We start from the raw sequence: 144,179 nt of genomic DNA on the forward strand, positions 1-144,179 counted from the left end.
TAGTTCATGTCTGAAACTTTAATACATTTTGATCTCCTAACTTTAGAAATGAATAAATATAGTCCTTTTAATCCAAAGTTAATTTTTTTAAGTGTTAAGCGGTCTTTCAAGTTGACATTTGAGCAAGAATGTGTCAAACAGTGTAAATAACCTGAAACATCACTTGACACTTAAAAAAAATTAATACAATTGGGTTAGAAGGAGTATATCCATTCATTTTAAAAGTTTGATAATCAAATTTTATCAAAGTTGTAGACAAAAACAAATTTTAATTTTGCATTAACGTTTGGATACTAGAAACATATTTAAACCTTTAAATAATTATATTTGTCACAAAATAATTTAAAAGATTGTACATAATAATTCATTTAAAAGGTTTAATAATAAAAAAATTCAACACATAAATTTTGTTTTATATTCAATTAATTCATTTTTTACTCCAATTTCAAATTATTAAAACTTGTGGCTTTAGTAAGACCCAAATAAAAAGTTAAAACTAACAAATTAATTGTATTTAAATATATTACTATTGTATTTCTATTGCTATTAGATGAGTATATATATATATATATATATATATATATATATATATATATATATATATATAACATTAAACATGTATAAAAAAACATTAATAAAAAAACTTATATTTGAAGTATTAAACTTTTTTTTCATATTATTTTTTCATTTTCTTTTGTGATTTCTAATTACTTGATTATTTAATAAAATAAAATTTTATTAAATAAATTGTAATACTACAATATAAAATAAATTATAACGTAATAATTTTGTGTTAAACAAGTTATATTTATCTTTTTTATTTTAATTTATAATATAAATATTTTTATTGTTGAATATTTTTCATATTTTAAGTATATATATAGAAATTGACATAAGATTTTAAATAATTATATTTGTTATAGAATAAATTAAAATAGTGTCCTTAATATTTAAATTATATATTTGTAATAACAAAATCACATTTTTTAATATTATAAATTTTGTTTTATATTCTATGAATTCACTTTTTACTATTTTCAATTTGAAACTGTAGAGTTTACGACTTTAGTAAGATCGAATTATATGAGTTTATTAACACGCATCAGACAAGTTCGTTCATTCACTAGTTAAACAAGTCTTACAATACAATAAAATGAGTCTACAGATACATTGATTAGATGACTAATTAAACAGTTCTAACAACAAACACTAAATGAGTATGTTGATAAATTCATTAAACAAGTCCAGTAGTATATATTAGACAAGTTTGTATATAACAAATTAGACGAGTTTCTTAATACATATTAGATAAGTTTGTTCATTCACTAATTAGACAAATCTTGTAATACACATTCCACAAGTTTAAATATACACTTAGTAGACAAGTCTAGTAATACACATTATATGAGTGTGTCAATATACTGATTAAACAAGTCTAGCAATACATATTAGGTGATTTTAATGATGTATTGATTAGATGAGTCTAGCAATACACATCAGACGAGTCTTTCCATACACTAATTAGGAGAATATATATAAAAAATTTATTAGACAAGTTTGGGAATACATTGATTAGATGAGCAAAGAAAAAAATTAGATGAGATTGTCAATGTATTGATTAAATGACTCTAGCAATACACATTAGGCGAGTCATTCATATATGTATTATTAGATGACTCTAGTAGTGTTGTTAAAACGGGCCACCCGACCCAACCTAGCCCGGTCCACCACTAGTTGATCACTTAGTGAACCAACCTAATCCGACTCACTTATTAGTGAGTCGAAAAAATTTAAACCCGGTCTAGCTCACCACGGGTTGGTGGGTTAAACGGGTTGGCTCACTAACTCATCTAATTACAAGTTTTTTTTTTGCAATTCCAAAAAAAAATTCTAATTCAAATCTAAATAAATTTCAATATAAAATGATGTTAAATTCTAAAGATAATTCAAAATAAATAAATAAATTTAATATAATCCAAATACATCTTAAACTTCGAATATAATCCAAAAGTAAACACAACAAACAAAATTAGGAGGGTTGGAGAGCTAACCCAGCTCACCACGGGTTCAATCCGAGTGAGTCGGATTCTTAGTGGGTCGATCTCAAAATTGGCTCGTATCAAACTTTCAATTTTATTTTCAGCCCAACCCAGCCCAAACCCATAGTGGGCCAGGTTAGCTCACAGGTTCTAACACATTTTGACAACACTAGACTCTAGCAATATATAATGGACAAGTCTTTCCATACACACAAATTAGACAAGTCTATTAATAAACATTAGGCAAGTTTGTTCATTTATTGCTTAGATGAATCTCACATTATACATTAGATGAGTCTATTTATATATTAATTAGATGAGTATAGCAAAAAACATTACACAAGTCTAGCAATACACATTAGACGAGTCTATCCATATAATGATCAAATGAGTATAACAAAAAATATTAGACGAGTCATTCCATCTACTGATTAAACGAGTTAAAGAATACACATTAGATGAGTATGTTCATACACTGATTAGTCAAGTCTTGTAGCACACGTTAAATGAGTTTGTCCATACACTAATTACACCAGTTTAACAATATACATTAGACAAGTTTCTTCATATACATATTAGATGAATTTATTAATAAATATTACATGACTCTATCCATTTTATGATTAGACGAGTCTTTCAACATAAATTACACAAGTTTGTCTATATACTAATTAGACAATTTTAACAATACATATTAAACGAATATATTTATACACTGATTAGACAAGTTTAACAATACATTGAACAAATTTCTCAATGCGTTGATTAGACGAGTCTAACCTTTCATATTACATCAACCTATTCACACACTAATTTACATTTTTAGCGAGTCAATGCTACATATTTCGCATATCCTTTATACTTTTAGAAAGTCTACTTTATTTTTGCACATGTTTTTATCATTTATATTCTTACAAAGTCTACTATTTATATTTTTATAAACATATTAATTTTCTAAATCTATAAATTACTTTTAAGGTTGATTTTATTCAAAATTTAATCATAAATTAAATTTTTTGTTCTCATTTCTAATTCTCTTTTAATAACACACAAACAAATATCAATCACTTGTGCATAGGTACAAGTTTAAAACTAGTAATATAAGAAAAGAAGATCCTAAAAAGTTTAATTTATTATCTATGTTTATTTTGTTAACAAGTGTTAAAAATTTTGATTTTTTTTATTTTTCAATGTTAATTTTCTTTTTATTTATATTTATTTTTCTGTCACATGTGCATAGAAGTTATTTTACCTTTTTAACCATTTATTTTAATTTGAAACTCATTTTCCTAAAAATAGAAATACATTTCTATACTATTTTCTTCATTTTAATCTTATTATTTTACAATTTATAACTAATTGATCATTTAATGAATTACTGAAGAATAACCTATATATAAAGTATTAATTTTCTATATTATTTTTTTCATTTTTTATTTTATGTTTTTATGGTTTTTAATTATCTGATTATTTAATATATCATGCAATATCTAATGAATTACAATTTTAGTTCTTAAATAACATTATTAGTTTCTCAAATTTAAAATCTCAATCTCCCAATAGCATGTACAAGGTTGTAATTTTTTTTAATTAATTTAATCCATGATATCCATCCCTAAAAATTATTTAAAATATAGTTAATTTTTAATTAATGTGTTATATGAGTCTATTAACAACTACTTTATATATTTATCTGATTAGACAAATAGCTTAGTATATTAAACAAGTTTGTTCATGTATTGATTAGAGAAGTTTAACAATATATATTAGATAAGTGTGTTCATATTAATTAAATAAGTTTAACAACACATATTAGACGATACTGTTTATACACTGATTTAAATTTTTAGCAAGTTTACTGTGTATATTTATTTATATCCTTTATATTTTTGAGAGAATCTATTCTTTTTTTTTTCACATGTTTTACTTTTTATATTTCAACAAAATCTATTATTTATATTTTTATAAACATATTAACTTTCTGAATATATAAATTGTTTTTAAAGTTGATTTTATTGAAAACTTAGTTATAAATTTAAAATTATTTATTATTTTTTTTCATACAAACAAATACCAACCCCGTATCAAAACACATGTTTAAAACTAGTTGAGTGAATGAAAAAATTACATTGAAATATTTTTAATTAATTATTAAATTAAAAAATTTAATAAAAACTGAATTGAAAGTATTTTAATTTATAATATTCAAATTTTAAGAAACTTCAAAAAACATGTATACAAATTAATGAATGACTAACATCTCTGCTGAGGATATCAGCATCTACACCAGCTATTAGATATCATCACCCCCTCACTTTTCACCTGCTATATATGAGGAATTTTTTTCACCTTCAAATGTGTATCTTTCGTTATACGCTCATTAAAACAGGGCATAATATTAAAAGTTATAAATAACATGTTATAAACAATACAAAATAATATTCTTTCAATAAACTCAAATTTAAATTTAGAACATAGAATATAGCAAATACTTTAATTTTACATTTAAAGAATAAAAATAAAATAATCTCGTATTGAAACAATTTATTGAGATACATTATATTAATCCAGTTTATATTGACTTTACCTTTGGCTTGGTTAAATTTTGTTGATTTAAGTTGCAGCTTTCCTAAATGAAAAAAAAAAAATAACAAACAAAAATTAGTAAAAACATCAAATTTACAAAGTCTGTAAAGTTTAGTTATTAAGTCTTTAGAGAAAGAAATAGCCACTCGATGAACTAGTAGTTTAAAGACTGTAATTAGAATTTAGATTCTCTGGTTAGTTTTCAATATAGGTTTCCTGGAACAAATCCGGACAGAAAATTAATAGACGCGAGACCATCACACAACTCCAACAGATGAGAGGCTCTCTTGCTCGATTTAGTACATCTTCCCCCTTAAAAGGTTGGAGAAAATCAAACTTCAGATCTCTTTAAAGACTTTAACTAGTTGGAATAAATTTTAATTAATCCTTGTCTAAATCGGTTTCTCATTCGGGTCGTTTTGTGTAATGAGCATCTTAATAGATACATTAAAAATCTGGATGATTTCAAATATAAAACCAAGAAAACTAAATATTACCAAACACGCGCCAGCCATCTAATCAAACCTTTGATGTACACCCCAAATTATATTGAAATTAATCACCTTCCATGCCGAAAAAACTTACGCAAAGGTGCCCCCAAATCAATAAAATTCGAGTGGATCTGTTAAGTACAAATTGAAGTTTTGTTTGTGCTTATTGATTGTACACTCGAGCCCACCAATATATCAAGAAATTGATATAGCTCCAGAATGAAGGACCAAAGGTTCATTCGGAAATCGAAACCCTACAATTACTTATTACCTCCACAAGTGAAACCTAAATCTAAGGTTTCAAGGCCACAGCAAGACCAACCTTTGCACTCTTTCCGATGGCCCCAGTATCCACCTCCCCAACAAGAGAGAAACGAGTTTTTGGATTCCAGTCATGCTGAATCAGAGCACTTGCCAGACCATAGTTGTTCACCCGAGCTTTCAAGTGCGTTAACGGGTCCAGAGCATGTTGTGTACCAATGGTGAGTGAATTCTCATTGCTGGAAAAGTTATGTGAAAGCTCCGCGCCAACGGCAGTGTTAGTCAACGGGCTTACAATGTGGTAATATGAGGCATTGAGGGTATCACCTTTATCATTTCTATATTAAGAAAAAGGAACAGATGAATCATCAGATCAATTCAAGATGAAAACAATATATCGATAACCCTCTCTAAAATTGGTGGCCTTGGGATTAGATCCTTACAGAGTTAGAGATGCAATGAGGTCAGCATGTGTAATATTCAGCCCAGCATTGTATTTAGTAAAGTTGCCGGACGCAGTATCAAATGAAAGATCTGTCCCCACAGCGACCAAATTATTTCCAACCACACCAGAGAAGTTAACAATGGGATTTGCTGTCAATCCAATGCTGGTGCTGATTCCAGCATACTCGTGCAGGTACTGGAGTTCCACCTGTTAAACCATGGACAATTCAGCAGATATCATTATCCAGGATAACTAGAAATATTATTATTGCCTGCATTAAGTGAATTTAAGAAAACAGAAACCCATATTGCATAAATACTTCGCAAGATAGAGCAAAGGAAAATGCCTTTTACCTTGCCAGATTTCTGATCTGGAAAAATAAAGCTAAAAATTGCCTTGAGTCCAGGAGCGGGTTCATCCACGGTAATGGTTGTACGTAGCTGAAAAGTATTCAGTCAGATGAGCAATGTATCATATGTCTCTAACCAGCTACTCATCGGATTTTTTTTTTCATGACACTCTGAGTGTACAATAGTCAATTCAATTGTAAAGTGATCAAGCACAGTAATACAAACTACGCAAATAACAAATCTGCAAACCCATAATACAATAAATAAAGCGAATAACCGGTTATTAATCACAAGGCAAAAATATTGTCCATCTACAATTAAAAAACCTTTTTATTACATCCAACAGGTCTGAAAGAAATGGCTAGTTTTCTAATTCAAATCTACTTCACCAATAAATTTCAACTTACACTTGAGTTAGTGTCCACTTTGATATCAGATGTGATGTTCTTGTTCTTCAGCTTAGTGCTGATATCGGCCAAATATAACTCACCCTTCCTGACTCCAGTTGAAGTAATTTCCTGAACACATAAAGCCAGCGAAATAGTCAGTGCAACGAGACCTAAGCTATTACAACAGAGTATTAAATCCAGATTTCAAGCTAACAAAACATAATCTCAAATGAAAAGGCTTCTCTAGTTTCTTGAATCATTTTCAAATTACTGCCAATTATTGCAAAATAATCAGACAGAACAACATGCAAAACTTCTAACTCCAACAAGACAAGGTTCCAATGAAAATGTAGAAAAAGCAATGAAACTTAAAGAGTAACCAATATACGAAAACAAAAACAATACGTTTTCCATCAAGTTTAAACAATAAAATCACTACACAAAGACAAACAATTATTACCACTCCAGTAGAAGTGTGAGTGGTGATGGTGAACTTGTGGTCATTCTGATAATCCTTGAACAGAAGATCTGAGTAGCAATCATCAGTATAAGTGAGATATTCACGCAGATTAGTGCATGAAAATGGGGGAAAAAGGGAGAGAGAGATAAATGAAAACTGAATTCACTGAATGGTTTGAAAGGAAAAACCAGCTACCTCGAGCTCTCTTGCCGATGTCAGTGTAGAGACCTGGACCTTTCACCATGATTTTTGCGAGAAAACTGAAGGAGGGAGAAGAGGAGAAAATGTGGGAAGTGTCCGAAGATGAAGAAAACGAAACCCTAATATTGGGGAGGGAGAGAATGAAGGAGAACCGTTGGATGGGAAGATGAAACGGTGATCGTTGATTTAGAAGAAGAGGAAGAGTTGCCACGAGAATCGGGACAAGAGTTGAGCTGGGAGCATATTCGTGATTCTTTTTTCTGGTGTCAATTCGTGAGTTGTTCAGCTTGTACTACGTGTAAACTACAGAAACAAGCATGCATCTTTCTTTCTACCATTTTTTACTCTTTTATCATAAAAAGGAAATATTTTATTACTGAATAATAATATCTTTTTAAAAATAAAAATTCGAAAAATAGATAATATTTTTTATTAAATAAATATTTCAATATTTATCAACTTTATTAATGATTATTGTTATCAAAAACATGTTTTGATAAATTAAATAAAGTCTATTTTGGTTTAATTATTTATTTTTAATTGATAAAGTTTAAAGTCAAACACAAGATTCAATTTCAATTTAATAATTTCCTCTTGAATATAAATAAAATTGTCCCAAATTCTCCTTAGATAATTTAAGCTCAAAATTAAATTCGTTAGCTCATCTTGATAATTAATTCCAACACCTTCCTATTATGAATTATATCTATTTACAACCCACTCATCACCTCTAATTCACTTTTAAAACTATTTTCTTTTTTAACTATCCAGTGAATGAATTGAATTAACTGTAATTCCTAAAACATTAAGATAAAGCATATTAAGGTTAATAACATTTTTAAATTAAAATTGTCACGTCCATTAAATTCACTGCTGAATCACCACTCTGTTTCCATTAATGCCCGTGACACGTGTTCAGTGTCATTAAAGACACACACGTACTCACTTTGCATGCAACAGCCAGATGTCATTTTTGGAGCGTTCCAAAACGTTAATGGAAGACATGTGGCAGCAGAGGAATGGACGCACGTCCTGCCTGGGAAGAGAAAATTGATTTCTGGAAAACTCTTCCCCTTTCTCTGCACACTTCATCTTCTTCCCTAAAAATTTCTGATCTTCCAAAATCCTCTACCTTCTCTCTAAAAACCATTATCCTTCTCTCTTCTGCAACTTACCATCTTTTGCTCCGTTCATGTTTCAGCACCGTAGGAACGTTCCCTACACCGCGAGCTTCATTTTAAGTCGAACAACTTCCGGTTCTGGTAAGTTTCACTTGGACGCTCGTTTCTGGAGTCCTGTAAACTGTATTCAGTTGCATGCAGCGGTGTAGACTAAGCTTTTCATTTTCTTTTGGTTAGTTTAGTTGGAAGCTTAAGAGAAACGTTGAGAGAACCTCTTTTAGACAAATCAAGATCCACTCATTTAGAACGATCACTACTGAATCCGGGTAAGGGAAATTTATTAGATTTAATTCATGTGAATTTCTGTACTGCATGTGCGTTTGTGTGATGCTTGAACTACGATTCATGATATTGGACTGTTGGTATATGAAAATGATTCTGAAATGATGTATGAAAATGATGTAATGTTCTATGGTTTGATTTAATTGAAAAATGAGTTGTATGATGAGATGATGTATGAAAATGTATGGATTTGTACTATGATTTGGAGTAAATTGATGTATGAAAGCCTATACTGGAAAATATTTGTATACTGAAATGTGAGTTTGAATATCTAAATCTTATGAAAATGAACGTTCGTTATCGAAACGGTCTTTTACCGTTCGGTATTTCTAGTAAATTCTTTGAAACAGTCGAACCCTTTCAATTGGAAAGGATTATCCTTGAGGACGAACGCCCTCTTAAATATAGTTTTACGTTTGAGCGTTCGGCCAAACGTAGGCATCCTGAGTGTTGGGTGAGAATTTGAGAAGCCTGAAAATATCTCTTTGAACTCTTAGTCAAATTATTAAAACATAAACTTTAAGTATCTCATCTTATATAAATTCCAAATTTTCTATGATTTTGAATCAGCGGATAGCCTCGACCTAAAAGAGTACGTCCTAAGTGGCGCTCGGTCTTAGACCGGACGCTCGTCCTAAAAGTGTAAATGCTAAGTAGCGCTCGGTCCTATACCGAACGCTCGTCCTTTCCGTAAATTGCAACGAGCTATAATAGCGTTCGTCCTGAATTGAAATAGCGTCCGTCCTGACTTGAAATAGCGTCCGTCCTGAATTGAAATAGCGTCCGTCCTGAATTCCCATAATCGTTCGTCCATAAATTTAAATAGCGTTCGTCCAATAGATCTATTAACGTTCGTCCTCTATTACAAAGAGGGCTGGACGTTCGTCTTTTTATGAAAGTGGAACTAAGAATGAAAGTGTGAATAAGAGGAAAGATTAAGATGTGCGAATGGTGTAAGAGATGAAATTATGATTTTTGAATTTGAACGAGCGTTCCAGGGAGGAACGACTCTTGAATGGAAATTGAGATTTGTAAAGTATGAATGTGGCAAGCTTAGCTGGCGGGTCATCCTGATATTCCGTGAGTGCCCGTTCTCAAGTAGAGATAGGTATGTCATGTGTGGGAATGGCAGGAGGTCTTAGTCCATAACTGTAACTTGGACAGAACGGACTAACCTCAGGTGGCTGCTGACGAGTATTACAGCTATCCCACCTGGGTGCACGGACGTCGTAGCTACACAGACTTCATACAGTCCGGACGGTCGGTCTAGTATCAGGATTTTGATTGAGTTATGGATGAATTGAATGTATGTGTTATGATTCATTTGATATATTTGATATGTATGAAATGTATGTTTTGACTTGAATTAAATTCAATAAGCTTACCCTTGCAATTTCCTTTGTGTTGTCTGTATATGTATATCTGTCATGTCCTTGCAATGATCATCCGTGTGGATGTGAGCAGAGGGAGATGCTTCTTTGGAGCAAGCGCTTGAGGAAGACATCCTAACTAAAGAAAATCTTGTAGAAGTGGAAGTGAAGGCCGAACCGTAAAGGCGTTCGGTTTTAGTTAGTGTAGTTAGGAGACTGAGCGGCTGTGAGCGAGCGCTCTTTTTGATTGTGTAAATATTAGGACGTTTGGTAATGGTTTTTGTAAACCGTTCGTCCTCATTTATTTTTGTGAACGCTCGTTGAATTATATACATGAATGGTCGTTCGGCCACTTTCGAAATTTTCGTTTCCTTTGCTTTAAAACTGTTTTGCCATATTAATATATGTGATTATTCTAAGTATATAGTTGATGACTGTATAATTTTTGGGATGTTACATTATTGGTATCAGAGCAGTTTTGTTCTATTAAAGGACATTGTAGGTTATGATTGCACTGCGTTTCAGCTGTGTACTTATTGTGTGTTTAATGAGTTATTATTTTTAACTCTTGAACATAACTAACGTTCGTTTTCTCTGGTCCAGAGAATACATGGCGCCTAGACTTCCTCCTCCTCCTCAGCCTAACGAGCCCGATACGTCTAACAGCGCAAGGTTGATGGAGACTGTGATTGATAGACTGCAGCAGCAAAATACTACTTTAATGGAGCAGAATGCCACGCTGATGCAGCAGAATCAGAACGCCATGCAGAGCTTGGAGGCCGCTCGCGCCAGCTCTGAGACTACACAGCGGCAATTGATGGAAATTCTTGTTGCAACCAGGGGCACGCCGGGGGCATCCTCTTCTAATGCTACGACACATGTTGAGTGGAGTTTGGAAAGCTTCCTTCAACACCGACCAGTCAAGTTCAGTGGGACGTGCCTTCCTGATGAGGCAGACCAATGGCTGCGTGACATGGAAAGAATTTACAACGCTAAGATGTGCCCAGATGAGAACCGCTTAGCATTCACCGAATATCTTCTGACTGGAGAAGCGAGCCACTGGTGGGCGAGCGTGAGGGCCATATTAACGGACGCTCACAGTCCTATTACTTGGGAAGTTTTCAGGAGCAAATTCTATGAAGAATATTTTCCAGATAGCGTCCGTTTCGCCAAAGAGGTGGAGTTTCTACAGTTGACACAAGGAGGGATGACTGTTTCTGAGTATACGAACAAGTTTAAACACTTGGTTCGTTTTAATACCATGGCAACCAGTGCGGAATGGCAGTGTAGGAAATTTGAGAATGGTTTGAGGAGCGATCTAAAGGTGTTAATCTCCAGCCTGTGTATCCGTTCATTTCCTGCAATGGTTGAGAGAGCAAAGGTGTTGGAAAAGAACATGGCTGAAGCCGAACAGCGTAAGAAGCAACAGACTTCCAGGGGACCGATATTAACAAGACCAAATCTGACTCGGAATAGTACTCCATATGCGCGTCCAGGACAGTCAAGTGGATCGCAAGCAGTGGTAGTTGCTGGACAGTCAGGACAATCAGGGGCAGTAAGGTGTTTTCAATGTGGAGGACCCCATTACAAATCAGTTTGTCCTCAACTGGTAGGAGTAAAATATTGCACTCGTTGTAGAAGACATGACCACCTGGAGAACGAGTGTAATATGGGTGGACGTGCAGTGATGAGGCCGCCGAACGCTGGAAGGAATTAGCAAGGGAGAGGTGGACGAGCCCAAGCTGTTGGGCGTGTGTATGCGATCACTGGTGCAGAGGCAGCGAGCTCAGGTACGCTCGTCACTGGTACCTGCTTAGTTCATGGAATTCATTGCTGCGTGTTATATGATTCGGGGGCAACACACTCCTTCATCTCGAAGGCGTGCGTTGAAAAACTAGGGTTAGCAGAGAGTGAAATGCAGTTCGACCTGGTGGTGTCAACCCCAGCGGCTGGTGAAGTGAGAACGTCTACAGTGTGTGTTAGATGTCCTCTAGAGGTTGAAGGGCATAGATACAAGGTGAACCTCATATGTTTACCTCTCAAGGACTTAGAAGTGATTCTGGGAATGGATTGGCTGACTACCAATCACATTCTCATAGATTGTGGAGCCAAGGAATTAATTTTTCCTGAAGATTATGAAGAAGACTTGGGTGTGACGCTCGGTCAGTTGAAGGAAGATATAATGGAAGGCGCCAGTTGCTTTTTGATCATGACTCACGCGGATAATGAATCTGAAGGTTCTGAACGAACGCATTCTAAGTGGAGAGAAGCACGTTCGGTAGTAGATGAATTTCCGGACGTCTTCCCAGATGAGGTGCCTGGATTTCCTCCCGTTCGTGAAGTGGAGTTTACCATTGATCTGGTAACGACCGCGGCTCCCATATCCGTTCAACCTTACCGGATGGCACCAGCTGAATTGGTTGAACTTAAACAACAAATAGAAGATTTAATGGACAAGAGGTTCATCCGTCCAAGCGTGTCACCTTGGGGAGCGCCCGTGCTGTTGGTGAAGAAAAAGGATGGCAGCTCTCGACTATGCATTGACTATCGTCAATTGAATAAGCTGACCATCAAGAATAAATACCCACTGCCTCGCATTGACGATCTACTGGATCAATTACATGGAGCGAGCGTCTTCTCAAAGATTGATCTAAGATCGGGATACCACCAGATTCGGGTTAAGGAAGGAGACATTCAGAAGACGGCATTCCGTTCACGTTATGGACATTACGAGTACGTGGTCATGCCGTTCGGTGTGACGAACGCTCCAGCAGTCTTCATGGACTATATGAAAAGGATCTTCAGGTCGTACTTGGACAAGTTTGTGGTGGTGTTCATTGACGATATTCTCATCTACTCCAAGAGCTGCGAAGAACATGAAGAGCACTTAAGGTTGGTACTTCGAGTGTTGAGAGAAAAAGAAATGTACGCTAAGTTATCCAAATGTGAATTCTGGATGGAGGAAGTGCAATTCTTGGGTCACGTTGTGTCCGCTGGGGGGATTTCAGTTGATCCGGCCAAGGTGCGAGCGATATTGGAATGGGAAAGTCCACGTTCAGTAATAGAAGTTAGAAGCTTTGTGGGACTTGCGGGCTACTATAGGCGTTTCATAGAAGGATTTTCTAAGATAGTAGCACCGTTAACTCAGCTGACCAGGAAAGATCACCCGTTCGCTTGGACCGATCGGTGTGAATCCAACTTTCAGGAGTTGAAACGGATGTTGACGAGCGCCCCAGTTTTGGTGATTTCGGACACGGCCAAATCTTTTGAAGTATACTGTGATGCGTCTCTACAAGGTTTGGGCTGTGTATTGATGCAAGGCAAACGAGTGGTAGCGTACGCCTCTCGACAATTGAAAATACATGAGAGGAATTATCCAACGCACGACCTGGAGCTGGCAGCGGTCGTTTTTGCTTTAAAGATTTGGAGGCACTACTTGTATGGATCCGTTTTCCAAGTCTTCAGTGATCATAAGAGTCTCAAGTACCTCTTTGATCAAAAGGAATTGAATATGAGGCAGCGGAGGTGGCTGGAATTCCTAAAGGATTATGACTTCGAGTTGCTGTATCACCCTGGAAAAGCGAACGTTGTGGCAGATGCGTTAAGCAGGAAAGTGGTGCATGTCTCGTCCATGATGGTTAGAGAATTTAGCTTGGTGGAGAATTTTAGAGACCTAAGGTTGCAGTTCGAGTTGGAGCCGAACAACATTAGATGCTGCAACCTCAGAATAGCAAGTAACGTATTCGACCGAATCAGGATGAAGCAAAGGGAGGATGAAGATTTGGTGTTGATCTTAAACGCGCTCGGTACAGATAAGGCTAAGCATTTCAACACCGGGACGGACGGTCTTCTACGTTATATGGATAGGACGTGCGTCCCGAATGATGGCGAGCTAAAGAGGATTATCCTGGAAGAAGGACATCACAGCCGTCTTAGCATGCACCCTGGCATGACTAAGATGTATCAAGACCTCAGGAAGTCGTTTTGGTGGCCTGGGATGAAGAGTGACGTCGCTCGCTTCGTGGCGTCATGTTTAACTTGTCAACGAGCGAAAGCTGAATACCAAAGACCGGGCGGCCTACTACAACCTTTGGAGATTCCCGAATGGAAGTGGGACAACATTTCAATGGACTTCGTGACTCACATGCCTCGCACGGTCAAGAATCACGATTCCATTTGGGTGATAGTGGATCGTCTAACAAAGAGTGCTCACTTCCTAGCCATCAACCTGAAGATGTCGTTGACCAACTTGGCAAAGCTCTACATCAAGGAGATCGTTCGTCTGCATGGAGTGCCGTCCAGCATCATCTCTAACCGAGACACAAGATTCACCTCTCGGTTTTGGCAGTCGTTACAAAGCGAACTGGGCAGCAAACTCCAAATGAGTTCAGCGTACCATCCTCAGACGGACGGTCAATCCAAGAGAACGATTCAGACGCTCGAGGACTTATTGAGGACGTGCGTACTCGATCATATAGGCGTTTGGGATGATGTATTGTCGTTAGTGGAGTTCACCTACAACAACAGCTTCCAGTCCAGCATTGGAATGACTCCCTTCGAAGCTCTTTACGGACGTAAATGCCGCACACCACTTTGCTGGTTTCAAGAAGGAGAGAATGTATTAACGGGACCGGAGCTCATTCAACAAACGACTGAAAAGGTGAAGTTAATTCAAGCGAGATTGAAGACATCCAGAAGCAGGCAGAAGTCATACGCAGATAAGAGGAGACGACCCTTGGAGTTCAAAGCTGGCGATCACGTTTTTCTAAGGATTAATCCAACTACTGGAGTAGGCAGAGCGTTACGATCAAAGAAATTATCTCCCAAGTTCGTGGGGTCGTACCAGATCACAAGGAAGATTGGACCAATTGCATACGAAATGGCTTTACCTCCACAATTGTCCAACCTTCATCCGGTGTTTCACGTTTCTCAACTCCGGAAATACATATCGGATCCCTCACACATATTGGAGCTAGAGGACGTTCGTCTTCGACAAGACCGAACGCTGGAAATGAAGCCGGTTCGCATTGAAGACGTTCGCACTAAGTTATACAAAGGAAAGGACGTTCGGTTGGTGAAAGTGATATGGGACGACAAGACTGGCGATTCTACTTGGGAAGTTGAGGATGCCATGAGAGAATTATACCTTCATCTATTTGCTGGTAAGATTTAATTTTCGAGGACGAAAATTTGTGTAGTTAGGGGGATTGTCACGTCCATTAAATTCACTGCTGAATCACCACTCTGTTTCCATTAATGCCCGTGACACGTGTTCAGTGCCATTAAAGACACACACGTACTCACTTTGCATGCAACGGCCAGATGTCATTTTTGGAGCGTTCCAAAACGTTAATGGAAGACATGTGGCAGCAGAGGAATGGACGCACGTCCTGCCTGGGAAGAGAAAATTGATTTCTGGAAAACTCTTCCCCTTTCTCTGCACACTTCATCTTCTTCCCTAAAAATTTCTGATCTTCCAAAATCCTCTACCTTCTCTCTAAAAACCATTATCCTTCTCTCTTCTGCAACTTACCATCTTTTGCTCCGTTCACGTTTCAGCACCGTAGGAACGTTCCCTACACCGCGAGCTTCATTTTAAGCCGAACAACTTCTGGTTCTGGTAAGTTTCACTTGGACGCTCGTTTCTGGAGTCCTGTAAACTGTATTCAGTTGCATGCAGCGGTGTAGACTAAGCTTTTCATTTTCTTTTGGTTAGTTTAGTTGGAAGCTTAATTGAAACGTTGAGAGAACCTCTTTTAGACAAATCAAGATCCACTCATTTAGAACGATCACTACTGAATCCGGGTAAGGGAAGTTTATTAGATTTAATTCATGTGAATTTCTGTACTGCATGTGCGTTTGTGTGATGCTTGAACTACGATTCATGATATTGGACTGTTGGTATATGAAAATGATTCCGAAATGATGTATGAAAATGATGTAATGTTCTATGGTTTGATTTAATTGAAAAATGAGTTGTATGATGAGATGATGTATGAAAATGTATGGATTGGTACTATGATTTGGAGTAAATTGATGTATGAAAGCCTATACTGGAAAATATTTGTATACTGAAATGTGAGTTTGAATATCTAAATCTTATGAAAATGAACGTTCGTTATCGAAACGGTCTTTTACCGTTCGGTATTTCTAGTAAATTCTTTGAAACAGTCAAACCCTTTCAATTGGAAAGGATTATCCTTGAGGACGAACGCCCTCTTAAATATAGTTTTACGTTTGAGCGTTCGGCCAAACGTAGGCATCCTGAGTGTTGGGTGAGAATTTGAGAAGCCTGAAAATATCTCTTTGAACTCTTAGTCAAATTATTAAAACATAAACTTTAAGTATCTCATCTTATATAAATTCCAAATTTTCTATGATTTTGAATCAGCGGATAGCCTCGACCTAAAAGCGTACGTCCTAAGTGGCGCTCGGTCTTAGACCGAACGCTCGTCCTAAAAGTGTAAATGCTAAGTAGCGCTCGGTCCTATACCGAACGCTCGTCCTTTCCGTAAATTGCAACGAGCTATAATAGCGTTCGTCCTGAATTGAAATAGCGTCCGTCCTGAATTGAAATAGCGTCCGTCCTGAATTCCCATAATCGTTCGTCCATAAATTTAAATAGCGTTCGTCCAATAGATCTATTAACGTTCGTCCTCTATTACAAAGAGGGCTGGACGTTCGTCTTTTTATGAAAATGGAACTAAGAATGAAAGTGTGAATAAGAGGAAAGATTAAGATGTGCGAATGGTGTAAGAGATGAAATTATGATTTTTGAATTTGAACGAGCGTTCCAGGGAGGAACGACTCTTGAATGGAAATTGAGATTTGTAAAGTATGAATGTGGCAAGCTTAGCTGGCGGGTCATCCTGATATTCCGTGAGTGCCCGTTCTCAAGTAGAGATAGGTATGTCATGTGTGGGAATGGCAGGAGGTCTTAGTCCATAACTGTAACTTGGACAGAACGGACTAACCTCAGGTGGCTGCTGACGAGTATTACAGCTATCCCACCTGGGTGCACGGACGTCGTAGCTACACAGACTTCATACAGTCCGGACGGTCAGTCTAGTATCAGGATTTTGATTGAGTTATGGATGAATTGAATGTATGTGTTATGATTCATTTGATATATTTGATATGTATGAAATGTATGTTTTGACTTGAATTAAATTCAATAAGCTTACCCTTGCAATTTCCTTTGTGTTGTCTGTATATGTATATCCGTCATGTCCTTGCAATGATCATCCGTGTGGATGTGAGCAGAGGGAGATGCTTCTTTGGAGCAAGCGCTTGAGGAAGACATCCTAACTAAAGAAAATCTTGTAGAAGTGAAAGTGAAGGCCGAACCGTAAAGGCGTTCGGTTTTAGTTAGTGTAGTTAGGAGACTGAGCGGCTGTGAGCGAGCGCTCTTTTTGATTGTGTAAATATTAGGACGTTTGGTAATGGTTTTTGTAAACCGTTCGTCCTCATTTATTTTTGTGAACGCTCGTTGAATTATATACATCAATGGCCGTTCGGCCACTTTCGAAATTTTCGTTTCCTTTGCTTTAAAACTGTTTTTCCATATTAATATATGTGATTATTCTAAGTATATAGTTGATGACTGTATAATTTTTGGGATGTTACAAAAATGATATTGCAATAAAAATCATTATAAAATAGAAAAATAAAGAATGAATAACATTTTAAAATTTCGTTTCAAAAAATGTCATTTTTTTCATTTATAATTTTTTCTCCAAATTTACTCAATTTTTAACCATATTAAAAATATTATTTCTAAAATGTACAAAAAATATTATTTCTAAAATGTAAAAAAATATTAATGAACCGGAGGTGTAGACAATTGATTGGATGGTGTAAGCACGACTAGGAGGTAATATAAATAAAATTATTCTTTAATAAACTAAAACATTTTAACCATAAAATACATTTTAATAACTAAATATTATAGTTCTCCACAATTATATTATCAATGTTTACTTGTATAGATTTATATAATATTATTATTCGGTTTTTATAGTTAACCAATACATGAAAACATGATACTGGTATCCATTCTTGAATTTATAGTTTTTCTTTTAGAAATATAGATTTGTTCTTTGTAATTTTAAGAGCTTTGTAATTTTAAGAGTTTTGTAAACCTTAAACCTTAAGTGAAGTTAAACTATGATAATGTTAATAATTTAATTTAGATTGTGTTATGAATTGTAAAAAAAATAAAAAAAATAAAATATATATATATATATATATATATATATATTCAATTTGAACTATTTTTAAAATAAAAAATCACAACTAAAATTTTTTATTGAAATTATATTGAGAACTTTATATCACGATAAATTGAAAATATATAGTAAAATGTAGCATAATATCAAATATTTTAAAAAAAATTATTTTTAAATATAAATAATAAATAAATATATTTTTATTTTTATGTAAAATATATTTTTAAAATTTAGAAAGATGTTCTAGAAATTAATTTAAATAAAGAATATCAAGAAAATAACAGTCTTCGTTGTTTTAACATGTTTATTTGAATTTGAAATTTCAAATTTGATTATAATACTTAATTTCTTTCATTTTTCTTGCTTGTAAACCTAATTTTTTTTTCTCTTTAGCAAAATCACATCTTCATTCAATTTGATATTGTTTATTGTATATTTTATTCTATTAACCACATCTTCTTTATCTATTATGAATTTTATAGTAATGATATTAAATCTTTTATTATTCATTATTGTGGCAACTATTTTTGACCAAGTTTCTAGCTCTATAAACAGAGGTTTTTCTCCATTTCGAAAATCACATCAAAATCAAAATTCTTTCATTCTCTTTTCTTCTTAGTATCATTCATTTTCTCTTTTTTTTTTCAAAAATATTTTGGGTTATTTTATACTCTTTTTAGAGATCCTTGTTATTTTTGAGATACTACAAATTTTTTGGGAACTTTTGGTTGTATCCTAGAGGACTTACGCAATACATCACATATAAGTTCTTAAGGACAATGAAAATATATGTCTCGAGAAATATTTTCGTGATTTTGTCAGCTTTAATACAACATACAATTGGTATCAAGAGCAGGTTCTTTAAAATTACACAAAGTTTTATCCTTAAAATATTTTTCAAATGGTTGAAACCAAACTCTCTTTTCTTGAAAATTCCTTTATTCATAGGCATCCTATGTTTCGTGGTATGAACTTATAATTTTGAAAAATATGTATGAAAATATTTGTAGAATCTATTGATCAAGGGATTTAGGGTGTTGTCATGAATGGATCATTCATTCCTTGACATGTTGATAATAAACGGGGTTGATAAGTCATGAAACCTCTAATGAAGGCACAATATGAATGTATTGCCAAAAATATCTTGACATTTGCATTAAACTCATATGAGTTTTTCAGTGTATCTTAATGTAGGTTTGCAAAGGACATGTGGTACGTGCTTGAAGTCACACGTAAAGGAACCAATGATGTGAGAAGAGCAAGAAAACATGCATTGATCCAAGAGAATGAGTTGTTCAAAACACAACCTAAAGAAACCATAACTGAAGTTCGAAAGAGGTTAACACATATTGTGAATCATCTCATTGACTTGGGAGATGTTGACAAAAAAAAGCTTAGCATCAAAGTCTTAGAGTGTCTAGATAGAAGTTGCAACCTAAGGTTACAACAATCTTTGAATCTAAGGACTTGTAAACAATGACCAGTGGCTCTCTATTTGGAAAGCTTATGGAGCATGAAATCGAGATGAACAAGAGAATTGTGAGAAAAAAGTAAAGAACATTGCATTGAAATCAAGCACTCGAAAGAATGATGATTCAAATGAAGAAGTGGTTATGATCAATGACAATGAAAATTTAAATCTTTTATTCAAAAAGATTGAAAAATTTTCTCAAGAGAAGAGGTAACAAAGGTAATCAAAAGAGGTATACTATAAAAGAAATGAATCAACTAGCACTTTTAATTTTACATGTTACATTTGTGGAAAATAAGGACACATCAATATTGAATATCCAAAAATTTACTAAAGCAAGAATAAAAGTAGCAACAAGAAATAGAAAAACATATCCAAAGAGAAACATGCATATATCCAAATTTAACACTTTCATGCTTCTAATATTTTTATTTCCTTTATATTCTCCTTTTAAATAATCTCACAATTCTTTGTGTGACTTTAGAGTCATAATTTTGACTAGGATAATTTGTAAAGCACAGGAAAACAAACATTTGATTTATTCTTGTTTGTCTTTTTTTTATCCTATTCATATTGATTTAGCCATCAAATACAATTTTCTTTAACAATTTCTCATAAATATAATACTTCTAGATATGTTTACATTCTTATCGTCCATAAATCTTAACTTTCATCATAAAAAATAATCATTTATAAAAAAAATTCTTCTTCTTCCCTTCTACAAATTGTCTAAGTATAATGATTCTTGAGAATTTTGAGTTATGAAAATATATTTTGAAAATATAAGAGATATGTAATGTGAAAATAACTTGTCATTTGAATTTAATCATACACTTTTATATAAAACAATTGTGATAGAATATCAAACATTATAATTTAATAAAATATATTTAAATTTTTTTCCTAAAATTTAATTTAAATAAAAGATGTTTAACAAACATTTTCAACAATTCTTAATTATAAAACTTAAAATAAATTTTTTTGTTATTAAATACATTCTGTAGGCCTTATCCCAACATTACACCTAAATAAAGTCATCTTGTGGACAGAACAAATCTATTTTTGTTTCATTTGTTTTCTCTTCCCTAAAACTTTCAACAAATACACCATATATTAAAAGGAAAGGCTTGTGATAGTTATCTCTTAGAAATTTGCTTGTGTCAAATGATAATCACAAGTATTAAAAGGGATAATGTTTTAAGTGAGTCAAACAAGCAATTATTATCAGCTTTACTTGAAACAATTGATTTAATAAAAGGTTACTTTACGTATATGTATTGAAACAATAATTGTAGTATCTTGTTTTTAAGAATATCTAAAAGCAAATAACACAATATTACTAGCACAAATGCTCTTTATGAAGGTTTAACTTTTCTTTTTCAAACCATTTGAATAATAAGTTCTTCTAGAGATGACAAGACACCATGTGTATCCCTTATAATTACACAGGAAAATACTTAGATTTGGACGAAAATTATAAATTTAGTCAATAATTAGAAGCTAAACAAACCAAACCAAACAATATAGGAAGTTAACGCCAGGAAAAATGTATTGCATAATTAATATATGCTAAATTAAATTAAAAACACACATACTTTATACCATAACAAAGTTACAAGAATACTATACAAAGGAAATAGATTAAAACGAAGTAACATAATTTATATCAATGCAAAATAGCATATTAAATTTCATTCCATACTAAGCACTTATCATCTTTATTTATGGATCTCGAATTATAGATATACAGAGACAGTAACAAATAATAATTGGCAGTCTTGCTTTGTTCATTTCAAAACAAGAAAAATGTTTCTTAATTTTGCCCAAAACAACTAAGTCAAGAGCAGTATGTTTCTACACTAATAGAAGCAAAGCAAGTGTATGTTGTAATTATGCTCACGTGCTCTCTAGATAACACCCAGAAATAACAAACCTTTTTATAATTTTTTATTTATAATTTAGTTTCTTAAAACTTAAATAATCAATTCTCATAATTATTAAATAACAACTAAATTTTAAAAAATAATTAATTATTATATTAATTAAATTAAAAATTATTTTTATAAATTAAAAATTATTAATATTTAAAATAGTTTTTGTTACTAATATAAATTTATAATTAATTTGTAAATTAAAATAAATATTACTCTTTAATATTAATTACTAATATTTTAGCTCCTTTTTATTATTGATTCTAAATCAATAATAAATATGTTAAAATGTTTTTTGATGTGTGAGTAAATGTAATTGCATTCATGTCTTAGTTTAGGTCATTTGCATGTATAATTGCATTCATTGAAGGATTTAGTCATGGATTATCTTTGTTTCGGATCATACATTGGCATTTTGTGTTTTTATTGTAGATTAATGATTCTAAGTGTCAAAATCACAATTTGGGAAGAATTGATGTACAAGATACCAAGATGAAACCAGAGAGTTCAACAACCAAGCTGTGAACAGTTTCACAACCTGTGGAGTAATCTGTGGATTCACGTAAGAAAACAGAATTAAAGCAGAGAAGAACACAGGCTGGGGAGTTTTCCATGGGCTGTGAAAGTTTCCAGGAGCAGTTATTGATCTCTTTTATGACTGATTTAAAGAGATTAAATTAAAGGAAAATTGGAGGAAGTTAGGGAAAAGGAAAACTACTACAATTACGATTGGTACACTTGCCAAACGTACATCATTTTTATAAATTAGTTATAATAGAAATTATCTTGGATAACAATAATTTTTAACTTATAAGATGATTTCAATTTTAATCAATTATTTTTTTATTAAATTTATTATTATTTAATGGTTTTATTATAATGTATATTTGCTAACATTTTTCAATTTGATTACATGTTATTAAAAAATTAAAATTAGGTTTATGAAATTTCAAAATACACTGTTTAAAGCATATATAGGTAGGTAGCAAGTGGTGAGACATGTGACAATGAGACTCAGCTTAAAGGTAAAGGATAAAATGTGGAATCTTCAACACTTGAAAAAAAAAAATATAGGTTTAGTTTGAAACTAGTACTTGAATAGGTGTTAAAAAGTGAAAGTTTAAAAGATAATGTAAAAACCTAAACCTTGTTTAGATAGAGGATGAACCATGAGTGAAGGTAATAATGAAAAATTGAAAACTAAAAATATAAAAAAATTTAATTAAAGCAACTCTTAAATGATAATTGAAAACTAAAAATATATAAAAAAATTTAATTATAAAGCAACTCTTAAATGATAATAGAGAAATGAGAAATTGTTGAAAAAAATGGACCCATAGGAATTGAGTTTTTAACTTGGGAGAAAAGAAGACCAGCAACCAGGTGTGTTATAAACAGGACAAAAAATATTTTTCACTCGCTTTGACAATATAAAGAATTATATTATTTTTTAAATATGAAATATTAAATTAAAAAAAACAACTAAGAAAAATAAAATAAATAAAATAAGTTTTTTTTTAATACTATTGGAAACATATGTGTATGAATATTTTATTCTACCAAAAAATTATTAAATTATAGAACAATTTGTATAAATTTTTATTATTAAACAAAATATTATTATAAACAACTATTTAAATTTTTAAAAAGTTATTAAAAATATAAAATAGTAATTTTAATTTATAAATAAAAATTTTAAATTAATAATCATTTGAAAAATAAAATTAAAAGTATACTTATTTTAATTTAGAATAACGATTATTTAAAGAATATAATGTTTTTGTATTTGTATAAGTATAGATAATAAATTCACTTTTATATTTAATTAGTTATATGCGTATGTAATGTAACAATGTATATCCGCTAAAACTCGTTTCGGTGGTGTATTTGTTTCCTTTACTCAGAAATGAAGAAAAGAAATTGATCTGACCCATCCCAAGAGGGAAATTATTGAAAGAACACAGAACACGTGAGATAGTGTTGTATAATAATTCTTAAATTCGAAAAAACATTTCTGTCCACACCTCCAATTTGGTGCAATCCAACAAACACAGACAAAGTTGCTTAATTCATCACCTTCTGCTACCTCTTCTTCTTCATTCCCATTTCCTTGCAAAAGGAACCACCCTACCATGAGCATCTCCACCACCCTTTCCTTTGACCCTCTCTTCAGCTTCAATCATTGTGTCAACAGAGAAAGAGAACCCTCCATTCACAGTTCCAAGCCAAAGCTATTCTCTCGTACTTCCTCCTCCACTCTCACCCTCTTCAACTCCAGCAGCAATAACTGTACCTATAACTTCGCCTCTTGGAAACCCCACAAGTTCCACACTCCAAAGTTTGAGGCTTTTGCTACAAACACTGATACCCTCGAGTCCCTTCAGTCTTTTGATGTCTTGTTCGACCAGACGTTCCCCATCAACCGAACTGAGCTGGTCTCTCTTTTGTCCTCTCACTTTTTTTGGAGTGGTGTTTTATTTGTAGAGAGAGTTTGTCGAATACCCAGAAGAGAAATTGTGAATTTTTTCTGAGGAAATTAGTGGAGAAGTTGAATGGTGTTAGAGTTTTGTTTGGTACCATTTATTGTTCCGCCAGGAAAAGTTTGGATCAGCTCGATTTTTGTTGATATGTTAATTTTTTGGGATTGTCAGAGATTTTTTCCCCTTGTTTTCTGAGCAATCAAACAGAATGGTAATACTGTAAAAGTATCAAATAGTTTCCTACTTGTATTTGCAAGGAAAAAAAGGAGAATCACCAGTACTTAAAAGGCCTTTTCCTTTTTCGTTTGTCATTTAATAGACGTGGTGTGGTGTTTGGCATGTATGGGATTTTTGTGTTGATTGATTATAACGGAATTTGCAGGTGGAGGGAAAGATCTATGTAAGATTGGATCATGGGAAGGATTTGGGAAATTGGGAGCTTACAGTGGGTTGCAATCTAACAGGGAAATGGATTCTTCATTGGGGAGTTTCTCATGTGGATGATGTTGGAAGGTACGGCATGTCAAATAAGGTGTTTGAATTAGCTTTCATTTTTATTTTGAGACATGGGGTGATTGTGCTTTGTATTTTGCATCATGGTAAGAGCTAAGTCTTAATGCTAATGACTCGGTGAAGATATATGACTATGGTGTAACCTTAATTCTGCAGTGAATGGGATCAACCTCCTCGGGATATGATACCACCTGGATCTGTTCCTATTAAGGTAGACCGTGGCTTCATGTCCCCTTATGATCTCTCATATGGTCCTTGTTTATTATTGCCATGCAGAAACTGAGTGTGATGCAAAAATTTCAGGACTATGCAATAGAAACACCCATGCTGAAATCATTGTCGTCTGCGGAAGGAGATGCTTTACATGAAGTCAAGATCGATATTAAACCCAACACTGATATTTCAGCGATTAATTTTGTTCTCAAGGTTTGTATTTTTACTGCTAGCAGTTGGAGATGTTAGTTCTTAATGTTGAATACGTGGTTGACCTAAAGAACCTTTTTATAGAACTACCTTAGTTACTTTCTGTACTAATTCTTTCTTTTCAATTTTGGTGCTCTTGTTAATGCATTGCAGGATGAGGAAACTGGTGCATGGTATCAACACAAAGGAAGAGATTTCAAGGTTCCTCTGGTTAATTACCTTAAGGAGGATGCTAATATAATTGGACCCAAAAAAGGTTTTAGTTTGTGGCCAGGTATTTTGATATAGTATATATTGTGTTATTTTCTTTTATTTTTTCTCTCTTCTGAAATTGGTACTAGTTCATTGCTTTTAAAATGTGTTATATAAATCATAATTCTATGATACATTATTGCCCATGGTTCCAATTGGTTCCTATTTGTGTAATGTTGCCTTCAACTTCTAGAAATGAGGAAATTTTTCTTAAGGTGGTTATATATAATGAACAATAGAGTGTACAGCCATTAAAAATGTTGCACCAAAGAAAATAGAAAATCTTTTCCATTTGCTATGTTTTTCAATTTTGCATTCCACATTAATGTAGGGGAAAATAAGAATATATATATGTATGTATGTATATATATGTATGTATATATATGTATGTATGTATATATGTATGTATGTATATATGTATGTATGTATATATGTATGTATGTATATATGTATGTATGTATATATGTATGTATGTATGTATGCATATATATATATATATATATTTTGTCTGAAGAATGAAACTTGGTTAGATCCTAAAGGCACGTTGCATCTAATATTTGTGAGGACAAAATTGGCAATAATGAGGCAGTTATCTACTTAATGTTGAAATGATCATAATTTGAGCTTATAATGTGTTGGGGATGCTCTTGTTCTTTCATTTTAATTTTTTAATCCTTTTAGCAGTGTCTTCACACAATTATTTTGGCAAGTTTGAACTGAGATACATTTCATGCCTTTTTCTCTCCTAGGGGCCTTGGGGCAGATATCTAATATTCTCCTCAAGTCAGATGCAACGCATGACAAAGTTCAAGATGGCAACACTGGATCCCGAACTACACAAGTAGAAAATAGTGAACTAGAAGGTTTCTATATAGAGCTGCCTATTACCAAGGAAATTATCGTCAATAACTCTATCAATGTCTCCATTAGGAAATGTGCTGAAACAGCTAAGAATAATTTATATTTAGAAACAGATATACCCGGAGATATTCTCCTTCATTGGGGGGTTTGTAGGGATGATTTGAGGTGGTGGGAAATTCCACCTGCCCCTCATCCACCAGAGACAATAGCATTTAAGGACAGAGCATTAAGAACTAAATTACAGGTATAGTTCTGGCTAGTTGTCTTTTTTTTTTTTTTTTTTTTTTTTTTTTTTTTTTTTAAATGCTTTTGTACTTGTTTAGGTTATGAAATATATTTCCAAACTATTGCTCCTATGGTGATGCTATTCCATTTTTTTTTTCACATATTCAAGGAAGATGTTTCTGTACTAAAGTAATTTGATAGGATTTTAAGCCCAATTTTCCCATCATTTTAACAAATTAGTAAATAAATCTCATAATGGTGATCTATTCTTAATGGACAACCAAAATTAAGACTGTATGTCGTGTCAATATCTCAAGGATTAATATTGTATTCTTGTCCTACATGTAGTTATGTTGGATGTTTTCATAAGTCAAATCTATGCTCTTTTCTTTAAGTTGTCTTAACTCATAAGTAATTGTCTGACTATTTAATCCACTTAATCTTCAAAGTTTTGTTTCTAAATAATTTTTGCAACCCAGTGCATTTTACCCTCAATCCCATTCTCGTATTTTACTGAAGTTCTTCTAAATACTGATGCAAGGTTATATGTGATAATCCTTTTATTCTAAAGTTTTATTTTAGTTATTCCCTTTCCCCCTTTTTTCTTCTTTCTCTTAGAAAACTTGGAAATTTGGTTTATGCCCGTCAGAATGCGGTATTGTAGGTCCATGCCATTCTGTGTCTTTTGATATATTTACTTCTCATCTTCTGCAGTCAAGAGACAATGGAGTGGGAAGTTCATTGCAGCACTCTTTGGGAGAAGAATTTTCTGGATTTCTTTTTGTTTTAAAGCTAAATGACGGTACTTGGATAAATGACATGGGAGATGACTTTTATATCCCTCTCCCAAGATCTAGTAGCTTAACTATTGGCAAGAGGGATGACCAATTTGAGGGTGTGCAGAGGGAAGTGACGGAAGTCACTGAAGAGTCAGGTCAAGAGGAATCTGCATCTACATTTACCGATGAAATAATCAATGAAATAAGGCATTTGGTGACAGATATTTCCTCTGAGAAGAACCGAAAGACAAAATCCAAAGAAGCACAAGAATCCATTCTTCAAGAAATTGAAAAGCTAGCTGCTGAGGCCTACAGCATCTTCAGAAGTTCAGTTCCAACTTTCTCAGAGGAAACTATTGTGGAATCTGAGGCTGCTGTCGAATCCAAGACACTAATATTTCCTGAATTGCCTCCACAAATATCCTCCGGAACAGGCACAGGGTATGAAATACTATGCCAAGGGTTTAATTGGGAATCTCATAAATCTGGAAGATGGTACATGGAGCTTAAAGAGAAAGCTGCAGAACTGGCATCATTTGGCATTACTGTGATATGGTTACCACCCCCCACAGAATCTGTTTCTCCTGAAGGATATATGCCAAAGGATTTATATAATTTAAATTCTAGGTACTAGAATAAAATCCTTTTAAAGGGCTAATCGTTTCATAGTTTTAGACGGCTGTTATCTTTAAATATTTATGCAGAGAGCCCACTGTTAAGCATGTTGTTTACCCTCAAAAGCATATGCTGTATGCTGCACCTTCAAATATTATACTTACTGCTTGACTCAAGTAGAAGGAAACATTCTATGCTCTGATTTATGCATTGCATGAAAAGAAAAAAGACTGTGTCAGGATGTAAAATAAGTGTGATATCTGAGAAAAGGAACTTTGACATGAAAAGTTATGTTTTTAATATTTCAGATATGGAACTATTGATCAACTGAAGGATGTTGTAAAATGTTTTCATGAAGTTGGAATCAAAGTGCTTGGAGATGTTGTTTTAAATCACCGCTGTGCTCACTATAAGAATCCGAATGGTATTTGGAACTTATTTGGAGGTCGTCTCAACTGGGATGATCGTGCAATTGTAGCTGATGATCCACATTTTCAGGTTTACGAGGATTTTGGATATTTATTTATTTTTTCTTTACTCTTTACTCAATATTGGATATCATCCTAAAAGAATTGGATAGATCTTATCTATTTTTGACATTTTTCTATATTCTCAGAACATAGCTAGTTTCTTTTGTGGGTTGTAGATAAATGTCTTTCAGTCATACTTTCTCCCCAAACTATAGGGTAGTTAAATTTCTGAGTTGCATGTTCAGATTTCATCTCCTGTTCTGTTGTGTGATGATCAGAGTGCAGTCTCCATTGCTCACAATCTAATTTTGCACAAGCATACTAAGCATTTGGAGATTGATTTTTATTTTGTTAGAGATAAAGTCATGGCCAAACAACTAAAGATTTGTCATATTCCTGCTCTTGATCAATGGGCAGATGTTTTAACTAAACCCCTTTCCTCCACTCGGTTAGCTTTACTACTTGCCAAACTCAATGTCAAGAGTTTCTCTGTTGATAACTCTTCACCTTGAGTTTGAGGGGGGCTGTTAAATAGTTGATTTGTATCTAATAGTTAGGGGTTAACTATACTATGGTCAAGGGTCAACTATAGTCAATAGTTGACCATATTAGACAGCTATACACTACATCTTGTAGTATAAATACATACATGTACAGAACTTAATCTGTTCAGTTTCAATAAAATCAGTCTTGTTAAACATGTCTCTACTCTCTCTCTCTCTCACACACACACATACATGTACAGAACTTAATCTGTTCAGTTTCAATAAAATCTCACTCTCACTGAGATTAACAGAGAACAATTAATAATTGATATCAAAACTCATAACATGCTTTCAGGAAGGAAGATGTATTGTGTGCTTTGTTTACCATTTCCCATGGTGCTGTACATTTGAAAATGATTGATTTTCATTTTCTTTTTCTAATTATGATAGGTTTCTGATTAAGAAACCTATTCAAGAACCTCTAAAACACCTCTCAGGACAGTAAGAAAACAAGAATGGAACCAGAACTGGATATTATTCACAAAAGAATTATCTGTACACTTACAGAAGCAAGGGCTTAACCCCTTTCAACAGGCTTAATCCTGTTAACAAACAAACTACCAAAAGTGCTTACCTACTAAGCACTCCACTATTTATACAATCGTTATTCCCGCCCTTCCTAACTGTAATAAGCAGTTAGGTTGCTTAACTGTGTATTTCTATTCCTTCTCTCATAAACTCTCCAACTCTTCTCATTCCTAACATTGCCCTCTGCCTGAAGCTCAACCTTGTCCCCAAGGTTGAAATCGGGATACTGTTCCTTGATAGCAACTTCATCTTCCCACGTTGCCCCATCTTGTCCTCCTTCCTGCCATTCAATTAACAACTGTGGCACTTCCTCTTCCCCTCTCTGCGTGACTCTCCTCCCCAGAACTCTGACCGGCCAAAAAGAGGGTCCATCGGCCTGCAAGTCTGGAGGCAACTCCTTCTCCACTCTCTGCTCCCCTATTGCCTTCTTTAACTGTGAAACATGAAAGACAGGGTGTATGCATGCTGTCTCAGGTAACTGAAGCTTATAGGCCACTGCTCCCACTCTCTGAATCACCTGAAACGGTCCAAAATATCTGGCTGCTAACTTCGGGTGAAGTTTGGTTGGCATGGACGATTGTCTATGGGGTCTTATCTTCAAGTAAACCCAATCTCCCACTTCAACATTTGTAGGTCTCCTCCCCTTGTTGGCTTGTTTTACCATTAACTCTTATGCCTTCTCCAAGTGGAACTTCATCTGCTTTAAGGCCTCATCTCGGGTTTGCAACTCTTGACTCACTGCTTCTACCAGTGACTCTCCCGGTATAAATCGTTGCAAGGATGGAGGTGGCCGTTCATAGACCATTTCAAACGGGGTGCACCGGATTGCTCCCTGATAGCTGGTTTATACCAATACTCAGCCCAAGGTAAGACTGTCATCCATCCTTTCGGTTGTTTTGAACAAAAGCACCGAAGATATCCCTCCAAAACACGGTTTAGAACCTCTGTTTGCCCGTCTGTCTCTGGGTGATATGCGGTACTCATTTTCAACTGTGTACCCTGCCCTTTAAATAGCTCCTGCCAAAAAATGCTTAGGAAGAGGGGGTCTCGATCACTCACGATTGATTTCGGAATGCAATTCAGCCTAACAATTTCCTTGATGAATAACTCTGCTACCATTCTGGCTGAATAAGGATGCTTGAGTGGTAGAAAATGACCGTATTTACTCAAGCGATCTACTACCACGGGTATAGCATCATATCCCTGTGATTTTGGAAGCCTTACCATAAAATCCATGCTCAACTCTTCCCAAATGGCATTCGGAATTGGCAATGGTTGCTGCAGTCCCTGAGGAGAAGAAGATAGGTAAGTGTGCTGCTGACACACCAAGCACCCAGAGACATACTCGGTTACCCTTTTTTCTTCATATCAATCCTCGACCAGGAGCAATGGCTAATTCTGATCCACCTCCCCGATCACCGTCTGCAGACCATCCTACTCCATCTAATACCGTAGAACAACCTGCAATCTTTAACAAATTTCTCAAATGGTACGAGAATCGTCAGCACTCTAGTTCCACTACATCTGCATCTGTTGCACGTACAGGTACACCTTTTGTTGGTCTGACTCACTCTCACTCCCTCGGACCTTGGGTCCTTGACTCAGGAGCCACCGATCATATCACTGGTAACAAGTCCTTGTTTTCTTCCTTGTCATGTCCGAATAATTTACCCTCGGTAACAATGGCTGATGGGTCTAGAGTTTCATCTCATGGTGTTGGTACTGTTAGTATTTTTCCATCCATATCCATTGATCATGTACTTTATGTCCCTGGGTCTCCCTTCAACTTATTGTCCATTAGTCGTCTAACTGGTACTCTTAATTGTGTTATTTCATTTACTAAAGATTCTGTTTGGTTGTAGGACCGGAGTTCGAAACACATGATTGGCATAGGATGTGAGTCTCATGGGCTTTATCATCTCCGCCCTTCTCCACATGTTGGCGTAATCATGGAGTTACCATCCCTTCTTCATGCTCAGTTAGGTCATCCTAGTCTTGCCAAACTACAACAACTTGTCCCGAGGTTGTCAAAATTATCAAGTTTGTCGTGTAAGTCTTGTCAGTTAGGGAAGCATACTCGTAGTTCCTTTCCTCGTAGTGTCTCACAACGGGTGTCGTCCCCTTTTTCATTAGTTCATTCTGACATTTGGGGACCTAGTCGTGTTAAGTCTACTTTAGGTTTTCAGTATTTTGTTACCTTTATTGATGACTATTCCAGATGTACTTGGTTGTTTTTAATGAAGAATCGTTCTGAGTTGTTTTCTATTTCCCAATCTTTTTTCAATGAAATAAAAACACAGTTTGGGGTTTCTATTCGAAATTTACGCAATGATAATGGCTGTGAATACCTTTCTCAACAGTTTAAACATTTTATGGCTTCTCATGGCATTCTTCTCCAAACCTCATGTGCTTATACCCCCTCAACAAAATGGGGTGGCTGAGCGCAAGAATAGACACCTTATTGAAACAACTCGTACCCTTCTAATTCATGGTCAAGTACCTTCACATTTTTGGGGTGATGCAGTTCTCACGACATGTTATCTTATCAACCGCATGCCATCTTCCGTCCTAGATCACAAAATCCCTCATTCTATCTTATTTCCTCAAGACCCTCTACATCCATTACCTCTTAGAGTTTTTGGGTCTACATGTTTTGTTCATGATTTTAGTCCTGGTCTTGATAAGTTATCTCCTAGGTCTCACAAACGTGTCTTCTTAGGATTTCCACGGTCACAAAAGGGCTATAAGTGTTTTTCCCTTTCCCTCAATCGTCATTTTATCTTTGCCGATGTCACTTTTGATGAATCTTCTTTTTATTTTTCACATCTATCTTCTAGTTTGTACCTCTACTGCTACTGTTGATATTCCTATTATCTGTGATCCTCCTGGTGATGCTCCACCCATTTTGTCTCCTCCTTCTTTAGACTCTCATTCACCACAGGATCGTCCTTCACCACCACCCCTTCAGGTTTATAGTCGCTGCAATTGTCTCCCTCATGACTCACTTCCAGTGCCGCCTCCTGTGTCTCCTCCGGCTCTAGCAAATGAGTCTGACCTGCCTATTGCCCTCTGTAAAGGTATACGCTCTACCCGTAACCCTTCCCCCCATTATACTATTCTTAGTTACCACAGATTATCTCCATCTTTTTACACTTGTCTCTCATCCATTTCTTCTGTGTCAATTCCCAAGTCTGTAGGTGATGCCTTAACTAATCCTGGCTGGCGTCAAGCTATGCTGGATGAATTAAGGGCTTTACAATAAAGTGGAACTTGGGAGCTTGTCCAATTACCATCTGGAAAGTCTGTTGTTGGTTGTAGGTGGGTGTATGCTATCAAGGTTGGCCCTGATGGCACAATTGATCGTCTGAAAGCTCGACTGGTTGCCAAAGGCTACACACATATTTATGGTTTGGATTATGGTGATACTTTTTCTCCAGTGGCAAAAATGACCTCTGTTCGCCTATTCATTGCCATGGCCGCTCTTCGACAATGGCCTCTTTACCAACTTGATGTCAAAAATGCTTTCCTTAATGGTGATTTGCATGAAGAAATTTATATGGAGCAACCGCCTGGCTTTGTTGCTCAGGGGGAGTCATCTGGATTGGTATGTCGTCTTCGCAAATCCTTATATGGCCTAAAACAGTCTCCTCAGGCCTGGTTTGGTAAATTCAGCTGTGTTGTTCAACAATTTGGTATGTATCGCAGTGAAGCGGATCATTCAGTGTTCTATCGCCACTCAAGTGCTGGATGTATCTACTTAATAGTGTATGTCGATGACATTGTTCTCACAGGAAGCGACTATCTTGGCATCTCTCAGATGAAACAACATCTTTGTTATCATTTTCAAACCAAAGATCTTGGCAAACTGCGGTACTTTTTGGGTATTGAAGTAGCACAATCCAATGCTGGTATTGTCATATCTCAGAGGAAGTATGCGTTAGACATCTTGGAGGAAACAGGGTTAATGAACTGTAAATCTGTTGAGACACCTATGGACCCTAACATCAAACTCCTACCAAATCAAGGGGAGCCTTTCTCAGATCCTAACGGTACAGAAGATTAGTTGGTAAATTAAACTATCTTACTGTTACGCGTCCTGACATTTCTTTCGCAGTTAGTGTGGTGAGTCAATTTCTAAACTCTCCATGTGAAGACCATTGGGATGCAGTTGTTCACATATTGAAGTATATTAAAGGATCACGTGGAAAAGGTTTGCTATATGGTCCTAACAACGATACAAAAATCGTTTGCTATTCAGATGCTGATTGGGCTGGTTCCCCTTCTAATAGGAGGTCTACTTCTGGATATTGTGTCTCTATTGGTGGCAACCTGATATCTTGGAAAAGTAAGAAGCAAAGTGTTGTGGCAAGGTCCAGTGCAGAAGCAGAATATAGAGCTATGGCATCAGCTACTTGTGAGTTTGTGTGGCTTAAACAATTGCTTAGTGAATTGAAATTTGGAGATGTCACTCACATGACACTTATATGTGATAATCAAGCTGCTCTCCATATTAGCTCTAACCCTATCTTCCATGAGAGAACCAAGCACATTGAAGTTGATTGTCATTTCATTCGAGAAAAAATCATATCTGGAAATATCAAGATTGAGTTCGTTAACTCAAGCAACCAGTTGGCAGACATATTCACTAAGTCCTTACGAGGACCTAGAATTGATTATCTTTGTAACAAGCTTGGAACATATGATTTATATGCTCCAGCTTGAGGGGGAGTGTTAGATGTTAAGATGTGTGTTTCTGTTATTTGGGCTCAGCCTATTCTGTATTAAGGGCATTGGCCCATATCCTACAATATAAATAAACTACCCTATGTGTATGCAAAATACACAAGAGATATTTTCTCCCAATCTTCTCTATTTCTCACAAAACCTATTCAAGAACCTCTAAAACACCTTTAAGGACAGTAAGAAAACAAGAATGGAACCAGAACTGGATATTATTCACAAAAGAATTATCTGTACACTTACAGAAACAAGGGCTTAACCCCCTTCAACAGGCTTAATCCTGTTAACAAACAAACTCCCAAAAGGGCTTACCTACTAAGCACTCCACTATTTATACAACCGTTATTCCCGCCCTTCCTAACTGTAATAAGCAGTTAGGTTGCTTAACTATGTATTTCTCTTCCTTCTCTCATAAACTCTCCAACTCTTCTCACTCCTAACAAAGTATGTAAGCATTCATTATATTGTTCATTCGAAATTACTCTGATTATCTCATAATTATTTGTTGTTGTTTGCATATTTCATTAATTGGTAACAAAATAACTTTATATTCATAAGCCTAGATTAGAAGAATTATCAATCATTTGTAGAGTGAATGATCTTGCTAAAATAAATGGTTTGTTTTATTTACATTTATGAAATTGCTACGACATTAACACCAATTAATTTTTCGAGAGGAGACACTTTGGGAATAGCTTATTTCATATTTGTGTTCTTACAAATACGAAACTCCAGTAATTTCTATATTGTTATTAGTTTTGATGTTTCTGTCTGCAGCCACTGAAATTGTCTTTTATGTAAAGTCATGAAACTGGTACTTCTGGTGTAGTGAAAGTTCACTTTGCAAGAAACCATGGAATGGATTATTACAATTTAGTAACCTAGATTTTGGAGAATTGGTTATGATGGTATTACTTTTTCTTTCCTCTACCCTATGATTTGAGTTGAAACATTCAGGATCCTTTTTGTACCTTGCATAAATAGAATCGTTTGTTTTTTAGGAGTTAATTGATAAGTTTAAGGACTAAACTATATGAAGCAAATGATCATGTGCATCACGTGAATCTAATCTTCACGCATGCCACATTTTTTATTTGGAAACCCGTTTAATATTTCAAGTATTTCATGATAAACAATGTTGGACAACAGTGACGTATTTAAAAGTTCCCTTTGTTGTCAGTATGTAGTACAATGAAGCATTTAGCTTTCTGGGCGAATCTGATGTGTATTATAATCTTTCTGCCATGCAGGGGAGGGGCAACAAGAGTAGTGGAGACAATTTTCATGCTGCTCCAAACATTGATCACTCGCAGGAATTTGTGAGAAAGGATCTTAAAGAATGGTTACTGTGGTTGAGGTTTGCATTCTAGATCCTAATTTTCAATGCCTTTTGCATGTAATGTCCACAAAATGTTTAGTCAGATGAGAATATAGCCAGCCAGTTTGTTACTTGATACATTCTTAGTTAAATTTCTGAAATAGCAATGCTGGAGATCTAACCTTCTTTAGACTTTTTATAATCTTTCCTCTTGGAAGCTGCACCAGAATGTCTTAATCAACTAGCTTGACCAATATGCTCTGTTGCTTGAGTGTCCATGATGGCACTTGAGCAACATTAAGTGGTGCATGCAATGATGACGCACCACTTAGGTGTTGTTTGAGCAGCAGTCCACCACTATAGTAATATTAATCTACAAACACAAATTTCACTAACATTATTTTCAAAATTTGTTATAACAATTATACTGTGTAACAAATTTTTAAAATACCAACTAAACTTCAATTAAGGTTTATGTCGTATGGTTATTTTTATACTCATACTTGAAAATTCTTACAATTATACACATGCTTATAATGTCACTTTTCAGCTTACATCCCATTTTAATCACCATAAAATCCACACATCTAAACAATATTTTTAGAGTGTAATAAGCGGTTACAGATTTCTAGGGAAGTAAGCGTTGCATAATCTGGGAATTAGGATGATCGATTCCTAATTATTAGGTGTTTTAATTATAATTGATTATGTATTATGCTATAAATACATAATGTGTGGTTTGCATTAGACACACAATACACTGAGACATTATACAATTCTATATGGTATCAGTAGTTTAGGGTTTCGATCTTGGTTTATTTTTTTTTCTCTTTGTTTTTTTGGGTGAACAGTAACTGCAGCCATTATGTGCCCCTTTTCTCTGTCACCGAGTGTCCTTTTCCTCCGGTGACCACTGCGATTGAGATCCTCTTCCTTTGGTGACCACTACGCTTCATTCACCGGTTCGATCCACCGTTGCACGCACCAACATGCGCCACCTATTTTTGGCGCATACGTCTCACCCAATTGACCGAGCTTCTCCTTTGTTGGCCGAGCTTCTCCCTAGCAAATTGAGCTTCTCCTCTGCTGGCTGAGCTTCTCCTCGGCTGACCGAGCTTTTCCTCTACTGGCCGAGCTTCTCACCGACAAATTGAGCTTCTCCTTTGTTGGCTGAGCTTCTCCCTGGAAGACCGCGCTTCTCCTCTGTTGGTTAAGCTTCTCATCGGCAGATCGAGCTTCTACCCAACTAACCAGGCCTTCTGCATCCTCCCTTATACCCCAACCCCCTTTTTAGCCCATTTCAGGTACTTTTCCCATGGCTTTTGAAAGCTAACACTCAAGTACCTCCTCTGCCGTTAGTTTTACCACTGTTCTATTGATTCCATGTGAACAACTGACTAGGACAAGCAACTATAGCTCTTGGGTATCTCTTTCTAGCTATGGCTACTATTCATCATTGGCCTCTTCATCAACTAGATATTAAAAATGCATTCTTACATGGTGAATAACAAATTTTATATGGATCAACCCCTTGGCTTTCTTTCTCCCGGCGATTCTCGTCTTATTTGTAAGCTTCAACAGTCTCTCTATGGTTTGAAGAAATCTGCCCGGGCTTGGTTTGGTCGTTTCAGTTCTGTCTTGACACATCTTGGCATGACTAGGTGTGAGGTTGATCATTTTGTCTTCTCTTTTCTTTCCTTATATGGCAAGTGCATTTACCTTGTTGTTTATGTTGATGATATTGTCATCATGAGTATTGATGAGGCTGGGATTCGACAACTCAAAGAGCACCTTTAACAACAATTTCATACTAAAGATCTCGGTCCTCTAAAATATTTCTTAGGAATTGAAGTTGCTCAATTTGCTTTTGGAATTGTCATTACTCAATGTAAGCATGTCCTACACATTCTTACTGAAACTGCCATGGTTGACTGTCGTCCTTGTGATACTCTTATGGATCTTGATATCAAGCTTCTTCCGTGTCATGGGGAGACATTGAAAGATCTGAAAAGATATCGTCGCCTGGTAGGTAGACTCAACTATCTCACTATCACCAGACTTGACATTACTTTTTGCGGTTAGTATGGTAAGTCATTTCTAAATGCTCCTTGTGATAGCCATTGGGATGCTGTGACATGTATCCTTTGATACATAAAAAATGCTCTAGGACGAGGATGATTGTATGAAGACAAAGGCAATACTAAGATCACTTGTTACTTTGATGTGGATTGGGCAGGATCACAATCAGATAGAACATCCACTTTTGAGAACTGTGTTCTTATCGGAGGAAATCTTATCTCACGGAGAAGCAAGGAGCAAAATATAGTTGCTAGGTCTAGTGCAAAATTAGAATATCGTGCTATGGCAACAACCACTTGTGAGTGTTGAAATGTAATGTTTCTTTATTATTATTATTTATGTATGGGAACCCAACTGTTAGGTTAGGGTTTTGGGAGGTGCATGACCTTTTGTATTTTGCACCTTTGTACTCTATAAATACAGTAGTAAATTGTAACAATCTATTAAGGAAAAATACACTGTTTTACTTAATTCAAGTTCTTCAACTTGGTATTAAGAGTGAGACCTTTCATCTTCATTGTCTGTCATCAGCACTTTCACTTTTGCCGTTCGCTATCGCCGTCCGCCGTTGCATCTTCTTTGGCGAAGTCAAGGTTATGTACGTCTCAAGAAGTGTGACTCATCCCTGGTGGTTGTCGCCTCAAGAACCTCCACACGCGCTGTCATGCACTGTTGTTTTCTGGCTAGCTTCAGGCGTGTGTTTGTCATATGTCGCCTTTCTGGTGTCACAATCACACCATGCCGCTACCTTTTGTCTTGCTTAAGCCTCCTGAACATATTGCTGTCCATGTCCTTCTGTTTCGTTGGCCGTAACTTACACTTAGGGTTTTCCCTCAAGATAGGATTTTCCTTTCATGTTTTCTTTTTCGGAATGGCTTCTCCTATTGGAATGACTTCCTTTCTATCTATTACTCCTACTATTACCACTGCAAAGCTCAACTAGAAAAATACTTATCTTGGTCCACTTACGTGGTTTAGGCAACTACTACAACTAAAAATAGGAGACATCCATGAAACAAAGCTTATTTGTAACAATCAAGCTGCATTTCACATCACATCAAACCCGGTTTTCCATGAAAGAACTAAACACATTGAAATTGATTGTCACTTTGTTAGAGAAAAGGTGCTCTTTGGAGAAATTAGTATTGATTTTGTCAACTCTAGCAATCAGCTGGCTGACATGTTTTATGTTCATCAAGTCCCTTAGAGGCCCTCAGATCATTTATAACAAACTTGGTACATATGACATATATGCTCTAGCTTCTGGAGGAGTGTTAGAATGTAATAATCTATTACAGATTTCTAGGGAATTATGCGTTACATAATCCGAGAAAGAAATTAGGACGATTGATTTCTAATTATTAGGTGTTTTTATTATAATTTATTATGTGTTATGTTATAAATATTGTTAAAATGTATTATGTTTATGTTGTTGTTTGATGTTGTTTGTGTGTGTACCCAACTTGAGAAGTGGGTTATATTGTGTAATTGTGTTCTGTCATGGTATTCTATATATATATATATATAGAATACCATAACCTTGTAACTTACACTTTTCATATATGAATAAAATGTCTTAGTGTTTTAACATGGTATCAAGAGCCAGACCCAGTGTGCCACTGCTGTCGCCGCCAGTTTCCGCCGCCGCCGATGCTATCACCGTCGCCGCCGCCGCCGTCCGCCGCCGTCCGCCGCCGCCGTTTGTCAGGCAAAGTTGAGGGTTAGGTTCGCCTAGTGAAGCGCGACCCAACCCTGGTGGCCGCTTCCTCAGAAACCTCCACACGCTCCTCCACGCGCAGCTTCTCTCCGATCTACGCCGGCCACCGTCCGGCCACCGTCACGGTTTTGACCGGTGACCAGCGGATCTGGACCGTCTTCTCGAGCGACGGCCAACATCGTCGGAGTCAAGAGCAGACTCCTCTTCACGCGCCGCCACGCGCCACCTATCTCCAGCAAGTTCCCGGCGCGTGGTCCTCACGCGCCGCCTGTTTCCGGCGACTCTCCGGCGCGTGTTCCTCACGCGCAGCCTTCTCTGTGCTGGGTCGACACTGTGCCATTGCAGACAGTTTTTCGTAGCTTCCTCAGCGTGTTTTGGCCCCTTGCTTCGCTGGTTTGGTAGTTGTTGTTTGCACCTAGGGTTTTCTCTCTTAAATTTCACATTGGAGAGCTTCATTTCTTAGTATGGTTGAAGAGGGATTCTGATTTCCCATAGTCATAAGACCTTGTTTCTTTTTGGATCCTACTCACAAATCTAGAATGACATCGTCTACTAAAACTAATTTCTCCTTATCTGCCACTTCAAGGAACGGAGCTAATGGAGGATGCCATAGTAGTCGAAGTGGGTATGTGCAATGTTCAAATGAAGAGTATCAAGAATTTTTGAGATACAAGTTTGAGAAATCCACTGGCCATTGTCAGTTTCCTTTAGTGCCAAGTATGTCAAGTGCACGTATCTCACAATCTGCGGAATGTCAAGATTCATGGATTCTTGATTCAGGTGCCTCAAATCATTTGTCTGGTAACACTCGTTTGTTTTCCTCCATTACCTCTCAAAAAGTTCCTCAGTTAGTTACTATTGCCAATGGATCCAAATTGACATCTCAAGGAATCGGCAAAGTGTCTTTATCTCCCTCACTGAACTTAAATTCTGTTTTGTATATTCCTCATTGTCCTTATAACTTAATGTCCGTGAGTCAATTGACACGTTCATTAAATTGTTCTATAACATTTACTGCTACTTCCTTTGTCATACAGGAACATGGTACGGGTCGTCGAATTGGAGAAGGATATGAGTCAGGAGGATTGTATTTCCTAAAACCTACCTCTCTTGTTTCTTACATTTCAACTTCATCTCCTAAAATTTTACATGATCGTTTGGGTCACCCAAATTTGTCTAAGCTGAAGTTGATGGTTCCAAGTCTTAAACACATTCCTGTCTTAGATTGTGAGTCTTGTCAGTTAGGAAAACATGTTAGATCTTCTTATCCAAAGAAATCTGAGACACGATGTAAGTCTATTTTTTCTACCATTCACTCTGATATTTGGGGACCGAGTCGGGTTACTTCCTTTGGTTTTAACTATTTTGTAACCTTCATTGATGAATTTTCTCGATGTACGTGGGTTTATCTTATGAAAGAGAGATCTGAACTTTTAGCCATTTTTATGTCCTTTGTTAATGAAATTCAAAATCAATTTGGAAAGACAATTAAAATTCTCAGAAGTGATAATGCTAAGGAATATTTTTCTACTGCATTTTCTTCATTTTTATCTTCCAAAGGAATTTTACATCAGTCAACATGTCCTCACACTCCACAACAAAATGGCATAGCTGAGAGAAAGAATAGACATCTTATTGAAACAACACGTTCTCTGATGTTAAATACTAATGTTCCTGTTCATCATTGGGGGGATGCAATCCTCACTGCCTGTTTTCAAATCAATAGGATGCCGTCTTCCTCTCTTGAGAATAAAGTTCCTTATTCTGTTATTTTTCCAAATGACGCCCTATATCATATTCCCCCACGTGTATTTGGGTGTACATGTTTTGTCCATAATGTTTCTCCTGGTCTTGATAAACTTTCTCCCAAGTCTATTAAATGTGTCTTTTTGGGATATTCTCGCATTCAGAAATGATATAGATGTTATTCTCCCTCCACAAGAAGGTATTATATGTCTTCTGATGTCACCTTTTTTGAGGATACACCCTTCTTCTTGTCTTCCAAGGAGTATCCTTCATCTGTTGAAGAGATGCTTCCTATACCATTATGTGATCCCTTGGTCATTCCCGCTTCTCCATCTTCAGCTCAAACTCAGAATGCACAAGATATTGTTGAACCACCTTCCTCCGTGCCTGAAGATCCTCGAGACTCAGCTCCTTCTCCATCAGATTCTCAGACCATGGATCCTTCATCCTCTTCGTCCTCTCTTGACTCAAATCAAGCTTGGCCTATTGCTCTTCGAAAAGGTATTCGATCTACTCGAAATCCTTATCCTGTTTATAATTTTTTAAGTTACCATCGTCTGTCTCCTACATATTTCTCCTTTGTTTTCTCCCTTTCTAACATCAAAGTTCCTAATAATGTTCGTGAGGCACTTGATCACCCTGGATGGCGACAAGCCATGATTGATGAAATGCAGGCACTTGACAAAAGTGGCACTTGGGACCTTGTACCTCTTCCTCCTGATAAGAAACCCGTGGGATGCAGATGGGTATATGCTATTAAAGTTGGTCCTACTGGTGCCATTGATCGTCTTAAAGCTCGTCTAGTCGCAAAGGGATATACTCAGGTTTATGGTCTCGACTATTGTGATACTTTTTCTCCGGTGGCCAAAATCAGTAGTGTTCGTCTATTTCTTGCCATGGCTGCCATTAGACAATGGCCACTTCACCAGTTGGATATTAAAAATGCCTTTCTTCATGGTGATCTGGAAGAGGAGATATACATGGAGCAACCTCCTGGATTTAGTTGTGTTGCTCAGGGGGAGTCTAAGTTAGTTTGTAAATTACGTCGTTCACTCTACGGTTTGAAACAATCACCTCGAGCTTGGTTTGGTAAATTTAGCCATGTTGTGCAACAATTCGGATTAAAACGATGTGAAGCAGATCATTCAGTGTTTTATGGGCATTCTACTCCTGATAAATGTGTTTATCTAATGGTTTATGTTGATGATATTGTAATCACAGGAAATGATGTTGCAAGAATTGCTCAATTAAAGGATCATTTGTTCAACCACTTTCAAACTAAAGACTTAGGTCGGTTGAAATATTTCCTTGGTATTGAAGTGGCACAATCAAAAGAAGGAGTCATCATTTCACAAAGAAAATATGCCCTGGATATTTTGGAGGAAACAGGTCTGACAGATTGCAAGCCCATTGATAGTCCTATGGACTCAAATAAAAAGTTAATGAAAGACCATGGTGAACCTTTCTCAGATCCAGAAAGATACAGAAGGTTGGTTGGAAAACTGATATATCTCACCATAACAAGACCTGATCTTTCTTATCCAGTGGGAGTTGTGAGCCAATTTATGCAAAATCCTCATATTGATCATTGGAATGCCGTGGTCCGCATCCTTAGATATGTAAAAGGGAATCCAGGTCATGGACTATTGTATGAGAACAAGGGAAGTACTGAGTTAGAAGGATATTGTGATGCAGATTGGGCTGGTTGTCCGAATGATCGAAGATCTACTACAGGATATTGTGTACTCCTTGGAGGGAACCTTGTATCATGGAAAAGCAAGAAACAAAGTGTTGTTGCTCGATCTAGTGCAGAAGCTGAATACCGATCTATGGCCATAGCTACATGTGAACTTATATGGATCAAACAACTCCTTCAAGAATTAAAATTCTGTGAAAACAAGCCTATGAAGTTGTATTGTGATAACCAAGCAGCTCTTCACATTGCCTCCAATCCAGTGTTCCATGAGAGAACAAAACATATAGAAATTGATTGTCATTTCATCAGAGAGAAGTTATTGTCCAAGGATCTCATTACAGAATTTGTCAATTCTAATGAACAATTTGCAGATATTTTTACTAAGTCTTTAAGAGGGCCTAGGATTCAGTTTATATGTTCCAAGCTTGGTGCATATGATTTATATGCTCCAGCTTGAGGGGGAGTGTTAAAATGTATTATGTTTATGTTGTTGTTTGATGTTGTTTGTGTGTGTACCCAACTTGAGAAGTGGGTTATATTGTGTAATTGTGTTCTGTCATGGTATTCTATATATATATATATATAGAATACCATAACCTTGTAACTTACACTTTTCATATATGAATAAAATGTCTTAGTGTTTTAACAAATATATAGTGTGTGGTCTGCATTAGACACATAATACATTCAAAACTTATACAATTCAATAAATATCATACTAAATAGATGCTATTTACCTGAAGATAATGTGCTTACTAAGGAAACTTTTTCTTATGCCTCTTGGAAACCTGGCTGTACTTCCATAAACATAAGTCCCTACAATGACAGCATCTTCCTTTAATCAAACCACTATGACCTTTCCTTTCCAAACCCAAGAAAAGAAGAAAATGTATTGAACCAATGATAGGAAATAATAACTTACCTAGATCAATATTATGATTAGTCTATCTTTGTCCACCAGCTGCCATTTCTTCGGTCATATAATTTGTTTAGAAAACAGATTATTTCAAACTTCAAAATTCTAGAGTTTAGATGGGATTTTAAAGCGGTAGAGTTTCTAACGAAATAAAGAATGAATATTGATAACTCATTTATAAACCTTTATTCTATATCTATTTTAAAATTTATCTCTAAAGAAAACTTAGATCTTACAGCTCAAGTTAATGGTGAAAGTATGTTATGCCTTTTTTATTATTAATAATAAATATTATGCAAAGATTTTCAATTTTGGATATTTTTTACACCATTTACATGTGCATACTATAGATTATAGATTATTTATCTAGTATCTATAATCTTCAATATAATGGCCATCCTGCCAACCACTAAAGCGGTTTTCAGGTAGGCCTCTATGTACCACAACTTAGGTTGGGATTGATAACCAGGCCTTTTTATCTTGCGATCCAAACACTCAGTTGATTCTTTCCTTTCTTCCTACGTTCATAATTATTTGCCTTTTGTAATTATGAAATAGTAGAGAACATTAGGAGAAATCTCCCTTATGTGTTTAGCATACACATGGGGTAGTTTATTTATGTAAGATAAGGGTTAAACCCTAAATACAGAATGAGCTGAGCTCAATTAACATAAACACACAACTTAACATCTAACACTCCCCCTCAAGCTAGAGCATATAAATCATATGTTCCAAGCTTGTTACAAAGATAGTCAATTCTAGGTCCTCGTAAGGACTTGGTGAATATGTCTGCCAACTGGTTGCTTGAGTTAACGAACTCAGTCTTGATATCTCCAGATATGATTTTTTCTCTAATAAAATGACAATCAACTTCAATGTGCTTGGTTCTCTCATGGAAGACAGGGTTAGAGCTAATATGAAGAGCAGCTTGATTATCACATATAAGTGTCATGTGAGTGACATCTCCAAATTTCAATTCACTAAGTAATTGTTTAAGCCACACAAGCTCGCAAGTAGCAGATGCCATAGCTTTATATTCTGCTTCTGCTTCTGCGCTGGACCTTGCCACAACACTTTGCTTCTTACTTTTCCAAGATATCAGGTTGCCACCAATAGAGACACAATATCCAGAAGTAGACCTCCTATCAGAAGGAGAACCAGCCCAATCAGCATCTGAATAGCAAACGATTTTTGTATCGTTGTTAGGACCATATAGCAAACCTTTTCCAGGTGATCCTTTAATATACTTCAGTATGCGAACAACTGCATCCCAATGGTCTTCACATGGGGAGTTTAGAAATTGACTCACCACACTAACTGCAAAGGAAATGCCAGGACGTGTAACAGTAAGATAGTTTAATTTACCAACTAATCTTCTGTACCGTTCAGGATCTGAGAAAGGCTCCCCTGATTTGGTAGGAGTTTGATGTTAGGGTCCATAGGTGTCTCAACAGATTTACAGTTCATTAACCTTGTTTCCTCCAAGATGTCTAACGCATACTTCCTCTGAGATATGACAATACCAGCATTGGATTGTGCTACTTCAATACCCAAAAAGTACCGGAGTTTGCCAAGATCTTTGGTTTGAAAATGATAACAAAGGTGTTGTTTCATCTGAGAGATGCCAAGATAGTCGCTTCCTGTGAGAACAATATCATCGACATACACTATTAAGTAGATACATCCAGCAATTGAGTGGCGATAGAACACTGAATGATCCGCTTCACTGCGAGACATACCAAATTGTTGAACAACACAGCTGAATTTACCAAACCATGCCCGAGGAGACTGTTTTAGGCCATATAAGGATTTGCGAAGACGACATACCAATCCAGATGACTCCCCCTGAGCAACAAAGCCAGGCGGTTGCTCCATATAAATTTCTTCACGCAAATCACCATTAAGGAAAGCATTTTTGACATCAAGTTGGTAAATAGACCATTGTCGAATAGCGGCCATGGCAATGAATAGGCGAACAGAGGTCATTTTTGCCACTGGAGAAAAAGTATCACCATAATCCAAACCAAAAATCTGTGTGTAGCCTTTGGCAACCAGTCGAGCTTTCAAACGATCAATTGTGCCATCAGGGCCAACCTTGATAGCATACACCCACCTGCAACCAACAACAGACTTTCCAGATGGTAATTGGACAAGCTCTCAAGTTCCACTTTTCTGTAAAACACTTAATTCATCCAGCATAGCTTGACGCCAGCCAGGATGAGTTAAGGCATCACCCACAGACTTGGGAATTGACACAGAAGAAATAGATGAGAGACAAGTGTAAAAAAAAGATGGAGATAATTTGTGGTAACTAAGAACAATATAATGGGGGAAGGGTTACGGGTAGAGCGTATACCTTTACGGAGGGCAATAGGCAGGTCAGACTCATTTGTTGGAGCCGGAGGAGACACAGGAGGCGGCACTGGAAGTGAGTCATGAGGGAGACAATTGCGGTGACTATAAACCTGAAGGGGTTATGGTGAAGGACGATCCTATGGTGAATGAGAGTCTAAAGAAAGAGGAGACAAAATGGGTGGAGCATCACCAGGAGGATCACAGATAATAGGAATATCAACAGTAGCAGGTAGCGGTACAGAACTAGAAGATAGATGTGAAAAGTAAAAAGAAGATAGATGTGAAAAGTAAAAAGAAGATTTATCAAAAGTGACATCAGCAGAGATAAAATGAGGATTGAGGGAAGGGGAAAAACACTTATAGCCCTTTTGTGACCGTGGAAATCCTAAGAAGACACATTTTTGAGACCTAGGAGATAACTTATCAAGACCAGGACTAAAATCATGAACAAAACATGTAGACCCAAAAACTCTAAGAGGTAATGGATGCAGAGGGTCTTGAGGAAATAAGATAGAATGAGGGATTTTGTTATCTAGGACGAAATATGGCATGCGGTTGATAAGATAACATGCCGTGAGAACTGCATCACCCCAAAAACGTGAGGGTACTTGACCATGAATTAGAAGTATACGAGTTGTTTCAATAAGGTGTCTATTCTTGCGCTCAGCCACCCTATTTTGTTGAGGGGTATAAGCACATGAGGTTTGGTGAAGAATGCCATGAGAAGCCATAAAATGTTTAAACGGTTGAGAAAGGTATTCACGGCCATTATCACTGCGTAAAGTGCGAATAGAAATCCCAAACTGAGTTTTTATTTCATTGAAAAATGATTGGAAAATAGAAAACAACTCAGAACAATTCTTCATGAGAAACAACCAAGTACATCTGGAATAGTCATCAATAAAGGTAACAAAATACTGAAATCCTAAAGTGGACTTAACACGACTAGGTACCCAAATATTGGAATGAACCAATGAAAAGGGGGATGACGCTCTTTGTGAAACATTACGAGGAAAGGAACTGCGAGTATGTTTACCTAACTGACAAGACTCACACGACAAACTTGATAATTTCGACAAACTCGGAACAAGTTGTTGCAGTTTGGCAAGACTGGGATGACCTAACTGAGCATGAAGAAGGGATGGTGACTCCATGATTACGCCAACATGTGGAGAAGGGCGGAGATGATATAGGCCATGATACTCACATCCTGTGCCAATCATGTGTTTCGAACTCTGGTCCTGCAACCAAACAGAATCTTTGGTAAATGAAATAACACAATTAAGGGAACGCGGTAAACGACTTACGGACAATAAGTTAAAAGGAGACCCAGGGACATAAAGTACATTATCAATAGATATGGACGAAAAAATATGAACAGTACCAATACCATGAGATGAGACTCTAGACCCATCAGCCATTTTTACCGAGGGTAAATCATTTGGACATGACAAGGAAGAAAACAAGGACTTGTTACCAGTGATATGATCGGTGGCGCCTGAGTCAAGGACCCAAGATCCGAGAGAGTGAGTCAGACCAACAAAAGGAGTACCTGTGCGTATAACAGAAGCAGATGTAGTGGAACTAGAGTGCTGACGGTCCTCATACCATCTGAGAAATTCTTGAAAGAATGCAGGGTTGTTTATGGTATTTGATGAAGTAGAATAGTCTGCAAACGGTGATCGGGGAGGTGGATCAGAATTAGCCATTGCTATAGGTCGAGGAGGACATCCATGAAGCGCATAACATCTATCAATTTTGTGGCCTAGCTTGCCACAGTGGTCACATTTTGGACGTCCTTTACCTGGCTGACAAGACCGACTCCGATCATCACGTTGGGCAGCTATGGAGAGGGAGAAACCCTAAAAATCCAAAGTGCTCCGATTGACGCAACGACAACAAATCCAGAAAGAGGACAAGGAGGCGATCACGACGGTCCTGGTCGGCGGCGGATCTCGCCGGTGACGCGCCGGCACGAACGGCGGGAAGCGGCGGATATGGTGACTGTTGCAGGGGCGCGTGGAGGCGCGTGGATGGTCTGTTCGCCGCGATCTTTGCACCACGGTGGCCGCCCGGTCGAGAAGATCCGGATGGTATGGTCGTCGGTCGATTATGGAACTCTGGCGGCGGCGACGGCGGCGATGGGTACCGGAGACTGTGGAACTGGCTGGAACAAAACCTAAGCTCTAGATACCATATGAAATAGTAGAGAAGATTAGGAGAAATCTCCCTTATGTGTTTAGCATACACACGGGGTAGTTTATTTATAATGTAAGATAAGGGTTAAACCCTAAATACAGAATGGGCTGAGCTCAGTTAACATAAACACACAACTTAACATCTAACAGTAATATTGTTCTATTTAAGAGTATTTAAAGTATAATAGATGATCTCATAGAGTGACATGCGTATTTCATGATTTGATATCTAATTTAATTGGACATAGGAGTCTAGTATATGAATATAAATAAGGGTAAGTAATTTGTGTTTTTTGATCCTTCTAGTAAATGTTAGAGAATGTGATTCATTGTTTGTTTTATTTTCTCTCTCTCTACCTTAATCCCTATTCCCTATAATTTCAAGAAATACTGTTTTTCTACGATGCTTTGTTAATGACTTCTTTACCTCCACCCTCCCTCATCTTTCTTTGCTTTGAAGTATTACAATAATTGTAGTTTTTTTTCTTCTAATACTGTTACTTTTCAGGAGAGAAATCGGGTATGATGGGTGGAGGCTTGACTTTGTCAGAGGATTTTGGGGTGGTTATGTAAAGGACTACCTGGAAGCAAGTGAGCCATACTTTGCTGTAGGAGAGTATTGGGATTCTCTTAGTTATACATATGGTGAAATGGATCATAATCAAGATGCACATAGGCAAAGGATCGTTGACTGGATCAATGCTACTGGTGGTACTGCTGGCGCATTTGATGTTACAACCAAAGGAATTCTTCACTCTGTAAGCACTCAAGTTGATTGTTTCAACTTTCAGCTTCATTTATTTTAAATATCTCATGTGTAAGATTTTCTGAATCTACCGGACATAGCTCTTGGAGGACTTGAAAATTTTACCAAGTGATTTATCTGTTTTGAAATATTACTAGTTTCTGTCTTGTTGGAATTTGTTTGCAATCTTTTTTTTTTCGTTAAGGCAGTAAACTACTATGTTTCTTTGACTTCTTTTTTGTTTTAAATTATTGCTTCTAGTGAACGAATCTCATTGCTAATAAGCTGCTTGTTGCCATAGGAGAGATTTAATAGATGTTCATACGGGAGAGAATTATGTTGTGACTTGACTATAATGTATTGTATGGTAAATATGAATAATTAGCATACTTTTCTCTTGCACATATAGGCTTTGGAAAGATGTGAATACTGGCGCTTGTCAGATCAGAAGGGGAAGCCCCCTGGTGTTCTTGGATGGTGGCCATCTCGTGCTGTTACTTTTATAGAAAATCATGATACTGGTTCTACCCAGGTTTGAGCTTCCCCTTTCAAAAATATTCTGATACTCTTAGAAATTCTTTCAAGGCTAATTTTTGATAGAAATAATTCATTATCTTTGACCGCACCTATTATTATGAATGACTTCATTAGTAAGATTGGACGTTTCAAATTAGGCATTTCACTCTGAATCTTTTCGAATATATATACTATCATAAAGTTTCTTTCATATTATGGTTATACTTAATACTTATTTGTTATGCTAAAATATAAACTATCGTAAATTTTCTTTCATATTTTCTTGTATGAAGGGTCATTGGAGATTTCCCAGTGGAAAAGAAATGCAAGGATATGCTTACACTCTTACTCACCCAGGAACTCCATCAGTATTCTATGACCATCTTTTTTCTCAATATAAAACTGAAATATCAACACTTCTCTCTATCAGAAAGCGGAACAAGATCCACTGCAGGAGTACAGTGAGTATCAGAACATTCTATTATGTGCTGCATACAATTGTTTAAATGGATAATTTCTGGGGTGGATGACGAGGAACTTCTTCCTTGCCATAACAAAGTCATAGAAACTGAAAATCTATCACTGCATTATGTACTGACAGCCACTGCACTGAAATTAACGCATCAGAAAATGTGGCAAAGTAATACGTAATTCATAATTCTTTCAACCGGAAAAGGAAAATACAGAATGACAATAATCTCTATGGTGTTAGTTGTTGTTTCAAAACCTTAATTTCAAAATAACTCTCTAGCACTTACCCATCTATCCCTTCTTTAATTCATTGCTTTGCTCCTAACTTTTCCCTCATGCTGGCCACTTTAGGTAGTTTATTGCAGCCCAGATCCTCATTTCACACCTCTTTCTCACAGCATCCTCACTATCTGAAGTTTCTAAACTTCCTAATTTACAGTGATGGAGTTATATCACAAAACATGTTTTGGTTATCAACTTATGCTAGCAGAATGAACTAATTACTCATAGTAATATAGATGACAATTGCAATAACGTTGGACAAGTAAATGAAAATATCTGCTTGCAACATTCCTTGAGAATGCATCTGAGCTTTCGCTGCAACAATGTCTTTACTACTGAGATTTAAAACTTGAAAAGCGTGACATTTACTTTTCTTGGTGTTTGATACGGGAACCCACAAGCATCCTTACATATTATATCTTAATAAAAAGTTTGAATATTTTCTTTAGATAACGTAGAAACGTTGACATTATTTTGGAACACTAACCTTTGCAGCTTTGATAATTCTTATGTTTAAGGTTAAAATTTGCAAGGCAGAAAGGGATGTTTATGCAGCTTTGATAGATGAAAAAGTTGCTATGAAGATTGGACCTGGTCAATTTGAACCACCCAGTGGATCCCAAAAATGGTCCTCAGCTTTGGAGGGAAGGGACTATAAGATTTGGGAGGCATCGTAATATCACTCTTTTTATCTTTCAAGTGTATGTTCCTTTGGAAAATCATCATCACCACTTTGTACATGTTTCTTAGGTGGCAAGTATAAAGACAGAAGAATAGATGATGGTGTGACAAGCCATAATTGCTGTATAGAAGCAATATTATAGAAAAGATTGCAGAGGGTTCATTTCAGTCCACTGCTGACTCTTCTGGAATCAGAAAGCCTTAATATTATACATTACTTTGTTTATACACAATGTACAATATTTAGATATTTACTATTGACAATAATGTATGCAACTGCCATATGTGGTACATAATTCTTTGAGCAGCTTCCTGAATCAAGATGGCAATGTATTGGACAAAAAGGAAAGGGAATGTTTATATGAATGAATAAGTTGATAATTTCATGATAGCTTATCGATTTATTTATTTAATTTCAAAATTCTTGGATTAGAGAATATCTACTCAAAATGAAAATTTTATCCTTAATTTCCCTTGTCTTTAAAATCTTTTATTCCAAACAGCCCTAAGATTACAACTATATTTATGAATTTGGTTTTTCTTTTATTTAAGTCAGATTTTCTTAAATACTACAAAATATCGACCAGAAGATGATGTAATGAATTGTTACTTTTGGGAAAGTTATATGATCGTTTTTCTATCAGGCTAACATTGTTTTAAATTGTAAGTTTTCAATCAATGCAAACTTGACAAGAATATAATTACGATGTTAGTAGTTTGAATTTAAAAGGACTTACCTGACTTTATTCACAGGATAATCCCATAACTTCTCAGCGTTTCAGTTGAACACAAGTAAAGGTGGTTTTTTGCTTCTATATTTATAGCTATAATTCAATATTTTTTTTACTTAATGTGATTCCTATGTATTTTTTTTAAAAAAACTTCCACTAATTCAGTCCACTAGTTCAGCCTAAACATAAATGACGATGAACTGATACTAGATGTTAATACAATCATTTACTATTTCTTTCACATTTATTGTTTTATTTCATGAGTAAAATATAATGACTTTAATGATAATGTTTTTTTATTAGAAAAATGAATTTACAAATGTGAATATGTACTTGGGGACATCAACCTAAATAAATAAAAAATTAGTGTAAAGAAACCATATATTACAAAAGATAGAGATGGTATTTCATTCAAAATAGTCCTAAATGGCCAACCTAAGACAAAGTTATTAAACGTACTTATAAACTGAGCAAACACAAAACTGAGTTAGAAATTAAAACATTGTCTTTGTCTCTTCTTTCTAATTCTATTGGTCTTGCTTATTATCCTATTTTCTTGTGTGTTGTTCCAAATGATACAATTGTTTAAAAGACCAACAACAACCAGTTCAAAATTTGTTCCTCATATATCTACAATATTTCTTCATATGTAGCCATGTAAACCATGTAACTGATTTTGTAATTTGAGTACCACATTCCCTTATGTTTCCCTGGTTGCAATGTTGTTCATGCCCATTCTTCATATAAACTGTTTTACATTATGGATTTCATTTGTTCACTATAGTAATTGAAAATTTTCATCTTTTTCTCCTCTTATATTTATTATTTTGTATTATTTTGTAATATTTTGAATGCATATTTGACTCTTAATGTATGCGTGTCTATCTCTTCCATTTTCATATCTAATAGTCTTGATCTATATTTTTTTATAAATACTTTAAGTCAAATTAATTACACTAATAGAATAAATATCTTGCAACGAACTGCTAAATACTAATCTTATTTATATACACTATTGCAAATTTGAAAGAGTGATGATATATAAAAACTTCATTTTTTATTTAATATCTATCGAACACTAATCAAATAATATTTTTATTTTAAAATATAAAATAATTTTAGATTAATCAATTAGAAAAATAAAAATATTAATTTTTTTTATTAAGTATTAGAAGGGTTTAGGAAAGTTGGAAGATGTATATATAAATTTTTCCAATTTGAAATTTCGTGTCTACTTAAAAGTTGAAGGTTAACTTTATGCGTACTAGAGTATGTCATTTGTTTTTAAAAGTGTAATTTAAGTTGGAATTCTATTGGTTTTAAAAACTGTAATCGAAGTTTGACGTTAAATAAAATAGTATAGTAATTTAATTCTTTTAGAGAATAAATACTTCGAAAAAACGTAAAGTTAAATAAGTTAAGTTAATTACAATTTTTATCATTTCACCAATCGTATTTTTTAAATATGTTTTTTATTTGAATTATTTTTAATAAGTTTATAACTTTTACAAGTTATACTATTGCTAAATTTTTAACCAAATGATTATTTGCAAAAGAAGGCGACATGTCGTTTAGCTATTATTATTATTATTATTATTATTTTTTATTTCACAATTTTATTCAATTTAATACCACACTCAATCAGAATATTCATTCAAATTCCTTAATATTTTAAAACACGACAATATAATTAATAATAAAATCTCTAATAAACAAATATTAACCATTTTAATTTACACGGAATAGAATTTATAATCATTGCATATTAATAATTTATCACATTAACAATGAGCTTTCAAGGTAGAAAAAGTTACACTGCTGTCTTTGTAAAATTTGAAGGATTTGCATGAACCTTAAAATAATTATTATTGATTTTTTAAAATTGAGAAGTTTGATTATTTTTTTTTATTGATAAAGAGATCATGTTGATCAAAATAAATAAATAATTATATGAAAAAGGTAATGTTTTTACAAAATGAAGTTATTTTGATGTTTTTATTTTCTTTCATAACATGTCATCTTTCCACATTAAATTTAAAAAATAGGTAAATTTACAAAGTAGTGAAAATTTTTACTATTAAAATATTTGGAAAAAAATTTAAAAAATAAAATTCATAAAATGTTTGAACGATAAAATGTGCATATAAAGGTGATAGTTAATGAGAATTTTATAAAAGCACTCAGGAAAACAAGTAGTGAAAAACAAATTTTTATGATGTGACCATCAATTTTCACTAAACACAGGCTGAAAATGGTTTTCTTAAATCTTAACTAATTCCATAAAAAGAAAATCTAACTATAATATACAATTTCTGACTTCTTTATTAAACACCATTTTTTAATAAAAAAAAATAAAAATGATATAATTAAGAAGATTTGTTAATGCATTTCGAACATTATTTAAAAAAAAATAAAAAAATAATAATTTACTGAAATATATAGGCTTAATATAAAACGTCTAATTGAGGTTGATTTCCATGCCCAATTTAGAGTCAAACGAAGATGGATGATTGATTTTCTCTTTATGAAAAATAGGAATTTGCAAAAGTAGGGTTGTGCATGGCCGCAAGTGAAATGAAAGTCAAATACACCTAAGAATTTATTAATCGGCTAGTCTTTATTTCAGCATTGTAAATCTCTAACAACACCCTAATTTGGGTTTTGAATCGCAGTTTTCAATATATATAAATACCCTCCTTTACATTCCATATATCATGAGAAACCTTCATCAAACACTTTTACTCAGTTCCAAATAAGAAGGGTTCTTTATTTTCTTTTGTGGTGGCCGAGGTTAGCTTCCACACCACAGGAGTCAAACCTTGGCCGCGTAATTGAAAAAAAAAAAAAAAAAGAGGAAAAAGAAAACTAAATATATATATGGCAATCGGAAAGAACTTTTTTGTTCTGTTTTATTTGGCAGTCTTAATCCCTACCCTGAATGGCAATCCCTTGGAGGATGATCAGTATTGGAAGAACCATGAAAACGAGTTTGATACATACTGGAAGGATCGGGCACAAAAGGCTGCAGAGGACAATAAAGCAGCATACTTTGAAGATCCATATTCAGTCTCAGGAAACTTCACTTCCTCTGTCAGCGAGTCAGCTTTCTCATACCTTAACACCTTCCATTTTTTTTCTTAACAAGAATGCATTTTTTATGTAACAGTTGCTGAATTGCGTTGTGTTTTTTTTTTGACAAAACAGACTTATAGTTGGGAAGGATACGCGAAGGAACTTGAAGGGAAAGAACGGTGACGGGGGGCCATGCATGGCGACGAACCCCATTGACAGGTGCTGGAGGTGTGACCCCAACTGGGCCAACAACAGGCAGAAGCTTGCAGATTGTGTTCAGGGCTTTGGAAGAAACACTGTTGGAGGAAAAGGTGGTCCGATCTACGTGGTAACAGACCCTTCAGATGATAACATGGTTGACCTAAAGCCAGGAACTCTCCGCCATGCAGTTACACGTAATGGCCCGTTGTGGATCATCTTTGAACGCAACATGATCATCAACCTGAAGCAGGAGCTCATCATGACCAGCAACAAGACCATTGATGGAAGAGGCGTTGATGTCTACATTTCCAATGGTGCTGGCATCACCATCCAGTTCATCAAGAACGTGATCATTCATGGAATTAAGGTCTACGACATTTCCGTTCATGGTGGTGGGCTGATCAGAGATTCTGAGACACATTATGGGCTCAGGACTCAGAGTGATGGAGATGGCATTTCCATCTTTGGTTCTAGCAACATTTGGATCGATCATGTTTCCATGAGAAATTGCTATGATGGACTTATCGATGCCATCATGGGATCCACTGCCATTACGATTTCCAATAGCCATTTCACAGACCACAACGAGGCGATGCTGTTCGGTGCCAGCGACAGCTACGATGCAGATAAGATCATGCAAATCACTCTGGCATTCAACCACTTTGGGAAGAGATTGATTCAAAGGATGCCCAGATGCAGACATGGTTTCTTCCATGTGGTCAACAACGATTACACTCACTGGGAAATGTATGCGATTGGAGGGAGCATGAACCCCACGATCATAAGCGAGGGTAACAGATTCATTGGCCCTGACAACATATATGCTAAGGAGATCACAAAGAGAGAATACTCTCCTGAGAACGTGTGGAAACAATGGCAGTGGAGATCAATCAACGATGAGTACATGAACGGAGCATTTTTTGTGCAATCTGGGCCTGAGCTTGTTAACAGACCATTCTCAAGGCTAGACATGATCAAAGCCAAGCCAGGAAGTTACGTCGGAAGGCTTACACGCTATTCTGGAAGCCTTAAGTGCAGAGTGGGTTTCCCTTGCTAATTCATTTTCCCATTCTTTCTACTTCTCTGCTTCCCACCACTCCAATGCCAATATGAACAACTGATCAGACAAAGCACTGCATATATATATATATAAACACGTTTATGTCATATATATTTTGCTGAAAAATCATAATTTATTCATTTCATTTTTGCCCTACTTACCTTTGGATACTGTCTCTTTTCATTTACTTCGTGCTTTCCTGTATTTAACTTTGAGAGATTCTAAACATCCTTTCATTTTATAAAAGGAATATTTTCTTCATTTGCGCCACTGGAAATCACAACTGTGCTTGAAAATTTACAAGACTATTTTTCTTTCATCCAAACATAACTTCAATTTTGAGAGGCATTGCAGAAATAGAAAAATTTAATAAGGAAAGAAAATAATGGTTTTGTATTTTTTTTATGTAATCAATTGACAACTTTTATAATAATATAATCATATTTTAAGTAATTATGAAAAATCAATATATAACTATTCAATTAGGAAAAACCAAGTGAATAATATATTGTAATAGCTGTTTTTTTTTATATCATCATAAAGTTTTAAGCAGAGAGAAATTATATGTCTCATCTCATTAGCTAGCTTTTAAATTAGAACCATAATTTAGGTTCCAAGAGAGATATAACATTAATCACTCAGTAACCAATCCCTTTGGTTTGTTGTTTTGTTGTGCAACCATATCTACTATCCCATCCCAAAGTAACTATTGTTTTCTATTTAAAAAAATTGAAAATAATTGAAGTTCTAAATTTTCATTGCATTATTAATTATTTTATTCTTATTTTATCTTTAAATAAATTAATTAGGTGACAACTTGCCCTGTAGTATTTAATTAGATAACGCTATCTATATTTGTTTTATCCCAAATAACGCTTTATCAAATAAACTTTATAAAAATATTATACATACACAACACTTAGATATACGCTATTTGTTTTATATTTTAAAAAAATAATTTTAGATAGATTAATAGAAAGTGTTTTTAGATTTAAACACTATTTATTGTAATATCAATAAACAATGTTTAATTAAAAAAATACCTCTATTATTTATTAAAAGTTTTAGTATTGTGCTCACTCACTCAAAAAAGAAGAAACCACTCAAAAAGAAGAAGCTCACATATAAGAGAAGAAGAAACTTTCTCAAAACCCTAATCTTCATTCTTCTCGCACTCACTCTCTGCTCATTCTCCGCCACTCATAGAGGAACATCAATCCATCGATGATGTCAAAACCCTATCCTCCACCACTTGCACCTCCTCTACATTGGCTCGGACTCGCGACCAAGTTAACTCCTAAGCTCGTGCCCTAACATCGTCCCCTACGCATCATGCTCTACTTAACCCTAACTCATGCCCTAACCAAAAATCCTTATTAGCAATCAAAGTTAATAGAAGACGATAAATATGTGTCAGCGTTTTCAAGTGAACCTAAGAGAGAAATCCCTAACTAGAAGTCACAGGTTTAATTGAAGATGACGAAGGTTATTGATTTTTTTTTGTTTTTCTTTTTTGTTGTGTTTTTCTTCTTTCCATTGAACCTCGTTCCCAAGCTGTTATTGATTTTTGGGTGTTTCTTCTTTGTTGATTATGTTGAAAAAATTTGATTCAATTATTTGTATGTAAAAAATGCGATTACTTTGGCTTTTTGTGAGTTGTGGTATTGTCTTTGTTTGCCTTTAAGTTGTTATCATTGTATTTCTCTTACTATAATATAAATAATATGCATTGTATTCATGGTTTTTTTGTGTGTATATTTCCACCTTTTCTACAGTCAATCTTTAGATTTTGAAGTTTATTTTTTCTAATGATTTTAAAGCGTTATTATGCATGTGTAGTTCTAATTATTTGCATTGTATTAGACTATTTGCTACTTTTGAGTATAGCAAGCTTTGAAATGGCTACTCACTCTACGAATTGACAACTATGATTTTTTAAATATGATTTTGTACTATGCTTTTCAAAATTATATCTTTCCTATTCGATCTATGTTTACAATGTTCTTTATTCTCAAATTATGCCTTAAGACAAGTTAAAACAAAAACAATGCCGTTATACTTATTGATAGAAGAAAATTGTTGTCAAATAACGTTCATGTATATCTTGAATAATCATCAACTATAATCAAAGCATAATAATTTCTCTCAAAACATTTTATCCTTGAAGAACCAAATAAATCTATGTGCAAGAGTTCTAGGGGTTTTACACTAGAAAAACTATTTTACAAATTAAAAGATGATTTAATTTGTTTACCCTTTTGACATGTAACACATAATTTGTCCTTTACAAATTTTAGTTTTGGTAGTCCAATTACTAAGTCTTTAGATATAAGCTTATTCAATTGTTACATATGAATATGAGCAACTACCTTATATCACAACCATGAATTTTCTTCTTTTACTAGTAAACATGAATTATTTTTATTTGATTCATTTCCTAAATCATTTAAATAAATATTTGCATGCCTAATACCTTTCAAAGCAATTTCAAAAGAATATTTTTCATGGATATTGCAATAATTGGGTTCAAAGGTTACCTTGAGAACTTTGTCACATAGTTGGATTATACTGAGTAGATTATGCTTTAATCCTTGTGCAAATAGTACATCCTTTATCATCAAGGTGTCTGCACTTCCTATCTCTCCTATACCAAGGAATTTTCCCTTGTTGTTATCACCATATGTAACATAGCATTGTTCCTTCTTCCAAAAGTTTGTAAATATCTTTTTATCCCATGTCATGTGCCTTTAACAACTACTATCAAGTTACCACATGGACTTCCTGGATTTTGATGAGTCAAATTCTTTTTATCTTTTGTCAGTGTGATGAGTCAAATTCTTAATTTCCTATATGCAGATCATTGGAATGTTGTCATTGGTATATTGAAGTATATATGGTCATAATAACCATACTAAAGTTGGTTTTAATGTGAAAGAAGATTTTCTTCCATTTCAACTTTGGAGTTATAGTTGTGGTTATTGGTTCTGAATCTTTTGGTGTTTTCTTGGATGATGATGACCATTTCTTATTGATGGCGAGCTTCAACGTTTGTTGAATCTTCATGGGATGGTTAAGGTTCTGACCTATCTCATGATTGGATGGGGAAAAAAATGGAGGGATGAAGGCGACGATATGTCTAGAGAAGAAGAAGATGAAAATAAGGGAAAAAACGCTAAAAAAAATCGACTTTTCCATTAACCAATCTAATGTTGTTTGTAAATAAGACCAACTTTATTTCATTTAAAAAAGATAGGAACTCAGTTGAGTATAAAAAAATATATTGACAAACATAAATCATATATTTAACATTATAAGAAAATCTCTATATGGTAACCAATTTTAGTGATAAAAAATAATTAGTCACTACAGTAGTAACCAATTTACGAAACTAAAAATTATTGGTTACTGGTGAATATAGCGAAAAATTATCTATGAGATTAATCTCTCTTTATGTTGAATATACACATATGGTCCTCTATTTATAATAGAAGAAATATAAGTTAAGCCCAAAATACAAATAAGAAATAATAACAAAGTAACTAAAGATAAAAGATAAAGATAATATATCCAACACTCCCCTTTAAGCGGGTGCATACAAATCACATGTACCAAGCTTGTTACTAATATAATCAAAGACTTAGTGAAAATATTTGCTTCTGCATCGAGTGACATCAAATTGTTAATGATTTGCGAAGATGACATAAAAGATGAAATACCAACTCATAAGACCCCTCCTAAGCAACAAATCTAGGAAGTTGCTCCATGTAAATCTCTTCTTGCAAATCGTCATTGAGGAATGAATGATTGACATCCAATGGATAAAGATGTCATTGTTGAAGAGCCACCACGGCTATAAATAAAATAACAAAAAATCATCTTTGTCATGGGAGAAAAAACATATATGGACGGTTCAAACGCAATGGTGGAAAAAGGGAGGTCAGAAGAGACAACAACGAAAAAAGCCATGTGTTGATAGGGGGAGATATGGAAAGCTAAACCCATATCTCACATATGAGTTTTTGATGATGACAACAAAAATGTTTTATAGTTTCTCGCACATAGCAAAATTGTTGATTGTTTATATCTGTATATGTGCCTGAACTATCGGTGACATGCATTCATTGTTTTCAAATGAATTTATGTTGAAAACTCTTTGCACATTTCATATATGTATGAATTAATCGATTACACAGTTTATATAATCTGTTACAATTCATCAGACATCAGTACATGCCTAATAGTGGCAAAACAACATGTTTTAACCGATTACATTATGAGTATAATCTATAAAAACTCGTGGTTATGCCTACTCTTGCTTACTATGTGCATTGATGTGTTTTGTAGGGAAAAAGTTTTCAAACTACTTAAGTTTGAGACTTAACCGATTACATTGATTTCTTAATCGGTTAAATCACTAGTACAAAATCAAGATTCTAACGCGGGTAATGTGCTTCGGTTTTCAAAAAATCGAAGCATAAAACAATGCGGTGGTAGTTTTGTGATTATAATGATCTTATAGGCCTCGGTTCTCCTTGAATCGAGTCAAAAAAGCGTTTATTACCTTGATTGCTATAAGACCGAAGCATAAAAGCCTGCAAACATCACGTGGGCCCTTCACGCATTAAATTAGACATTGGTTAACCAAATAACCGGGTTAGTCTGGCTTGATATTTTCTGCTCACTCCACTCTTTCTTTTTTCTCTCTCTCCTTCCACAATGCATTCACTCCACTCTTTCCTCTTATTGGTCTTCTTTTTTCACCATTCTCACCCTTACAGATTCGTCACCGTTTCAAACAACACTCTTCAAGGTCTCCAACATCCTCGCCGCCGACCTTCACCGCATCTCCGGCCTCCGTACTTTGCCTCAATCTCCGCTCACCTCCGACGCCGCCATGGGCTTCGGGAAGTGCTTTGCAGACCCCCGCATCAGATCCCCGCTGTAGCGCCTCCTCGGTGCCTCCAACAACTCTGCCGCTGCCTCTAACGACTGTACCGGTGCATCTCGCTGCTGCTCTCTGTCGTCCTCTGTCGTTGCCTCCAACGATGTTTCTGCATTTCTGCTCCCTCCGCCGCTCCTCCCTCGTGGCGCATCATCTCCTCGATCGAGCAGAAGGAAGAGAGCTGCGACAACAAGGATCCAAGATCGAGTCCGAGCAATGGTCCAAGCGTTTCTGCGATTCTGCGTTTGTGGTGAGTTTTTTACTTTTATCTTTCTTTGCTGATAATTGTTTCTACGTTTCTATGTTTCTGCGTTTCTATCTTTCTTTGCTGATAATTGTTTCTTTGATTTTGATCTTTGGACCATTACAGGATTTGTGTCTCTGGAAATCTGTGTTTTCTGCCTTTGAGTTATCGTCTATGAACCGTTATAGAATTACAAATTTTTGCGTTTCTGACCTGTGGGTCTTGTAACTAAATGCTTAATATTTAAGGAGTAGCAGCGTAGGATCTTGTTTTTCTTTTGTGTGATGTGTTGTGTGTTTGCTTGGTTTGGATTGGATCTGGTTGTTTGTGGGTGGTGTTGATTTTGTGGACCACGTGTTTGATGATGATTGTAACAGGAGCTTTTATATCATGGAAGAGTTGAAGATGACAGGAAATGTTACGAACAGTGTTCATGATGAAGGGGAAGGTAATGAGATGAATGTGAACCTTGATTCCCCTTCTAAGGAAACCTCGAGTGCGATTAAGTCCCCAGGGGCTCCTCGAGTCTGGGAAAAGGCGAAGGCAATACTGCTAATTTTGGTGTTGATAGGGTGGTTGAACCCTCCATTGGATAGATGGCTTGACCACTGATAAGAAATTGGATGTATAGACCTTGTTTAAAAAAGAAAGGACTCTATTGCCTCGGTTCAAGCTACAACTGAGGCATAAAGTTCTACGAAAAAAATTTAAAAAAATAAAAAATTCTACTGCTTCGGTTAAGGCTGAACCGAGGTCAAATCCTCTCCTTTTATGCCTCGGTTCTCACCCGAGGCAAAAAATAGTTGATTTTTTGCTTCGCCTGGATATGCCTCGGTTCGAAAACCGCTGCCTATAGCCAAAAATAACCGCTATTGTTTTCCCTTTCTGTACTAGTGAATTGTGCTTTATATGAAAACCGTTTTCAAGTATAACCATAATTGTCACAACGGTCATACTTTTAAATACTGTGGCATGTATGTTTTGGTTAATCAATTACATGCATTGTTTAATCTGTTAAATATGAAAAATGTAATTCTGTTAAGGAAGTATTAATTGCTTAATTGATTACATTAATAACGTAATCGATTAAATTTCGTCAGTACTGTTATATCTATAAATAGACGCATGCTCTTTGCATTAAAAAACTTTTTGAATCATAACTTTTATATCTGATAAAGTTTGTTGAGTTCTTAATTGCAGAAGCGTCTGTTCTCCAAGAATCAAGAAGAATTTCATTTGGAAGAAATCTTATCAAGGATTCTTTAAGAGTTGTTGTACTTTCAAAGTCTGATCAATCTACACTATGAGGTGTTCTATTGGAAGATCTTAATTGTTTGCTATTTTTGATGATTGTGGTTCCCTGTTGCTGCTAGCCAGGAAGAAGAACTTTGAGTGTGGTATCTCAAAGGGGTTGACAAAAAGAGGATTTTTCTTTCTAGGTTGTTTGCTATAGTAGATTTGGAGTCAGAGAGGAGAGTGCATTGAAAGGGGTCTTGCTGTAGAACTCAATTTATATAGTGGAATCTTTTCAATCTCAGGTTGATTGAAAGAAGATTGGATGTAGGCTTGGCCAAACTAATATATATCTTTGTGTGAATTTCTCTATCCCTTTACTCTTGCATTGTTATTCATTCTTTATCCCTTGCATTCCAAGAAAGATTAAAAGATTTTGAAAAGATTTTTAAAGAACACATTTTTACAAGGGGAACCAATTCACCCCCTCTTGGTTACTTGGCCAATCTCTTTCTACACCATGGATGAACAGGAGAGAGGAACCTTAAAAATCAAAGATTATCCCATGAAGGCACCTGAAAGAGGTGAAAGAGCAATCTCGATGTTCTGAATAGCTACCTGAGAAGAGACTGGATGTGTGACCACAAACGATGAACCTCAAAGAGGAAAAAGATCGACCTCGATGTTCTAAATCGCTAACTGAGAAAAGACGAGACATGCCACCAAGCATGCGAAAAAGGGACCATATCCACAACTTCAAAAGGTGTTAAGAGCACGTAGAAGCTCCAATAAAGATGTCGTTGGTGGTCCAAATTGTGTGATCGTCAGTTAAAACTGAAACTCTAGTAGTGATAGTGACATACTACAACTTTGCAGGTAATGGTAGATGACGTCGTCGCTGCCAGCAGCGAGTGTAGTAACAAGGCAACATAAAGTTTTTTCCTCAAAAGAACCAGACTCTAGATACTATATTGAATATAATGAAAAACTATGTATAAGATTAATCTCCCTTTGTGATGAATATATACGTTGGATCCTTTATTTATAATAAAATAAATATGAATTAAACCTAAAATATAAATAAGAAATAATAACAAATTAACCAAAAATAAAAAAATAAAAAAAAAGATAAAGATAATATATGTAAGGATAATGATACTTTGACAACATTTTAACTTCATTTACGTGTTATTATGTGATTGGTCCATATTGGTATTTATGATTATTATTATTGATTGTAGAGTAATTTTGGACCAATCACAGAATGACACGTAGATGATGTTAAAATGTTGTCAAAAAAATATTGTCAAAGTATCATTATCCTATATGTAATCATTACTAAAATAGTCACTATTATAAATAAAATGTTATAATTAATTTGTAAATTGATTTCTAAATTAGAATACCGAACGAATTAGTTTTTAATTACGTACGTGAAGACATATGTAATCAATAACAATCTAAAGTAATAATCAGATTATCTCAAATAACTACAAAGTTAAACAATAATTACTTATTAAAAAAATACAAAAAGTTAGGATATTTATTTAAAAGTAATCAAATTTATAAAAACTGAATTAAACCTAATAAAATGATAATATAGTAATAATTATTACTATATATTCTTATTAGTGATTCTAAAACAAAGAAAGTACACTATTTCGGTAAATTTCATCCATGAAATGGCTTGTAATAAATTGTGATAAGAAATTCACAACAATTTTAGTGGGATATGTTTTGAGAGTTAACTGTGAAGCTTTGGATGAGTCAAAGTAAAAGGAATTAATAGTTGTAAGGCTTTGCATAGGAATTAATCACAACTTGAAAAGCTCCGCAGAGAGAATAAACTGTTTCTGTCATTTATCCGGTACTAGGTAAGAGACCAAGTTAGTCGGAACTTTTGCACAATTTCACAGTGGACGACATTTGCCACGCCTTTACTCAAACCACTATCATTACTGACAAATTTTATCATATCACGACACGAACAACTCCTGCATGCTGTTCCCAAAAAACAAAAACTGCACTAAACACACTTTTAACTCATTATCCAAAACATGCCAAAACCATTTCTCTTATAACTTAATACTTTATTCATTTTTGTAACATTATATTTACTTTTCTCCTAAAATCTTAATCTTTAATGTAATCTTATGGAGAGCAAAACTAAAGATTAAGCTGTACATTAACTTCTGTATAAGTTTTATTTTTGAACCAAGTAATTTTCAAGGAAACAAGTTAAAAATTAAAATAAAATTTCAAAAAACATTTCCAATCATCAACTTATTTCAATTCACTTTATTGAATTCGTGCATATTGACGTGTTTGAATTTACATTAGATAATCTAGAATTACATTAAAAATACTCATTCATAGATTTTAAATAAACATTTATGTTTGAGTTAAAACAACTTTATATTAAGAATTCATTCTAGTTCATAATTGGTTGAGTTAAAACAACTCTAAATAATTTTTCATTAAATAAAAAAATTTAAACTAAATTTAATTATTAGCTTGACAAAAATTATACCAGTTCAAAGTTAACTTTGTATAATTAATTTTATTTAGAATTATTATACAAGTATTCACTTCCCATTTTGTTCATTCCCAATTATGTGCAATCCATAAACAAATATATAATGGTTACTCTAGTGATTTTCTTTTTTTCTCATTCTTGCAAAAGAATTTCACCATCTACGATCCTACATAGTCTCGTTTGGTTTCAGTTCTGTAACACATGGAAGTGATAAGATATAACATAATAAACTCTTGTAGACTTTGATAAAATCAATGCACCATTTTTAGATGGTTATCAACTAATCAAACGTTGTCTTACATTGAACAGGGTAATTTTGTTTATACCTTAATAAGAGTATGCTCATAAATAGCTACAAGTTATTGGTTTCGTGGGTTGTGAGCAATTGAATTTGTTTTATTGTAATGTTATCATCGACATTTTTTTGTCTTTGTTCCAAAATCAAGTTTTAAACAACAAAATGACAAGTTAAGAATGAGACAAGTTTCTTTTGAAGTATATATATATATACAGAGAAGTCAGTGCTTGAATCATTCCATGTAATAGCATTGTTGTTTGGTGAAAAAGAAAAGAGAAGAGTGAAATGGAGCTTGCACCTGTGAAATGTGAACTGAGCCCTAGAAACCATAGGTTGCTTGTTATAGATGGTAGTGAGGTTATTGCTGCTAAGTGTGTCAAAAGGAGGCGAAGAGGTTCGTCTATGTCAGTGTTAGGTGGCAATGAACAACAAGGTGAAAAGTTAGAAGAACATAAACAACTTGGTACTGCCACCACTGTGAAGAGAAGTTCAAGGTTCAGGGGTGTTAGCAGGCATGATCTTCGTAAACATATCTCAGACCTTGTTTGTTTATTGTTTTCAAAAGCAGTTTATTGCAGAACATAAACAACTTGGTACTGCCACCAAGTGCTTCTATGTTTTGGTTTTTAAAATATCTGTTTTGGAAACAACTTTAGAAACAGTAGATTTTGGATGAAAAATTGATCATTGAGTAGTGTGGAAATGTTTTAGAAAGTAGTTTTTAAAACATAGAACAAATGAGAAGAGAATCAAAGAGGTCCTTATTCTCAGTTTTTTTAACTATTTCCAATTCTTTTAGTGATTGTTTTCTGATTTCAAGCTAAAACTATAGTCTTTCTGGGGAGCAGACACAGGTGGACTGGAAGGTTTGAAGCACATCTATGGGATAAAGGGACATGGAATCCCACTCAGAAGAAGAAAGGAAAGCAAGGTAGATGTTGAACTCATTCCCCACTTCACTTTCGTTGGCTATTTGTTGTTTTTAATATTTATTTTTGATTGCTCATTGCATTGTTGTTCTGTTTTTGTATGTGGCTTTGTTGATTTCTTGATGTGGAGCAGTGTATTTGGGTAAGTAGGTCACTTGTATGATTTTAACAGTGTTTTCTCTGAATTCAAGGATACATAGAGAAACTGACCTTCTGGGTAAATTTATGCTTCAACCAGGAGCTTATAATGATGAAGAAGCGGCTGCTAGAGCTTATGATTTGGCTGCACTCAAGTACTGGGGAACATCAACTTTCACAAATTTTCCTGTATGTTTATCATACATAACAAAGCATAAGTTTTTGTATCTGAGTGATATCAATTTCTCACATACTGATATTTTTGCAGGTGTCTGATTATGAGAAAGAAATTGAGATAATGAAAACAGTAACCAAAGAAGAATATCTTGCTTCACTGAGAAGGTATTCCCATTTCTTCAAGAAATACTGCAATTAAATCTTTTGGCTTGTTTTGGGAAGCTCTATATCCTGTTTTTGTGTTTTTATTGTAGGAGGAGCAGTGGTTTTTCCAGAGGTGTATCAAAGTATAGAGGAGTAGCAAGGTGAAACATTTGCTAAATTTTGTAATCAAACCTTATTGTCCAACAAAATACATGGTGCTAAGGTTTTATGTATGAAAACTAAACACAGGCACCATCACAATGGAAGATGGGAGGCAAGAATTGGGAGAGTGTTTGGCAACAAGTACCTATACCTTGGGACTTACAGTGAGTTTTCAAACTTAACATAATCCCATGTTTCTCACAAAGAACACCACTTGGCTACTTCACCATGCATGTCTAAAATAAGAAGAATTTTGGAAAACAAAATGAGATTTTCAACTCAGCCTACCTCTTCATACCAAGGTATATATTCATATTGAGGTATATATATCTTGAAGAAGGGACTGGACATCAATAATGATTTGATAATGACGGATAGGAGATGACACTATAGATGTATAACAATATAACTAGAATAAAGGTTGGATGACTTTGATAATCTTAAAAAAATGAATCTTGTTAAATTTAATTCAATTTTACAAAAATAAGATTTAGATCTACTTATATACTATAAATTTGTTTTATTTCTAGTTAACGAAGATTTTTATTACAAAGGGTCAAAAGATTACAACTTAGATGATGCGCTAACTAGGAAGATTCATTATCCATATCAAAGTTTTAATAAATGGTTACCCAAATTTCGATTCTAATGTAAGGTTTGCGGACGTTATATAATTGTATTTGTCCCATTTGTTAGTAAGTTCTCATAATATCAGAGATTGTGATAAAACTGGTACTGTGACAGCAATTTTAAACCTTGATTGATCCAAATATTTGATCGATAAAGAGCTGTCAACTCATCCATGTGCTCATGTGTTCCTGTGAAGGTACACAAGAAGAAGCAGCTCGTGCATATGACATTGCAGCAATTGAGTACAGAGGCATAAATGCTGTGACAAACTTTGACTTGAGCACCTACATCAGATGGCTAAGACCAGGAACACAACCTATTGCTTCACATGATCAAAAGCCTGGCACAGACCCTCAACCCTTTGCTACCTCAAACTCAATGCAAACAAGAGGGAATATTGAGGTATCCAACTCTAACATGCATTCATTCTCCTCAGCTGAATTAGACAGTACCAAGAAGCAAGACTTTTCCAAGTATATGAACCCTTTGAGCCCTTGCAACAAGCCATCTTCCCCAACAGCATTAGGACTTCTCCTAAAATCAACAGTGTTCAGAGAATTGATGCAGAGAAATCTGAACTCCTCTAGTGAGGAAGGTGAAGAAGTTGAATTGAAATACCCACAAGAAGGAAATGATGGAAATGGAGGGACTTATTACAGTGACAACACCAGTAACTCTTACTTTTGCTCTTCTGATATCAACAGATTACCAAACCTGGAGTCACCAGAAGAAAGTTCATTGCCTATGTATCATGGAACTGTGCAATCCCTATGGAATAGTTCTTTAAACATGTCTAATTGATTGCTTTTGTTTTTTTTTTTTTTTTTATCAAGAAAAGTAGAGTTAAAACCTCTCCCTTCTTAGCATACTAGTGGCAGTCAAATAATTGCCAAGATGTGCATACCGGCACTTCGACCTTGACTGTTCATAAATCATCAATGTCAAATAAACATTATTGTAATGCCTTTGAAAGAGAATGTGACATACTCTTTCTTAAGCTGTTCCTGACCTATGTCTTTAAGAGCTTTGGTTAAGCAATTATAGATTAAACATTTCCTTTATTTTCAAAATGTGTCATTTTATGATGTTTCACTCAGATGAAGTTGATAATTTATTATTCTAAATACTAGAATCATAAATTATTCTTCCATTTTTGTCAGTTGTTTTGTTCTTTTGTTCACATTTTTTTTGTTAGATAAGAGTTAATATTTTGTTATTCTGGTACCTATCTCAGTCACTTGGTTGCAGATATCATTCTGCTGCGTTGTACATTAATGTGATTTTCCACATCATAAAGGAATTATTTTGTTACTTAATAAATTAATTACTCTTGTTACTTGATATAAAATGTGGTAGTATAAAAATGCATCTCACGAAATTTGTTTGTATCGAAAGTTTTGGTATTTAAATGTTGTATTAGCGAGTCATCTTTCTTTTTGGAGAATTGATAAGAGTCTAATTTGATATTTAAATTTTGGTATTTAAATTTATTTATCTTTTAATGAATGTTAGGACACAACCAACAAACTCAAATATGTTTATCACTTTACGTGAATTTAACTCATAGGATTAATGAAACATGAACAACACAAAATAATATAAAATAAGAATTTTTAGAAGTGAAACATGGAAAAACACTATAAAGAAGTTTGAATAGTATTTTAAACTTTTCGTAAATAGTGTTTGATTATATTTTGCAGAACTTAGACAATCTACCATAATAGTTAGACTTAAGTTTATAAAGAAGCATTGAATGGAAAGTTTTCAAAAAGAAAAACAATAAAGCACACTTTGTTTTTATACTAGATCGCACCAAACTGAACTCCGTCTAATTCTTTCTTAAATTATTTTAAGATGTTCCACTAGTTACGAAGATTACATATGAATTTCACCACTTTTGGTTTATAAACTAACCAACTAGTTAGACGAGTATAACTACTTATGGTATCCACTAGTCTACCTGACTAGATCATTTAACTCCTTAAAATTAAACTAACAAATGTTTAAATTCACTTTCAAATCTAAAAACAACAAAGTGTTTTCGAAAGATTACAAGAGTAGAATGTTTAACTCTCTTCGAGAGAATTTTGAGTCAATACAAAATATTCTGAAAACTTGTAAAGAACTTTCAAAAGATGAGTCTTAAGAGAAAGAGCTTAGAAAGAAGCAGCTTAAGCGTATTGTAATAATATGTTTGTTGATAACAAAGTTCTTTTCTTCTCTTCATGCAATCATTTTTATATAGACGTCTTTAGAAAAGATTTCTTACTCAAAGCTTTTGACTTTCTTTTAGTGATGTAGCCTTTAAGGTAGAGTCAGAAATTATATTGCATCTTAGCAACTTTGTTGTATATGCGGAAAGAACAGGCATAAAGCATGTATGAAACATTTCCTTAAATATACTATCAAATTGAAAATATATGACAATATTGTTTACACAGTTTAACAATTACAATTAATGAATGACTTGAAGAATGTACTTTCCATTGAATAATTAGACAGTCTACGATACTAGATCCATATCGAATATGGGATCTTAAAAGGGATGAGAGTGAATCTAGTGAAAATCACAATTAATTCATATATGTGCTTTTGGGATTGAAGAACAATGATGATATGACATCATAGATTTGACCATATGGTAGAACATGATATTTATACACAATATTGATATTTGACCAAATGGAAACCTTTGTGAAACATAATCTCTTATTAGGCTTAAGAAAGTTAATTCACTCTTTTGCGAAAATTATGAAATAAGAAAACATCGTATGATGAAATGTTTTTCAAGATGGCTATCACAAAAAAAAACACACTAAAATTGAACTATTATGCATCGAAATCAACACTATTATCATTAAGGGGGAAAATATTTTGTATCTTTCATCAATAATTACTCTAGGAGATTGTGGATTTATCCAATAAAAAAGAAGTCATATGTTTCTCTAGTATTCAAAGAAACTCAAAGCATCAGCCGAGATTGAAACTTGAAAAAAGGATTGTGTACTCGAGAATAGATAGTTAAAGCTAGATGATCAATAGTCATGAGATTATTTGATCTAACTATCTTATTGTGACCATCTATGCTACGTCAATATAGACTCCATATATATAGTCTAAATCATCGTTAGTTTTAATAATAAACAATATACACTTTTAGTTACACAATATATTTTTTCAAACTATGTTTAATAAAAAAATTTAGAAAAGTGTCTTTCTAAAAAAACTTAGACTATACTATATTATTAAATGTTAATGATGTTTTTGCGAAGCTCGTATAAGAGAAGACATAAAACACAAGACAAAACTTTATAACCAGAAGAAGATTATATTTTAATCTATCATACTAGCTTGTGAATCCATAAGAGCGTTGACTCACAAATTCTCAGGTTTTGACACAATAGACCTATTGCAGTTTTATGCTTAAAATAGTATTATTGTCACTAGAAGGAAAATATGTTAAAAACTAAAGGTACTATAAAACACAAGTTGGATATAACATATATCCTATAACTTTGGCATGCAAATGAAAATCGCACACTTACAAGATGCCTATAAATAAAAGGTTTTCTATGTACAACCAACTAATGATTCTAAATGAAACATATTGTGTATGCATCCATTCCAAATTTACTTAAGCGTTAGATCTTATAAACGTCATACAAGTAACAGAGAGTGTTATTTCTCTATAGAACCTTCACTCTATGAAGTATTTCTCATAAATTCTCTTGTAATCTTATAAGTTGTAGTCATAAGTAGGTGGTTAAAGAATATTTGAGAAAACTAGAATTGGCTTCATGGAAAATAATATTGGTGTTTTTTTATCTCAAAGAGATAAAAGGGTATAACCTAAAGTGACTTTGTATGCTCACTTTAGTTAAAATACTTTAGTTAAAATAACCTAAAATACTACGACTTATATAAGTCGTAATTAAAATACTTGTAATAATTTATTGATTGATAGAGCCGTTTACAAACTAACGTACGTAGTTAAAGTGTTTGAATACCTCATCTATTACATTTTTATTAGCTTATGGTTGTCTTTTACAAGTTATATTCGAAAACCATTTTGAAACCCTTTTCATGTGCTGAACTCCTTCTTCTTCCAAGAAAGGGACATGCCATATGGGATTTTAAAAGCAATAACTTCAAAAACTTAAAAAAAAAAATCTAGGAAAAGAACTTTAACAATAATAGTAATAATAATAATATATATCCATGTAAAGAATTTAAAATAATTTTATATAAACTATGTTAGTTGAGTAAGAAATTTTAAAAGAAATTGAAATCTTATAATTTGATATTACTTATATTATTAAGAATTAAATAATTTTAAATTTTTTTAAAAATTTATTCTCAAATTTATGTGTGTTTTTTTATATTCTCTTATTAACTCAATTTTAGTTGGATATGACTCACTTACCAATGTGAAAACATTATAGGGATATCTACTCTTTCATTGAAGTCATTACTTTTTTTTACTAATTTTAGGAAGTTATTTTTATTTATTTTAATTATTAATATTATTTTTTTTTGTTACTGTTATTGTAGACCACTATTATTTTTCATTCGATATTAGACGAAGTTTTCTCAACTAATGTTGGGAAGATTATTTTTTAGCAAATATGAACTATACTTGTTTTGTTTTATTTATTTTTGTCATGATTTTTTTCTTATTAGCACAAATATTATTTTTTATCAATAGTTTTGTTATGATTACTTTTCAAATGCTAACTAGGAAAAGTTTCAATCAACATTAACTAGAACTTTTTATACTAATGTCAACTAGAAGAATTTCTTTAAGTCGATGAAAAACATTAGCAAAAACAAAATTTCAACCAATAACTTCGTAAAAATAATCTCAACTGATGTTAACTTAAACAATTGTTGTTAACATTAAAAGAATACAAACTGAACCAAATCAATCTAAAAAGTTTTGTTAATATTAGTTGAAAACAAGTTTTGACAAGGTTTATATGAATGAAAAATAACATCAACACAAATTTTAAATTCATTTTTCGTTTCTAATTTTAATTTTAAGTATCTTCAAACTCCAAAAAGTTAAGCTAAAAAATTACCTGCACTGCATCTTGAATGTGTGAATGAGTCCTACTGTTTTATCTCATCCTAGAACCACCTAGCTTAGTTTTTGTCAAAGTTATGCCTAATTGCCGTTACTCAAAAAGTCCTGTTGCAGATAGATAACAAGGGCAAGCACAATATATACAGTTCTTCCTGTTCTGATTATTGTCCACAACAAGACAGCTTGAGATGCTTGTGTGATTATTAATCTTGAGGTTGTTCAGTAACATCTGTCTTACTTGGACATGTCCTACTGTTATGACCCTTTTTCTTGCACAACCTACACTTGTATTGCCTTCGAGAGACCGTGTTTCTTTTACTAGGAACAACTTCAGGACAGGTTCTGCGGTTATGGCCGAATTGGTGACATACTTTACACTTTCGGTGTTTTATCACTCTCCCCTTTCTAAGGCTTATCCTTAACGTCCTACACGTTCTTCTGTTGTGGCCCTTTTCCCCACAGACCCTACACTGGTGCTGTTTTATCAGTCTCTCATTGCTATGGCTTACCATCATTCTACATGTTCTTCTGTTGTGACCTTTTTCCCCACAGACCCTACACGTGAATCGCCGATCAATAGAGGTATCCTTGAGTTCTGGACAGTAGTATCTCCTATGCCCTTCACGTCCACAGTTTTGGCAGTAGAATTTTACTCCTGCATTTGAAGAGGATCAGAAAGCAAGTGAGTATGAATTTCTACCATGTCTACCAGCAATGAAGTCACAGGTGCAGGGGTATGAAAATTACCCTTCATGGCCATGCTCCTTTTCTGTCGGTTTATTGGATCACTAAAGAAAGCTTTCATAGTTTTGGAAGTGTGTCTCCTTGCTGCAACAGTTCCCTTGGCTTTCTGCATCCATTGAAGCAATATTCATTGTGCAGAACTTTCAGTGTGCCAAAATTCTAATGCTTCAAATACTTGCATAATTTACATGCAGACAACCAGTGCCTGTACTCAGAATTCAGAAAACATATGCAAACAGAGGGTATATGACAGGACTTTAGAATATTAGAAGGTAGCATTAGAAAACCATCTGAGAATTTAACTATGCTAGGAGTAAAGAACCTTCGTAAAGCAATGCTGACTAAGGTCAGCAGTTTCGTGTCTGAAGTTCTACTCTGAAAACATTTTAGGGACCAATCTATATTTGATTACAGATATCTTTGGAGGACTAATATGACCTATAAATGGAAGACTAATGTGATTTCACACATATAGTTGGTCGATCAAAATGAGTGATTACTACGTATATTACAAAAATAAACAGCACAGAAAATTTCTTATTGAAGCCATATTTTATTTTGGGGATATTCCAGTAGATCAGATAAAGTGAATCCTAAATTTCAATGCATCAAACAATTATTAACTTCTGAACAAGAGTGCAGCAAAAATTAATATGACGAAGCAGTCATTTAGTATGGATTTACTTGGACAAACTTCTCCATAAGTTCTTTATAGGAGAGAAAAATAAGAAGAAAAATTCAGATTAATTTCTCCATAAACTAAAATTCACTGATGCATAAACTATTCTGAAGATTTATTTTTAACCCGTGTACATGTTAATTTTAGCCTATGGAGAAGTTAATTTCACTTTTTCCTTTTATTTTTCTCTTCTAGAAGGAGCTTATGGAGAAGCTCATCGGAATAGGCCTTGATACCAAGAGAAAATGACTTCAAATGAAATACAAATCTTAACATTTAAAACCTTGATAGCAGCCACACGCTGTGCCTGAAGCTTGGGATCCTGGTGAATAATCTTCATTCGGTTGCTAAACAGACCAGTTTTGGCATTCAGACTCTGCAATCATTCAACTAAACAAATACATTTAAATTTGCAACCATAACAATACCCACAAATTCTCTTTCTTGATTTATCATATCATTACAGCAGTAACCAAAAGGAAAGAAAAAACCGTGCATGGAATTTATATCACTACACAATTGTAACTTCTTCCTTTCCTAAATGTATTTGAGCCTTACATGTCCATATAGAACAAGTTAATGCTCAAGTCTCTTAACCAGAAGAAGGTTGGTGCTTCTACATGATAAGAAATGTTCCTATCAACTTAGCTCTCATTATATAAGACCCAAAAATTATTGTCATTCAATTCTATGTATAGATGTGTTCTCTCTTGTGAGTGTAGGTAGGTGTTTGAAGTGTGCATGTAATACTAAATGTCAAATAATGAAGGGAACAAGCTAATGGTTCAACATCTCACGTTAAACGTATGCATCATAAATAACAATTTGTATCCAAAGCATATTAAGAAAGGTTAAGCAGTCAACTAACTTTTAATGAACGACTAATCTTCAGTCCAACTTCTGGAGGTGGTGATTGGTAAACACGCTTGGATTTTTTCTTCACATCTAGCTTTATGTCTAATCTGTCAACTTCATCATCTTCCTTCACTTTGAGTGGGGAACTGAAAAAGTGAAACCCATAAAGAAACATTTATGTATGACCAAAAAAAAAACAAAAACATACACAGCATATTTACATAATTCAAAGATTTAAATGCATATAAACAGACAGAAAATTAAATTTTTTTGTTAGTCAAGTATGTTACAAAATATACCACCATCATAGGAATCTCATGAAATCGTACTGCTTAGAATTTCACATAGATTTGATGTTGAGTCAGTTATACACAATGACAAGAATAAAACAACATAAATAAAAACCAGAAGCTTCCTACTCAGGTGCAACAAAAAAAAAGTTATAAATAAAAACCACAAATTAGTCTGAGTACCACAACTCAAACTGATACAGTATGCTCCAAACATATAAGCTGAACTAATTTCCTTCTGCAAGAGCATATTTATCACTCAGAAGAATATATAATATTTTATATTGATAGATCACTATCATCAATAATCAATAAAATGCAGCATCAAATTTCTGAACTAGTACAGGGAAGGAGAGTAGCAATGCCAGATTACACTATTTTGATATAATCTCCTATTTACGAGAAGGAAGGTCAAAAGATTAAAAATGAAAAATCAAGAAAAAAAACATCACACCGGGAAAAAAGAAAGCAAATCAAAATAATAAGTAATGTAGAAACATCCAGACAAGAAGATTATACTCATGCTCGACATATTAAGGACTAATAATTGATTTCTTTTGGTAGATTGAATGTGAATATTACACATAACTAACTATTTGGTATTTTGTGAACCATTATATCATACAATATGATTTGGAAGAGGGTGGAAAACTAAAGCTAAGCATGGACATTGACATGCAGAAGGATATTGTGACTAAAAAATTCATGGTGTCATTAGGATGCAAAATGCATGCTACATCAAACAAGTGTCTGGTACGTGTTTGATAAAACTAGTCATTTGTACACACAAAGCTCCTTTCTTTGTGTCCATGCTAGTGATAAGTGTTAAAAAACTTATTTATATTAATTTGAATATGACCATGAAAAAATGTCATATCAATATTGTCAGAGTTAACAAAAGATGAGATTAGTAAAGAAAGACAAATTTATTTCTCAACAATTACATAGAATGGGCCCTCTCCCATGGTTTTTCATCAATTGATTCCTCCCATATAACACGATCTCCAGAGCATTGGTGGCAAGTCAATATACCCTGAGTACAAGAAGAACAAATGGGAAAAGAAGTAAACAAAGTAGCCATTGTGCACATTGCACGGATATGATGTTCAATATCTTAGTGTTTCAAAACTTCTATGAATATTAGGAAAATAAAGTTATAAACACATAAGATGCAAATTAACCTAGTAACATGTGTGTTTAATAAGTGTCTCGTCATCATGGCATCATAAGCAAAATCAGACTTATATGGCTCAAGGTATGTCTAAATTTTTCCATTGTGAGTACACAGAAGAGAAATAAAAGCTCATGTGCCTCATCCTCAAGTGAATTTCAACTTAAGAATTTCTCTTTCAAAATCAGAAATGACTTAAGTTCAAGTTGTTTCATGGAATTACGATATGGAAACTTGATGATCCTAACCTTTCAGAGTCAATATGAATATTTAAGGAATAAATGATTCAAGCCATTAAACTCTCCTAAAACCACGTTTAAATTGTGTTTTCCTCAGAAACCAACAATAATTCTAAAAGAAGCTACCTTTCCATAACATTTTGGACAGTCTGGCCTTGATCTTTCTATTCCACACTCTGTACAAGGTGTATAACCCCTTGCTCGGCAACTCGGACAAGGCAGCTCCCTGATATACTGTCCATTTGGACCAAACCAGGACCTTGGTTCTGGTGCATGAGACTTACCCTTGCTGAAATAAGAGGAAAATAATGCTGAAGGTCACTCACTAGAGCTTCTCATAAGATATTAAATGTGGATTAACCATAACAACATTCAAATTTTCAAAACTTAGCTACATCTCATAGCATAATCTTTCATCTTAAATATCTAAATCCAGGAACAAAAATAGATCATTTTGAAGGGTGGATGAGAATTGGATAGAAATAGCAGATTGTAGCAGTGTCATCGGCAATAACTTCCAGATGTACAAGATAATGGCTGATGTGATCCTGTACAATCTAATACAAAATAACAGTAACAACTTCAATACCCTTGTTTGTTTAAAGCTAGCTCTTGTTTACACAATCCCCAGGACCAAAAGTACAAAAGATTTTCTATGCTGAGTGAACTGAACATAAGAAACAGATAAACCTTAATAGACATCATATGTGCATTACAAGGAAACTACAAACACAAAGAACAAAAGTTAGACAGGCAAGAATCCAGGAACTCACTCATAAAAGAGAAATTCAATGCTAGCAAAAGATAAAGGCTCCTAAAAATATAGTCATATTTTGTTTTTCATCTCTAAAAAAACTTTGCCTGATTCTTGGTCTTGTAAAAATTTTGTTCAGTTTTGGGCTTTTTTGTTTTGTTGTAGACCCTCTAAATATTTGTTTGTGTTTCATTTGCTTTTACTCTCTATTGAGAATAATCCAAATGTGAATCAAAGACCCACATTGTATAAAAATGACAAAAAAAATTAAACACTATATAAGATCAAAAACCCACAAACACACTGTCTTAAGATTATGAGTTAAAAACTCATTGTCTTAAGGTTTTAATTAAAAATGATATCAAATGTCTTATATAATGATATCACATACATATATAACCTTGCCCAATGAAAACTCCTATATATAAAATCCATCACTATAAAATATTTTTCAAAGGGACTAAAAAAGAATTATAATTGAATCTTTTATCTTCCCTGTTCTTTAACTGGGTTCCCTGGATTTAGTGAAAATGTCACAGATTATTATTTGTCTTCTTGTCTGAAACCTTCACAAAATCAATTCAAAAATTGTCTAAGATCAATGATATAATGACAGCACAGCATTCAAGATTACGAACCAAATTAAAAATTCCCAAAAAGTTAACGATCAAGTTATGTAATAAACTTTTATTTTTATTTCCGACAATGCAAGAGAAAAAATACTTCAATAAATAAATAAAAGTAAAGTAAAAAACTGAGACCTTGGTTTGAGCTCCACCTCCAGCTCGAACAGTTCCTCTGGAGGATTGTAGCCCAACTGCCACAGAACAATAACATATTATTATCCAACTATAATTAAAATAAAAGGCAGTTAATGGTTTTGTTTATGTTTTTTAAGGTAAGAAAAGAAAAAGATAATGTGCCTGGTTTGGTTTTGGTGTGGAAAAGGAGTCGTCAGTGAGTGAAGAACAAAGGGTGGTTGGTGTGTTAGGATGAAGCAAAAGCAAAGGACGCGCGTTTGGTGAGTTTGTGCATGGATATCTGAGAACGCGAAATGCAGAGCGAAACGCGTGGATTTGGTTGGAAATCATGAATAAAGAAGGTTTGGTTGTGTGTTTGATTTGGTTTGCTTATTGGAAGTGTGCTCTGTGGTGTTTATGGAAATGATGTTAATTGGTGTTTTGCGATTGTGCGTTTGAAACGTGCGGCTACAAAGACAGGGTGAGGTGGATGGATAAGTGGGAACTCGCATATGAGACCGTGTGATCTTTCGTTGGATTCTCCCAAATTATCTGATTAATAATTATTAATCCCTTTTCATATAATGTAAAAATGAAACATCATTTTAATAATGGAGTAACTTTATATAATGATGATAATATATTTTTATATAGAAAAGGGTATTATTCTGTTTTTTTTTTAAATAAAGCATCATTTTAATTTAAGCATGTAACAGATGACACTGTAGACTTTAAAAAATGAATATTTTTTTATTTAGTTTAGAATGTGTATAACTTAATGACAATTTGGTTCTGAACTTTATATAATTTTTAATGACAAATTGATATGATGTGTAAAATTGATCTTTGAATCGTTTTCACACTTTTTATACATTAAAAAGTAAATCATAATTTTTTATTATTTTAGACATTAAATTATTACCAATTTAGAAATTCATGGTGATAAATGATGTTTACTTTTTTATTATTAGTTTCTTGCTTTTAAAAGTAAAATAAAGATACAAGTTGCAAATGTAACTAGGTTAGCTCTGTAAACTTTTATTAATCAATATTTAATATTTATAGAAATATTATTGAAGGGGAAGAGAAATACAAAAGCGAAGAGTCACTAAAACTTACTAAGAAAAATAAAAGGGTTAAAAATCACATTATTCAACAAAACCAAAAAGTAATACAAGTAGATACATTATTCCAAAAAAAAAAGATATCAACCGTAAGTTGTTAAACCATCATCACATTTATTTTTCTTCATAACAATAAGAAAAAAAAAATCTTAAACGTATATTCCTTGTGAACTCTAAATCATTAAGTTATTTATAACTTATCTTCTATACTATTAAACAATTATCATAAAAGATTTTCCTAAAGAATAACTAGATGAATATTCTATTTTATATGCTGGTATTGAATTTGTTGTCGCTCAAAATTAATTATATTTCCTATTATGTCGAATCTGTGTTATGATATGTGTAATAGTATAAAACATTATTATCAGCACCAAATCGTCGTAATTCCCATTAAGCTGCATAATGCTAGTTAATGTTTTAAAGTCATTTTCAAAGCTTAGTTGCAAATGCATAGGAGATAAATAAATTATTAATAATTTGTTTATTAATTAGAGCATGAATTAGAACACTAATCTCAGCATGAAAACACAAATTAAATAGTAAATTGAAACACAAAAAGAAGAATAAACCAGAGCATAGAATTTTAATAGTTTTGTAAGCAAAAAATTAGGATAGACTTATTATATCAGTTAAAATTAAAACTAAAAACATACTAAATAATTTACTATGACTTTTTTATCTGAAACATTAATTATATTTTTAACTGACAGAATAAATTTAACTATTATTATAAAATTCCATTATTTCATATTTTTATGATAAGTGTGTTACATCCATCCTAACAAGTTTGATATTTATTATAAAAATGTCACTATGTCACTTACATTTGTCATAATAAATTGTTATTATTTTCTATTTTTTTCACTAATGATTAGTAGTTTGATAGGACTAATGTAATAGAATATCAAACTTAGGCCATGTTTTCTAAAATGATCTTGCATTGATAACTTTTGATACATAAATATCCAAAAATAAAAAAGATTATAGAAAAATATATGATTTTGTTCTATATTCTACTTCCCTATATGTGTGATTTCGTTTAATCTGATGTACAAGTAGATAAGCACATCTTGAGGTAAGATCATCACTTTAGCATGCTTCCATCCTTCTTATAAAAAATAGGAATAATAATTTGACTTGTTTTTGGCATATCATGTATAGTTATGTCAATATTCATCATGTTAACAACCAAATTTGTGAGACATGGGTAAGATAAAAAAAATTAATCATCTTGCCATTATGCTGCCTAGGGGTGGGCAAACTGCACTATTTGCACTGCATTATAAACCCATTACAATTAACTATAAAATAGTTCAAAAAAATTGAACTGAACTAAAAAATAGTTTAAAAAAACTGAACTGAACTATTTTTTAGTTTAGTTAACTCCAATACAGTTCAGTAAACTGTTTTGTGAAAACAGTTTTGGTACTGCTATTAAAGTATTGGACACTTCTACAATACAAATCACTCTAACAGTTATCACTGACAATTAAAACCACTCTAAACCACACATGCTTTGTGGCAAGACATGCTTTGTGGCAAGAAATTTGGAGCAACCCCACACATGCTTTATGGCAAGACATGAGGTTGAAAACCATAGCCTGTTGCCTGAGGTGAGACAAACCCACGTGTTCCTGGACCAAAATAAGCTGGATGATATCCAGTAATGCCAGCAGAGAAAGGTGCAATTTGCATATGAGAAAACTGGGCCTGAATACAGTAAAAGAATATATATTATAAAAGGCTAAAATAAGATTCATACAAATTTAAAACAAGATTAATTCAAAATTTAAAAACAAGCACACAATCACCTGTAAATTAGACTTCCTTTCTTCCTTTCGCCGAGCTACTGCAACATTTATTAACATGCCGTTAAATTTTTTGATAGCATTCTGAGCAGACTCGTCATTGTCAAAGTGCACAAATCCATACCCTTTTGATTGACCATTCTCATCAACCGCTACCTTACTAGATAGCACAGTTCCAAAGGCAACAAAAGTGTCATACAGTGTCTTGTTATCTACTAATACATCAAGATTCTTAATGAACACATATGCATATCCGCTTTTCCTGGGATCACGGTGAGAAAACATACACATTAACACTATATATACCTTCCAATCTGTTACACTACATCTCTCTATATCCTATGTAGCCCACACCATTTTCATATTATCATTGTTCCATCTCATTACTCCCCTTTGACTTCATTTAATTCTGCAACTTCATTTAATTCTGCAGAGAGCTGTGTTAATTATAATCTGCTCTATTATATATGAGATAACGCTCAACAAACTCTCCTACCTTCATTATTCAATTCAACTTTCAACAAAATCCAAACCAAATGCACATTCAAATCTCAGTGCTTTAAGAAACTTTTCTCCTATAAGATTTATTTCAACTTGTTTTATACCAATTTAAAAGCTTGACAGTCACAATATAATCCAATAATTTAAGCCCATTTTTTCCTTCAAAGCCTAATTACTTAACCCAACTCACTCCATTGCCTAAAAACCATCAAGTAACCCCATACAAATCTAAGCCTAAAAACTACTGAGTCATGACTGCCTCTCTTCTATAAATAAAAAATGTTGTGTATACTGCTCTCCATTGAACAAAATATGCTGCCAATGTTACTCTCCCTTTACCAAAAAACAAATAATTTTGCTCTCCCTTTGGCTATTTAATATCACTTCTACTCACTCCCATTCCATTCCATCTTTCTTCCTCTTTGTGTATTACCACTGAACTGTAGCATACCACTCTGCTCTTCCTTTACAATGAACCAAATTGCATCTCACAGCAAATTATTACTCATCCTTGTCAGATGAATACGACTCATCATTCACAAATCCAGATTCTCGAAATATACGAGGAACTACATCTTTTAGTAATTTTCTCTAGTTAACTGTACAAAGGTATGTCATGCATCTCAACCAAATACACCATTCATTCACAGAATCTATCCTTATCCAAAAAAAGCAAATAAAATCAAAATTTTCTAAATAATTAAAGCTCCCACAAAATCCAGAAGAAAATCAAGTGTTACCACCACTAGGATCATCCCAGATGAATACACCCTCATGAGTGCATCGCTTTCCAATTTTATTTATCCCTTTTGAAAGAGAAATGAAAAAACATTAGTACCTTAGAGTGAAATGGTGGTAGAGCCTTCAACAGTTAGGAGGTGACGACAGAGAGCGGAAAAACCTTCGATGGCGGTGAGCCTTCAACGGCGACGAGTCTTCGACGACGGCGAACCGTGTAGAGCCTTCGACAGTTCGGCGATGACAGAGTACGAAAAAGTCTTCAACGGCGGCGACGAACTTTCGACGGCAACGAGCCTTCAACAGCGACAAGCTTCCAATGGGCGAGTTGAAAAAAGGAATGTAATGGAATGTAAGGGGATGGGCAGAAAATTGTTACAGTGAATGACCTAAACTCCAGTTAACCCTAGTTAATAGTTAACTGTATAATAAGTTCAGTATTTTTAAACTGAATTATTAAACAGTATAATTGGATTTAGTAAAAATAGTTTAAGTTTTTTTTAAGTACAAAACAGTAAAGATAAACTATAGTTTATGGTTTTTAAGTGAACTGTGCCCAACCCTAATGCTGCCAAGACAAAGTTTTTCTTGACTTATGAATACATGTTATTTATACTTGAGCATAACAAATTCACCATAGAACTATTTTTCAAAAAACTCTAGCAGCAAGGATTTTTATGACTTGGTACTCCAACAAAGCTTAAACATGTAAGTTTCATTTATCTATGTTATTGATTTCAGTCTAGGGTCATCCTTGGATAATGTAATGAGCTTATCTTAAGTTTTTCTTAACATTAGTAATGGCGCTAGTTTAAATGAAGTTTTTAAACCAATTTTTCATAATTTTAAGCAATTATTTAGACCATCGATAAATTTGGTAAACTATAATACCACATTTGGACATCAACTTTTATCACAATAACTTTCTCCATATAAGAATGTTTCTCCATATAAAAATGCAAAGATCCTTTTCATAGAAAGTTTTCCTTTTTAAGTTTTCCTTTAAACGTAATAATACCAAGATAGATGGCAACTTCCCTCACAGAAAATTAATGAGATTTTTTATTGTTATATTGTAGACTCCATTTATGTTTTTGGTGGTTATGTTCTGTCATGTATAGTCATGTATTTTGACTATATATATAATATCCAGTCCTCTATTCTTTCTTTTCTCTATTTTTTGTCTTGTTTCATCTTTGTTTATTCTTGTTTGCTTCTCACGAACCGACAAGTGGTACCCACCATGGGACATAAACAAGATCATTCAAGGATATGCCAATAAAGTTCGATATTGAGAAATTCACACGTTTGAATGACTTTGGATTATGGAAGATCAAGATTATGTTGTAAAACATTGATTGCAAAAGAATGTTGTAGTGCAACATTAGTATTTCACAAAGTTAATATTTTTTAATTGACAATGTTCAAACTTTTCAATGTCGATTACTTTTTCCAACGTTAAAATCATTGATTGGTTTTAATTTATTTTATTTATTTTTTTCTTTCCTATCTCTATAAATAGAGAATTCTTTCTCCATTCCAAGACACCAAAATCAATTTATTATGGGAAGTTCTTGTTGTATCCTGGGGGACTTGTGCAATATACCGCACATAAGTCCTTAAGGACAGCGAATCTACACGCCTCAGGAAATTTTATTACTGTTTTGTCAGCTTTTATCCAACAATCTTAAGGACTTATGGCTGACATCAACAACTCAATCCTGGAGGATCAAAACTTTGTATCCGAAACCTAAACAATCTTCGCAAAATCACTTCCGAACGTGTCGAAAATCGAGGTTTTCTCTGGACAGAACTTCTGGAGGCTAGCAAGATGCTCGCAATAGCGATGACTTCTGATCGCATTTGTAGGGACCATAGATGAGGATGAAGAAAATGGAGACGAGGCAAAAATTTAGAGTTCGTTGGAGTTAGGATGATGAACCCTAATTTTCATGTGTCATGCCTTTGTAATGTTTGAGGAAAGGTGGAGAAGATTTTCTCTCTAGAGAAAGAAAAAGAAATAAGAAGATGAGGCTAAGTTCCTGATTTTTAATTTGGGCACCCCCAAATTAATTTCAACATCTCCTGTAGTAAGTGATGCACCAGACCATTATCAGGTATTTGAATAATTTTTCCTATACTTTACCTACAAATGAGAGAAGCACAATTAGGTATTTTCTCGTTTACCAATCTTAAATATTTTAAAATTGTGGGGGTATAGGTAATTTCTGATTCTTGCAATGAGATTGTCGCTAGAACTAAATTGTTTCTACGATCAAATTTTTTAATGAAAGACATGGGTGAAGCCAATGTAATTTTAAGTGTTACAATCATAAGGAAGGGAGATAGTATATTACTATCCCAAGAACAATACATTGAGAAACTTCTTAAGAAGTTTGGATATTATGATTTTAAACTCGTGAGTACCCCTTATGATGTTAACTCTAAATTAATGAAAAATAAAGGAGAATCATTATCCCAGCCTTAGTATGCCTAGATAATTGGGAGCTTACTACACTTGATGAGCTTTTCTAGACCTGATATTGCTTATGCAGTAGGTAGACTGAGTAGGTACATTCAATGTCCAAATCAAGAACATTGGGATGAACTTTCCAAGCTTATGAGATACTTAAGAGGTCCAATGGATTATGCCATTGAATATAGTGGATTTCACGTTGTACTAGAAGGGTATAATGATGCTAATTGGATCTCTGATTCATATGAGACAAAATCCACTAGTGGTTATGTATTCACACTTGGGGGTGGTGCGATTACATGGAGATTAGCCAAACAAACAATTATTGCAAGATCAACAATGGAATTTGAGTTTGTCGCTCTTGAGATGGCTTGTAGTGAGGCTGAGTGGTTGAAAAACTTGTTAGCAAACATTCCACTAGGAATGAAACCAACCCCATCGGTGTCAATACACTATGATTGCCAATCGGCAATAGCTATAGCTAAAAACAAGAATTACAATGGAAAGAATAGACATATACAATTGAGACACAATTTGGTGAAGTAGCTACTAAAAAGTGGAACTATTTCCATTGATTATGTGAAGTCAGAATGGAATCTAGCAGATCCTCTGACAAAACCCTTGGGAAGACAAATGATATTAGAAACATCGAGGAGAATGAGACTTAAGGCACTTGCAAACAAACAAGTGATGGTAACCCAACCTTTGTGATTGGAGATCCCATGAATAAGGTTCATATGGGTAAAAACAAGTCACTTGTTAGTTCTAATAACACTAAATTGATTTTAATCAATTATGTCTCATCCTATGGTGTGTGTGTGTGTGTGAAAATGCTAAAGACTGCATTATTGAGAGGCTAAACTGTGTGAAAGTGCTATGTGGTGAAAGAATTTTTGCTTAAACAAAGGTTTTAATGATTTTCATATCCCTTATGGGTGGTGTATGATTTTCAGCATACACTTGATAAAATCACCTATATGAGTGTCGAGTGAGGCCGCTTACATGAGATCTTGGCATGATCTTTAAAGCACTCATGAATACTGGGCACGCGCATGGCCTAGTAAGCGCAACATAGTTATAACAACAAGGATTGTGGGGGTGTATTGTAATTGATAAACCTCTAACACACGTCAAGTGTCTTTGGTTCATATAGCTTGCTATACCAACTACACTGTGTGTTAAGTTTCTAAATCTAAGACTGGTTCATATAGCTTGCTATACCAGCTCTGATGCATTACATCCTTTGAGACCCAAAATACAATTTTCTTATCTCTTTTTTAATGTTTGAACTATTTGAGTCAAAGACTTTTCTTTAAAATTTATTTTGCAATAAGTGGGGGATTGTTGTAAAACATTGATTGCAAAAGAACGTTGTAGTGCAACGTTAGTATTTGGCAACATTAATATTTTTTAATTGCCAACGTTCAAACTTTTCAATGTCAATTAATTTTGCAACGTTAAAATCATTGATTGGTTTTGATTTCTTTTATTTATTTATTCTTTCCTAGCTCTATAAATAGAGAGTTCTTCCTCCATTCCAAGACACCAAAATCAGTTTTTCTCATTCTCCTATCTTCTTAGTTTCATTCTTTAGCTCTTTTCCTCTTCTAAAAATATTATGGGTTTATTTTATACTCTTTTTAGATATCTTTGCTAGTTCTAAGATCCTCAGAAATATTATGGGAAGTTCCTATTGTATCTGGGGGACTTGCACAATACACCACGAATAAGTTTTTAAGGATAGTGAATCTACACACCTAAGGAAATTTTATTACTATTTCTGTCAACTTTTATCCAATAGATTAATCTTGATTCAACAAAGTTGTGATGAAGCATTGAAAGGAGAGTCGAACATGGCTTCAACCTTGACGCAAGCTGAGAAGAAAATAATTATCGATAAGGTCAGGAGTGCAATCATTTTGTGTCTTGGAGATAAGGCACTAAGGGAGGTTGCAAAGGAGAAAATCATTGTTGGGATGTGGGCGAAATTGGAATCTTTGTATATGATGAGATCTTTGGCTGATAGGTTGTGTCTCAAACAACAAATCTATTTATTCAAGATGGCAGAATCAAGAACGATTGAAGAAGAACTTTCGAAATTCAACAAGACCATCGATGATCTTGAGAATATTTGTGTAACATTAGAAGATGAAGATAAGGTTGCCATTCTTCTGAATGTCTTCCCAAAACCTTTGAGAATTTTAAAGACGTTTTACTCTATGGAAAGGATCAGTTGATTACCTTTGAAGAAGTTGTGACATCGATTCGAACCAAGGAGTTCTAGAAGCTCCAAGATTCGAAAGCAACAGAGGAGGTTTCATCGAGTCTAATAACCATGAAAGGAAAAGGGAGGAAACATGAGGATAACTAGAAGAAGACAAAACCAGAAGATAAGAAACAAGTTTGGTGTTTCAAGTGCCAAAAGATTAGTCATATCAAGAAGTATTGCCCAAAGAAGGATAAAGGTTCTCATATGCAAGAAAACTCTGATGTTGTTGAGGCCTCCGAGGGATATGAATCAACTAGTGTTGTTGTTATGGCTTCATCAGAAGATTCTTAGAGAAATTGGGTCATGGACTTAAGTTGCACATATCATATGTGTCCGGTGAAGAATTATTTTGAGAATCTTGAACAGAAGGATTATGGCACTGTACTTCTTGGCAATAATAAGGCCTGTAAAGTGTAGGGTATGAGATCTATAAGGCTCAAAATGTTTGACAGACATGAAATGGTGTTGCAGGGTGTGAGGTATGTTCCTAAACCAAAGAGGAATTTGATTTCTATAAGCTCATTCAATCTTATGGGTTATTCCATGAAGGTTGAGAATGGAATAATGAAGGTATCCACTAGAGATTCTATCGTAGCCAAGGGCAGAAGAAGTAATGGATTATACATCCTAGAAGGATCCACAATCATTGCTCATGCTTCAGGTGCAAGTCAAACAATAGAAGACAAAACTAGACTATGGCACTTGAGGATGAGTCACATTAGTGAGAAAGACTTGAAAGAATTGGAAAAGAAAAATATGTTAATGAGAGACAAACTTCAGAAGATGGATTTCTATGATCATTGTGTCTTAGGGAAATCTCACAAGATGAAGTTTGAAATAGATAAGCATACTTCAACCCGACCTTTTGAATATGCTTATGCTGATTTATGGGGGTCATCTAGAACACAAACTCATGGTGGAGGGACATATTTTCTGAGCATCATTGATGATTTTTCAAGAAGGGTTATGATTTACATTCTTAGGAACAAACCTGAGACATTTCAGAAGTTCAAGGAATGACATACCCAAATTGAAAATCTATAGGGATTCAAGTTGAAGGGTTTGAGAATAGACAATGGGCTAGAGTTTGTCTCAAAAGAAATCAATAGTTTCTGCAAGATCCAAGGAATCAAGAGGCACAAGACTAGTGTTGGTATCTCTCAACAGAATGGTCTGTCAGAAAGGATGAATAAAACCATCCTTAAAAGAGTTTGGTGCATGCTTCTTGGAGTAGGTTTATCCAAATCATTTTGGGGAGGGGCTACTAATACAACAATGTATTTGACCAATAAGAGCCCCTGAACTACTCTCAATTATAAAACACTAATGGAGGTTTGAAGTGGAAAGCTGGCTGATTACTCTAATCTAAGGGTGTTTGGTTCCTTGGCTTTTGCTTATGCCAAAAGGGACAAATTAGAAGCTTGAGCTGTGAAGAACATCTTCCTTGGATATGAGGAAGGAATCAAAGGGTATAGGCTGTGGAGGTTAGATACCAAACCTTCCAAATAGATCATCAGTAGGGATGTTACTTTTGATGAGACAAGGATGGCAACCTATTTTTGAAAATTTAGAATGCGAAAGGAATAAGTCTCTTATTAAGGTGGAGCACTCGACTGGTGAATTGCAAAGAGATCTTCCCTCAAATCTAGATGATGATCCAGATGGAATATCAGTTGATACTGGACATTTAAGGAGTTCTGATCATGACATTAGTAATTATCAGCTTGTTCGAGATAGAGATTAAAGGGTCTCTAAACCAACCAAGAGGTTTAGGGAGGTAAACTTAATCTATTATGCCTTAAGTGTTGTTAGAGAACTTGAAGGTTCAGAAGAACCTAGAAATTTCAAGGAAGCACATGAAATCAGTGAGAGACAACTTTGGCAAGGTGTTATGGAGGAAGAACTTGAGGCCTTGCGAAATAATAACACATAGAGAATTGTGAAACTACCGAAGGGCAAGAAGGTAGTTGGTTCCAAGTGGATCTTCAAAAAGAAAGAAGAGATACCCAAGATTCAAAAGGCAAGGTGTAAAGCAAGGATAGTGGCTAAAGGCTTCACCTAAGTCGAAGGTGTTGATAAGAATGAAATCTTTGCTCCTATGGTAAACAATTGCTTTGTGAGAATTTTAATATCAATTGTAACCCAGTTTAGTTTGCATCTGGAACAATTGGATGTTAAAACTACTTTTTTGAATGGAGACCTGGAAGAAACCATCTACATGAGTCAACCAGAAGGTTTTGCTTTGGATGACAAGGTATGTCTTCTACAGAAATCCCTATATGGCTTAAAGCAAAGCCCAAGACAGTGGTACAAGAAATTTGATAATTTCTTGCTAAAAATGAACTTCAAGAGATGTAGTTTTGACAACTGTGTATATATCCTGAATCAAGAAGACAAGTTGTATCTACTTTTACATATGGATGACAATCTAGTTGCCAGTTGTAATAAGTGCATGATCAGTGATCTCAAATAAAAATTGAACACAATTTTCGAGATGAAGGATCTAGGTGAAGCCAGTCGAATATTAGGTGTTGATATAAAAAAAAGATCGATTGAAGGGAACTTTGTTCTGATCTCAATAAAACTATATGTAGAAGGTGGTAACAAGGTTTAGGATGTCTTAGTCCAAACCCGTTGGTACTCCCTTTGGGCAACACATGAACCTCTAATCAGTTGTTTCTTTATCTACCACTAAAGTAGAGTATTGTGCACTGGTTGAAGGGGTAAAGGAGGCCCTATGGTTGAAAGGAATGTTACATGAATTGGGCATTGAGCAAGAAATTGTTCAAATACACTGTGACAGTCAAAATGTCATTTATTTGGCCAATAATCAAATATATCATGCTAGAACCAAGCACATAGATGTTAAAATGCATTTTGTCAGACATATAGTAGAATTTGGTGCTGTTCAAATTGTGAAGATTGCATCTGAAGACAATCCAACTAACATGCTAACTAATCTCTTCCAAAGGATAAATTCATGAGATGCTTAACCATGATTGATTTTGCTTGATCATTTTGTTTGATGCATACATAGAGTCTAGGTGGAGAATGTTATATTGTAGACTTCATTTATGTTTTTGGTGGTTATGTAACTGTTTTTTCTGTTCTGTCATGTATAGTCATGTGTCTTGACTATATATATATGACTCTTCTTTGTTTCTTCTTAGTGTAGTAAATACCAATACCCACATTCAGTTTTCTATTCTTTGTTTTTTCTGTTTTTCATCTTGCTTCATCTTTGTTTATTCTTGTTTGCTTCTCACGAACCAATACTTATTTTGCTTATTCTTTGTCTTGAGAAATTATTACATAAAAAGTTGATTTAACATATAGTTAATTATTTGTCTAAATGCATTTCCATACTTAAGCACTTTCATGGTATTAGATAAGTTCCTCATAGCATATGAACTATGTGTAGGAAACATTTGAAATTTTGAGCGACAACTCCTTGTAACCTTCTATCCTTTTCAAACTAAGTAATATTTTTTCTTACCAAGTGTATAGTATGATATTAAGACCGAGCGATTAAGAGAGTTGGCCGGTCGGTTAGTTGGATTGGGCCGCAGTTGGGCTAGCGATTGCGTGACTTATACTAAGAGTAATGCTTTGATGAGCCAATAAGTAATTGGGTCAGAGCTTAAGCTATTATTGGGATAATAGTCCAGCAGAGGATAAAGTAATCAAAGATATCTGATTAAAGATACTGATCAGATATTGATAAAGCTGTTTGTGAGCAACTGACCAGATTTTAAGGTAAGTTCGTTTATATTTCATTGGGCTTATGAAAACCTATAAATATAGAGCCAGGGCAAAAAGCCAAGTACGTTATACTCATGCTATACTGAGTTTACAATACTCGATTACGATAATATTTGTTAGTGAGCAAAAGCTCCTTCAACAAACATCTAACTTGAGCGTTAGAGTGTCTTTGCAGGTACCTCCCACCCCTCTGTCAAGAAGGTGGCCGAGCGGTCAGAACTAGGAGAAACCGAGCGACTCCAGCAACCAGACATTCGGAACAAGGAAAGGACATTAAACAGGTCAGTACCTTGGTTCCACAACATCTACACCGAAACACCAAGTAATATTTTTACTTAACACTTCTTTGGCAAGCCAAGAAAAAGGATGAAAATAAACACTGAAACTTTAACACATTTTAAAATTAATAAATTTAAAAAAGTTAAAAAAAATCATTAAAACCATATGTTTAAAAAATGTACATGCAAAAATTTCAATCAATAATTTCAAATAATTTTGAGTATTTTATTGTTAGAAAAAATCTTTTTATAGAAAATATATAACTTATAAGGTTGTGATATAATTAGTGATGGTCCTACTAGGAATCAAATCTCTATAAATATATTTGTGAAAGAGAAAAAGACAAATTTATCTATAATTATAATTAATTAAACTACTTTTTGATTTTACACTTTGGACTCCAACCTTTTCTACACTAGAACATTTCTTTCTCTAAACTAAATTATTTATTCTTTTATATATATATATATATATATATAATCTTCTTTAAGATGAAGAAAATATAATTAACTAGTTCAAAGTCGTTTATGTTTAAAGGTCATTATTTAAGTTCTTTTATCTTGAATAACTTTGTGGTGGTGAACTTGGAACTACAAGTGGATGATGATGGGTTTCTTTAAATCTAATTGATATATTGATTAGAAGACTATGTCTATATACTAATTAGATGAATTTATTAATAAACACTAGATGAATATGTCTATACACTCATAAGACAAGTTTAGCAATATATATTAAATAAGTTTGTCTATACATAAATTAAGTGAGTTTATTAATACACATTAGATGAGTTTGTCCACTCACTAATTAAACGAGTCTTACAATAGACATTACATGAGTCTAAATATATATTGATTACACGAGTATAACAATACATATTATATGAATGTATTTGTATACTAATTAAATAAGTCTAGCAATATATATTAGGCGAGTTTGTCGATGTATTGATTAGATGAGTCTAATCATACACATTAGAGATTCTTTCCATACACTGATTAGAATAATATAGAAAAAAATTTGCATGAGATTGTCTATACAATAATTAGGCGACTATAACAAAAAATATTAGACAACTCATTTCATGCGTTGATTAGACGAGTATAGAAAATTATTAGGCAAGTTTAGAAATACATTGATTAGATGCGCAAAGCAAAAAAATATTAGACAAGTTTGTCAATGTATTGATTAAACGAGTCTAATAATACACATTAGACGAGTCGTTCAAATATTGATTAGAGAATTCTAACAATATACATTAAACAAGTCTTTCCACACATAAATTAGACAAGTCTATTAATACACATTAGAAAAATATGTTCATTCACTCATTAGATAAATCTTGAAATACACATTAGACGAGTCTATTCATACATTGATATGATCAAATGAGTCTTACAACATACATTAGACGAGTTTGTTCATACACTAATTAGACTAGTCTAACAATATACACGAGTCTGTTCATGCAAATATTAAATGAATATATTAATACACATTAAACGATTCTATCCAATTTATGATTAAATGCGTCTTACAATATACATTATACAAGTTTGTCTATATACTAATTAGACGAGCATAACAATATACATTAGATGAGTGTGTTCATATACTGATTAAACGAGTTTAACAACATATATTAAACGAGTTTGTCAATGCATTAATTAGATAAATTTGACCATACATAATATGTTCATACATTGATATGTAACAAATCAACTATATATTTTTATGTAACCTTTATACTTTTGGTGAATTTACTCTATTTTTGTACGTATTTTATTTTTTTATAAATTATTTATTTATATTTTTATAATTTATTAACTTTCTAAACTTATAAAATTAATTTTACTCAAAATTTAATTATAAATTTAAAAATATTTATTATTTTCTTTAATTTTAATTTTTTTTAATAAAGATATAAATAAACCTCCGCGTTTACGCGTGCGTTTAAAACTAAATTACATTGAAAAACAAACCCAATCAATCTAGACACGAAGACATTTTTCCCAAAAAAAAAAGAGGAGAATAATCTACAGGCAAACTAACAAAGACCGGGGAAGGCACAGGGTGCCAAGAGAAGCGGCAGAAACAGAAAAGATAGAGTGAGAGTGAGAGTGAGAGGGAGACGAAGGAAGATGTCCAACTTGCAGTTTCAACTGCACTCTCAACCATCAATCTTGTCATCTTTGTCTTCATTATCGTCTTCTTCTCTTAAGCTATTAGCAAACCACTCTTTCTCCTCAAATTCTCTTCCTTTTAACCCTCCTAAACCCTTTTCCCTCAGATGTCGCCACTCTGACCTCTTCGACCAGAACACCTTAGCCTCCTCACAACGACCCACAAGACCCACTGCTTCAGGTACAACCTCTTTTTCCACAACCCCATTTTTCTTTTTCCTTTCTTAATTGCTCCTACAAAACTGATATTAATAATAACTAGAAAAACATTTGGGTTTCTCAGAAACCTAATTGAGGCTTGATTTTTCCTATTTAAAAATCTTATTTTTAGTACTTGGGAGATGAATAAAACGTGTTTTTGTGCTATGTCTTTTGTGGACATCCCCAATAGAATTGTGGGGTTGTTACGAAATACGCAAAGATTTTGTGTTGTGTTCTGTTATTGTAAAATGCACTTATTTGTTTTCTGGTTTAATGTGTGCTCAGTTGGAGCTTTGCCGCCTAGGGTTTATGTTGGTTACTCCATTTACAAAGGGAAGGCTGCGCTTACTTTGACTCCTAGGCCACCGGAATTCGTGCCGCTCGATGTATGTCTATTTTCGTTTTGATCCTGGCTTTGGTTGGATGTGCCATTATGGACTTGTGAATTCAGCATTTAACTATGGGGGATTTTTTGTAGTCAGGGGCATATAAAATATCCAAGGAAGGTTATGTGCTGCTTCAGTTTGCACCTGCGGTTGGTACGCGCCAATATGATTGGAATAGGAAGCAGGTGAGTTGTTATGATTTTCTGGTGATATCTACGCTGATGTTATATTTCAAAACCAAGAAGGCTTTCTTGGTTTTCGGTTGGGAGGTCTCAATTTTGTTTGGAATCTTAGTTTAAAATGGAAGAAAAAAGAGGGCAACTTTTGAAAAATGGAGTTCATTCACACTTACGGGTAAAATGAACTTCATTCAAACTTAAGTTTGCAAAAAAAGAGTTCACTCAAACGTAGGTTTGCAAACTCTAATCTAAACATGCACGAAGTTGTTAAGTTCTCTTAGAGTATTTTATCAGTCCGTAAATAATATAGCACAATTAAGACATTGCCCAATAAAACCATATATGCCATTTGATTAGAGTTAGAGTATTATATTTTGCAGTTTAGATAGGATATGAACTGCAGAGTGCATTGCACTTAGAGTTCACAGTATTTTTAGACAAAAACCGACTTTGCTATTTTGATATGTTTGGAAGTTTTGGTATAATTTTTTTGGATTCGGTCTGTTGATATTCTCTTGTGGTTTAGAATTGTAAATTTCTGTACTACTGTTTTTACTTGAATGCAGGTGTTTTCCTTATCAGTGGGTGAAATGGGAAGTGTAATAAGCCTTGGTACAAGGGAGTCCTGTGAATTTTTTCATGATCCTTTTAAGGGCAAAAGGTAGTTTGTACACCATACCCTTCTAATTATTGGAATTTGTAAATTTGTAATGGGACTGACATTATCCTTGATCAATGATAATTTCTTGATGCTTTGATTATCTTTTGAATAAGAATCACATTTTCTTTAGTGGATTTCAGTCTCTTTGAATAGAATTAATTGATCTATATGACCATGTGGACTGATTCATACTTTACTGTTTACGTTATTGCATGTTGTTGAATATATTTTTCCATTTTACCTTTTGCTATGTGGGTGGATTATGGGGAAGGGGCTCATATTTTTATGTCATAAGTTTTGGCTGCTATGCTTATTCACATTTAAAATTATCTTAATATGCAGTGATGAAGGTAAAGTGAGAAAAATTTTGAAGTTGGAGCCTCTTCCAGATGGTTCTGGGCACTTCTTTAACCTAAGTAAATACTCTTTCTTCATATTATTATATTTTTATCTTATTTTATTTCCTTGCCATATTTATGTCGCTGGGACACTATGGAATGTTTTTGGGTTCATTGAGTCCATGACATATTGTGAGAACTACATCAAGCTCCCACTGTGGTGCATTATTCCAAAATTGATCAATCTTAACGTCGTCATTTTCAAATATAATTTACCTGACCCACTTTTTATAAATGCCTGCTATATAAATGAAGATAGTTAAATGCCTGTATTTGCTTCAACTCTGACTTTATTGGGCATTTCTGAAGGTGTTCAAAACAAGCTTGTAAACGTGGATGAAAACATCTATATCCCTATTACAAAAGCAGAGTTAGCAGTTTTGAGCTCAACTTTCAATGTACAACTCTCTCTCTCTCTCTCTCTCTCTCGCTCTCATTTCCTTATAATGTCAATTTTCAAAATCTGCATTGCCATGATTCTCTTGTAGTTCTATTAAAATATTTTGTAGCAGAAATGATTGATCATTTGAGTAGTAACAATGAAAATCTGCCTATTGTAAAGTTTGCCGTAATAGTTGGCTAACATTAGTCATGAAAATTCTATTACCTAGCCACTACTAGGAACATATCTTTCAGTGTTAGGTATAATGAAGTACATATCTTTCTGTATAAGATGTCATGAAGTCAATACAGATTTTTGTTTTCTCGCATGGAGAACATTTCCTGCCTTCGCAAATGTAATCTTTCCTTTATGCATACAACCTAATTACTATTTTGTTTATATTGACTGTACTTTTGAAACTTTAATTTTTTTCTTTGTAGTTTATCATGCCATACCTTCTTGGTTGGCATACCTTTGCAAACTCGATAAAGCCAGAGGACACTAGTGGAGTGAATAATGCCAACCCAAGATATGGAGGTGATTATGAATGGAACAGATAGAGTTGTATTTCACCGCCATCACCCTCTGAACTTGGAAATATGCTAAAGCATTGCATTTTGTTAGCTAAGAATTGTTTTAGTGATTCCTAATTTTGAGTTTTTATTCTATTTTTCTTCTTGCTAGTGGAATTTAGCCGGAGGATGATATTACGGTTGAAAAAGTTGAAATCATTAGAGAATTTAAAGTGCGTAAAATGATATTTATGGAAGTATAAACCCTTACACATTTGATTAATTATAAAATTGGCTGGTAGGAGCAATCATGCAATACCAATTATTTTGGTATTAATTAATGAGGCAGGGTGCTAATTTGTTTTTGGTTGATCAATAATTTTAGTGATTGTATTTTACACGAAACCTTTTGTATAGCAAACTGATCAGAAATTGGGTGACAAAATTGCTCGATTTTGATAGAAAATGCGATAGTATTGGTAGAAGTATTTGAACAGTTACATCGTATATTTCCTCCCAATATTTAGCTTCTTAGTAATAAAAAGCCAAAGAATACTAAACATTCATACCATATGTATGTATATATATATGTATATATATATATATGTATATATATATATGTATATATATATATATATATATGTGTATATATGTATGTATATATATGTATATATGTATGTATATATATGTATATGTATGTATGTATATATATATATATATGTATGTATGTATATATATATATGTATGTATGTATATATTATTGGAAGGTGGAACTTTGAGGGATGAGTTCTTTAAATGTTACCTATATATTTGATAGGTTCATGGGGGAAGTTTAAGTAAGAAGAATAAGGGAGACAGACAGTTATAGGAGTCTGAGTGGGGCTGTTGTAAACAGACCATTATATATAGTCTGTAGAGGGTTGTTTTCATTAGTTTTTTGGAGTTTTGATAGAAAAGGGAAGGGAGGGACAGGTCCTCTCGAAAATCTGGTGTTGTGTGTTCTACATTCTGGTGCAGACCAAGTTGTTTGGTCATTGTAAGATCATCCAAGAACCTGTCTTGGAGTTCTTTGTGGAAGTAATAAAATTTGGGTACCTATCAATATTACTGGACGGTGGAACTTTTATGGATGAGTTCTTTAAACGTAAGGGATTATTGTTTTAGTCTTTTGGAGTTTTGTTAGAAAAGGGAAGGGAGAGATAGGTCCTCTCGAAAGATCTGGTGTTGTGTATGTTCTATGTTCTGGTGCAGACCAAGCTGTTGGGTTTCATTGCAAGATCATCTAAGAACCTGTTTTCGAGTTCTTTGAGGAAGTAATAAAACCTGGTACCTATCAATATTATTGGAAGGTGGAACTTTGATGGATGAGTTCTTTAAACGTAAGGGACTATTGTTTTGAGCAGTGTGATTAAAGGGTGGTATTTGATTAGGTAAAAGGAGAATAAAAGTTATCATTGAAACCACTCTATCATTTTCTCAAGTAGAAAGTTAAGAGTTTGATTTTGTAATCACTTTTTTCATTTCTATAGATAATGCAAATGTTTTGATCCTAAATTCTGAGATAATATTGATATGATTAATTATCATATATGATGAATTGTTTGTCCTAGACTTTGGAACTGTCATTATTTTTTCTTTCTAAAAGTCTTCTGGTTAAGAGTAAAAGGAGTATTTAAATTATCCTTTATTTTAATTCTCAAGTTATGTGAGATTGTTGAATCTATCGGAACAAGTATTCTAACCTAGGTATAAGGAGAACAAGGATTGATCTTTAGAACTAGTTTTTAATTCTAATTGAGGATAAAGAGAATAAGGATTCAGTTTCTGAATCACTTTTCCATCCTTCATAGTTGAGAGCCAAGAGCCAAGGAGAATAGGGAGCCTTTGAAATCACTTTTTTATTCTTCTCAATCCAAGGTTAAGGGAACAAATTCGTCTTTAAAATCACTTTTCCATTTCTATACACCAATATTTACTTCAAGTTCATAGAAATAACATTTTTCTCTCCCTTGAAATAATTATCATATTTAAGATATTATTTTCTTAGCTCGAACTTAGAGGGTTAAAGAATACTATAGGAGGTCCCGGTAAAAGCCCTATACTTGAGGTCTAAGGGCATCTTGAAAGAAGTTGAAGGTAGCACATTCCTTCTTTAAGAATAAATCGAAAAGCTGCATATAAATGAGACAAATATGGAGTGGAGAATGCTGAGCTTGCTAGTGCCCATCTTGAAGGTTATGATGAAGGTTTTAATAAGGTAATGCGTCAAGCCATTTTGTTTGCACATTCAATACATTCAATACATTTTCATCTCCAAGGAGCAGTGAGAATACCCATTTCTATGTTCCTATCTATTTTCTTAACGTATCAATATTAATTAATTAAATTTTATAAAAGTTAAAAATTATAACAAAAAAGATATAATATTATTAAATATTTAATATTAAAAGGTTGCATTCTAAATGTCAAATATCTAGAAAAAGTTATAGAAAAAATTATAATAATATAAATTTTAAATTAGAATATCAAATAAAAATTTAATAAAAGTGAAATAATTATATAAAATCTTAGATAATTATACGTAAATTAAAAATTTCATATTAACAAAACATTTATTAATTTTGCAAACATTAAAGAAATAAAATTGATGGTTAAAAATTATTTTTTAAAGTTTATAAAAAGAAAACACACTTAAGTTTAAAAATATTTCTAATGTCTCTTTACTTCTTTTCTCAAAATTAAAATGAAATTTATTTTTTATACAGTAATAAAGATTTTAATAAACACTTAACCGAAACTAGAAAGATAAACGAATAATAATTTAAATTTAACATAAATATTTCATTTTCTGTATTTTAATCTAGATGTAATAATCAAAATTTGTAACCATGACATTAAATTATTAAAAATATTTACACAATTATAATGATAAAATTACATTTATGAGAATAAACCAAATATAAAAATAATTATATAAAAGTCATCAAAATAGTAGTATTTTACATGATTAAAATAAATAACATATAAAAATACTAAAAAAAGTAAAAATGATCAAATGTCTTGAAAGCAATTTGGTGCACCACTAAATAAAATTGCAGAAAGAAAAATAAATGTATAATTACGGGTATGACAAAATGAAAAATAACTTTAGAGATCTAATAAAGCTATTCAAATATCAAACTAGTGAAAAGATAATGAAAATTATTTTAACAAAATAAAAATTCTCCAAACAAAATAAAAAGTAAGATTCAAGAGAATAAAGAATTAGTTTTTTTATATTACCTACTAAATGAAAAATTTTCATAATTGAATACTTGAAATTGAGAGTCAAACAAAAAATTGAAACAAAAAACTATTTGATTCAATATAATTGATAATACACCATTTGATCATAACTGCACAAAGATCGTGAAAAGAAGGAAAATAACTTTGGGACATAAGTAGATTTTATAGATACAAAACAAGCCAAACAATTATAAAAGAAAAGGAAAAGGTTTGTACTGAAAGAAAAAAGAAAGAAAGGGTTATATGATAATCAGGAGTAAGAGAATAACACACACACACCCACATACATCCACACACACACGCATACCCACATACATCCACACCCACACATACACATAAACCACCCACCCACTCACACACACCTCCACACCCATACTTACATCCACACATGTAGATAGACCCTGATATCCAAGCTTTTTTGGAAATATGAATCCCTCATTCCTGAACAGAGATAACTCAATTGACTTGTGAGGAACAACATCTTTAACTTTCATCCAATACATAAACCTTTCTCTAGCTTCGCTGTCACTGATCCACCTTGAAGGACTTGCATTTCTTTCGGATGGAGAAATGTTCTTGGTACGCCTAGACGAGGAAGATGATGCCATTTTCACAGAATTCACGAATCACCTTTCACAAAATTTTCTAAGGTTTTGTGTGTTACAACTCTAGTCGTGGTATACATATATAAAGGCGCAAAAGAACAAATAACCAATAGGCCCTTATTTAAATTTTCAAATACAAAAAGCCCAAAAACAGAGATATCAAATCGATTTCATTATGTCCACACTCGACTTTTGTATGACAACATATTTTGTTGTAAAAAGCTGACAAAATAGTATTTCCTGAGGCGTGTAGAGTCATTGTCCTTAAGGACTTATCCGCGGTGTGTTGCGCAAGTCTCCCAGGATACAACAGGAACTTCTCAGAATTTCTGAGGATCTCATAACTAACAAGGATCTCTCAAAGGAGTATAAAAATAACCCAAAATAATTTTAGAAGAGGAAAAGGAAAAAGAAGAAAGAGAGAAGACTGATTTAGGTGTGTTTTGGAAAGGAGGAAGAACTCTCTATTTATAGAGCTAGGAGAGAATAAAACCAATAAAAGAAAATAAAATATTACATTTTGAACGTTGGAGCACTTAAGGAATTTTTTATCGTTGCTCAAAATTCTTCCTGTTGACAATAAAGCACATTAACTTTGCCAAATACAACGTTGCAATAAAACGTCTTTTGCAATCAATGTTTTACAACAATCCCCACTTATTGCAAAAGAAAGTTGAAAGAAAAGTCTTTGACTTAAATAGTTCAAACATTAAAAGAAAGAAAAACTTTTATTCTGGGTGTCATAGGATGTAATAATGCATCAGAGCTGGTATAGCAAGCTATATGAACCAGTCTTAGACTAAAATACTTAACACATAGTGTAGTTGGTATAACAATCTATATGAACCAAAACACTTGACATGTGTTAGAGGTTTCTCAATCACAATACACCTCCACAATCCTTGTTGTTATCGTTGTGTTGCGCTAACTAAGCCATGCACGTGTCCGGTATTCATGAGTGCTCTAGAGATCATGCCAAGATCTCATGCAAGCGGCCCCACTTGACACTCATATAGGTGATTTCATCAAGTGTATGCTGCAAATCATACACCACCAATAAGGGATATGAAAATAATTAAAAACTTTGTTTTAAGATAAAATTCTAACATGTTATAGAATTTTAATGACAAAGTTTAGCCTCTCAATAATGCAGTCTCTAGCACTTTCACACACACCATAGGAAGGGACATAATTGATTAAAATCAATTTAGTGCTATAAGAACTAACAAGTGACTTGTTTTTACCCATATGAACCTTATTCATGGGATCTCCAATCATAAAGGTTGGGTTACCATCACTTGTTTGTTTGCAAGTGGCTTAAGTCCCATTCCCCTCGATGTTTCTAATATCATTTGTCTTCCCAAGGGTTTTGTCAGAGGATCCACTAGATTTCGTTCTGACTTCACATAGTCAATGGAAATGGTTCCACTCTTTAGCAGCTGCTTGACCAAATTGTGTCTAAATTGGATATGCCTGTTCTTTCCATTGTAATTCTTGTTTTTAGTTATAGCTATTGCCGATTGCTAAGAAGTTTTTCAACCACTCAGCCTCACTACCAGCCATCTCAAGAGCGACAAACTCAGATTCCATTGTTGATCTTGCAATAATTGTTTGTCTGGCTGATCTCCATGTAATCGCACCACCCCCAAGTGTGAATACATAACCGCTAGTGGATTTTTTCTCATTTGAATCATATATCCAGTTAGCATCACTGTACCCTTCTAGTACAGCGGGAAATCCACTATATTCAATGGCATAATCCATTGAACCTCTTAAGTATCTCATAAGCCTAGCAAGTGCATCCCAATGTTCCTGATTTGGACATTGAGTGTACCTACTCAATCTACCTACTGCATAAGCAATATCAGGTCTAGAAAAGCTCATCAAGTGCAGTAAACTCCCAATTATCTGGGCATACTGAGGCTGAGATAATGATGCTCCTTTATTTTTCATTAATTTAGAATTAGCATCATAAGGGGTACTAACTGGTTTTAAGTCATAAAACCCAAACTTCTTAAGAAGTTTCTCAATGTATTGTTCTTGAGATAGTAATATACTATCTCCCTTCCTTATGATTCTAATACCTAAAATCACATTGGCTTCACCCATGTCTTTTATTTCAAATTTTGATCCTAGAAAAAATTTAGTTCTAGCGACAATCTCATTGCATGTATCAAAGATTAACATGTCATCCACATACAAGCATATAATGACACAATCACCACTTTCAAACTTATAGTATACACATTTATCAGCATCATTAGGTGAAAAACCATCACAAAGTAACACATTATCAAGTTTTTCATGCCATTGTCATGCCATTGTTTTGGTGCTTGTTTCAACCCATATAAGGATTTTAAGAGTTGACATACCTTATCCTCTTGACCAGGTACAACACACCCTTCAGGTTGAGTCATATAAATTTCCTCCTCTAAATCACCATTCAAAAAGGTTGTTTTAACATCCATATGATGTATCACTAGTTTATGGATAGCTGCTAGAGCTAACAACACTCGAATAGAGGAAATCCTAGTCACTGGAGCAAAAATATCAAAGTAATCTATATTGGATTTTTGAGTAAAACCTTTTGCTACTAATCTTGTCTTATACTTCTCTATGGATCCATCAGGGTGATACTTTTTCTTAAATATCCATTTACAACCAATGGGTTTTGCTCCTTTAGGCAAATCTACTAAAGTCCAAGTATTGTTTTTCTAAATTGATTCAATTTCAGTCCTAATTGCCTTATCCCACTGGTTTGCCTCAGGAGCACTAGTAGCTTCTATAAAGCTTATTGGATCATTATCAACAAGATAAGTATAAAAGTCATCTCCAAAGAAAGTTTCCTTTCTCTGTCTTTTGCTTCTTCTCAAATCCTCATTTATGGTATTAATATTATCATTATCATCAACAGGTTGAGACATCTCACTAACCTTTAAGGGAAACACATGTTGAAAAAACTCGGCATTTTTAGTCTCCATTATAGAATTTTTCTCAAGTATGTTACTTTTAACAACTAGAAATCTATAAGCAGCACTATGTTTAGCATACACTAAGAACATACAATCAGAGGTTTTAGATCCTATTTTCCTTTTCTTAGGATCGGGTAACATCACCTTAGCTAAGCACCCCCACACTCTTAGATATTTAAGGTTAGGTTGGTAACCTTTCCACAACTCATAAGGAGTTTTACCGGTTTTCTTATGGGGTATTCTATTTTGTAAAAACCATGTAGTAAGTAAGGCTTCTCCCTAAAGTTTATCAGGTGCACCAGAACTAACAAGCATAACATTCATTATTTCCTTAAGGGTTTTTCTCTCAGCTACTCCATTAGACTCAGGTGAATATGGTGGGGTCACTTCATGGATAATTCCTTCTTTAACACAATAGTCATTAAATAGCACATACTCACCACCTCTATCTGATCTAATCTTTTTAATTTTCTTATTCAATTGATTTTCTACTTTTGCCTTATAGGTTAAAAATACATCAAATGCTTCATCTTTATGTTTGATTAAGTAAACTTTGGTGTATCTAGAATAATCATCTATAAAGGTCACAAAATAATTTTTACCTCCTCTAGACATGGTTTGTTTCATATCAGCTACATTAGTGTGAATTAACTCTAATAACTCAGTTTGGCGTTCTATAGAAAAACATGTTTTCTTTGTTAATTTAGATTCTACACATATATCACATTTACTACTTTGTTTATCATGCATATTAATTAATCCTAGTTGCTGTAATTTCAAAACATAATCACATGACCTAATCTAGCATGCCATATATCATACGAATCAACAATATAAGCAGAAGAACTTGATTCATTAATATTTTCAAAAACATTTAGAATGAAGAGTCCTTGATCACAATATCCCTTCCCCATAAAAACATTATTTTTTGTCATAATGATCTTGTTAGACTCAAATGATACTTTAACCCCTACCTTTCCCAATAGTGCTACAGAGATTAAATTAACTCTGATTGATGGCACATGTAGCACATCACTCAAGGCCAGAGTCTTTCCAGATGTGAGTTTGAGAAGAACTTTTCCTTTTCCTAGAACATGAGTGGTTCTGAAATCACCGAGGTAGACGTGTTCTTCTCCATCCCCTACACTAGTGTAAGAGGTAAAGGCAGTTCTGTTTGCACAAATATGCATGGTAGTACCAAAGTCTACTTGAGAAACGACCGCAACAAAAATGTCATCTCCTTCGGCTATTTTTGTCCTAGGAGGATTGTCGTTTCTTACTCTACGCCAGGTGGGTTTAGATTCATTGGGACGAGATTTAAGAAAATTATTTTTCTTTTTGTGATCAGGTTTGTGTACGTACCTTTTGGGAGCATCAACAACTCCATACATGACTGAAAGGGTGGACACGCGTTCTTGCCAGCATCGGAAGTTCTGTCCAGAGAAGACCTCGATTCTTGACACGTTCGGAAGTGATTATGCGAAGACTGTTTGGGTTCCGGAATCAAAGGTTTGTCTCTTCGAATGCATGTTGTTGATGTCAGCCATAAGTCCTTAAGGTTGTTGTAAAAAGCTGACAAAATAGTATTTCTTGAGGCGTGTAGGGTCACTGTCCTTAAGGACTTATTCGCGGTGTGTTGCGCAAGTCCCCCAGGATACAACAGGAACTTCTCAGAATTTCTAAGGATCTCAGAACTAGCAAGGATCTCTCAAAGGAGTATAAAAATAACCTAGAATAATTTTAGAAGAGGAAAAGGAAAAAGAAGAAAGAGAGAAGACTGATTTAGGTGTGTTTTGGAAAGGAGGAAGAGCTCTCTATTTATACAGCTAGGAGAGAATAAAACCAATAAAAGAAAATAAAACATTAAATTTTGAACGTTGGAGCACTTAAGGAATTTTTTATCGTTGCTCAAAATTCTTCTTGTTGGCAATAAAGCACATTAACTTTGCCAAATACAACTTTGCATTAAAACGTCTTTTGCAATCAATGTTTTACAACATATTTAAAAACAGAAACACACATACAGTAACATAATTGATTCCACACTTAATCCAATCGATTAAAAGTCATAAAAATTGATTTTCACATAAAGCAATCTCAATCAATCAACAAACAATTAATCATCAAACAATCATTCAGATACATATCATACATAATGCAATGTGAAAATGATTGTTACCGCTTGTAGATACTCAAGAAACTAGATGTAATCAAGTTAGCTCATCCTTGAATTCTGTACTACTATAGCAACTACTGCTCCTTTCCTGCACAACAATTAAAAGGTTTTGACGCTGGTACCCATTTGAATTTGGGTCCTGTCTATTTAGTAGCAGAAAGTTGTTTTTTGGGAATCCATTTGTATCTTCCCTTTGGAACACCAACATTTCTAAAATAGCAGTTTCTTACTATGTGACCAAGTGTATTGCAATAAAAGCATGCATTAGTAGGAGGTTTACTCAGATCAATAAATTTCTTTGAGTTTATCCTATTACTTTTAAACTTATAACCAATACCTTGTCTGTAGATAGCTCTTCCAGATGATATCAACACAGCATCAAGATTTTCTTTGCCTTGAGTGAATTTTGCCAATGTGCTGGTTAAGTACTCAATTTTCTAACATGTAGAGGACAATTCTCACACTCTTTCTCAATAATTTGTACTTTAGTCTCTACTGTCTTTGTAGATTTGAGAGCTTCTTCTAGATCTTTTTCAAGCTTTTCATTATCCTACACAAGATTATCAATTCTGTATTTATAATCTCTTCTCTCAGATGATAATCGATTGACCTTGTACTGAAGTCACATGGCCTCTACATGAATTTCCTGAAATGCATCTAGTAGCATGTGATACTTGACTTCTATTGGTTCATTTTCAAAGCCATCATCACTGTCATCATTAGATTGTGCCGAGCCAGCCGTGAAGCATAAATTTGATTCTTCTTCACGATCTCAAGCTTCATCACTGGAAGAATCTGTATCACTATTTTCCCAAGCAATATAAGCTTTCCTCTGCTTCCTGTTCTTATGCCAAGGATACTTGGAGAATTCTTCCTGCTTGTTCTTCAAGTCTGGACAGTCAGGCGTGATATGAACATCCTTTCCACATTCATAGCATTGAACAACGTTGCTTCTTGAATTCTTCTTTCCTTCTCTTGAGAAACCTGCATTGTTAGTTGCAGAATTTTTATTTTTCATGAATCTGCCAAATTTTCTTACCATCATATTCATCATTTCTTTTTTTGGTATATCTGCATCTGAATAGTTTCAGGTTCATGAATCTTTGTAGCTTTCTTGCTTGTGGCTTTTAGAGCAATCGATTTCTTCTCTTCAATTTCTTCTTCCTCCTTTAGCCTTCCAAGCTCCAATTCATGTTCTCTCAACTTGCCAAACAAGGTTTCCATATTCATGCTTGTAAGATCACTTGATTCAGATATAGTAGTGACTTTCGGTTGCCAGCTTCTATTGAGGCTTTTCAAGATCTTTATGTCTATTTCTTCTTTATCAAACATTTTCCCGAGAGCCATGAGGTGATTGACTATGTGTGTGAATCGTTTCTGTACCTCATAGGTCGTCTCACCAACCTTCATCCTGAATAATTCATACTTTTGTATAAGAGAATTCTTTCTGGCTCTTTAGACTTCATCTGGTCCTTCATGTGTCACCTCAAGAAACTCCCACATTTTCTTGGCAGTCTTGCATTGTGGTATCCTGAAAAATTCATCCATGGTTAGTGCAGAAGCAATAACATTTCTAACCTTAATATCATATTGAGCTCTTCAGTTCTCATCTTGAGTCCACTCAGAAAAGTTTTTAAAAATAGTTTTTCCGTTAACAACATGAGTTGGCTCAAATGGACCATTTAGAGTTGCATCCCACACTTCTTTATCCACAGATTCAAGAAAGATTTGCATCCCAATTTTCCAGAAAGCATAGTTTTCTCCAGCAAATAGTGGTGGTCTATTTGTGGATGCACCTTCACCAAAGGTTTGAAAATTAAAAGCCATTTTTCAGGATCTGTCGATTTAAAGAAAAAGATAATTGACTTATTTTTCAAATATCTTATGAAAACCTGCTCTGATACCAATTATTGAAAATATAATGACTTAATTTCTCACACCAAGAGGAGGGTGAATTGGTGAAATGTAAAAACAAAGTTTTCTTTAAATCTTTTTCGCAAAGTGGAATGCCTTTAAAAGCTTTCTTGAAACTCAAGGAAAACGATTTGTTTATGCAGCAAAAATTAAATCGATTGAATACAGTAGGAAGTCGACTGAATAAAAGAGTGCAGGGATAGAAAGATCAAACACTAAGTTTTTATACTGATTCGGCCAAGCCTACATCCAGTGTCTTTCCAACCATAGGAAGCTAATGCATTATAATGATTAATGTTTTTACAACAAGGCTTTTATAACGACCTCACGTCAAAAATATAAAACACCTCTCTAACCCTCTAATAAAAATATAGGCATATACAAACAGACAAGCAGCAATAATCCCCTCTCTTGTAGTCTAAACCCTTTGAGTCACCCTCAAAGTCAAGAACGCAACACACTTTTCTTCTTGTAATCACAACAGGAACCTCAATCCAATCTTCACAAGATTGTAGCCTCTGATCTCTCAGTTACACCCAATGTGCAGATATGATCAACCTTTGTAAGTGCAGTTAATTTGCTCTTCAAGAATCCACAAGCAGATGATCACCACGATCACTTCTTGTTTCTTGGAGCTCTTTCTCTCTTTCTGTAAGAATACACTTTCTGCAAAAGATATCACAAACTTTTAGATTCACAAAAGTTCTTACAGAATTCCAATTTGCGTCTATTTATAGATTTTCACACTTCTGACGCATTTTATCGACTAAGCTACTAATGCAGTCGAATATAGCAATTCAGTTAAAGCAGTTAGCAGCAATCAATGCAGTTAATTGAATGTACAATTAATGCAGTCGAATCTCATTTAATGCTTGGTCAAAATATTTAAAAATATAGCCATTGTACCATTTAATACAAACATTAACAGAATTTCAAAACAGTAACAGACTTAGTAGAATGCACGTTGCATGTAATTGACTATGTAACACAGTTAAACAAAGTTTTGAAAAACTTTCACTTTGAAAAATCTCACAGCACACTTTGAAAATGGTTTGTGCAAAGCCACGAGTTTTAATCGACTCACTTCATAATGAAGTCGACTTAAAACAACTGTTTTGCCACACAATTAAAAGTTCAACATAAGTGCTTGTGGTTTTCCTTTTATAAAACATCAGACATGCATTCACTAATAAAATCAATTATATAGCACAGTGAAATGCAATGTATCAACACAATCATGTTCTCAATGCTTTAAACAAATTTACACAATGATTAAAACATATAGCATGTAAGCAATAGAACATGTAACACATAAACAACACATGTGTTATTAATTATGTTGTCATCATAAAAAACCAAAAACTCTGAGATTGTAGGTTTAGCTAAGCCAGTTTTCCCCTATCAACAATCTCAACATCCAAGAACCTAGCCAACCACGAAAGGAGCAAACACATAGACATTCCATTTCAATTTATCCGGAAAAAGGTAAAGATTGGAAGCGTGGAACTCGAACATGTAGGGAGGAAAGAGCAAATAGCTAATATGTTCATGAAACCACTGCCTACAATAATGTTTCATGAATACAAAAAGATGATCAGAACGAAAGATGGAAAACTTTAAGTTTATGAGTGAGTTTTGTAGAAATAAACTTAAATTTAGGTGTTATTAGATAAATAAACAATGATTATTGCATTGGGAGAAGAAGAGTTAGGAAATATCTTTATTATATTTTATAGTCATTATAATGTTTGATTTGTAATAATTGGAAACATTATGGTCTATAGATGAAAGACCTAATGTTAGTCCTATAAATTGTAAGGCTTAATGAAATGAAAATACACACTAGAAACATATTGAGAAATATACAAATAAGTGTCATTTTCTAACAAATTCAACATTTTCTCTCAAACTTTAATCTAAATTTAGGCAACTCAAGAGACCATGTTTGGAAATACTGTTGGAGCCTCAAACCCGAAGATAAGTGCTTAGACCAATTTCTTAATGACGTGATATTGCTCTTTACTCCGATTGTAGAGTCTAGTGAAATAGTGAGGCACCGAGCTTATAACAAAGTTGGACAATGCTAAGTACGACACTATTGTTGAAGTGAGATGACAAACTTATAAGTTTTGGCAGGAAATAAATATTTTTTTATATATATTTTGAAACATATCTTCATACTTATCATCCTTTTTTTACTCTTTAAAGAATTTGAAGAAAGATTTTGATTTCTCCACAAGTTTAAAAGAGAAAAATAAATTTATTATATTTAATATAGATTAATAAAATGTTTAAGTATATTAATTAAAATCACATACTAGTTAGTGAAAGTATTTATATTAATAATTCATGATGTAATATTCAAGGTTTAACCTTTAAAATATTATATTTTAAGAGTATTTTAAAATAAATTTAAAATTATAGTCTAATAATGTTTTCTTAATATAAAAGAAGTATACATTAGTTATAATTATTCTAATGTTAAACTTGTCAATTTGGTTAACTTTATATAAAATCTGATCTTAGCTTACACGTGTTAGGGTAAACAAAATCATAATAACGAAAAGTTCACATTAGATAAGTTCATATGACAAAAATGTTGGGTTAGGTCCAATCTATGAATATTTTTTAAGTAAAAAGTATTATTTACAAATGAAAAAAAAATGTTTACTTAATTTTTCTTTTCGCATATGAAAGACATTTACTTAATGCAAATCCAAACCTAGATCAGTATGGATAAGGTCAAGTCAAGCTTATGTCAAGTTTTAAGTCTAGTAGGACCATGCCAAGTTAATCTCAGGTTTGGATAAGTAGGATCAAGTCCAGTTTGCTTAAAATGAACTAAGTTTATGTTAGTCCAAGTTGAGCTTGATCCAACTCGTGCTGACTCAGGTTAGGAAAGGGTTAAATCGGAACGAATCCATTTTCAACCAAGTCAAGATAGGTTAAGATGAGCATGACTCATGTTGAGCCAATTTGGGCTAAACCCATTTAAGCCAAGTTAGGTTGGGCTAGGTCAATTCAAGTCGGGAAAAGCCCAATTCATATCTAGTTAGGCTAAGGTTAGTATGGATCAGGTCAGGTCAAGCTAGGACCATGTAAAGCATGTTAGATTGAGCCTAGGTCAGGTCGGGTCTAGGTTAGGGAAAGTTGGGCTAGGTCTAGGTCAAACTGAGTTAGGTTGAACCTACCTCATGTTAAGTTGAGTTGAAAATAAATTTGGCTGAAATGAGTAGAGTGCGAATTGGGCCAAATTCAAATTAAGCCATGTTAGATTGGGTGAGACAGGCCTAACTTAGGTCAAACCCTTGTTGGACAATGTTAGATCTGACTTGATTAGGACAAATCGATCTAAGCCTAAGTTTAGTTATGTTAGCTTAGTGTTAAACTCGCTTTTAGTCGCATCAAAGCCAACAAACTCAGTTTCCCCACTAATGTAGTAGAGGGATAACCAAGGATCAATCCAAGGACTCAACTATGATTAAGCTTCAGAGTGTAAAGTTAATTCTTGTAATTATTTACTACTTAACTATAAAAACAAGGTGGGGAAAAGAAATTAAAAAAAAATTAAGAAAAGCAAAACTATAATCTGTTTAAAATAAAAGAAGAAAGAAAATAAAGAAATAAAACCTAAGATAAAGAAAATAAAACCAAACTGAAAAGAACTTAAAACTCAAGATTGAAAAGCATTATATCAACAAGAATGTAAAGGCTGAAACAGAAGTAAAGCAGATCATAAATTCTAAAATACTCAACGTAAACAACTGGAACATCAAAACTCAAACTGAACTTCAACTATCACTATCAAAAGCAAAGACGAAATTGATTTCATAGGTGAATGTACATTGATATGAATAAAAGAGTGCTTAGAGTTCTCAAGAAGACATCATGATATTGTGAATCCAAATCCAAGGTATTTCTAGTTCATATTTCAGAACTTTAAATTGACTCTTTCCACTCATTTTTCCAATCAAGGTTCATTAGCCTATTCATCAATCTAAAATTCACAAACAAATTCAAGAAACACAAATTTGAATCAATTTTTATGCATTGGACTCATCTCTGGCTCGAGACGACATCTCGATAAAGAATGCTCACTACGGAGTCATTTGATTCCAAAAGGAATCATAAAATTGCAGATATACAGAATCCAAATCATTTTCTAAACAAAACCATTGGAGACATCAAAATCACAGAACAATCTCAACACAACAAACAAGAATAAAAGGAAAACACGAAATCGAATTTTATTAATATGAAAAAGGAAAATTACAAACACTATACCAGAGATCAACGAATGAGGAGCTCACAGATTGTCACAGTTCCATGAATCTCATCAGTGAAATCCAGAATCAAGAACAGTATCTCTACTCTAAGAAAAGCGAGTAAAATCCTAATCTAAAGAATGGAGAACTGTAAACTGAAAGTAAAGTGTCTAAGTGTCTATTTACATCGCAAAAGCCCCTTTATATAGGGTCTGAAAAGAAAAAGAAAATGAGAGCGGGAAAAGGGAAAAACTTTCTCACTACGCTTTTGAGCTTCGTCCTCCACGTGGCAGCTCTGGTCATCTTCCATCTCCACCGGTCAGCTTCTTTGCAGGGTTGCGTGCTTCATTCTCGGTCCAGGGTCATCTTCGGTCAGTGACGTTTGGAGCATTGGGTAAATGCCGAAGCTCCTCTTCCTCAGCTCTCTTCACTTGAAGCCCTAAATCAAGGGTGTTTCCTCTCCTTTTTTTTTCTCACTCGAGAGTGTTTTCTTCCTAATGAGAGTTGTGATACGAAGACCCCTAAGGCGGCAGTAAGACATTCTCCAAAACGGCGTCGTCACACTAAGACACAGGCCCAATTCAGCGCCCCAACTCTTTTGATACAATCAGCTCCAGGCAGCGTCCCAATCTCCACATCTCAATCAGAATCAGCCAAATAAATTGTTGAAGCACAACAGATTTCTAGTGCAGGCAGACCAGCCCAATTTCAACCAATGGCTCAATGTACTTCAGCCCAAAAACCTACAAAATAAAATGAATTAAAGAGCTAAAACCAAAATTACTAAAAAATATAACCTATTCTAAAAATTATTTTTGCTTTGTTTTCTAAAATATTTTTCTAAAAAGAATCTAATTACTTAAAAACCTATTTTATTTGCCTAAAAAGAGAAATTTAACCAAATTTTTATTTAAAAGATATTTTTACCATTTTACACTTAACTATTATATTTCTAAAGAATTAAAGACTAAAGAAACTTAAGAAAATAATTTTAACCTAGAAAAATATGCAAATACTGAGAGTTATCACTTAGTTAGGTTGAGTTAAGCAAGACCACTACTAGGCCAAGTTTGTCTAAGCTTAACCCAAATCAAGACTAGGTTAGATTGGGGCCTAGTGATGAAATATTATGTCAAATTAGGCTTAATTAGATAAGGTTGTTCGACTGGGTCGAGCTAACCTTAATTAAGATGGGTTGGGTCATACCTAAATTAGGTTGAGTAGGACCTAAGTTAAGTTGAACTAGTGTGGGTTTGTCTTATGTCAAAATGAGACTGAGTTAGGTTGAACTTAGGTCAATTTGGGTATGGTCTTGACGAACCCCTATTTGAGGTTGGTAGGGACTAGTCTAGGTTAGGACAAGTAAAAAAAATGGAGCCTAAAGAAGAGTTTGTCTGATTAGGTTGAGCTCAAGTCAGGTTGGATTAAGGTTAAACCAAGTTTGGTCTAAGCTGAGATTAGGTTAAGGTTAAATGAGGTTTTTTGGGCCCATGTCAAGAAAGATCTAGTTGGGTTGGGCCAACTCATGCAAAATTTACTTAGACCGGTGTCAAACTGAACCCAAGTCAAATTGGATCAAGTTAAGTCCCACCCTTACAATTAAGTTGCATATAATAAAGGCTTAATATCACTGTTGGTCCCTTTTTTTGTAAACTTTGTTCGATGTGGGACTCATATTTTTTCGAATGTTCAATGTAGTCTCTAATTTCGTAATTTATGTTCAATTTGGTTCTTTTCGCTGAAGACGTTTAAATCATTAACGACGTAGATTCTACGTAAGAAAAATAAAGTTGTCACACAATAATGCTATCAATGGCTGACTCACATCATTATCTCACCCCGTAATCATCATTTTCCCCAAATCAAAAACCCTAATTTCTGTAGGTTTTTGTGATTTAATGGAAAACAATTTGAGGGTTTTGTTCCTTGCAGATGGTTTTGCGTCATCCATGGAGGTTAAACAAGTTCAATGGTGGTGCAATTTGAGATTTAAACAGGTTTTCACGGAAGAGGTTCAATTTCGCGAATGAGGGGTTCATCGTGAATTGGGCTTTTGCGATTTGTGTTGATGATGATGCACGAGAAAGATGATATATGTTGCACAACCTATTGCGATGAAGAAACTCTGTTACGATTTAGGAGTTGAACATGATTTGAGCGAGTTAGGGTTTGGTTCAAAAAGATTTGGGATTGTTGCGCAAACTAGGGTTAATGTTCGAAGCAAATTTGAGAATTCTGGGTTTTCTACAGGTTCAATGGTTTGTGATTTTTGGGATTTCACTTTGTAGGTTCTTGTGAAGTTGGAATTCTTTAGTTCACGTGGAGAAGATGATGGCCTGAGTCTGGTGCATAATGACGTGCTGATGGAAGGAAAATTGGGGTTTCTGATTTGGAGAATATGGTGATGATGTGGCGAGATGAGTGACAGGTCATTCCATTTTTTTTACATGAAATTTGCACCGTTAGTAATTTAAACGCGTCAGCGAAAATGACCAAATTGAATATAAATTACGAAATAAGGGACTACATTGAACATTAAAAAAAATGAGTCCCACATCGAACAAAGTTGATGAAAATAGGGACCAACAGTGATATTAAACCTATAATAAAAAATAATTAAACACTAATTTATAATTAATGTAAAATATGTATGAATCAATTTGTAATTTAGAATATTTTAAGTACTCATTCAATTTTAAAATATTTAAAGGTTAATTAAAGGTGAATCTACTTTCAACCTCATCTTAACTCATTTTATGTGAAGATTTTGAATACTATACACTTACTTGTTTAGTAAATTAATATATTTGTATTAATTTTCTCTTTTATATCTTAAAAAATTTAAAGTTTTAGCATATCGATAACTTTTTTAAATATTAAACCAAATACATTAATAAAATATAAACAAATCAGATGTAAAAATTTGTAAAAAGACAGAAAAATAATTTTAAAATAATAAAGAACAAAACTCGAGCCCTTGTATAAAAAATAGTAGCGAGTTTTAAATATTGTGAGAGTGTCTTGTTTAACTCATCAAAATTTCTCATTTATATATAAACAGTAGAACTTTGGTTTTGGTAACTCAATGATTTTTCTGAGTGAATATCACTTAAATAAAATTCTACTTATTTTGGCTTAAATAAAATACTAAACGGGCAAGGTTTTTTCTACTAGAGTCATGCCTATGGACAATAACAGGGCTTTGGTCCATGACTATTAACCTTCAGTTAAAACTATATTATACTTCCCAACCTATACTTTGAAGTTTCAAGACCTAAAATATTTTCAAACAAGCTTTAAGTTAAGTTAATAGACACAACACAGATAACACACTGAAATACCAATTAGAATCCATGAGATATAGTCAATAATTGATTAATGTATTGTGTGTATAATTGCCTTGCCGGCCCTTAAATTCCCACAAAACGTGTCAAGTTGGTGACTGAAAGCTGGATTTTCACTGCTTAGCATATAGCTGCTGCCTGCAGAAATGACCCTTCAAAGGTAGGAATAGCTTTCAATGGACTTGTGCTTGTAACTAAGACCTCGATCGTTGAAATAAAGTATTAGTTTTGCTGCTCATGCCATGTGGACCATGATATAATTGCTATACAATGAAAACGTTGGTCATTAGTTCGAAGAAAACAAACAAATACTAATAAATAGGAACAGTAACAGTAACATGTAGGTTGGATGACTTGGGTCATTAGACCTACACAATGGATGTACATTCTGCAGACACAACCATTTTTCGGTCAATCCTAATTTAAAAGACATTTACAAACCAAAACAGGATTTTCAAAGGGTTCGAAATACTGTATCTGATTGCAATTTTTCTGAAACATTTTAAAGTTTTTTTGTTTGTGTTAAATGAATTCTGATAAAGTATACAAATGGTCTGACATAGCTCATATTCTTCATATACTGAGACATGTATAATAAGGATAGATACATAATAAATGATGTTAATATTGGGTACATTCAACCTTCTTAAGCAAACTAAAAATGATGCGAGAGACATTATTTTAATAAATGTTGTTATATTTTAGCTGACTTTTCTGAAATTTTAAAACATTGTTTTAATGATATTATTAGTCTGCATCTATTTATATATGAACGTATTGGGGTGTGTCAAGTGTTATATGACCTCTTGACTGAGTTTAAACATTTGAAATGACACATCTTTAATGAGTAGTTAACCAACCATAAAGAAAGCATCTAAATTTAACTGACCCTTTGAGCAAGAAATGGAACGCAATGAACACCAACCAAACGCTCTCCTGCTGCATATCTAAGGTTTTATAAACTATTATATAGTCAAAAAACTATGCCATGCATATAAATGCAGCCATGATAGCAGTTACGCATGACATTAGGAATTATTTATTCTTAATTATGTATATAAAGAATGCTTTGAATAATATCTAATAACAATTTTAAAGGAAGGGTTCTTAATTTTTATAGTGGACATATATATATATATAAAGTTTCATTTGTGTCTTTTCTTTATTAAAAGAAAGTACAAAAGTATAAATACAACCTTGCTATGGGGAATTTGTCGGAAATATATGACTTTATGGTGGTAAAAAGAAAGGAAGGTGTAAATATAAAAATGGCACCGAAATTGAGGACCCACACAAAATCACCATATTCAAGGTTGATGAGAAACATGGCAGGTGAACTTTGACTCAAGTCGGCATTTTTGGGACGTTAATCTTCAAATCTACTGTTATTTGATGTCTAAAATACTAATTACATAGCCATTAGCCATTGTTATTAGAGTTGAAATGCTGAATTATATAATGTTCATTCTTTTAATCATATGTATAAGAAATCAACTAATACACAGAAATATATATAAAAAAAGATCACTGTTTGTTCTTTACACGCTCTTGACGTGAGGCTGGCAACACCATTCAAATTTTAGCTTATATTATCGAAGTCAAAACTGTTGGCTTCAGTATATAACAAAGCCAGTCCTATATTGTGTTGAGAGGAAGAAAACATTGATCCATTAAGAGTTTGTACCTTTTTGTTTGGCAAGAATACTCCATGGAAGTTAGCAATGAAGTTAGCAATAAGGTGATTTTTTCTTTATTCATTTGTGGTGTTTCTGATGTTTATGATTAGCAATTTGAAGTTTTCGTTAATGTTACTTTTCCAGTTTCATTATGACTCTGTTATGAAGTAGAAGTCAATGATAAATATAGAATTTCTGAGATGGTGCATGCATGCTAGCTTTAGTTCTTAAAAGCATCAATTAAATGTTAAGTTTAATAATCATAAATGTGAATTGAGTGATTGTGTTGTTGTCCATTTATTTCACTTTGACAAGGACTGGCCTAGTTTCCCAATGTTTGAGTCAATTATCTCATGCTTCTGATGGTGTGTTAGTGAGAGGACATATTTGAGTATACTTGAGAAGATCATTGAACACAAACATGAATGACAAGGTAAAGAGCTAGGTTGAGTCATAAAGATTCTTGATTTCAGCCAAAATTTATAAAATGATGAGTTAAACTAGACTAAATAAGAAAATATCAATTGGCACATATTTCGCTTAAACTTTCATATTTTGAAAGAGTATATTAATTGATAAGCTTTTTAAGAAAAAACCACTGGTATTTTTAACAATGCTATACCAATACTGGTTTCTCTTAACTGGGAAATTTATTCTAATATCTGATAAGTTCGAAATGTTCGGATGGCGAACAGGTATAGGAAACAACAATTCTTTTTCTAAGAATATACTGTATTGTCTTGTTTAAATGTTTCTGTGCATTCTCTTTCCTTTTACATTGAGGGAGAGGAAGAACTATTTTGATTTCTTTTTGAAATCTCTGATGAAGCTCTAATAATTCTCCAAATGCTATGTTTCCGATAAACCACATTAAAATTTAAATGGGTTCATATTGTTTGTCCAACAAAAAAATGTTAGTGGAACTCATGATCTATTTTGAGAGGGAATAATCATGACGTCGGAAGTTGGTTTTGTTTTTAAAAGATATATTATTTCGAAGCTTTTGAGATATAAGAAAAGTGATATTGATTTTGTTTGACAAGAATTAATTTAAGATGTTTCTCTATTTTTTTTTTTATAAAAATAAGTACGTTAATTTTAAGTATTTGTAAACGACTAATTTAATGATAGATATTTAGTTATATTAACTAAACTAAACTAATCAAATTTTTTAATCGTTACGAATTAGCTAATTAGATATTATAAAAAACACTCAAGAGAAAAAAAATCATTTTCTTATAATTTTTCTTCCGCACTAGCAAATTCTTTTGTCGTTTATTTTGTTTCATATAGCTACCCATCACATTTTTATTAAGCACAACCTTAGTCACGAAAAAGTTTAAAATTGTAAACAAAATAATATAATTTATACTAATATAAATCATGAATTTAAATTGCAATTAGTTGGACGTTTGGCACATGTTTCTTAATTAGCTTTATTTTCTTCCTAATTTTTCCATTTTACAAAGAAACTTAACAGCAGCCATGATTTTCAGATAAAATATTATACTGTAAGTCTGGTATATATTTGAATTAATCATGATTTAGTGCCATGAAGTTAGTGGTCAGAGTTAATGTACTTATATTCTTACTCAATCCAACGTGAAAAACGAAAAGCATGTCTTTCCAAGTTCAATGATTATACTTACGCCCAAATCTCGGCCAAATTCTTCAGCACCTTCCTTTTCTCCTACATGTGTCCACAAGAGAACTAATACTTGAGTAGATAAAGAAAAATTGCATTGAAAAAGTGAACATTTAGGACTTTTTCAAGCAGAAAACTGTAGGTTTGTGCTTTTTTGATTCTGGTTTGTAAGTACAAACGAAGAATTATTTGGCTTTGCTATGTTTCACTGTAAATATTGATGAGTATGTTTACGTTGACTAATAAAGGTAATAATCATGAACTCTTTATTTAATAATCTCAGTGACACAAGAATCACAGTTGCCACGAATGGATGGATTGATAATAATAACTTGTTCCTCAACTTTCAACGTACAATATTAGTGTATGTCGTAATTCATTGCACCATTCCATCATGCTGTGTATTAAGTTTAAGTGCCTGGTTATCCTACCAATAATAACACTGAATTTTTCATCTACTTCACATCACACAGCAAAGGTGTGGAAGAGATATATATACACACACACACTTGCTAATTATAGCTTGTCTTAGGTCTTTGATCTGTTACAACATGCAGGATCATAAGCTTGAAAGGGAAATGCGAGAGGTTGGAGAACTTTCATTGGTAAGGCTGGTAAATGATTCAACTAGTGATGAAGAAAGTGAACTTGTTTCCCTCTCTCTTGGAATTTCATCTACAGGTAAACATGAGAAGAAGATTAGAACTGAAAATAGTAGAGAAAATGAGGATTTGAAAGAAGGACTTTCACTTGGATTAGGTATACGATTTGACCCTTCAGCTATACAAAATCAAAGCACTGAAAGTAGGTGTGATGGGGAAATGAAGGAAGAGGAACTCAGAGAGATATGGCCACCCAGTAAAGTTCTCAAGACAATGAGAACTTGGGATAAAAGTGAAGCTTCTCAACATGCTGAAGTCAAGAAGGCTAGGGTTTGTATCAGAGCAAGATGTGATAATCTTACGGTTAGTTTTGTTTTTTTATTTCTCTCATCTTTCCATCTAACTTTATCACTAAGTCACCTTATCACTCCTAATTAATAATAGATTAAACTTAATGTATTGAAAATATTAAACATTGATTTCTTCTTTTTGTCTTTCTATTTTCATCTTTGTCAACATGTTGTGAGAGGCTTAGCTTGGTAACCATTATTGACATTTAATACAAACTATAATTTGTAGGTATTGAGATAGATTCTTACTTGGATTATAAAAGATACTAAAAATTGCATCCAGATTTTGTCTTACTAATATACCATTTAATAAATTTCAATGTTTTCTTTTAATCCTACTTGGTTGAAATTTTGTACAGATGAATGATGGTTGCCAATGGAGAAAATATGGACAGAAAATAGCAAAAGGGAATCCATGTCCCCGAGCATACTATCGATGCACTGTTTCTCCATCCTGTCCTGTGAAAAAACAGGTATACAAAATTTTCTAGTGGATTGTCTAAGGTAACAAAAGAGAATAGGTCAGAATGAAATTGTTGCACACAACCATTACCCAATAACTTCTATAAACAACTTTATCCTTTTTCATTGATTAAATGATTAAACCTTATTACTTGCTTCAAATTTTCAGGTTCAAAGATGTGCTGAAGACATGTCAATCTTGATTAGCACTTACGAAGGAACTCACAACCACCCTCTTCCTACTTCAGCCACTACCATGGCCTACACAACTTCTGCTGCTGCTTCCATGCTTCAATCTCCTTCATTGACCACACAACTAGGACTACTCAATTCAGATACTGTCCCTCTCCTCAATTCTAATGTTCTTTATAACCTTAATGCCCTAAATTTCACATCAAGCTGTCACCATGTTTCAAAATCACCACACTTATTCTTCCACAGCTCCTCTATTTCTACCTCTAGTTCTCACCCCACAGTCACTCTTGACCTTGCCACTCTTCAAACTTCACCTCACATTGGAAATTTCACCCCAAGCTTGTCTTTCATACCAAAATATTCATCAACCAATGTTGATTTTCCCTCGAGTACTTTCTCTCCTTTGCAATCTAGTGTGCTACATTCACCTTGTTATGGTGATTACTTCAACTATGAGGGATTGATCACCCCAAATAGAAACCTTAACGGTTCCCATATGAACACTGGAAAACAACCATTCCTGGGACATCTTTGTCGATCTAATAACATTACCAACCATGCAGTTTCTAAGCAATCTTTACCTGATTCCATTGTAGCTGCATCCAAAGCAATCACTGCTACCCCAAAATATCAATCTGCTATATTAGCAGCTGCCCTCACAGCTTATGCTGGTAATGGGCTAAGAGAAAATCATGATGAGGCCCAAAGTGCCGGTTTGGACTTAAATCTAGGTGGAGATATGCCATACACAACCAAGACAATTTACCCAAATTCTAATGCATCAAGGTACAAGAGAATGTCATTTTCTGCTCCTACTGCTCCGAAAATAAACTCGGTCATATTTCAGCCATCACATGCATCTAAAAGTAACCTATTGTTAGACCAATAGAAGTGAAATCAATAATGTACACATTACATCATGATCGAAGCCTATCTAGATTGGGAGCTTCACAATGTTTATAGCATAGAGGCACAAAAGTTACATTACATATCATTGCTTTCCAAGTTGTTCTTTTGTGCTGCAAGGAATTGAAAGGATTATTGTTGTTTGCATTTCAAAACTTCATAATATTGATGTGTTTGATAGTAAATTTACATTTAGATTAAATTATTTTCAGTTTCTTTCTTTATTTGGAAAGTTGAATGTGGTCGTTCTATTTTCAAACCGTTCAATTCGATTCTTTAATTTTTCTAAAAAAACCAGGTATCATCTTTTCTATCTAAATAAATTATGGCAAAGAATATATGCTGGTGTACGTCAGCATAATTTAGAGAAAAAAAGGGTTACATGAAATTTTTTGAAACATTAAGAAACCAAATTTAATTCTTTAAGAATAGAAAGACTAATAAAATTTTGTATATGAATAAATTGATTAAAAACTAATTATATATATATATATATGTTTATTTATTAGTAGTATGTGTATTTAGAATAAGTATATAACTACAATTTTCTTTTAAAAGCAGTTGCACATTCGGATAAAGGGACAGTGCTTATCTACTATCCGACCATAATAAAAAAAAGGTTTAATCATTTTCGACATTTCTATTTGTGCAGGATTGTCTCAGATAGGTACTCGTTTTCTAAAGTGTGTCAAAATGGTCCTTAATTTTGAAAATTGAAATCAATTGAGACCTTCCCGTTAAGTTGGCTGGACGACGTTAAAGAAATTGATGCGTGGGTTGCTGAGATGACCAAATGGTACTAACATGGCACAATACTGTTGTTGACCTGGCTTAATGGTGAGTTTTTATATTTAAAAAAGTTAAATTTTTAAATCAAAACGCAACGTTTTAATTTTTAACAGAATAAATGAACGTTACGTTAGTTTTATTTAATTTCAATGTTGGGGAATTTGGGATAATTGGGAGAATAGGGTTTTGTCGAGGGTTGACTTTTGTGGTTGGAATTTGGGGGACAATAGGGTATATCGATGTTATTTGGTATAGTTGGTGACTAAATAGGTATTGTTTCTAGATTTGCGAGTGATCTATCGGTGCTATTTCGGTAGAATCAGGAAGGTGTTGGCGGTGAAGCACGTGGAAGGCTTCTGTGATGACTACTAAAATGTGAAAATGAGATGAGTATTAACCTGGTGTTCTTGTTTTGAGTTGATCAACAATCCTGTTTCTATCCTTCAAGGCTTCATGATTTGCAATGAACATTGTTGGTACCAGAAACCATCACTCAAGGATATCAATGAAATGTTGTTTGAGTTAATAATTGTGCTAGAGTTGCGGCTTTTGCCAGATTGTGTAACTGTTACATTATGTATATAGGGGAAGGAGGACCCAAATGAAGAAATTTTCTCAGAATTTTCGCAATGGGTATCTAGGGCATCAGGTTTACCTTTTGCAAATTTTTTGCTTTTTTTTTTCTTTTCCTTTTTACATGGATTTGATATCTTTAACCAATTATAATGAAATATGCATTAGGAAGTGCATCCGCTTCCAGTTATGAGGACTTTGAATCAGCTGAAGGGTGGCTAGCAGATTGCTTTGCGGATGCTGAAATGCAATTATGTCCTGATGATTTGTATGCTTCTAAAGATCACCATTAATATATTATGGCATATATCTGTTTATACAAAACAATCTTATGATTATGTTATTTGACTCAGGAATTTTTCTGGGGCTGATGATGTTCACATTGATGTTGCAAGTAGGAATTTTTCTGCCTGCCATTTACTCTAATTTTCCTACTTCTTTATTGTAAACTTTGACTTATTTGAAAAACGTTATATGCTTCCTTAGATCTGTGCAACTTCCAACCTGTGTGCCAACAAAATACGGTTCAGCATCGTGCCACTAAAATCCCCAAAAGTATTGTCTTCAAAGGTTTGTTTTGTTCTTGATACAGTCTTTTGTTTGTTTTAATTGTAATGTATATTTGCCTAATATCTCATCTAATAATGTCATCCAAGTTGCTAGGAGACGAGGCTGTTTGAACAAACTTCTGCAGAAACACTTCTAGCAGAAAAAAAAGGGGAGGAAAAATAAAATAAGCTTCTGCATATACCAATAGGTTTAATCCTTTTCGACATCCCTATTTGTGCAGGTCGACGAACACACATTACGGTTCTCCTTCCGCCACACATTGCATGTCGACGAACAACAAGAATGCTCCTTCAACATCGTCTTTGAACAACTACGTTCTTAAACCCACCGCGTCGAACCAAAATACCCTCAAATAACAAGCTCAACAACCTCCAACACGAACCTCGCTCTCGTCAACCAATTTGGGGATTTCTTCAACTTAGGGATTTCTTCATTTAAAACGTTCATTTATTCTGTTAAAAATTAAAACTTTGCGTTTTGATTTAAAAATTTAACTTTTTTAAATATAAAAACTCACCATTAAGCCAGGTCAACAAATGTACTGTGCCACGTCAGTACCATTTGGTAATCTCAGCAACCCACACATCAATTTCTTTAACGCCGTCCAGCCAACTTAATGGGAAGGTCTTAATTGATTTCAATTTTCAAAATTAAGGACCATTTTGACACACTTTAGAAAACGAGGACCTATCTGAGACAATCCTGCACTAATAGGAATGTCGAAAATGATTAAACCTAAAAAAAAATTATTCATTACTTGATTTTTATTTAAAAAATATTCGCGAATATTTTAAAATCTATGGTTATCGATGGATATCTGCGAATGTTTAAAAAAATATATTTTATAAAAATTTTAAAATAAAATCTAAATAAAATTAAAAAAATATATAAATTATAATATAAATTAAATTAAATATCAATTAAAATTTAATTTTAATTAATTTTAACCTAATAAAGTATAAATTAATTTTAATTTTAATTAAATTTAACTTAATAAAATATAAATTAAATTTTAATTTTTTTTTTGGGTAATGGATGCCCACGGTATATATAGTATGATATTCGCATTCGACCCGTTTATAAATGGGTATTAAAATATTTGTAGGTATCAAATGTTTGTTCTGGATTTTATCTATGGATATACACGAATATTTTTGACATCCCTATTATTGTTCCATCTTAGTTGATACAAAGTCATGCCTACATGTATTAACATGCCAAAATAAGGAAATGTGACCTCAACAAAACTGAAGATTTTTCCTATAGATTCTTAGTTATACACATTTCATTGAAGAGGTTAGGAAAAGAGAAAAGGTCCATACTTTTGTTGTTAAAATTAACCTTTAGTTTGATCCTTATATTTATGCAATTTAATGATGAATATTTATGAGGGCTTTCTCGAATGTTCTATACTTTGCATGGAGAGTATTCATGGATAAGATCCTAACAAAAGAGAACTTAGTACACAGGGGGTAGCGTTGGACAATAATAGCGATGTATATTGACATATACCAAAATAAGGATATGCAACCTCAAAAAAAACTCAAGGTTTTTCCTATAGACACATTGCATTGAAGATGTTAGGGAAAGGGAAAAAGGTCCATACTTTTGTGGTTAAGATTGGCCCTTAGTGTTATCCTTTCATGTGTGCAATTCAATGATGGATTAAGAGGGCTCTCCCCCAAATGTTCAACACTTTGCATGGAGAGTATTATAAGATCGTAATAAAAGAGAACTTAATACATAAGGGTGTAGTGTTGGACAATAATAGGGATATATATTGACATGCCAAAATAGGGATATGCACCCTCAACAAAATTCAAGGCTTTTCCTATAGACTCTTAGGTATACACATTGTATTTTAAGAGGTTAGGAAAAGCGAAAAATGTCCATACTTTTGCGGTTAAGATTGGCCTTTAGTTTGATCCTTATATGTGTGCAATTCAAGGATGGATATTTATGAGGGCTCTCTGAAATGCTCAACACTTTGCATGGAGAGTATTGATGGATAAACTATGAGACTTATGCAAAGAAAAAGATGAGAACATTACACATTTATTTTATGGTTGAAAGCCAAAAGAGTCTGATAGTTGTGTGACAAATGGGTAGGAGTAACATGGATGAACCATAATCAACCCAAAGCTCGTTTCCAACACTTCCACCTAATGGAATTAAATAAAAAACATAATAAAATTTAGAAGGGAGTATGAATAATAGTTACTTGGGCCATTTGGAATCATAAGAATAAGATTATATTTAAGAAAGAAAATGTAGATACAAAAGAAATTTTTGTTTGGCACACCTAAATGCATGGTTATGGATTAAGTATAAATTAACTAATGTAACACTATCATACTTTGACTAGTACTTAATTTTGGTTCAAAGTTTAAAATCTATGTGAAAATGAGTATCTTCATTAGAGCATGTTGTACCTATTTTGTTGGGCAAACAGTAGTTTGGTACCTAAGGCTATCATAAGTACAATCTAGCTATCATGAACCAATTAACTCTAAGTGAAAGAACATATTAAAAGGGTATCTATGCCCATCAAACATGGAGTAGGGCCAGAAACAGGACAAAGTAAACTATGAGCACAAATATCCTTTAAAATTTTATCATAACTCACCTAGTAGTATACGAGGTTTTGAAAGAGCAAAAATAGGGGAACGGAAAGTAGAGGAAACAATCATGGGAAGATGAAAGAGCTCCAACAATAGAGCAAAAGATAAAAAAGGCACATCATGACACAAGAAATAAGGACATAAGTATCAATGGTTAAGCCACTCTTTGGACCAAAGCTGGAAGGAGAAATTCATAAACACAAGTACAAAATTAGACATGAAATGATTATAGGACACCCAACTCCTGGAAGGCTTTAACCTTGAACCGTCTCAACTGGATGAGCGATTAATATAAATGTACATAAACATTTTGCTTTAGATCTTATGTTATTATTAAAAGGATTGTTTCAATTTATGTTATTATTAGTGTTAAAATAGAATGACTTAATTTCTCACACTAAGAGGGGGTGAATTGGTGAAACTTAAAAACAAAGTCTTTTAAAATCTTTTTCTCAAAAGGTGATGCCTTTAAACCTTTCTTGAAACGCAAGGTAAAAGACTTTCTAATGCAGTGGAAACTTAATTGAATAAGTACCGAGTAAACTCGATTAAAAGTAAAAGAGTAGTGATCAGAAAATTCAAACACTGCTTTTTATACTGATTTGGCTAACCTGCCTACATCAAGTGTCCTTCCAACCACGGGAAGCAAATGCACTATAATGATCAAGGGTTTTACAACAAGGTTTTAATAGAGACCTCAGGTCAAAAATATAAAACACCTCTTGATGACCCAAAACTTGTTAGCCGTTGCTAGGACTCGGGTTCAATCCCCAAATCCCCGGCAACGGCGCCAAAAACTTGTTAGTCCAAAAAGTTGTTGGGCTCGATTTCGGCAAGCGTACCGAATCGTTCAAGTAATAAACCGGTAAGACCGGGTATCGTTTTCCCAAGAGACTCGTAATACTAGAGAATTGTGTGATTAACAACTCATATAGACTCAAGAACATAACATCGATTTACAGAACAAGTGCAGAAACATAAATTCATACATAATTACAAGGTTGGACTTTGGTATTGAAGGTACTTGGAAATGGAAAACACTAGAAATGGTATGAAATGACATTGTTAAGGTTAGTTTTCACCAAAGCACTCTTGTGTAAAACCAATTTCATCTCCTCTCTATCAATTTACTAAAGTCAATCCACTAAAACACTCTAGCCCTAATCCCTTAGGTGAAAGAGCCTAGGTTTTCCTTATCAAACTCCAATCCCTTGGACAATCTAACAAGCAAACCCACATTAAAGAACTAGGATCTAAGAAAACATGTGAATCATCTTCCATCCCTAGAATCAATGAACCACAAGGACTCCTATTTCAGTTCTGGGTTTCATCTTACGTCCCCATAATCCATAAAACCCCAAAATCAAGTCATGAACGTCCCCATTACGTGCAAGCTTTAAGATCGGAAACAAGAATACTAGCAATTGATAGAAAAGGCATATATATATATTCAAATCATTCAATAATTACACAAGAATTCAATGGCTACAACTAACCCCAACAAGATGGGTTTGGTTCTCCATTTCCATGGAGAACCCTAAAGCTTACAAACATGGAAGATGGAAGAAGAAGGAGACCCAAAGGAAGAGGAGGAGATGTTCCCACAAGCTCCTCACGCCCTCCATGAGCTCCAGCAGTGAAATCGCACCTCCAAAGAACCAAAGACCGTTTCTCCTTCGCGTTTCTGGGTTAAATAAGCTGTCTGCCACATCAGTAAAAGTCGCGCCCGGCGCCCCTCTGTTTCGCGGCCGGGCGCGAGACTCTCTGGAAAAATTGAAAGTGGACGAGCGTCCCTTCTCGCTGCCGAGCGTCCACTAACGCCTCCATGGACGATCGTCTTCTTAACTCTCTCTGGACGAGCGTCCTCTTAACTCCTGGACGAGCGTCCACTCTCTTGCAGGACGAGCGTTCTCTCTGCTAGCTGGACGAACGTCCACTTCTGCTAGTTGGACGAGCGTTCGCTCTGCGACGAGCGTTCTTGCACTGCTGATGGCATTTCTGCATGTGCTTGCTTCTTGGTCCAGTTCTATACATGGTTGGAGACTCTTCCAAGCTCATTTTTAGCTACAAAATAAGGGATTATTGATGAAAGTACATCAAAGTAGCCAAAAACACAATTATTTAGAAAACAAGACAAAACAAGAGGATTAAGCAAGTTATAAGTTAGAAAGGAGTTGATTTTGCTACTAAAATGATGCTTAAAATATGGTAAAATTTAGCATTATCAAATACCCCCAAACTTACAACTTTGCTTGTCCTCAAGCAAAAGTACTCACCTAGCAAATAATTCAATCACAGTGGTCTAGTATCTTTAAGCACGCTTTCAATCAAATAAACAAAATCAATCATGCTTGCTCATCTTAGAAATTACATTCAAGAGAGAATATGGCCTTAGCAAGCTAAACTTCAACCATGGTGCTAACAGTTCAAAATCACATGATAGATGCAAATGATAGATCAACAAACATGGCAAGATGTTTTCAATGAGTGCATGGAACCAATCCTCACCAAGGAAAGTGTTTCACTCAAGCACAATGATGCATAAGGATGTGTGTCTATCTCTCAACTATTACAGTGTTACACAAATCAATTTTGCCTTTCGTTTCAACAATATCAAACACATTAACAAGCAAGTTACATCACAAGGACTTTTTGAAGCTTGTATTGTGGCTAGGCTAAGAAGAAAATTTGGATTTTCTGGACAACAAAGTACCTTGAGCCAAGAGATCAAACAATTTGATTCATGATGTATCATAGTCTCTCTTTTGCTCCAAAATTGAATAAACCACTCTCAACTTATTTCCCAACTCTTTTTTTTTTTCATTGAATTCATTTTTGGTTTTTCTTCCTCTTTCTTCTTTTTCTTTCTTTTTAACTCAACTTATTGTTATCTCAATGCTCCCCTTTTGACAAGAACTCCCCAAACTTAAACCATTCTCCTCATTCTGACATATATGTTCATCTCTACTGAAGGTAAGGAGGTTAGGAATTTTTCAATAGTCTTAAGGTTTCGGGAATGAGAAAGTTTTTCTTTAAGGTTCAAAGGTTAAGCATTGGATTTTAGGCTCAAAATGTAGAAGAGGTGGAAGAGCAAGATGGCCTTGATCATTTGTAACATGCAAGTAACTAGTTCAAATAGAGAAACTTAGGCAAAATCAACTGTGATTCCAAAGTAATAACATTCAGCAATAAACTCTGAGGCACAACATCTCACAGGTTTACACAGGGTTCCAAAATTTGATAAACATCCTGCCAAGTATTTGATCACATTTAAAACCAAACATCTATCTAAACAGATACAAGCAACCACAATCTCTATTCAACAAGCTCAACCACATAATCTCAATCAGATTTTCAAAACAATTCTCATGGATAAAGAGCAAACACAACATATTTGTATTCAATTCAAGCATAACATATGATCACTCAAATCACCAGACCAATTGCACAAGAACTATCCACTAGGAAAGTCAAAAAACTAAATCCAAAACATGAAAACTTAAAGCAAATAACGCTTGAAATTAAAATTGAAAAACCGGTCTAGTTGGACTCTTTGCAGCTCCAGCAGTGTAGGACACTAGCTTTACTTTAATCAGAAACATCTTCCTCCTCCCAGTAGCTTATGCTCCGCAACTGCTCCACCTCCCCCATCAGTAGGGGCCTGGCCCCCAGGCCATGCTACATGAGCATCAAAATCTTCAAGTCACAGGGTGCTCAGCTCACACTTGGCTCAAAGGTTGGCCAGTGGTGGTTTCAAACTTGTTAAGTCCTAAGGAAGATCTTATACTGTAAAAAGAAAGCTCAAGGCAAAATTAGTATCCCATAGTCAACAACTGGATAGAAAGATCCATAAAACATACTAAAAGAAATATGCACAAGAAAGCAAAGAAACAAGACAATGAAATCCAAAACAAACAAAGACAAAAGTACATGAACAAAGAGGGAAGTCTTAGAATTAAGCTTCCCAAAGGTACAACAACACAAAAAGGTATAAAAACACATCAAAAGGAGTGTGTGAAAGAGTGCAAAAGAATGGGAAACTCATCATAAATCAAGAAAAACAAAAATGCAGAACCAGAATTTTTGGTGCTGGGCGCCCCTGGTGCAGCTCGCGCTGGGCGCCCCTGGTGCAGGGGGCGCTGGGCGCCACTTCAGTTTTCTGCATAATGCAGATTTCTGCGAAATTGGCCACTCACCATGTGATTTTTGGTTCTAGACCTTCATTCAATGCACTTACACACCAAACAAGCTACAAATAACATAATATACTTATACAAACCACAAAAACAACATTACAACTCAAAAATCACAACAATTCAAAACTACACAAACATGCAAAACATAAGTTACTAATGCAAATAACACAAAAATCACACAAACACTAGTAAAGTAGGAGTGCTGTCCTGGTGCGCCATAGCTGAGCGACACAGGTTTTGTGCAGCTGAGCCCCATTCGTGCAGGCTTGCTGGCGCTGAGCGGCACAGGGTTTATGCAGCTGAGCGCCATATCAGTAAAATGCAGAAAAAGCCCTCTATTGGTGTGGCGCGCAGGTACCGCGCAGGTGCAGCTGAGCGGTGGTCTGGCAGATGCAATTTTTCAGCAGTTTGGACATTCAATCTTGGACTTTTGACATTTTTCATGCATTCACACTCAATCAAAACTAGATTTTCATGTTCCTACTCAATAAAAACACATGGAAATCATAGTGAAACAAATGAAATGCATGAATCTAAAACATGAATGCCATATTCAATACACCTAAACCTTACACCTTAAAACTAGAATTTTACACAGAAACACACCTAAACATATCATAACATAACAAAGCATACTTAATCACACCAAAACAAATGAAAATAGATTGAAACACTCTTAAAGCACATTAACTCAACAAAACACTTAACATTACACCAATGTAATTATTAACATCACATAAGTTGAATTCCAAACTAACATGCTCCAAAATAACTAAATAAAGCTAAAACACTCTAAAGCAAATTCAAGCAATCACATCACATTCAAACAACAAAATCACACATAAGAAAAGGTAAGAAAATTGGGTTGCCTCCCAAAAGCGCTTGTTTACCGTCATTAGCTTGACGGATTACTCAATGAAGTGCAAATGTTGATGTTGGTGTGCTCCTTCCACCAACTCTTCTTGAATCACATTCTAGCCACCAAATCAACTCTCATAGCTTGAATTCTTCATCTTAGCCCTTCCACTACCTTGACATCTTCAAACACTCAATCCTCTTCATCAACTTTGGCTTGCTAGGCTTGAGCTCATTGTCTCTCATCAAAGGGTGGTGGTGACTAGACTTTCTCTTTTCCTTCTCCCTTTCTTCTTCATCTTTCAGTTAGCACTTGGAGCATCTTCAATGAAGGGAGAATTTTGGGCAGTTTGTAGTGCTCAACATAGTTGTCTCCTTGTGTCCTATAATTCCTTCAATCTCAGGGTCTTCATGATGTTTTTGAGGCTACAGTCCTCCTTGTGTGAACATCCCCTGCATACACATAGACACAACTAGGCTAAAGCCACAAATTAGCCCAAGTAAAAGTGAAAATCTATTTACAACAAAAGAGTTAGTTGTATATACAAAATCAAGTCTACAAAAGTTAGAAACCTCACAAAAGTCTAGCACTGACACGAGTCCCCGGCAGCGGCGCCAAAAACTTGATGACCCAAAACTTGTTAGCCGTTGCTAGGACTCGGGTTCAATCCCCAAATCCCCGGCAACGGCGCCAAAAACTTGTTAGTCCAAAAACTTGTTGGGCTCGATTTCGGCAAGCATACCGAATCGTTCAAGTAATAAACCGGTAAGACCGGGTATCGTTTTCCCAAGAGACTCGTAATACTAGAGAATTGTGCGATTAACAACTCATATAGACTCAAGAACATAACATCGATTTACAAAACAAGTGCAGAAACATAAATTCATACATAATTACAAGGTTGGACTTTGGTATTGAAGGTACTTGGAAATGGAAAACACTAGAAATGGTATGAAATGACATTGTTAAGGTTAGTTTTCACCAAAGCACTCTTGTGTAAAACCAATTTCATCTCCTCTCTATCAATTTACTAAAGTCAATCCACTAAAACACTCTAGCCCTAATCCCTTAGGTGAAAGAGCCTAGGTTTTCCTTATCAAACTCCAATCCCTTGGACAATCTAACAAGCAAACCCGCATTAAAGAACTAGGATCTAAGACAACATGTGAATCATCTTCCATCCCTAGAATCAATGAACCACAAGGACTCCTATTTCAGTTCTGGGTTTCATCTTACGTCCCCATAATCCATAAAACCCCAAAATCAAGTCATGAACGTCCCCATTACATGCAAGCTTTAAGATCGGAAACAAGAATACTAGCAATTGATAGAAAAGACATATATATATTCAAATCATTCAACAATTACACAAGAATTCAATGGCTACAACTAACCCCAACAAGATGGGTTTGGTTCTCCATTTCCATGGAGAACCCTAAAGCTTACAAACATGGAAGATGGAAGAAGAAGGAGACCCAAAGGAAGAGGAGGAGATGTTCCCACAAGCTCCTCACGCCCTCCATGAGCTCCAGCAGTGAAATCGCACCTCCAAAGAACCAAAAACCGTTTCCCCTTCGCGTTTCTAGGTTAAATAAGCTGTCTGCCACATCAGTAAAAGTCGCGCCCGGCGTCCCTCTATTTCGCGCCCGGGCGCGAGACTCACTGGAAAGTCACGCCCGGGCGCCCCATTTTCGCGCCCGGGCGCGAGACTCTCTGGAAAAATTGAAAGTGGACGAGCGTCCCTTCTCGCTGCCGAGCGTCCACTGACGCCTCCATGGACGAGCGTCCATTGAAATCTGGACGAGCGTCCCTTCTCGCTGCCGAGCGTCCACTGACGCCTCCATGGACGATCGTCTTCTTAACTCTCTCTGGACGAGCGTCCTCTTAACTCCTGGACGAGCGTCCACTCTCTTGTAGGACGAGCGTCCACTCTGCTAGCTGGACAAACGTCCACTTCTGCTAGCTGGACGAGCGTTCGCTCTACGACGAGCGTTTTTGCGCTGCTGATGGCATTTCTGCATGTGCTTGCTTCTTGGTCCAGTTCTATACATGGTTGGAGACTCTTCCAAGCTCATTTTTAGCTACAAAATAAGGGATTATTGATGAAAGTACATCAAAGTAGCCAAAAACACAATTATTTAGAAAACAAGACAAAACAAGAGGATTAAGCAAGTTATAAGTTAGAAAGGAGTTGATTTTGCTACTAAAATGATGCTTAAAATATGGTAAAATTTAGCATTATCACCTCTCTAACCCTCTAATCAAATATAGGCAGTACAATAACTAGACCAGCAGCAAGAATCCCCTCTCCTACTGTCTAAACCCTTTGAGACACCTCTCAAAGTCAAGAACGCCACACGCTCTTCTTCCTGTAGTCACAACAGGGAACCTCAATCCAATCTTCACAAGATTGTAGACTCTAATCTCATAGTTACACCTAAAGTGTGCAGAATTGACCAGCCCTTGGAGTACACAGCAAACTTGCTCTTCACGAAATCACAAGGAGATGATCATCACGGTCACTTCTTGATTCTTGGAGCTCTTTTTCTCTTTCTGCAAGATAACACTTTCTGGAAAATATCACACAAACTGTTAGATTCACAAAAGTTCTTAAAGAAATCAAATTCACGTCAATTTATAGTATAACACATCTCTGACGTATTTTAATCGACTAAGCTACTAATGTAGTCGAATATAACAATTATGATATAGCAGTTAGCAGCATTCAAAGTAATTAATTGAATTCGCAATTAATGCAGTCGAATGCCATTTAATGCTTGGTCAACATATTTAAAAATATGACTGTTTGACAGTTATATCAAGCATTAACAGAATTTCAAAACAGTAACAGACTTAGTCGAATGCAACACACATATAATCAACTATGTAACAGTGTAAATCATAGTTTTGAAAAACTTTCTCTTTGAGAAATCTCACAGCACACTTTGAAAAAGGTTTGTGCAAAGACACGAGTTTTAATCGACTCACCCCATAATGAAATCGACTTAAAACTGTTGTTTTGCCACACAATTAAAATTCAACATTAGTGTTTGTGGTTTTTCTCGTCCAGAAACATGTGTCATGCATTCATGTATAAAATCACATATACATCACATTGAAATAGGTGAAATGCAATGAACAACACATCAATAACACAATCATGTTCTCATATACGCATATCATGTAAGCATAGAACATGTAACACATAATACACATGTGTTATTAATTATGCATTGTCATCATCAAAAACTCATATATTACTGAGATTGTGGGTTCAGCTAAACCAGTGTTCCCCCTATCAACAATCTTCCCCTTTTTTTATGATGCACAACCATGATTAATAATCAACCATATTGCATAACTCAATACCAATCAATTACCAAACAACATAATTCTTCCCCTTTGGACATTAGCAAAAAAGGTAAGCACAATGGTATTGATATACACATAATCAAGCATACAGAGATGCATCAGATAATCATAAAAAACAAATAATGGTGTTCCCCCTGTTAAAGATATTCACATGATATAATATATACTCTCCCCCTTAAATGTAGGCATGTGAAACATCTCAAAGTATATGCAATGCTCCCCCTGCCATTATGCATGTTTTAATCTTAAAACACAGATGCATAATATAATATTCACAGTATATATCAGAGCATATATCAACATATGTTAAAATTGTATCAGATTAGAAATAGTACAAAAACATTAATGCAACAATGATACAATATCATTCATCAAAAGCAATATAATCTCTTAATCATCTCAAGTCAACTAGAGCAAAGAGATATATTGAAAGAAAAAAGTTAATAGCATATATATCAATAGTTAAAGATATTAGATATTCAAATATTGGAATCTTTAACCCTTGTTGATATACAGTTGATTTGCCATCAGTCATAATCGACTTCATTGCTTCCCCGTGAATTGATTTGCCAGTTTTATCCATCCAGTAAGCAATGTTCCTGCAAAACTTTTCAAGATCTTTCTAGTAAGCAATGTTCCATGAAAAGACCTTTTGATTTGAACATGCATATGTGCTTGAGTGTTGATATTAGGGGCTTGCCAAGTCTATTTGTGTTTGCTTTCTTGAGTGCATTGAGTGACATTGATTTACCTTAAACACTTGAGAGAAACACCGATTGTGTGCATCTGTGAGGCTCTGTTGCTTTTGATTCATCTCTTGAACTGATTGACTGTTTCCCTTGTACTGAACTGTTTGGATGATTCTTTGAGTAGTTGCTTTCATTGACTCTGTGTGGGATTCTGCCTATACCTTTTACCGTCCAAACTTTGTGAGAATTGTGCAACTGTGTTTCTGTTTTGGAGTCTTTGTTGTCTGTCTGTCGAGTCTGTGTCAGCTCCCTGATGTTTGAGTAGTTCCCTGGTTTTCGTCTTAATTTTGCCCAAGAGTGCAAAAGACTAAGTGTGGTCTATTTTGATGAGTCGTTATTTCTTGAATTATATTTAGTTTATTGCACTTAAATAAACCAGGGAATTGTGTTTAATTGTTTGTTATTTCCCCGTTTTCCGAATTCTGCTTAATTTGGTCGGAAATTCGTAATTGTGCTAATTTGGGTTTTCTGAGCTGATTAAGTGCATTTCTGGTTGCAGGGCAGTTGTGGAAACATCATCTGGAGCATTAGGATATTGAGTGACACACTCAATGGCTCAACATTTAGTCATTTAGATTCTAATTAAAGTTGTAATTTCGTTTTCTAGAAGCCCTTAATTAGAATTAGGTGTTTTGGACCCTTTTAGGGGCAATTTTGTAAAAATATTTTTTTAGGACATATGCCTTTTAGATTAGGGTTTGTAATTTTGTGTGTGGACCCTACCCTTATTAAAAGAGGGACACACGGCCCTTGTGCACGGCCGCCACTTGCCATCTTGCCACACATTTTACTCTCTCGGTTTTGGTTTTTGAGGTTTTTTTTGCTTTGAACGTTTTGGGGAATGTAAGAACTTGGCAGTGTATTCACACTGTTACGATTTGCAGAATGGAAGAAGAACACTCTTTCCTTTTCAGTTTGGTTTTTTTTTATGCACTTTTGATTGAATCCTTTTATTGTTTCCATGCTTAAATGTTCATGCTTTTTGAGGAAGAGAACGAAGAAACGTCAACGGGGCCAAGTTGTGAATGAGAAAAGCACCCTTCCTTTATTGTGTTGATTCTTGCGTTGGGAGAAAGGCTACATTTCATTTTATTTATTTTTTATTATTCAAATGGAGGAGAAAGTTGATTTGAAAGGCTGCTGGGATGAGAAAGGCTACGCTACTTTCATTTTGTGATTAGATGCTTTGGATATTTCTTTTCTTTGAGAAATGAAGAAGTGATTAGAAGTGTGCATTCATTATAGCTGGCTGCTGTCACGTCTGCTGAACGGTGATTATTGGAGAGTTGATTCATTTTGCTGGAAGCTAGCAAAATGAATAAAAGCACACACGTGATTCATCTTCATTTTCCTTACTTTGGAGAAAGCAACGCTTATTTTATAACGCTGGAATAGGAGGCAGAAGCGCAAGTGTGGCGCTGATTCATGGCAGCAGAGGCACATGCGTGATTTGTCTTTGGAGGGAGCTCATTCATTTCTCTTTAGAAAGCACGGACAGCGAGAAGCCATTTAATTCCCTTTCTTTGGAAGCACACGTATTGCTGGAAGAAAAGTAGCTTTGCTTTTGATTTTATGGAATGAGAAGTAGATTAGGTGGAAGAGTGGTGTCACGGCTGGAATGATGAGCATGTTGCTGCAGCAATTGGTTGAGAATAAAGAGGTGATTAGATGGGGTAGGTGTAGATGTACGGTGGTTAAGTTTGAGAGAAGAAGTTTAATTCATTGCTTGGTACACGTCTTGGTTGCTGGAAGAAAGAGAGTGTCTCCCTTTAATTCTTATTCCATTTGAGCATGCACATGTGACACCTTGAAGGAGGCACGGATTCCATTGTAGAAGCAATTCAATTTACCTTTGGCTTGAGGAGAGAATGTGGGTCATGGTTAATGGTAGAAAAGTTTTATTTTTTTTATTTCTTTTGCCTTGGAATATTTTATATTATATGTTTAAATGCTTTTCTTCTTTTTGGTGGTGAATGTGTAGGATAGATGACAATATTGTGCATTTAATGTTTTAGTGTAACCGTTGCATTTTTACAGGTTGAATTGTGTTTGGATATTTATCTGTTGTAGTTTCATTTTAATGCTTTTATTTATATTCGGTTGTGTTTAATTTTCATTTTTTTTAGTTCAATTGCATCCACAAAAAAAACATTTTCAAACCCCCCCCCCCCCCCCACTGTGTGTTTGACCTGAGACTTGAACTAAATTTGGTCCTTGAGAGACGACCTAGGAGTCATTTCCTAGCACTGTACTGCATTCTTTTATGCACAACTTTTGTGTGAGGTGCGACCCTCTCATCACTTTCTCCCAAACTTGTTTACCACAAATTTCTCAAACTCAAACATAAGAGATAGTAAGATCTATTCACTATCAGAATCAGGTACTTCATCTTGATCTTTGGTTGGAATCTCTGTACATCATTGAATATCCATCCTAGAGTAGTTCTCTTCAAACGAATGCATGTTAGAGTTACCTTTCCAATTTGATTGGTTCTGTTGCATGTGAACTTGGTTTCACCAGTAAGAGCAAATTCACTAAGAGACAAAATTTTGCTTATGAACATACCATAGGGTAGATTACATTAGTCGTTGTTACCAACATCAATGATATGTTTCTTGAACACAACTACCTAGTTTATTGGTATCTTGAACATTATTGCATTTAGCAGATATAGATCCTCTGATGTCAACTTATCATAATGAAAGCTTCTGGGTAACAAAACTTAATCAATGATGTATGCGATGATTTTCTCTTCTTTATCTAACCACCTATGTAGAAATCCTTTTTCCTTCTTGTACCTTCCTGTATACCTCATACAGTCTTTAAACATTTGTGTCTTTTTAGTCCACCTATTTTGTAGACAGTCAGGTAGGTGTGACATGCGTCCTTCATCCTTGAGTCTAGCAACCTGTAGCCAAGTATCATTATTGATAACAATGTTTCCTCCTTTTACATGTGTTCAAAATTTTTGTGATATCGTTTCATGATTTTAGGGTGTTGTGACTTAGTGCATGACTAGGGGAAATCCTGGGCCTATACCACCCTTTGATCCTGAGATTGATAGAACTTTTCATAGGTTAGCTAGACATTCTAGAAATTTATCTTTAGAGTCTGTTTTTGAGTCTATTCCATTGGATACTGTGCATCCCACTGCTGAGTACTTTGTGCATACTGCATCTACTGCATCTGTTGCATCTGCACGTGATTCTGATTCTGATTCTGTTGTTTTTCGCACTGAGAACAATATGGCACAACCTCCACCTCGCGAGAGGACTTTTAGGGAGATGGCTGCACCTGATTTTGATATCGAAAGCTTGTGCATCCAATATCCTGATGAGGACGTTCCATTTGTTCTTAAGACTGGACTGATCCATTTGTTGCCCAAGTTTCATGGTCTTGCAGGTGAGAGTCCTCATAAGCATTTGAAGGAATTCCACATTGTCTGTTCTAGTATGAAACCACATGATGTTCCTGAAGAGCACATCTTCTTGAAGGCATTTCCTCATTCATTGGAAAATGTTACTAAGGATTGGTTGTATGGTTTGGCGCCTAGATCCGTCACTAGCTGGGATGATCTGAAGAGGCTGTTCTTAGATAAATTTTTTCCAGCAGCCCGGACTACAGCTATCAGAAAAGACATAACTGGGATTAGGCAGCTTGGTGGAGAGAACTTATATGAGTATTGGGAGAGATTCAAGACACTTTGTGCTAGTTGTCCCCACCATCAGATACCTAAGCATCTCCTTGTCCAGTATTTCTATAAGGGTTTGAACAACATGGACCGTGGAATGATTGATGCTGCCAGTGGTGGAGCTCTTGGAGACACTACACCTGCTGAGGCCAGGCAATTGATTGAGAAAATGGCTTCCAACTCCCAGCAGTTTAGCACCAGGAATGATGCCAGTGTGGTGAGGGGCGTACATGATGTTGTTGCCCAGTCTTTATCAGCTGTTGAAAGCAAGTTGGAAGGAAAGATTGACTCTCTTACGAAGATGGTGACACAGTTGACTACCAACCAGAGATCTGCAGCTCCATCTGCATCTGTTGCACGACTATGTGCTATTTGTCCTTCTAGTGACCATTATACAGATGCTTGTCCTTCTTTGCAGCACTCTGCTGCCTCTGATGCGCCTCAGGCTTATGCTACGAACATCTACAACAACAGGCAGCAACAACAGCAAAATCATGACTTATCCAACAACAGGTACAACCCAGGGTGGAGGAATCACCCTAATCTGAGATGGAACAATGCGCCACAACATCAACAACAGGCACCACCTTTCCAGAATGCTGGAGCACCTAACAGATATGTGCCTCCACCTATGAAACAACACCAGAGGCAACAACAACAGCAGCAACAAGAGGCACCTGCCCAACCAGTTGCCCAACCTTCCACTTCGTCTGAACCTTCATTGGAAGAGTTAGTGAGACAGATGACTATGCAAAACCTACAGTTTCAACAGGAGACTAGAGCTTCCATACAGAGTCTCACTAACCAGATGGGTCAGATGGCTACTCAGATAAATCAGGCGCAGTCTCAGAATTCGGATAAGTTACCATCCCAGACTGTGCAGAACCCAAGGAATGTGAGTGTCATAACCCTCAGATCAGGGAAGCAGATTGTTGTGCCTTCAGAGCCCGCTTCTACACCTACACCCGTGCCTGCCACTTGTCCTAGAAAGAACGACCATGACGGTCCAAGCAGGGCATTTGAGGTGGGTGAATCTTCTTCTCCAGCCGGTGGTTCTTCTTCAGGTGGATCTTCTCCCTCTTCCACCACCACCGCTGCCGCACCTTCTCCACTGGTTGACCGACCTATCCCTCTACCATTCCCTTCACGGGCACTTCCTAGCAAAAAGATGGAAGAGGTGGATAGGGAAATTCTGGAGACCTTCAGGAAAGTAGAGGTGAACATACCTCTACTCGATGCCATCAAGCAGATACCGAAGTATGCCAAATTCTTGAAGGAGCTGTGCACACACAAGAGGAGGATGAAGGGAAATGAGAGGATTAGCATGGGAAGGAATGTATCTGCGCTTATTGGTAAGTCGGTCCCGCACATCCCTGAAAAGTGCAAGGACCCAGGTATATTTTGCATTCCTTGTGTGATTGGAAACAATAAATTTGAAAATGCCATGCTTGATTTGGGTGCTTCTGTTAATGTCATGCCTTTGTCTATATATGCATCTTTGTCTCTTGGTCCTTTGCAAACCACGGGTGTGGTCATTCAGTTGGCCAATAGGAGTGTTACCCACCCAGCAGGTTTCATAGAGGATGTCTTGGTTAGGGTTGGTGAATTGATTTTTCCTGCTGACTTTTATGTTTTGGAAATGGAGGAGGGATTCTCTCATGGATCCGCTCCCATTATCTTAGGCAGGCCATTCTTGAAAACTGCCCGAACTAAGATTGATGTGTATGCTGGAACTTTGTCTATGGAATTTGCTGATATTGTTGTTCATTTTAATATCCTTGATGCAATGAAATTTCCAGCTGAGGACCATTCTCTGTTTAGGATCGATGCATTGGATGACATTATTGATAAATATGTTGTTGATGATTTTGATTCTATGCATAAGAAAGAGCATTCTTTTCTATCTTCTCTACATACATGCATTGAATCTGAATTTGAGAATGATGTTGATTTTGAAGAGAATTTTGATATCCATGATGTTGATGATGTTTTTGATATGGATGATGTTGATAATGTAATTGTCATGGATATGGATTTGGAGCTTGATGAGATAGGTGTTCCGCCTTTACCTGTGAATTCTTTGGAGTCAGAATGCACTAACCACTTTGTAGGAAGTACAAATGAATCTGACTTGCAGGCACCTACTCTTGAGTTGAAACAACTCCCAGATAACCTCAAGTATGTGTACTTGGAGGATGATGAGAAGAAACCGGTGATCATTTCCACCTCCCTTGATTCTGTTCAAGAGGAGAAGTTGCTTGGTGTGCTGAGGAAGCACAAGAAGGCCATTGGTTGGAGTTTGGCTGACATACCTGGTATTAGCCCATCCACATGCATGCATAGAATTCTTTTGGAAGATGGGGCAAGGCCAGTGAGACAGCCACAAAGAAGGCAAAACCCCGTGATCATGGACGTCATCAAGAAGGAGGTGACCAAGCTTTTGCAAGCTGGGATCATCTACCCTATTTCAGACAGTCAGTGGGTTAGCCCCATCCATGTTGTGCCCAAGAAAACTGGCCTCACTGTGGTGAAGAATGAGAGGGATGAGCTTATCCCAGCTAGAGTGCAGAACAGTTGGAGAGTCTGCATTGACTATAGGAGGCTCAACCAAGCAACCAAGAAAGATCATTTCCCCCTGCCATTCATTGATCAGATGCTGGAGCGCCTGGCAGGTAAATCTCATTATTGTTTTCTTGATGGTTTTTCTGGTTACTTTCAAATAAATATTGCGCCTGAGGATCAAGAAAAAACCACATTCACCTGCCCCTTTGGCACTTTTGCCTATAGGAGGATGCCCTTTGGTCTATGCAACGCCCCTGGTACCTTCCAGCGGTGCATGCTTAGCATTTTTAGCGACTTTCTTGAGAATTGCATAGAGGTGTTTATGGATGATTTTACTGTGTATGGATCCTCCTTTGATGCATGTTTAGACAGTCTGGAAAAAGTTTTGAAAAGATGCATAGAAACAAACCTTGTTCTCAATTTTGAGAAATGTCACTTCATGGTTGGACAAGGTTTGGTTCTAGGGCATATCATTTCTGAAAAGGGAATAGAGGTAGACCCTGCTAAGATATCTGTGATTTCGCAGTTGCCTTACCCCTCTTGCGTGCGAGAGGTGCGATCTTTTCTTGGACATGCAGGTTTCTACAGGCGCTTCATCAAAGATTTCAGCAAGAAGGCGCTTCCCTTGTCCAGACTGCTGCAGAAAGATATTGACTTTTCTTTTGATGACAGATGCAAGCAGGCGTTTGACTGCCTGAAGGAAGCTTTGACCACCGCCCCTATCATTCAGGCACCGGATTGGGCAGCCCCATTTGAGCTCATGTGTGATGCATCTAATTATGCATTAGGGGCTGTCTTGACACAGAAAATTGACAAGCTGTCGAGAGTGATCTACTATGCTTCGCGCACTTTGGATGTTGCCCAGGCAAATTATACCACCACTGAAAAAGAGTTGTTGGCAATTGTTTTTGCCCTTGATAAGTTTAGGTCATATTTGCTTGGATCACCTGTTATTGTGTATACTGACCATGCAGCTCTAAAGTTTCTGTTGAAAAAGGCGGAGTCAAAGCCTAGATTGATCAGGTGGATGCTACTGCTCCAGGAGTTTGACTTGCAAATTGAAGACCAGAGTGGAGCACGAAATTTGGTTGCAGACCACCTAAGCCGGATTGAAAAAGCTGGGAATGAAGCTAATGTGTTGCCCATACAGGATACCTTTCCTGATGAGAGTTTGTTGATGATATCTTACTCTCACCCCACTCCTTGGTTTGCACACATTGTAAATTATTTGGTTGCTTCTGTTTTTCCTCCCTTAGCATCACGTGCTCAGATTGCTAAAATTAAGAGTGATGCTAAGTATTATGTTTGGGATGACCCATATCTGTGGAAGTTGTGCAGTGACCAGGTTACTAGGAGATGCATTCCGGACCATGAGATTGACTCGGTCCTACAGTTCTGTCATGCCTCCTCACCTGGTGGTCATCTGGGGATACAGAGAACAGCTCGCAGAGTGCTTGACTGTGGTTTCTATTGGCCTTCCATCTTCAAAGATGCAGAGAAGATTTGCAGCACTTGTGAACCTTGTCAGAGAGCAGGAGGATCAATTTCACAAAGACAAGAGATGCCTCAACAACCTATGTTGTTCTGTGAGGTGTTTGATGTATGGGGTATAGATTTCATGGGTCCTTTTCCTGTTTCTTTTGGTTTCTGTTATATTCTCCTTGCTGTGGATTATGTTTCAAAATGGGTGGAAGCTAGAGCCACCAGGACTAATGATGCTCGGGTTGTTGTAGATTTTGTTAGATCTCACCTCTTTTGCAGGTTTGGAGTGCCTAGAGCAATTGTTAGTGATCAAGGAACCCATTTTTGCAACAGATCCATGCAAGCTTTGCTCAAGAAATATGGGGTGATGCACAGAGTTTCTACACCTTACCACCCCCAAACAAATGGGCAGGCTGAGATCTCCAACAGGGAGATTAAGAGGATTTTGGAGAAGATTGTCCAGCCCAACAGGAAAGATTGGAGCAATAGGTTGGACGATGCTCTTCTGGCTCATAGGACAGCTTACAAAGCACCGATAGGGATGTCTCCCTACCGGGTTGTCTTCGGAAAAGCATGTCACCTACCGGTCGAGATTGAGCATCGAGCATATTGGGCTGTGAAGATTTGCAACTTCTCCATGGACCAAGCTGGAGAGGAAAGGAAGTTGCAACTGAATGAATTGGATGAGATCCGATTGGAGGCATATGAGAGCTCGAAGTTCTACAAGGAAAGGACAAAGAAGTTCCATGATAGTTCTATTATTAGAAAGGACTTCGAGGTTGGCCAACAGGTTTTGTTGTATAACTCTAGACTCGACCTCATGGGTGGTAAGTTGAGATCAAAATGGACTGGACCTTTTGTTGTGACTAATGTTTATCCTTATGGTGCAGTAGAGATCCAAGGTCCATCTACAGCTAAAAGTTTCAAGGTGAACGGGCATAGACTGAAGCCTTTCCTCAGCAACCCTTCTTTATTGGATGTAGTGGTGGAGGAGACGTCTTTGGTCCACCCCACCTATCCTCCCATCTGACTCAGGGAGTTTCTTTTCTCCTTCCCTCCTCACTTTTATTGCACTTTGTCGATATCTGATGATTGTTCTGATTGTTTGATCTGCTGATTGTGACACATTGAGGACATTGTGTCGTTTAAGTGTGGTCTATTAGGGGAGGATGTTTCTTTGTTCATGTTTCGGTTTTTATGTAGTTTGTTGTGTCTTGTGTACAATTTTGCATGCTTTTCGTGAATTCTGGATTGTGGTTAGGTTGTCAGTTTTCCTTCACTTCATTGATACTCTGAGATGTTGGATTCCCTGCTTTTCTTTTCTTGGAAGATGATCATGATGTTTGAGAGTTGAATTGATTGTGACACAAATGCCTTATGTGAGAATTTGAGCCACTTTATGTTCTTTCTTGTGTGTGATATGTCTCTTGATTGCTTGCACATATGCCTTGGCTTGACTCTTGTTGATAATTCTTGATTGATATGCATGTTTGGAAGTGATAAAGGCAGTTTTGTTCTTGAGCCTCTCTAGCCAAATAAGCTTACCTTGTTCTAATCCTTTGAAAACCCTTTTTGAGCCTATACTTTCCCCCATTTCTTTGTTTTGAATGCTCATACACTAGCCCTAAGTGAAAAACCATGATTACCTTAACCTTAGGGAATTTTGGAGCTTTGGAAATGTTTTGGGAACAAGTGTGGTCTCTTGGGGGTTTCTGATGAGTTGGCTAATTGGTTCCTCTTCTTGTTTTGTTTTGGTAAATACAGTTTTGTTTTGAAAAGAGAGAAAAGAAAAGAGACAGGATGAAAAAAAAAAGAGATAAAAAAAAAATATAAATAGTGAAAAAAAAATGTGAATAATTGTGAATAATGGAGTCAAGAAGAGGATGGAATTAGAGGTTGTGGGTGTGTTTGAATGTGTTTACACTTGTTCCCCATTGCTCCTCTGTTCCTTATGGTTTGTAGCTTCTTATCCAGATATATCCTGCCTTGTCCTTGGCCCATTACAACCATGAAAAGACCTTTTGATTTGAACATACATATGTGCTTGAGTGTTGATATTAGGGGCTTGCCAAGTCTATTTGTGTTTGCTTTCTTGAGTGCATTGAGTGACATTGATTTACCTTAAACACTTGAGAGAAACACCGATTGTGTGCATCTGTGAGGCTCTGTTGCTTTTGATTCATCTCTTGAACTGATTGACTGTTTCCCTTGTACTGAACTGTTTGGATGATTCTTTGAGTAGTTGCTTTCATTGACTCTGTGTGGGATTCTGCCTATACCTTTTACCGTCCAAACTTTGTGAGAATTGTGCAACTGTGTTTCTGTTTTGGAGTCTTTGTTGTCTGTCTGTCGAGTCTGTGTCAGCTCCCTGATGTTTGAGTAGTTCCCTGGTTTTCGTCTTAATTTTGCCCAAGAGTGCAAAAGACTAAGTGTGGTCTATTTTGATGAGTCGTTATTTCTTGAATTATATTTAGTTTATTGCACTTAAATAAACCAGGGAATTGTGTTTAATTGTTTGTTATTTCCCCGTTTTCCGAATTCTGCTTAATTTGGTCGGAAATTCGTAATTGT

At 34.7% G+C, this 144,179-nt stretch overlaps 9 protein-coding genes and 1 long non-coding RNA gene across 10 annotated transcripts; 7 read left to right on the forward strand and 3 right to left on the reverse strand.

The window, feature by feature from the left end:
* Positions 1-5,141: 5,141 nt before the first annotated feature.
* LOC108325968 (mitochondrial outer membrane protein porin of 36 kDa) lies at positions 5,142-7,370 on the reverse strand. Its single transcript, XM_017559187.2, has 6 exons — positions 7,217-7,370; positions 7,022-7,089; positions 6,580-6,690; positions 6,176-6,262; positions 5,821-6,029; positions 5,142-5,715 (listed from the first exon to the last, which is right to left on the reverse strand). The coding sequence occupies exons 1-6, from the start codon at positions 7,263-7,265 to the stop codon at positions 5,409-5,411; spliced, it is 831 nt and encodes a 276-aa protein (XP_017414676.2). The 5' UTR covers positions 7,266-7,370; the 3' UTR covers positions 5,142-5,408.
* Positions 7,371-10,665: 3,295 nt separating this feature from the next.
* Positions 10,666-11,772, forward strand: LOC128194949 (uncharacterized). The gene has a single exon (XM_052871545.1). It carries the CDS (start codon positions 10,666-10,668, stop codon positions 11,770-11,772), a length of 1,107 nt encoding a protein of 368 aa, XP_052727505.1.
* Positions 11,773-23,675: 11,903 nt separating this feature from the next.
* On the forward strand, positions 23,676-51,227 carry LOC108345242 (alpha-amylase 3, chloroplastic). Its single transcript, XM_017583832.2, has 13 exons — positions 23,676-24,120; positions 24,548-24,678; positions 24,835-24,889; positions 24,982-25,104; positions 25,255-25,375; positions 26,103-26,458; positions 27,154-27,845; positions 28,142-28,331; positions 35,367-35,473; positions 48,650-48,899; positions 49,296-49,418; positions 49,696-49,863; positions 50,674-51,227. The coding sequence occupies exons 1-13, from the start codon at positions 23,818-23,820 to the stop codon at positions 50,830-50,832; spliced, it is 2,778 nt and encodes a 925-aa protein (XP_017439321.1). The 5' UTR covers positions 23,676-23,817; the 3' UTR covers positions 50,833-51,227.
* A 3,075-nt stretch (positions 51,228-54,302) lies between these two features.
* LOC108327102 (pectate lyase) lies at positions 54,303-56,046 on the forward strand. Its single transcript, XM_017560830.2, has 2 exons — positions 54,303-54,665; positions 54,772-56,046. Exons 1-2 carry the CDS (start codon positions 54,445-54,447, stop codon positions 55,895-55,897), a joined length of 1,347 nt encoding a protein of 448 aa, XP_017416319.2. The 5' UTR covers positions 54,303-54,444; the 3' UTR covers positions 55,898-56,046.
* A 9,371-nt stretch (positions 56,047-65,417) lies between these two features.
* On the forward strand, positions 65,418-68,154 carry LOC108327097 (AP2-like ethylene-responsive transcription factor At1g79700). The gene is made up of 8 exons (XM_017560817.2): positions 65,418-65,665; positions 66,002-66,084; positions 66,216-66,224; positions 66,321-66,409; positions 66,489-66,562; positions 66,652-66,702; positions 66,791-66,867; positions 67,530-68,154. The coding sequence occupies exons 1-8, from the start codon at positions 65,439-65,441 to the stop codon at positions 68,132-68,134; spliced, it is 1,215 nt and encodes a 404-aa protein (XP_017416306.2). The 5' UTR covers positions 65,418-65,438; the 3' UTR covers positions 68,135-68,154.
* Positions 68,155-72,507: 4,353 nt separating this feature from the next.
* On the reverse strand, positions 72,508-78,318 carry LOC108323927 (uncharacterized). Its single transcript, XM_017556760.2, has 8 exons — positions 78,072-78,318; positions 77,910-77,965; positions 76,521-76,683; positions 75,929-76,017; positions 74,708-74,840; positions 74,123-74,215; positions 73,164-73,266; positions 72,508-73,071 (listed from the first exon to the last, which is right to left on the reverse strand). Exons 1-8 carry the CDS (start codon positions 78,237-78,239, stop codon positions 72,620-72,622), a joined length of 1,257 nt encoding a protein of 418 aa, XP_017412249.1. The 5' UTR covers positions 78,240-78,318; the 3' UTR covers positions 72,508-72,619.
* A 1,985-nt stretch (positions 78,319-80,303) lies between these two features.
* LOC108327088 (uncharacterized) lies at positions 80,304-82,423 on the reverse strand. Its single transcript, XR_008245821.1, has 3 exons — positions 82,163-82,423; positions 80,827-80,983; positions 80,304-80,725 (listed from the first exon to the last, which is right to left on the reverse strand). It is a non-coding gene; the product is annotated as an uncharacterized LOC108327088 (long non-coding RNA).
* Positions 82,424-92,852: 10,429 nt separating this feature from the next.
* LOC108333608 (single-stranded DNA-binding protein WHY1, chloroplastic) lies at positions 92,853-96,091 on the forward strand. The gene is made up of 7 exons (XM_017569082.2): positions 92,853-93,212; positions 93,518-93,618; positions 93,711-93,803; positions 94,364-94,458; positions 94,801-94,874; positions 95,166-95,254; positions 95,679-96,091. Exons 1-7 carry the CDS (start codon positions 92,990-92,992, stop codon positions 95,796-95,798), a joined length of 795 nt encoding a protein of 264 aa, XP_017424571.1. The 5' UTR covers positions 92,853-92,989; the 3' UTR covers positions 95,799-96,091.
* Positions 96,092-115,951: 19,860 nt separating this feature from the next.
* LOC108327081 (WRKY transcription factor 72A) lies at positions 115,952-120,273 on the forward strand. Its single transcript, XM_017560792.2, has 4 exons — positions 115,952-116,049; positions 118,190-118,597; positions 118,944-119,057; positions 119,216-120,273. The coding sequence occupies exons 1-4, from the start codon at positions 116,020-116,022 to the stop codon at positions 120,128-120,130; spliced, it is 1,467 nt and encodes a 488-aa protein (XP_017416281.2). The 5' UTR covers positions 115,952-116,019; the 3' UTR covers positions 120,131-120,273.
* A 16,587-nt stretch (positions 120,274-136,860) lies between these two features.
* Positions 136,861-139,871, forward strand: LOC128194951 (uncharacterized). Its single transcript, XM_052871548.1, has 2 exons — positions 136,861-139,742; positions 139,811-139,871. Exons 1-2 carry the CDS (start codon positions 136,885-136,887, stop codon positions 139,869-139,871), a joined length of 2,919 nt encoding a protein of 972 aa, XP_052727508.1. The 5' UTR covers positions 136,861-136,884.
* The last annotated feature ends 4,308 nt before the right edge of the window (positions 139,872-144,179 follow it).

Source organism: Vigna angularis, chromosome 1 (assembly GCF_016808095.1).
Source record: "Vigna angularis cultivar LongXiaoDou No.4 chromosome 1, ASM1680809v1, whole genome shotgun sequence".
In the NCBI taxonomy this organism is placed as follows: domain Eukaryota; kingdom Viridiplantae; phylum Streptophyta; class Magnoliopsida; order Fabales; family Fabaceae; genus Vigna; species Vigna angularis.

Bases quoted from the DNA above. Each gene is read 5' to 3' on its own strand.
- LOC108325968 (XM_017559187.2), bottom strand. From the start codon at position 7,265: ATGGTGAAAGGTCCAGGTCTCTACACTGACATCGGCAAGAGAGCTCGA. The intron at 6,263-6,579 runs GTAAGTTGAAAT...AATACTTTTCAG, and splicing joins AAGTGGACACTAACTCAAGT to CTACGTACAACCATTACCGT. The intron at 6,030-6,175 runs GTAAAAGGCATT...ATGGTTTAACAG, and splicing joins CAGATCAGAAATCTGGCAAG to GTGGAACTCCAGTACCTGCA.
- LOC128194949 (XM_052871545.1), top strand. From the start codon at position 10,666: ATGGCGCCTAGACTTCCTCCTCCTCCTCAGCCTAACGAGCCCGATACG.
- LOC128194951 (XM_052871548.1), top strand. From the start codon at position 136,885: ATGACTAGGGGAAATCCTGGGCCTATACCACCCTTTGATCCTGAGATT. The intron at 139,743-139,810 runs GTATGTGTACTT...ATTCTGTTCAAG, and splicing joins CAACTCCCAGATAACCTCAA to AGGAGAAGTTGCTTGGTGTG.
- LOC108327102 (XM_017560830.2), top strand. From the start codon at position 54,445: ATGGCAATCGGAAAGAACTTTTTTGTTCTGTTTTATTTGGCAGTCTTA. The intron at 54,666-54,771 runs GTCAGCTTTCTC...TTGACAAAACAG, and splicing joins TTCACTTCCTCTGTCAGCGA to ACTTATAGTTGGGAAGGATA.
- LOC108327081 (XM_017560792.2), top strand. From the start codon at position 116,020: ATGGAAGTTAGCAATGAAGTTAGCAATAAG. The intron at 116,050-118,189 runs GTGATTTTTTCT...TACAACATGCAG, and splicing joins GCAATGAAGTTAGCAATAAG to GATCATAAGCTTGAAAGGGA. The intron at 118,598-118,943 runs GTTAGTTTTGTT...AATTTTGTACAG, and splicing joins CAAGATGTGATAATCTTACG to ATGAATGATGGTTGCCAATG.
- LOC108327097 (XM_017560817.2), top strand. From the start codon at position 65,439: ATGGAGCTTGCACCTGTGAAATGTGAACTGAGCCCTAGAAACCATAGG. The intron at 66,563-66,651 runs GTATTCCCATTT...TTTTTATTGTAG, and splicing joins TATCTTGCTTCACTGAGAAG to GAGGAGCAGTGGTTTTTCCA. The intron at 66,703-66,790 runs GTGAAACATTTG...AACTAAACACAG, and splicing joins AAGTATAGAGGAGTAGCAAG to GCACCATCACAATGGAAGAT.
- LOC108333608 (XM_017569082.2), top strand. From the start codon at position 92,990: ATGTCCAACTTGCAGTTTCAACTGCACTCTCAACCATCAATCTTGTCA. The intron at 93,804-94,363 runs GTGAGTTGTTAT...ACTTGAATGCAG, and splicing joins ATGATTGGAATAGGAAGCAG to GTGTTTTCCTTATCAGTGGG. The intron at 94,875-95,165 runs GTAAATACTCTT...GCATTTCTGAAG, and splicing joins TGGGCACTTCTTTAACCTAA to GTGTTCAAAACAAGCTTGTA.
- LOC108345242 (XM_017583832.2), top strand. From the start codon at position 23,818: ATGAGCATCTCCACCACCCTTTCCTTTGACCCTCTCTTCAGCTTCAAT. The intron at 25,105-25,254 runs GTTTGTATTTTT...AATGCATTGCAG, and splicing joins CGATTAATTTTGTTCTCAAG to GATGAGGAAACTGGTGCATG. The intron at 35,474-48,649 runs GTTTGCATTCTA...GTTACTTTTCAG, and splicing joins GAATGGTTACTGTGGTTGAG to GAGAGAAATCGGGTATGATG.
- LOC108323927 (XM_017556760.2), bottom strand. From the start codon at position 78,239: ATGATTTCCAACCAAATCCACGCGTTTCGCTCTGCATTTCGCGTTCTC. The intron at 76,018-76,520 runs GTAGCTTCTTTT...TCTTGTACTCAG, and splicing joins GTCCAAAATGTTATGGAAAG to GGTATATTGACTTGCCACCA. The intron at 74,216-74,707 runs GTTAGTTGACTG...GAATGATTGCAG, and splicing joins AGATTAGTCGTTCATTAAAA to AGTCTGAATGCCAAAACTGG.